Genomic DNA, 111,024 nt, shown 5'->3' on the forward strand with positions numbered 1-111,024 from the left:
GGAACAAGGAATACGATGGAAACGCGGAGCAAAAAGCCGAAGGAAAATGACGAAATGGATGGTAAAATTTCTAAAGCTGTCTGTGATATGTCTGATGTTAATGATGATAAATGTGATGATGTTAGTATTAATAGTATGTCCTCTGGTCAGCTTAGTACTTCTAGATTAGGGTTAGATAAGGCATTACTAAGAAAAAAGAATTTAGAAAAGAGACTTGAATTAGAATGGCAACTTAATATGTTAGATCTCCAAGAAGAGGTTGGTATGGCTGAATTAGAATGTAAGGTCATGGAGGACGATAGCCAACTGCCCGTAGACAAATGTGGGATAAATGCTAAGGTGTAAAGGTATTTGGATTGTGATATTGGGTGTAATAATCATTCAAGGGAGGTATTTAACATGTCAAAGAGCGATTGGTTTGATGAGTTGAAGGATACATTACATACTGTGGTTAATAATATGGTTTTACCCTAGATTGATATGATGTATTTTGATGGGCAACCGAGTCAGTACCACCGTTTTATTAGTCAGTTTACCAGCATTATCGAGAGTAAACTGTCCGATAAGGGCCAATTGTTGTCGTATTTGTTATACTATTGTAAGGGAAAGGCCAGGATGGCTACTGAAGCTTGCATTTCATTACCCATTCATTTAGGTTATGATAGAGCTAAACAGGTTTTGTATGACATGTTTGGTAAGGAACACCTTGTTGCTCGCAATCTGATTACTGTGTAGCGGTAAATAAATCCCCAAAATAAATAGCTCTGTAACTTTTCGACATTGGATACCTGTGCCATCTTCAACTGAGTTACTTAACCACAAATCTGTTGAAGAATCAGCCGATGTCTTAACTGACTTTGCAATTAAGCTACGTAATGCATGTATAACATTGAAGAGAATGGGGTATATATGTGATATGAATTCTCCGGCTATTTTGGAAAGAACTGTGTCATGTTTACCCCTAGAATTACAGAATAAGTGGGTGGAAGTTGTCGATAAGATCATGATGACTGGAAGGGAGCCGATCTTTGAAGAACTTGTGATCTTTGTACAAGAAAGAGCCAGGATTGCTTGAACACGTTTTGGTAGATTGGTACATTGTAACTCAAAGTTCAGTAAAAGTAATTGTGAAAGCAAAGTTGATAAGAGATCACGTGTTAATGTAGTTAAGCTGGAACCAAGCAACTCACTCACGGCTCTCAGTTGCGAAATTTGCTTCGGTGATCACAAAAGGATAGATTGTACGAAGTTATTGAAAATGAATTTTATAGAAAGGAGACAAGAATTGGGAAGATGTGATCTATGTTACCTGTGTTTAAGGAAGGGTCACATAGCCAAGTCATACAACTGGGATATCAAGTGTGACGTTGGTAATTGTAAGGTTCTTCATAATTTATTGCTACATATTGATGGTGCTAATAACCGTGTAGTGAACTTAGTTAAGGATTGGAACTCGTCGAAGGTTTGTTTGGGTATCGTTCCGGTCAGGCTGTATGGTACACTATACAGAAGAACGTAGTCTGGCCTAATCGAGTAGATTTTGGTTTGACAGTCTGGCGTTCAAACCGAATACTGGAAGTTCGGTCGTTACAGTGCCTATATTGTAGTCCATGGCTTACATGACCTGTCATCTATTTGCACCAGCACGTCGTTACATGTAGAAAGCAGACATGAAGGTGATGGACGTTGCATCCGAGACTGAAAAAGGAGCAATCGGCCTATGTGTATCATTAGGAGGGGCATCACTAATTTCCTGAAGTTATGCAACCAAGTGACCCAGTAGTATATATCCTGGACCGTTGAAAAACAAGATATAGTACGACCGTCCCTCCATATACCTGGATGTTGTACGTTTGTCACAAGAAAAGAAGAAGTGTTGGAACATCGCCACCACACAAAACTATCTAATGAGCTATGGAACTTAAACATTATCCAGACGTAAACCCGAAACCTCGTCAAACATACTTAATATAAGGAACGTGAATCTTTAGGGTGATAGTATAGTTCTCCATTAGTACACTCAACATGGCTACCAGAATGATGGACCTGATCATAAAATTGTGGATTTGCCATCGTGTGACTACCTAATCTACAAGATCTTGCGTCTAAGTCACATCATTTTTCATACTGACTCGTCCTATAGTGGTGATTGGCAACACGATATTTCTCACTTCCAAAGAACACGTTTGGGATGGGAACAGAATAATATATCAGATATGAAAATGAATAGGCTACAAAGTGGTCGCACTTGCATGGCTGAGTCGTTTCATTTCCATCCTACGTTCCCGCGTTCACCACTTTTATGACATTGTAGATCACCAACGTAGATGATCTATGTCAAAGTGATTGGACGCCTACTCGAGTTAGACGTGAATGGTGTGTCAAACTAGCTAACGTCGAAGTCACACCTCGTGGTCAGCGCTTTACGTGGACTACCCCATTGACGTATCAAGGTACCATAGATGCTTTGAAGACTCTACAGCACGGAGGACGTTTATACAGCAATATATTAGTTAAAGTAGATACAAGCGAAAGTAAGACCACTGCCACATGGGTCAGTTCATGGCATACGATTAACTGATGCGCGTTGGCTGTCCCTGACCTTGACGAGGATCGATTATGCGCTCGATATTCAATGACCCAACTGCCGGATGATCTGGCTAGGGTTTAGTGACATTTCGCTGGCCCTACAGTACTCCCCCACCAGATTCAACGGTCGTTCGAACCAGTACCAAACACGTTGGGAGTAGTTGCGCACCATGGATTACCAAACGATTAATATGAGTCCTCCGGGTGTTGCCGAGCTGTAAAACAAAATGGAAAGTAGGCGTCAGAAACTGATCGGGAAAACAGCGAGTAATAATATGTTAGTATGAAGTTGGTTAAACGTAAAGCAATTAACCATAGAAATAATGAAAAGAATAGAAAGTTTTATTGTTCCATCAAGTCGCGCTGAAATATATAGCTTTGACAAGTAATTGAGTTCCCCCGATATGAAACGCTAAGTTTGCCGCAAGAGTAATGATGCTATGGCGATAGTAGGATAAATGTATTATCAATCGATGCCGATGTCTATACTGCCATTGATTTAAAGCTGAATGTCAGACAGTGTCGTTGACAGCTTCTAGTTATATCTAGATTCGACAGATCAACCGTAAGTACAGAAGTATAATCGTGAAGAGTAGTCGTGATTTCGTTGTGCTAAGCTATTAATCTATTTGTAGTCACAGTTTGAAAGGTCGATGACTGCTGTTACAGTCAGTAAGGGTCGAATGCTACAAATCGACAGCAAAGGTGGCACGATGAAGTCTCCAAAAGATGATAAACGGTGAGTGCTGAGTGTTTGTTCGGTTAGTGAACAGAAAAATATCCAAAAGAACACAAGAAACCAAGAGTGTCACTTTGGACTCATGTCAATGATATCAGTGAAAGACGCTGTCAGTGTTAGGATAGAGGCGAAATTGTTGTTTCCAGTTTGCAGGAGATTCGCTCGACTGCATAAACTGATGATTCGCGCGAATGATGTTGTCGTCAGACCACCAATTGAACTGGACAGGTTGTAAATCGTCGAGTAGTTGAACAGCCGATTGACGTACCGAAATCATCTGTTAAATAACAGCCATGAGGAAACAATACTTCATAAAATAAAGTACGACATCAAAGTAGAATAACTACAATAGTTCGGATGTGTTACAATGTCAAGCCTAAATAACATCGTTCTTACGTATACTGACAGTTGCACTGAACGTTCGTTTAGGTATTATTAGCGTAACAGTTGGACGTGTGAATAAAAACATTTACGAAAACTATGGTTGAGTTCGTAGAGAATTTTGAGGACGTTGAGATATTTTCCAAACCCGTATGGCATGTAAATAAACCAAAAATAGAATTAGAATGACTGTCGTGTAATAAGGAAATCGAGCCATGATTTACCGTGTGAAATAACAGCAAATACAAAGAGTATAGTAAACACTAATTAAAATAGTAACCACTAATGTAAATAAAGTTTAGAGGGTTCAGGTAACGTGCCTATTTCGTAAAAGGCTGATACAAAGAGCTTATTACCTAGCGTTAAGTGAGATATTAAACATGACAAAGTGTGTACTTAGGACATGGGCTGAGTGCTCGTGTACATGCAATATATTTTACTACAACATGTCGACTAACGAGCCATAAATGTACATGATGTCCACTAAAACTTGACGGCAGTGACAGAATATATGCCTGCTTTACGTGAAAGCAACTACGAAATGTTATCACGCGTCATAAATATAGTACGAAATAATCTAATGAAATTATGAAACTCGCCTGGGTTACTCTTGCTTCTAAGTAATGAAGATATGGCAGTAGTTTGAATTTGGATTATGTACGAGGTACTGTTGATTAAATTTTTCGATTAACACAGCGATGTAGATTGAATTTATATAAGTCCAGAATTAATTTAAGCCAAATACATAGAATTGCCTGACGAACAGTCTAAACGAAATCTAAGATTGCAGAAAATTTATAGTTCAAACTCATCGTAAATTTCTGGCATTCGTATCCTCTGTTTGGCCATGGGACTCAGCAATTGGAAATTAGGCAGGCGGTTGTCAAAAAAGAGCGAAACATTCTAGTGTATAGTGGTTAAGCAGAAAGATGAATTTATAGTCGACAGTTAATCTTGTCTCGCTTATACCAGTGGATACGTTACAAACAGATATGCGTTCGTGTTGCTTGTGGCTATATTCACGCGTGGTTGATATTTCAACAGACATACTACACAGGAGTATTTACAAGATGCTAATGCTTGTTAAAAAACCACGATAGCCGATTATAATCGTAGTTGATTAGTTACTTCTATCGATTGAACTAATTATTTAAGTTTGAATGCTAGTCAACATTGACATGAAGCAACGAAAGTTCACAGTGATAGATTAACATAGGCGATGATAAAATTGAAAAAGAATAAGTATAGAATGCAATAATAAAGATCATAGTGATAGATTGCGTTATTCGAAGTCTTGCTCACCAGTGTAGATCAAGTGTAATATGTTGAGTGTAAATGTTCCCAGTAATTATAATTTAGTCATCAAGTATTGTGTGGCTATGTATATGTACTAGATCAAATCTTTTCATTAATACATAGAATATATATCAAGAATTTTATTGGCTTACGGAAGAATTTGCTCTGTAGTATTATTCTATTCTCTGTATACCTTAAATAACGTGCAGCCGTTGCTCGATGCCAAGTCAAATATAAAGTGGACAATTGGGGCTTTTGTTCAAACAGAGAAAACCAGTTATCCTAATACTGCAAATTCCTTACCTGTAATGATGTAGCTTTTTGACATGTGTTTTATTACGTCGAAGTCACGGTATCTAACGGTTTCGTAGCCCGACCTGTTAAAATGTGGTGATCAGACTACCCTCTATTACAGTTAATAAAAAAATTGGACGGAACTACGAAGGTACACTACACTGTCATCCTCTAGCTGCGACAATATGTATACCAACGAACGAGGCGACCATAGTACCAACTATTAAGTTCCTTATTTCTTTCAGCTCACACAGTGTTCTGTTTCCACTTAAATATCACCCGTAGTCAAAGTCTTTCAAAAAAATATTCAAATGTTCTAGAAATATTCCCCGATATTTTCGAACAAACAGCTTTCTAATGACTTAACAAAGGCCTGAAAAATTAAACATGGCACCGTGTATTCTACTCTACACTTACTTAACACTGATTATCTATGTGAAATCCATAAGCTAGGTGTTTATAGTGGGTTTGAGTAATCAAATGCTCAGGTTACTTTCCATTTGAAGTATTGTGAAAGCCATCGTAATGTAAAATTTTAAAGGAATCATAATGGAATCTCACAATAGATCGTCACACAATCTCTCTGTTTTGAGGAAACTTTTACCCGTTTTGGGGAAGCTGCTACAGGAACGTTTTGGGAAATTTTGAAGAAATGGCACATAAACCCCAATATTTCCTAAAATAGGGAGATTGTTCAGTACATACTTTTGTTTCTGATTATTTCCGTTTACTCAGGTTACAGAATGAAAGAATAAACAATCTGTTTTTATTGAACACAAATGTCTACGAAATCTTGTTGCCCTATTTTTATTGATTTGAAACGTAATATTGTATCATAGCAATTTTGATGTTTTATTAAGTCAAAATTATATAGTTTTGCTTCAACCGCGTTCTTTTAATTCAGGTTTCCGATTTCGCGTCCGCTGGACGTACGTTGATGTGTCAACCATTTTCGTGTATTATTTCGAAATTATTCGTGCTTAAGATAGGGTAAGAACTCTTATTATGATTTTGACGATTTACATGCCGACCGTTTTACCACTTTTCTTCTATTTGGTCAACTGTAACGTCGCGTTATATATATACATATATATATATATATATATACGTAGGTCGCCTCATATTTTCACGTCGTTTGACAAAACCTCATGTTATAACTTTTTGGAATATTTCTGTTACAGGGCATTTTATTTTCAGTGTAGTCTTTGTATCCTGTGTTACTCATATTAGATATTGTATATCATTAGTTTATTCCAATCCACAATTTTCCATTGTAAGTTGTGTGCATTCGAAATTTTATATAACTTTCACACCACTTAACCTCGTCACCTGTCTCGTTTTCTCCCATGTTTATCAGGATAATTTTATATAACCACATTTATTTACAACAAGATACCCTATTCACTTGATATTGTTTTATTTGAATCTTCCCATTGATGTTTTTGGACTGAAATTGATCAGTTTCTTACTGGCATATGTGCATACTGTGCGTATGCCTCGATATTGCCTTAATTTACAAGCATTATAAGCAAAGATGGATAGTGGCTAGCAGTGCTTGTAAATTAAGGCAATATCGAGGCATACGCACAGTATGCACATATGCCAATAAGAGACTGATCAATTTCAGTCCAAAAACATCAATGGGAAGATTCAAATAAAACAATATCAAGTGAATTAAACTTCAACCCATTGCACAAGCAAGTGGCTATCAGGACTCAGTAGCTAAGTGGATAACGCGATGGCGTTTGAAGCGAACGGTACTGAGTTCGAGTCCTCGAGTGAACATCAACTCTGAGATGCAGGTACATCCAGCTGACGAGTCCTAAACAGGACGAAACGCGCGTCCTGGATTCCACTGCTAGCCACTATCCATCTTTGCTTATAAGATACCCTATTGTTCATGTGAACACTTGTGCGTTCATTCACAATAATTGCCCTATATATACATGATCATAACTGATGTTCATTTTTTGACTTATTGTTTAATCCCAGTGGTAGTTTAAGCACATGTTACTTAATAGTGGTGAAAACTACTTAAAACTAGTAAATTACGAATTTATTTGGAAGTTGGTACACCAAGACCCTATTGTTTGAAGCCTTGCTGGTTATCAAGTCCTTGACTTATTTCTGTGTAACCCAATTGTATGATAATTAGAAGTATTCCAATCATTATGCTAAGAATTTCTGAATTAGTGCTATCTAAGGCAGATAGAACTAGATGAACACACGTGAACGAATTGTATTTGAAATCCGTAATTAACGGGAGTCAAGTGCGGAGGAGTCATTGGTTCGTACAAATACCGCAGATTGTCATCCGCCGTATTAATTTTCTTGTTTTTTTTTAATACGAACTAATATGATCACCCCATTATCTGGTGAACTTTGAAATCTATTTTCTACATTTTTTCCATCGCTAAAATACGAGATAATTGCTAAAAGTTTTGTTCGATAATGTATCTGAGTTATTTTTCGGAACTGGCATACGGAATATTTTTTATTATTCGCAGAGGTACTGGCAACTCATAGTAAGGTTATACTTGCGGTCACCACCTATCTGGTATTAATTTAAAGGTTGTAGACAAAGTGCTTCAATAGAATACAAATAATCTGGTCATATTCAGTTTGAAAGTATTAAAAGTTGGCATTTTCTGCCATAATTGGTATTTGTAATATACGTGACATGGAGTATTCATAAGGGCGTTTAAATACCTCCAATGATTCCTTCGCTTACGTGGACGATTTTCGAAATTTAAGTATCAATATAGATGCATAAAATACATGGACTGCTTGCACTTAAAACTATGCAGTTGGGACTACCAAGTTCTAGACAATAACCAGCTTGATGTATTGAGACCTCCCATCGTTTTACTTGTATAGTATGTTTGGTTCTAAAACCCAGTTTGTGCTTGTGGTGATGAAGCTTGTAATATACTTCAAGAAAAAACACTAAATTTGTCACACCCCATCATACGAAAGATCCAGATTAACTATGTGTTCAAAGTAGCAAATGAGATAAGAGCGACATTCGTGTATAGAAATAGTGACAATTTAAAAATTTTAATCATACAGTTAGGTACGAAAAGTATACTGAATTACATAGTGCTAATATAGAGCATAGGTATTGCTTTCGTACATTTTTAAATGAACTTAAAGAAACGACTAAAGTGTCACAATTTGACTTTTGCTTTCCATTTTGGTTTCTGTGTGAACTTTTATGTTCAAAGACTTAATGAATAGAGGCTTTTAGCGTTTGCACGATCTTAATGGTTGCAAACATTCGTCTGCAATATTTGTAAACAATCCCTACCTGCTGTTTTCTATAATGGCTTTATCTGACACATATCTGGACGGTACCACACGTAGTGAACTGATTTTTGACTTTATGCATCGGTGTTGCGAACTCCTGGTTCTTAGACTTTATTGACACTGACTTTTAACGTCTTCCTCACAAATTTGGTCAGGACCCGTTATAGCTTCAGGTCTCTTTCCGTGCATAATGCATATTTGGTTTATGAAAATTTCTGAAGAAGTCATTAAGATTCTTTGAATGTATATATTCTGTGACATCAATCAGACGAGTCAGTCCATGGACATACACATTTTCCTTTCTGTATATTACTGAAATATTGTCGGTAAAATGAAGTCGATGTTCAGTAAAATCTTAAAACTAATAATAGTATTTTGAATTACGTAAGATGTAAACAGTTAGTTCTAAGAGATCGTTGGAGAAAAATATAGACAGGTTACTTAATTCACAAGGAGTACGGTAAAATGTGTATACTTTCATTATATTTCCACTATTTGATATTGGTCTACATTTCTGTGTAAAAAACATGAAGGTTAAAGGGTTTGGTTTCCGGGAGGGTTTAGTCTGCAGTGTTTAATGTTATCGGTTTCATCCTGTGTTTCCATTAATCTGTCAAAACATTCTACAGATGATACAACTTAAGTAAATCAAATCCCTGTAATTCTACGAATAACACTTTATTATATCAACGGATAACCTTTGAAATGGAAGGCGACTAACATAGTGATGGACACCGTATAATTTAAGCACATTATACAAGGATGGTTTTCTCCCCAAAACTAGACCTTTCATTTGATCCAGTCTTTTGAATACTCTTACAGTACATTTTTATTATGCATAATCAGATGAAAACTGCCTGTCGTTACTGACTGCTTAAGTCAATGGTCATTTGGAAAACGTCTAATTCTTTACTTGTAGACGCTTTTTGTTTACATAAATCTTCCGTTGTTGAAAATAAGGATAGATTTTCAGGTTGCTGTGCGGTTGTACAGTGAATAACTTGGTACCGTCAATTATGTACTTATTATTATTTTGGCGGCATACTCAGTGGCATCACCGGGCATTTTCGAATATCATTATGTGATTTTGTTAGATTTTTCCCACGTCAACTTTATTTGATAATTGTAGAAAATCACCTTTACGAAAGACCACCGACCATAATTTGCAAATTCACGCAGATGGTTTGTATGTTGAGTGAAGGAGGCTTTTGATAGCAGCTAGTGATCATTTGAGACTTTCTCCATCCATCACAAAAATACTACACCCTTTCTTTTTCCTCTGATCTATATTTGATATAATCCACCTTTATGATTATATGAAGCTACAGTGAAGTCGTTTGACACTCCCTCCTGAACCTTCTTGAGCTAAGGCACATATGTTTCTAGTTTTCTCACTATTCGGTTACCCAAACCAACTCCACTGTCTTATCTTTATCTGTTATACAACCTACTACACAGTTCGCATTTGCATTGTGGTCCTGTAATCTATTAGGTCAGCTAATATGGAGACTGGGAAATTATGTTTATCAACTTCATAAATGTTCATAAAAAATCCTCAAGGACAGACATTTCCCTAACCAACGTATAAAATGCATTACTACTAAGTCCATATGAAGGTTTTTATACTTCTCGGGAATCCGTTAGCGCTAAAATACTTTTTGATTGCTAACTTCTGGTCAACATTATTCGACAAATAATACACCTTTTCCATTTTTTTCACAAACCACTTCTTGGCTTTTCGTTTATTATTTATCTATTTATTTATAAACTCTGAAGAAATGGCTTACATTAAGTCACGAAACGTCGGAAATACTACCTTTTTACTCATTGGGAGGTAACAAAAATATGTTTATTATCTACTTCTTGGCTTTATTTTGTATCCCGTAAAGTGCCAAAACCAGCTGACTAACAGTTAGCGGGATTCCCCATATAACATGTTAATTTGTGTAGTCGAGAAAAATCAGTTGGTCTCAATAGCTTTGTTTTTAGGACTAAAAAGCACCTTGGGGTATATTGAATTTTTTTCTAGTGGATAATATGGAGTCACTGGATGAGAAACACCAAGGTCAGGTCTAGTGTACTAGACAAAGATCGTTTTATGACGTTGTAGATCTTCGGCTCAAATGACTGGAACATGTGTTATATGTCGTCAGCCACTTCTTACCGTGACACACAGTCATATAGCTTAGGAGTGGGCTAAAAACAAGCTAGGTGCAGCCAAACCGAGATATAGCATCAGTTAATGAAGTCATTGGATGCTAATTTGAGCTTTATTGTTAAGTGTAGACTACCTGGTCATGGTCCGCGCGACTATTGTGACCAGTGGTGGGAGATATCAAGTTACATGGCTTCGAATCAGCTCAAGTGATGCATCCACTTTGCTTATTAGATCCTGAGTCCAAAAAATTTATACTCTTTGTTTCCCAATTTCATCCTTCTCGAGTCAAATCTTTATTACCGTTACTCATATTTCTCGTACTTTAGTATTTATCTTGTTACTTTCTCACTGCTGATTTAGCATGGCATGTTGGGCCAATACACATTTGTGCCAGGTTCTGACTTTGCTTATGACTTACTAGCTAACTTAGATAATCTATTCAGAAAATCCTCTTGTATGTGGGTAAATACGTTAGTGATATTTGTCAGCAGATAATCATAAAGAAGTAACCAAACTGCATTCATCTTAATTCCTACTAGTCTCATATGCCACAGACTAAAAGATCGCGGCCAAATTGTTTTGGCTAAAAAATAGTTTACGTAGTTCAAACGAAGGTAAATATACTTAGTTTTGTGAAGAAGTTTGAAATATTAACGTGAAATAGACAAATAAACTGTACACCACTAAGAGTTACGACGTCGGTAATTCGTCAAATCTACCGTCAAATTATGGGTTTAAAATTGTTGTCAGTAGCTTTAATGATGAATAATTTGTACTTGGTGGTTGACTTTATATTTAGGTTCTCTAACATTATCTGTAATGATGAAATAAGCGTTCAAAACTAGTGTTATGCGTTTATCCAATTAAATTAGCTGTAATATATCCTTTTGGTGATATATGTGAGATGTAAACGAATTCTCAGAAAGAATACAGAGACACGGGAAGCTATTACAAACCCACCTAAAACTATGTTCACTACTTATACTCTAGAGACTTCACATATATATTTTCTAACAGAATATTTAGTATGATATGTGACAATGATGTGTAACAATAAGCAGCATGCAATCCGCCTGTTAGAACTCTTCAATAATGCTCATCCTAACATACAATTTACTGTGAAACACGGACAGAATGACATGTTACACTTTCTTGATATTGCCATAAAACGTAGGGGAGACAGAACAGTTCAACGTTCGGTTTACCAGAAAGTACTTGGAATGGCCTTTACCTGAATTCCAATAGATTTTGTCCAATCAGTTACAAGAAAGCATTGGTTAAAACACTTATAGGGTAGAAAGGATATGTACCACCGACAGACTGGAAGGAGAATTGATAAACGTTGAAAAATGCCTAAGAGACAACTGCTGACCACGGAAATTTATTGACAAATATAAAAAACCTAATGAAGACAAGACGGAAGTGATTACGGTCAATAAAAAACCAATACCTATAAATCTCAACTTCAAAAGTGATGACGTCGCAAAAACAATCAGCAAGAGGCTGATCACTGCATTAGCCAGAACTTACCCGGTAGTCAAACTATTAATTCTGTATAAAACATGTTCAATAACTCAATCAAAGGTTTACAAGCACCCCTTCTATGTTACCGTCAACTGTATTTATACATTTACGTGTACCTGCAAAAGCAACTACATTGGCCGAACAGAAAGGAGGGTTTATCTTAGATTTTTTGAGCATGTTCCAAAAGGCCTTAGAACAAAGAGAAAGATTTTAAACAGTGCAATCACCAAACATCTGGATACGGGACATCAAGTCGACACCTTGCCATCTTTCAGGGTGATCAGTGAGCAGCCAAACTCCAGTCTTCTTATGTTTGCTCAAACCGTTGCTATCAGGCGTCAAAAATCTGACTTATGTGTTCGAAAGGAGACGGTTATTAATCTTTCCTTGCCTTTGCGACAAATATCCCTTCGTTGCATCTTAAACTTTTTCCTTTAACTCTTTCTTGCATTTATTACATCACTGCGTTTTTATTTCAACTATCTTTCGAATTAGTTATCTTATTTTATTAACTGAGCCTATTTTATTTCTATCAGCGTTTACTCATTATGTAACCACTTGTTCCTGGCCGTTTGAACTGTTGTCACAATCAATGTTGTAGAATTTTCTTTTACATAAGGTATATATTTGCAATATTCAGTCTAGTAAATTTATTTACACCCTTGCTATACTAATATGTCTTCAACATAACTTCTAACTAAACACTTTCATGTAAGTAATTTGAACCCATTTTGTAATTATGATTTTAAATATCACAGATTGTAAGCAGCTGATGAGAACCGACGAAATACAATGGATTCATGCTTTTCTTCTAGAATCTTTGTTCTTGTTCTTTTCAACATGTGAATACATTATAAATAAATAATGCACCTCCAAAAATCCCAAATTTTACTAAAATTTGTTATTCACGTAATAATAATGCAATTCTGGTGCCAAGCCTACCTTTGATACACGAGCACAGACTAGAAATCCATTGAAAAATCAAGTGATTTTTTCGTCAATATGTTTTCTGTAATGTGGACGTAAACAGTTCACTTTTATTAGAGTACAGGGAGTTCTCTTATGAACAAGTTAACGACAGGTTTGTGATTTTTTCAAGATTTAATGTTATGTAACCTGTGCCTAAGTTGTGCGTAAACTTTAGAAAAATATATCAATCATATATTCCACGACTACTAAAATTGTTATTTTGATCTATTTAATGTATAGCATTTTGTAACTGTTTTATGTATATTACCTAATTTGCCTTTTTACGTTTTATTAGGTTCATTTGCATGAGATTTCATGTTTACTCAGAGAAGTAATGATGTTGAGGCCAGTCTGCGAAATCGAATACATATTTCCTCATAATTTAATGTTCTAACGCTTTCCAAACAAGGAGGATGGTGTAATGCTACAATTATTTTAAAATCATCATCTGATCATATGCTGTATGGTATTTCAAGGAAATTGGTCTTAGTGTTTTTTGTTTTTACGGAATTTGTTGTACATGTCTTAAATCTAACGGTTAGTCATAATGCATCGATCCCGGCTACAACTGAATCAAAGAATTTGCGTGTGCTCTACCGTTTTTACAAGCCTGATAATCTTGATTTTGTGTATGTCGCAAGTGTGAATTCAATTAGACAATTTAGTGTCGATAAACTACAGCTTGTTGCAGAACGTATTACTGGTCCACATAACTTCTCCATCTATTGTCTATCGAATGGTGATAGCTGTGAAAAGTGTATGCATATAGATCGGTCATCGTTTCCCTTCGGTTATGGTGCTGATTTCTGTCTCCCCCATCCAACTAACAATTATGTCAAAGCATGGGGTACTTCAGGTTTTCCAGGCCCTGAAATACATAGTTTCAACTACTCTGAGTGGGATCATGAATCTCATTTCGTAAATGATGACAGAATAACCTTCGAAGATGGCTTATATGTATGCAATACTGTCTTTCATGGATACTGTGAAAGGCTAGGTTTGATAAATGTCAGTCAAGAATCCCCATGGTCAATCGGTACAAGAAATCCACTGGTAGACAAGAAAAGTAAAAATCCACAAGAAATACCAGTTGTTGGATCTCTTCCCTATACACATTCTGTCCTAGTTGTTGGTTCAGAATATATTTATGTGGGCACAGAGCCTGATGGACTCCAAGAACACACGCTCATTACATTTGATCCACTAACTGTGCGACTAAAAAACTTTCACTTATGTAGTACTCAACCTAGCTTTGAAAGCAGAGCGCAGTTGTCAACAAATCCGAGCTTACGGATACAATACAAATCTGCTTTCCGATACAGATCAATGTCAACTAATTTGGAGTCCCAAGATCAACTGTTTAGACCTGCTTATGTATATTTCGTTCTTCAGCAGCCTGAAAGTTCACCTTTTTTCCGGTGGCAATCACGAATAGCTCGAGTGTGTGACGGAGATAAGTTTATTTCCTCTTACGTTGAACTGAATATAGCATGTTTTGAGTGTATATTTGAAGATGATGAAAAAGTGAGTATTCATCAGTTTTTTATATAAACGAAGTCATTTTTTGAAATGTATAACTCATCAGATCTTTATCAAAGTAATGTAAAATTTGGATAATGTCATACGAAGACGAAGATTATCAGAATTATGTGATATGTTAGCGCAATACACGACGAACGGTCTGATCATACATATAATCTAAAATTATTGTGCATTGACCTTAATAACTCGCAAAAATGATCGCTTAGAACGTACAATTGATCCTATATCCGGCAAGATATAAATAAAATCTTTGATGATCTAGGTTGTGACGTAGCATTTTCTGGAAAATAGAGTTAAGTACAGAAAAATTATTAACAAACAGAAATGCTTAAGGTAGAGGTCAATACTGTTGATGGTTACAAGCCTTGCAAAGTTCTCGATGTATAGAAGTAATCTAATCAGACTATCCGAATGGGCTCTTTTTACACTACTATAAACTAATGTTAAAATTTGGTTACTAAACTCATATAGGTCCCCACAATGAATAGTTTTGAACAGTAGGTTGCATGATTCTATCATCTGTTTTACTTTTTCATTCTGTATCTCCCAACAAAGTCTGTTAATTAGCTAGATCATAAGTGGATATATTTCATTCTTTGAATTTCAAATCTATCTGCTTTGTATGATTTAACGATTGATAACTGATAGAAGTTGACCGCTTTCAAATTTTTGACTAAACTGTCAATTTTAGGAATATAGGTATACTTAAAAAATTGGTAACCTACTGATAGTCTCATTTTAAATGGTCAATGCACTCTTAATGACCTACTGCAGTATTGATTTTCCCCAAATAAATATGTTGGTTGCTTCAGTTGATTGAGCGGTATCGTTTTTGGTCATATTTCGTAAGCAAACAGGGAAAGATTTGTCATCCCTACGATTCAGAACAGAATGTAATGACTATGTCGTTTGTATTTGCTTTATTTGATTGTCTTAGCAGTTCCCAGTCGTCTCCTACTTCTACCAGAATAGTATACCTAAACTCTCTGTAACTAAGTGGATAACGCGTTAACATTCGAAACGAAAGTTACTGGATCTGAATTTCAGAGTGGTAATCAACTTTGAGATGCAGGTATACCCAGCTGACGACTCTCAAATAGGACGAAATACGAATCCTGGATACCTGATAATATTTTAAACCAATGATTTGGATGATATTAGTTATTCAGTTCAGTGAGTTATGATGAATCACTTGATCTAAGCCTGGTAAAATATCCTAAATTCCACGGCATCGCACCATAATCAGTCTACCTTTCCAAGTTTTCCATCTAGTCTCTGTGGTGATAAGCAACACTTGGTATATAAGCCCCTGTAATATCCATAAAATGTCTTAATTACCACAGCAAAGGTTGGAATATGACACTAATTGAGTGATGGTCTCCATTATTCCAAACTCACGTAAGAGCGCAACATTAAATTAATGGTATTACCACACGAAAATGCTGTGCACACGATGATAATTTCGCATATTACTTTCAATTACTGTCATTTTGAATAAGCTAGGTTTCATAAACATGGTACGAAACTATGTGAAAGAAAGCAATGTACATGAGGTCTCTCATGGTCGTCAGGCTAGCGTTGTAACGTCACAGTGACTCAGACCGACATATACCTTACTGGCTTTCAATATTAAAAGATTTTGTCTACCATACAGCTATTGAAAGAAAGTACAACGTCACTAAGTATACTAAGTGAATAATTTCTTGTATCACATAGTTGTTTACAATTAAAATAGCTTTACAACTTCCAGTTCTTTAACAATTAGTCAGTAATCAGTTCATCTCTTACTTAGAGGGGAAGTCATTACTACTTATAGTTTAACATTTTCAAATATTTTCATCTTTATTCTTTTGAAATTATTATAACTTTTTGTATAAAATCACACTTTCATTTGATTCGCTTATTTTGAACCTACGTGAACTAGTCACGTGAAACCATTTAGAGTTGTTGTTTGCTTTGAACGAATTGATTTGCTTATAAATTATACCTGTGCCAAATCGATTTTGTCAAAATTGATTGCTTATTCTAAGATAGACCTATCTTCATCTAGCGTTTATAGTCGTCAATTAATCAAAACGTACCCATGTCAACACATAATCTCATGGTTTTGTAATAATATTTAATAAGTGAGCTTAGTTAAAACGATCATTTTTTGTTCACTGACCCAGACTTTGACTTGACGTTGAAGTGGTTTTATTTTGACTCACTATAATGTCTGCATAAATTATGGGTTGAGCATTCTTTAAATAAAACTGATCGTTTGCTCTCCTATTCTAACAATTTTCACTCTAATAGAAGATTCATGAAGTAATTCTTGGTCACAGTCATCTGTTATTTCTTTGTTTTGGTACTGAACACCGTCTGTTGAAAAATTTCGTATCGAAAATCTCTGTATCTGAAGTTGATAGTTCGTCCATTTTCTATATTAGTCATTGATTATTTCAAGATTTGACAAGTTGTTTGTAAACAACTTCAGTTTAAAATGCAAAGATGATGTATTATTACAGAACACTAGTTCTCACTGATCCAATCGAAACTATCAAGATTTGTCGTATCTGTATTTCTCCTACAGAGTCCGTCAGGAAACCGTGTTGTATTCTCACAGTTGTTTAATTACTATTTCAAAGGTATCACTGCATTGGAAATGTATTTTGATAATAAAAGAGAAGTTTTATTTATTAAAACTTGTACCATTTGCCAGTAAATGCATCTTAATTCAACTTACATTTTCTGATGAATTTTATCAGTTATTTTGGAAAATTGTAATGTAAGTCTTTATTCCAAATATTGAGACATCCAACTGGCTATAATAAACTTGCTGTACGCAGAAATTAAACTTGACCCTAAATATATGGTCAAACAACGGTTTTTCATTGTTATAAACTTTGAAACCCGAAATTAATTGCATAGTTGAGAAATTTCAAGAAAATTATAAAGTTGTTACTTACTTGGGTAACAAAAATCTACTTTATAGGAAAAACTGGTTTAATGTATAATTTCATATAACAAGCTTGACCAAGTTAGAAAATCAGGATTTTGTCTTTTTTTCACGAAAACTGACAATTTTTTAATTGTAGTCATATTACTCAACATCATCTCTTCGGACAGTACTTCAAAACTTGTTCAATAAATTCTATAGTTAAAACATTTCGTGTGTTAAGTGACATTAGGTGACTAATTATATCTTAATATAACTTTAAGGTTAATTGGTAGGCTAACAACCTGTTAGCATAGGCCTCTCTAAGTAGATTTATTTATTTTAAAAATTAAGCATTTAGTCAAGGATAATGTTTACAACAGTTCTCCATAACAAATACGGTGAAGTACTGAAATGTTAGAGATTCTTTCACCTATGTGGATGCTTTTAATTGTGTTATGTTCTCTAGGTTGATGACTTTTTCAAGGACAAAAATACAAGAAAGGTTTTTAGAACAGCTCTTGCTTTTTTGATTAAAGACAAGTCTGTGGATAACACTGTTGGTTATATAATGTTTTCCAAATTTTGAGACACAAATTATAATACTGTAGTTTTATTAAAAAATGAGTTTAATCAACCAATAAGAGACAAGAATAAAAACAAACAGCCCTGATAGTTGCTGAATGAAACGAGTAATTTCTAAACGTATAATAATTAATTTTTATAACTCAATGTAATCTATTTTTTTATGTTATAGATGTTTAACGCATTACATTTCTCTTCACGTGGTACTGTTGGAAAGCAGTTAGCTAGAGAATTATTAGAAAACTTTCAGTCCCAGTATGATGATAATTTGTATTCTAGAATTGATATAACTACTAATGACCATTCAGAAGTTCTTATTGTAGCGTTTGCTTCACAACCTATTGACCCCTTATATTACTGGTCTACACGCAATGTTAGTCCAGATATTGATTTGCCGAATGTTCAATACAATCCTGATTCATCATATCGATATGGATCAATTTTGTTGCCTGGTTCTGCTATCTCCTTATTTTCTATGACACAGGTACAATTTAAACCATTTTGATCTTTATGTACATCGTTTTCATAAAAACAAAATAACTGATGCTTCGTTTTTAATTAATTATTCGTAATCTTTCGAATTAATGTTCTGATATAGAAATATCTCTTGCTTTTTTTTTCGAATTTTTATGAAAACGTATACCTAGAATAACATTTTTTTCTGATAATTCGTAGGCGCCCATACTAATAAACGACAGATAATTATTTGTAATGGGAGTCCGGTATTGTGTGTCTTTCAACATCCCAATAACCAAGTTCAAATTATCGTACTAGTGCTTTTAACGCACCATCGTTCTATGAGGATAAGCAAACTGGAGAAGCATGATTCAAGTCCATGGCCTGACATTTGAAAGGTGGATACTGAAATACATAATCTACAGTTCCATTCTCTTTATGTCTATTTCTTGTATCTACTTAATATTGCATACAATTATTAGACCTTGTTCTAAAAACGGAATAAAACATTCAGAATGATTGATTTAATATTAAAATTTTCCGGACAACAATTTATGTAAAAATATTCATATGTATTTCGTTTTACTGAAATTCATTACACTGATCAAACACGGAAACGGAGACTAGTAATCAATATTGTCATTATTAGTAATTGTCCACCATTTCAAGTCGAAAGAAATCTTATAAGAGATTATTGGGTGTAGAGACTTTTGGAAGAAATTGCGAACCTATTTTAAACCATATAGTTTAGGGTTTTAAACCTATCAAATATTTAAACTTTGATCAACGGAGTTGTTTTCAATATGATCATATTCCGTAAAAGTTCTAGCTTCTGAAAAAATACAACTCCGATTGGTGTTGAAAAACATCCTTCAATATTTGTTATGACAAAATACCACAAGTAGTTACTTAGGTCATTTTATCATAGTTTGTTCTTCATTTTCTCTTCAAATAACCTCTTCTACTCATCAGTATGTTGCTATATATAGTCCGGTTGAAATTTTGTCCAAATGCATATAAATCATTGTTTATTTAGGAGGAAATTAAAGATGCTTTTTTCCTTTATAATGTAGATTAATGCCAAATTTGATCGTGTCGTTATGAATTGTTTGGACGGCATTGGAATGCATGGACCGTCACATTTTCTACATTCTGGAAGTAGCGGAAATTCTAGATGTGTTAAAGATGATTATTCTGTAAGTAATAATATTTATTTTCCCCTTAGTTTCTGTTTGTGATATAAATTTGCTTTTTCATATATATAAATGGGTAATTTGGAAGGATAATAACTATTTTATTTTGGTATCGTTCATTGTTTTAAATTTTTTATGCAGAGGAATTTGATCCATGATTGTCCTAGTAGTCGTCAACTCAATCAGTTTATTACAGGGAATGATCCAGACGATGATATCTATTCTCCAGCATTGTTGTACTTCAAATCTAATGTTACCGGTATGGCGATAACCGCTGTATCACAGGAATTCACAGTTGCAATATTTACAACAGATGATGGCTATCTATACAAGGTATTTACTTGTTCGTGTATATTATTCAATATTGGCTGCATTTTGATTAGGTGATCTGTATTTGTTTAGTAGTGGTTAATCGTTAATCTCGACACTGCTTTCATCATTAATTTATCATTTTCAAAAATCTAATTTCCTTGTGTACAGATTGTTATGATGATGATAATAATAATAATAATAATAATAATAATAAACGCTTAGATCAATACAATATGTATATTGTTGTAGCGAAAAAACTACTGGGAACCTAAATATCCAGTATATCAAGGTGTGAATTTTCAAGAAAGTATTTTTTCAGCAATTCTTGTTTACCATTTATCTTCTTCCAAAAAACGTTTCGACTAGCTCTCCGAGTTGGACATTTTCTGTCACAGTATATTAAATACATGGATTCCTATGTAGGCGCCTCTTAGTTCATAAGATATCCGTTTGCCAACCAAATGACAAGTTTGCTGCGCAGCAGTTCTCCCCGTTCTACTTTGTGGTTGTGAAACATGGCTGTCAAGAATAGAAGATATTCCTAGTTTACTGGGATTAGGCTTGAAAATTTGGTCTCGGTGTGCTAATGGAATATGTCGACTTGAACCTATATACATACATACTAGGTTCTACGTTGTGGCTGACTGAACCAAAAAGTCTTCAGGACTCAGGTCCTTCTCTGTCTCATTTCACACTTTGCTAAAATTGTATCTGCAGATGGAATTCTGGAATTCAGAATAGTCCGGACAGTAAAACTGTGAATTCACCAACGCTAAAGATCGACGGTCGTCCTGGCTTTTCGTGATCCATGCATTCTTTACGAACATCACTAAGTTCCGTGATGCTCCTTAAAGAAAGTGTCATTTCCATAGGTAGTCCTTCGCACTTCGTGAATGTTCTATATGTTTTACCGAAGTTTCACGAAAATTATATATATATATATATATATATATATATATATATATATATATAAATTCATAAACTATTTCAGTATGTTCAACTAATTTGTGTGAATATTAGCTCACAACATAAATATTTCACTTTTTATCAAGCAATTCACTTGAAGGCTTATTTTACATTTGATAGTCATGCAATAGTTTCAAAATGTAAAACAGATATTGCTGTGACCACATTTCCAATGTTATTGTTTGTTCAGTAGTTCAAATTAATGCAAAATCGTCACATTGAGTCAGTCGACGATTATTTTCTCCTACTGTCATGCTTTTCACTCTGGATGACTTATTGTTTCCATCGGTGGTATTTGTCATGAACCGACCTCAACTAAAGTACCATTCAAGACCAGATACTGAACAGTCGCCTTTTCCTTCTATAGGAGTCCTCGAAAGTGTCATTTACGACCCGAGGGGATTAAACCCAGAACCATCAGTGCTCTCAGTGACTGTTTATCTACTAAGTCATTAAGTTAGCATACGATGATACATATTCCCAACTCCCATTAATTTGTGATATCTCGTAATAATTATTCAACTCAGTTGGTGTTAACTTTTCTATTCCCTGCACATATTTTTGGTTGCAAGTTCATTGCATAGGAACATCAATGACTTATTTTATTGCTATTATTTAAATAATACTAGCCTAACTTATTTAAGTCTTAGTATCTCCCTTATGGCGAAATTTCTTTTCTGATTTCCTTTTGATCCATAGTATGAGCTTCTTGGTCTTCGCAAAGTACATCTTTTAGGATCTTTACAACTGGTTACAAATGGCCAACCAATAACAAGCCTATCATTGGACCACACTGGGACAATAGCTTTTGCGACATCATTTCAAAAGGTTATTTCATCCGATCAAATTTCCTTAACTCATTTTACTTAGTATTTCATGTTAAACGTATGATGTTATCAGTTTTACAGTTTATTATTTTGATTACTAGCTTACTTGCTTGATAAATAACGCATTATTAAAATATGGTATATTGCTATATTTGTTTACTTATTCCTTAGGTAACTTCATTTTGACTATTGTTAATACTACTGTGATTTACTAACTATATATACACAGAAACATTAATTAATATTTGTGCCTTGTTAAAGTAAATAAATTATTTGATGCCATATTATTAGATGAAATATTTTAAATATTTCGATTTTGGTCTTTAAAAACCTAAAGGGAACTTCTTTACTATAGGGATTTATGAACATTATCGATTTTCATAATTTATATCGTAGACTGATCTTACTTAGGACACTATTAAGAACCACCTAGGTCGTCTCAGTATGAGGCTCCTCAGTAGAGCGCACCTACGACCTCGCCGGGGGTTAAACCCAAGACTATCATGTCGCGCTACGGGTTTTGAACCCTTAAATCACTAAGTCATCATCCATTAGTGTACTTTTATGACTTCAATGATTTCGCAACATTATGCAACCATCTTTCGATGACGTTGATGTGTAGCTCTTTCACACTATCGTTTTTCTTCAATTTAATGAACAAGGTGGTTAGTATTTCTTGGATTATTCAAGATCTCTGTCTGATAAGATAAATAAGGTCTCATTTCTGTTCAACATGGTCCATCCTGAATATGGTTTACAAGCAGACAAAAATCACAATTAACATCTAAGGGTGTTATGGTAATAACTGGAATTAAAAATTAAAAAAAAATATATTAGACTAATGTTTTAAATAACAATGAAATACCTAACATATTCGCCTTTTCAAAGAGAACACTTTGTGATATTTTTTCAGCACTAGCTTTTTATTTGTTAGTCGAGGCGTTTAATTGAAGATTTTTCATAAATTATATGCTTCTTGTGATATGATCCATCTTTTTTTTCAAGTTGACAAAAATTTCACTTTTATTTAGTGTACAATTAAAGTGTAACTTATTCGGAAATCTGGTTTCGTAATTTCGATTTTTGAGGAAAATAGGGGTTAAATTCATTTCGACATTAAACAGACTACAATTTCATGTACACCTTATTTAAATGTGATACCTATAATTATTATGCTGTTTATTTATTACTAAACAGTGTGTTAAAGTTGTTTCCTTATCCAGGTTTATTTAAGTTGATTATTTTCAATATTATATTTTTAGGTTTTTCGCATTGAGTTATTCAACTGTTCAGCGTACTTAACATGTCAGTCATGTTTAAAGGCTCGTGATCCTTATTGTGGTTGGTGTATAGCAGAAGGTCGTTGTTTACTGTTTCACCAATGTCCTTTAGCAATGTCTCATGTAAAAACACTTAATGATCTCAAAAAGAAACGATCTCCAAACAGGTATGCTGGTAGCGAATATTCCGCATTGGATCGAGTTTATTGGTTACACTATAATACCTCTACCAATAAGTAAGTTATTTCTTCATGTAACAATCATTACAACTCTCTTGCTTTCCTTTTCCCTTTCTCTCTCTCTCTCTCTCTCTCTCTCTCTATATATATATATATATATATATATATATATATATATATATATATATATAATTAGTTATTACTCATATTTAGCTTCAAATTATGCCGTATGATAAAAACTGATCATTTCTTTGAAATTCAACTGGTTAGTTTCCGTTTCAGAAATTTTAGGAAATCTACCTCGGTTTTATCATTTAAATCTTGTAATTCTTATTCATACAACTGAGTACTGCTACGAGTATGAAACCAGTTATTACTTCACGGTTTCCCACATCCTGGAAGAATACTTCATGAGTTATCTAAAAAAAAAATCTAGGTTAATGATGATCTTGACTACCTAAGAGCGTGACCTCAGAGCCCAAAGGACATCTACGTGAAGTCGGTTATATACAGCGTTTTTGATTAGTTTTAGACAATCTAGCTCCCTACTCTATGATCTTATCTCCGGAGACAAAAATCCGTAGAGCAAGGAGACGTGAACTACCCTTAAGGTTGGTCTTTTCTAGCCTCTTTTTTCCATTATAAGTAGGCAGCATCGTTGCGGATATTGGTTGTCTGAGGAAAACACCTTAATACTGTCACAGCCCTATGCAGTCCGCAGTACAATTTCAACCTCAGACCACGAGTTTGCTGCTTTTAGTCATATCGCTTTCCAACTGACCTAGTTGACGCGATAAGATCTAAATGAACAACTGCTCCAGTTAATATACTTCAACTGTGTCATCATGATATGGAATCCTGACCACCTTGTCAAGGTAGGAGCTACAGTTGGGATTCATATAAAAGTTATAAACTACCTTTATTATTTTTGTGTATTGCTATCACTAGTTTGAATCACGTCACGTTTAATCCTTATTTCTTTTGTATTGTCTTGTTGAAATATTCGATTATAGAATATCGGTTCATATGTTAATTGCATATCATTGTATATAATGAAACAAATCATCAATAAGTCCACATTATTAACTGATTATCTGAAACTATTGGATTCCTCCATAAAACAATATAAGCACTAACTAATTTCACCAAAAATGCACAATAAGTATGGAGCAGTTTGCTTTGAAGAACCAGTAGACTCCTAAGATTATGAAACGCTAATTAATATAAACGTTTTCTCGTACTGGTTAAAGCGCTAGACATTCTGAGTTGGTGGATATGGAGGATCCACCTAGGGGATATATATATATAAGGACGAATCGCCAATTCATGCTTCTTGATGATGTGTAAATTTGTAATTCAAACGTTTTTCACGTGCAAAATTGCAACAATTCTTTGTCAATAACTGAGAAAGTTTAGGTCTGCAAAATGTTACCATTGTAAAGGAGGTCATTAGTAGGAAGAATCTATATTGTGAGAAGTTACAATGTACTTTCATGATACATATACATAACATTTAGTCATCCATTTGCATCTTTTAGTGTGTTTCGCAATCTGAACTGTCTTCTCGTCTGGTTTTCAAGTGTCCTTCCTACACCGTGCTTTTGCTGTACTGAAAATCTCACTGTTACAGCTTTGACCTCATGTTCTGCTACATAATACTTTCAAACAATCTTGTAGGTAGTGTCCACCACACTAGTCTAATGACAGATTTAGACTAACTTTCCATACTTCCACATACACACAGATACTGTTGCTGAATTAACTTATCTTGATTATAATTTCAGAAAATTTCTAAGTAACATAAAAACAAATTGACTCAAACTGAAGACATATTGTCTAAACATTTCGTAGATGTGCTTAAAACAGTTTATGTCTTAGATAATCCAATGACAAAGTGATGTTTACTAGAACTATGTGATATATACTGGCCTTAATATGTTTCGTAAAGTGATCGCACATTAACTTAGATATTCAACTATGAGAAATGAGAGTCAAACTAAAATATAAGGAAAAGTGGAGATAACAAGGAGAAAAATTATAAATCACACCATTTTGAATATTAACATCAAATCAGTATTACCAGGGTCGGTTTGATAGTGCAAGTATACATTATTCTGAATAGCCAAAGGGGTTGAGTTGTTGTATTACTAAAGCTTCAACGAACCTAAGCATTCGCTCTAGTCAAATTTGATACTAAATAAGGAAGCGTGCGAATGAAGGAAGATAGGCTTTTGTCGTCTGTTCCTGTTGGAGCATTGAACTTTGTTTTTGTAGCCATTTAAGTACATATTTAACCAGCTTTATTTGCAAGTCATGATTACCTCGTAATATGTATGTATGTCTACATACATGTAAATTGGTAAACACAACGGGATATAACGCTATCACTTAAATACTACGTGATTATTGTTTTTCCAATAATAATGGCCTTGACCGAATAGTACATGCTACTGATGACTAGTATGAGCCGTCGTTAGGGCACAATGCTCTTCGACTTACATTTGAATGACAGAGTAATGCAAATATTCTTTTTAGATGTCAGAAGCAAAGTGGGTCTTTAAATATTACTTCGGCTTTTTCATCTGTTTACAAATTTCAAAAAAATTCCATTTAACAACTTCGCTTCAGACTTAACTTTAAGGCTAAATCCAGTAGATTTACTAAGTACTATTTCTAACATTTCTATTTTGCTTTCATTCAGAATAATAATTTTTTTAATTGTCCATGATTATTGCATGATGCAAGGATGCATATAGATTCTGATTTATGTGGCTGTTGCCCGTTTTATATTTATAACAAATGGTCAATCATTAACATCTTCAGTCATCAAATGATGACCACTTTTCCCTATATGCTGGCGTGGAAAAAATACGTTTAAGGCAGTTATGCTCTATTATTTCTTGTGAGTGTCTTCCGAATTCCTTGAATGGAGTTATTTTTTATTTATTTATTTCACCACAGATGCCCAGTAATTAGACAAGTTAGTCCGCCTGGTATTCAAATAAGTATAACCCCAACGGTTACTTATGCAAAGGAGAACAGTCAATATTATCAGCAAAACATAATTCTGAGCTTGGATTCATTTCTTTCACAGAACCTCCCTAATTCTGACTTTCCAGAAGAATCTCTTTCCAGAAATCAACCTCATCAAATAAATTCCTTTGACGATTTCGAGAATTCCCATCATCCATCATTAGATAAAAGTAGTATTGCTACGAGCTCTCAGTTGTTTTGCAGTTTTCGAGAAGCACCAACATCAGTTCTTCAAATGGAATCCTTGATCTCTGGAACTATTTCTAATTTTGATTTAAATAAAATTTTGTTGAATGTTACACGTACACCACTTCTCACTAGAACTGTTGCCATGTTGTTTTACTCGTCTGGAAAACCTATAGAAGCTCACTGCTTGTCTCCAGCCACAACACGATTACCTCAACTTAAGGATGATAAAGGTAAGTGAAAAACGTTTTAAAGCTACGATTGCTGTAATTTTGGTATCATGATCGGACAATTCCCTAAAAGTCCTGAAATTTCTCTGTTTTATGCAGTTTCGGATAACTGAATGGTGAAATAAAGTTAATTTGCTAAATATCATTTTGGTTTGGGATAAGTACGCTAGTATATTTAAATGTTCTGACTCATAATGATTTAACATATTTGAGGCCAGATTCGAATAAGGCAAGAAAAATTGAGCGGACTCGGACATCGCTTAGGGTAAACTCATCATCATCAAGCTCAGCAAGAAAACAACGGTGATCACCATCTCAAACTAGTCATATTATCTAACCTAAAAGTGAAATTTTGCCCCGTCTAACCAAACAAGTGCACCATTAAAGTCTGTTTACTTGAACTCAGGGAATCGTGTAGTGAACTACGTAAAATTCTTATCTTGTAAAACATTGGATAGTGTTCATCTGAGATGTCCACTACCATGGATCTAATCGAAAGTTTCTGTAACATCAGAGATAAAAGTAACTCTATTCACTGATGAATTCTGAAATTCATCTTCTCTTTAGATATATTTTTTTGTTAATGTATATTATTCTTTTCAAACTATAGTTTATAATGTATAATGCATAAAAACGGTTCTATTCTTTGTCTTCTTTTAAACTTTGAATACCTTTCATATTTCTGTTGCCTATTCATTCACGTTCCTGTTTGTTTATTTTTACGTTTCATTGTTATTAATCATTTCGGTGTGTTATTCCAAGTGTAATAGCTTAATGCATTTAAGAATTGTTTAATATTTCACATTATTAATCTTCTTACAAGAATATATTCATAAGTGTACTTTCTTACCAGAAAAATAACCATGTTTAGGATTTAATCTTCCTTTGTCTGTTTATCACTATAGTAGAGCTTCAAAGTGTTTGTATGAGTGTTTCAACTATTTCTACCTAATCTGTATACATTGAAGTTTTCAAACATATACATAAGGAATTAGATGGCACTTAATAGATTTTTTATCCAAAAGCTCTCATCCCTACTAAAGCAATATTAAGAAAGTTCTCGTTGATATCCTTTGTTGTTAGGGTGAAGTGTATGAGTATTATTTCTACATTGTCTGTATTTTCAAAAGAAAATATCCCTGTACTACTGATGTTATTAATGACAATATGAGTGAACCTGACCACAAATATTTTATTTGAGTAGTTGCCTAATTTGTATCATTTTTTAGATCAGTCGTAATAGTTCATATTAATTTAAAGTTAACCTGATTGACCATTTTGTTTGAAATATTTTCCACTTACAGCTTCTGTACCTTTGTTATTATGGTTAGAAAAAGTAAGAACAACTGATGTAGATCCTGATAATGTTGGTGCACTTGCACCTGCTTTATTTGCTATTTATAATTGTTCTCAACTTAACGATTGTCAGTCTTGTACACGAAGTCGTTTTGTATGCGCTTGGTGTTTATTTGAAGATCAATGTGTCCCCGTTTTTCCAACATTATCACCAGATGGACAGATAACAAATAGTGTGTGTAAAGATTCTTCTCATCTTTACTCTAAATCTTATGAACAAATTAATCCTCCATTTGGTATTATTCCTCCTGGTCATGTAAGTAAATGGCCAAAATTTATTCATAGTTCCTAATGTTTGTTTGCAACGATATTCACATATATGTATCATGTTTAAAATGCCTAATTATCCACTCAAATCACGTATTCGTAAATTCAAAACCAACTTCATAGCACACTTTTTGAGCTACGTAACAAGTTACAGATTCTCTAATAAACAAACGCAAATAGTTAGAACTGTGCTAAGCGAATATATATAATAAAATAGCACTATTTACCTTGATAACATTTGTTTAAATCTTATTATTTTCTTTGCTTCTCACACCATTTGTAGAAGTTGGTTTGGATTTTCTTAAAGTAAATATAACTATATTATTGAATGAATAAGTCAAGAATTATTCGGGAAATTCACATTTATGTTCATTGGTTAACAAAGGCTTAATGGGAATCAAAATGCTTTTAAATTCTATGAGTTCTAAGCCATCTATACGCCTAATATCATTAATTAATGGGTTATTTAGGTTGATTTCATCACCTTTCCAGCTCAGACTACTATGTATTGTTATTTCCTACGTGATCCGAAAATCCCAATGTGATAACATAGAAGATTCACAACGGAAGTTCATACTGTCATCAACAGTCGTTTTAACCCAGCCCACAACAATTGAGGAAACAAAAAAAACGAAGATATTTTCCTAACAATAACCAGTGATAAAGGTGTCAGTATTTCTAAAAAAAAATACCGATATATTTTTAAGACTCAACCAATAATAGTGTCTGTCTCAGGACTACAAATTCAACCTTATGCACGCTATTTAAAAGTTCCAGAATCTTTATAGAATAACTTTTCTCTAATTCTGATCGAATTTCAGGGAAATACTGTACTTCTCAACATTATTTTGCTAGTTAAAATTTAATTGGCACTTGTTTATTCCCTGTTATTCTCGTAACTTTATCACTTCTTGGATTTGCAATAGGCTGACGACTGTCCAAGTTTCAAGGGATCTCCCCAAAGAATCACATTGACTAGTGGTTCATCGCTTACTGTTAACTTCTATGTTTCGAATGTTCAGGTATGTAAATTGTTTCTCACTTGTATGTGGTTAGTCTTAATGATCTGTGTTACTTTATCAAGATTGTAATCGTTTTCTGCATCACATCATAGAACACTTCATACATGCTTTAAATGATAAGAATTCATTGGACTGTTATCAACTGTTTTTATTTTTAATTACAATTGCCCAGCTCCACTGCTGTTATTTTATTTTGAGCTATGAATTATTGTTTCCTTGTTATTAACCTTAAAATAATAAGAACTAAAAAAATTATTCATTCTATTGCATTAAGAACCTGTGATCTTAACTTTCAGCGTATTTGGTTACTTTTATCGGTTGCGTTCAATTGCTTAGGTGATATTTACTTTTATTAACTATTTTGGTTATTACATCTCCGATCTTGTTGGTAATTGTTTTACTTTCTAAGATAATATAAATCCATTTGGGAATATAAATTAAAGATTTTATTCTGTCAACTGGATAAAAAGTATAGGTCAAACAATGAAAATAGTCAACAAGTTTACAAAGAGAACATTTTTTTTTATACTAATGATCAATGGCTGTTAAGCTAGACCAATGTTTATGAAATATTATGCCTCAGATAATTTTATTGTAATGACCGCAAACATTTGTGTCTATATGAGCCATTCTATTCACAGTTGTTAGCTACTTAGTACCATCTTGCTAAGCTTCAAAACCTGTTCAATTAATAAAAGTCGATAAATATTTTGTACCATATTTGTAATATTAGTTTTAATTTCGATTGGTTTTTGTGAAGGTAAATAGTCGTTTCACCAAAATCTGATTCAGTTTTGATCAGAAATAAACAGTAATATAATACACACTCGTTCTGATGAAATATTAACTGTGTCACTGATATACCTTTTAACAGTATAAATTAATAAATCTTCCCTGCTTCCTGGTTTATTGAATTCGCCTGTAATAATGTTTTCTAGGATTTATAATATTTTTATTCCAATCTCTAAGATACTCTGATCTTGTTAATTATAAATGTTAGTTCTCTACTTTAATGTTCAATCTATTAAAAGAAGCACATCATTTTTAAAAACAAATATTAACTAATTACTGGTAATTAACTTATACGTATTTAGCAATGTCTTTTATGTTAATAGCTAATTTTCGTTTATGTCATCAAATGATAATTCTTTTATAGAAACAACAAATTGTTGGATTTAGTTGCTCAGAAAACTGTACAAATCAACACGTTCGTGCTTCATTTAACCCATCTAATTCAACCGTGTTCTGTCATATAGAAGTGGTATGATTAATTTATTTTTTGTCTTTTATAGCAAATTTTTTTATCAAATTACAAATACAGTGTATACTGTAAACATTTTAAAGACTTTTTTTTCGTACAGCAAAAAGATTTTTATTTAGATAGCTCCATAGTACTACTAAATTTTTTTATCGATGGGCATTTAAATGGACGAATTAATTATCATCCTTAATCGAACTGCATAAAATTTTAGATCCTTACTTTGTTCAATTCCACTGTATAGATAATATTCTGTTGATCATTAATCTAATTGAACTCGTTGACAGCTTAATGTTTATTAAACATTTTAATTTAATTTATCGATGTATGTTTTGACGGTTTTTGTTTTGGTGGTATTATCAAGCATCATTTATTTTTATCTTTCATTCTCAGTGAAGTCAGTTTGATATTAACAAAGTGGATTATCAAGTTATTTTCCATAGTGTAGATGTTTGATCAATGGAATTGAGATAAATCAAAGAGTGAGTGAGAAAAGGCATTTAAAAATCCTCGTTTATTTGACATCAATTTATTTGGCATTTAATTACAAATACGGCTGTGAAGCTTCAGTAATTAGTATCGTCAGAAAGAATATCTCTTTGAATTACTTTAGTATTTTTTAATATCACAATGAGTTCTCGTTATGATTGAGTTAATAGCTAAATAATTTTCCGTTATGCACATTATTGCTAGTAAAATATCCAGTTGTAAATAATCTTGGTTGATTAAGTGATGTCCTGTTCTCATGAGTTTGTACTTACTGTGTTATACTAGCCTGTTAAAAGTATATTATTTAACAAAACTTAATACAATACAACAAATGGACCTATTTTCATGTCCTACAATAGATATATTTAACCAATTTGTTTTTTTACCTACTTCAGTGTAGTTCCGTTGCTTGTTTTTGCGATAATGCAAACTTATTACTCTACTATTTGAATATGAGATACAATCCTCATTTCACCATATTCTCTGTACTACTGACCCTTTTATTATCAACACTTAACTGTATTTTATACTTTGTCCAAATTTTGTAATCTACCAATCATTAGATGAATCTGACCGAACACTCAAGTACTCGTCTGCTAAGTAACAATGATATCCAACGATCACATGATACAGCTGTAATTTGTGGCTTAGATCTTTATTGGCACGGATTGAACAGTCGTGATGCAAAAGGCCATCGTATGGTTAACGAAGATCAAGTTCAAGGTCAGTTACTTTGTTTTATTGGTTTTAAAACATTGTTGATTAAAACAGCGCACAGGGTAAAATCCATACCGAAATTCTGTGTGGTTTGTTTTGGGTAATTAATTTTTTAATTATTTCATGCCCATAGATTTGTTCGTATCCATTTTCTGGGTCATATTTCTGGCAAAATGAGTTGCATGTAGCAGTAGTATGTACTCACTATATTATTTTCTGATATAAGCGTTATACAATCAAACCACGTATTTTCTATGTTCAGATGAGTGTGATTTCAAATGTTTGTGAACAGCCTACCACCTAATACGTAAACTAACACTGACTGGTTACTTCTGTTTTTTAAAAGAAAATAATATCCTATAACTATTGTGTCACTCATACGTTTGTTCTTTTCCTATGTTTTGGTTTCAGTGGAGGTTTATGCATGCGAATGGTTGGCCGAATACTGTGATGAATGTTTAGATCTTCCTCCCCGATTTGGTTGTGGCTGGTGTGTTTATACTCAGGAAAATATCCATATTAATGACTATGAGAATAAAAGCATACTAAATGAAGGCAAATGTCGTACTCAGAATTCATGCGTTACACGTAAATATTTCAATGGTTCTGCAGCTGTACGTCAGCATTCTTTTCGTCCGGGCGATGTCTGCCCAGATCCTGAAATCCTAACTGTAAGTCATAGAGAACAGATATTTAACTTCAAATGTGTTCTTTCAGCTTTGGTATGTCTTAAATATGTTGGCTATATAAAAAACCCTACTAAGTAGCAGATATTTACCTATTAGAGTTAAATGTATTTATATTTCTGTAGTAGTTATACAGAAAGAAATTATCCCAGTGTTGCCCTTTCTAGCCGAACTTAGTTGATGAAGCAAGTAGACCCGTCTGGAGAAGAAGCGTACATAGAAGCCCATCACAATCACCGGGGCGTAACAGTCTTTTCGTAGTAGGTGTTTTGTTCGTTGACCTAGTTTCGTGTCCGGTGATCGCTGACCATCAATATATCACGCAGCAATCATTTATTAAGCCTTTGTGTGTAGGAAGTGTCTTGTCACATCCCTTGAATGGACAGTGGTGCAGATTGTTTGCTGTTTCTAGTATGTGTTTTGGTAACTGGTGTTCGTTTGAGTTGTTGCTTGGATAGATTATGTGTTTTGTGCATGTGTTGGATGAAATAGCGATATAGCCATTCTGCAGTCTTATATCTTTTGTTGTGATCTGTTAATAGCCATATGTGTCGATCTGTTCGTGTAGTGATTGTAGTGTTCTGTTCGTGGTCGTTTCTCAAGTGCCTGTTAATCTCTTTAGTGTTGGCGAATAGTCGATTGCAAGGTTCGTTTTGACATTTGTATTGTGAATTCTCATTTTCGGATTAGTCTCAGATTATGTTTTTTTTTGTTTATTTTAACTTTACCCGGATTGTTTAACTAGTTCAGTGGTAGTCTCCCTTGAATCTCATCGCGGTCAAGGCTTAGTTGTCGTATCCGGTTTTGTTTTGAGGCCTTTTGTTGTTGTTTGGGTCACTTATTTGACTTTTTAAAGACCGTACTTGGTGTTCTTTTTTGTAATACCTTAGCTACTCATGATTTCATTTAAAATTTTGTTTTCTTTTAATAACTTCCGTTTGGATTATTCACATTGAAATCAATTATTTTGAACTGAATGTTTAAGAACTTAAAGGGAGAATTATTTTTAAGCAAGTTTTTAATATGATTGGAATCAGGATTTCCTCACGATATCTGAATATTGGAATCTAACTAATCTCTTATTTTAAATATGTCAGTATTCAAAACGTGATCGAGAGGTTCTCTATTTTCTTGAGATTTTGGAAACAGAATTACTCTAAAATTGGAGATATGAAATTTCTTCTGTTAGTTAAAGATTGTGAAGATTGTTGAGTTTTGAACTCAAGACCTTCAGTCTCGTGCGCAAACATTTAACCTCTAGACTTCTGAGGTTAAGCATTCATGTACGAGATCGAAAGTCCTGGGTTTCAGCCCAGCATTCGAGGTTGTGGATGCGCACTGGTGAGGAGTCATATACCAGGACGAAACGGCTGCCCAGTGCTCCCGGGTTTCCAATATTGGTCTGACGTAGATTTGTTCATCCCGACCGAAGCTGCTACCTTGACGCGGTGATCGGGCTTGCCTATCGTGATGACCCAACCGAGCTATATTGGCTGAAACATATGTTCCTGTAGGTCCTACCATGCCAGGCAGGTCGATTGGAGAACGGTAAGACTAGAAGCAGCAACTCAAGGTCTGAGGGCGAAGTCGTACTGCTGACTGTAGAGGGGTGTGACAGCAGTAAGGTGTTTCCCTCGGACAACCAGCATCTGCAGCGATGCTGCCTTCCCACAAGGAGGGGTAGGGTTAGAAAAGGTCGACCCTAAAAATGTCGCACCTCACCTTACCTCACGGACTTCCGTCCCCTGCGGTAAGGCCCTTTGAAGAACGGAGCTAACACGTCAAAAACCTTCCACAAAAAGGCCGTGTGCGACCGGCCTCAAGCAGTTGTCCCTTGGGCTCTGCGGTCACGCTCCCAGGTCGTCAAGACCAACACTAATCCAATTTCCTTTTCAGGTTCCTCAAGAAATACCCTTCCACGGTGTGGGCAGCCGGGAAGTGACATCAGCCCTCATACCCGTAACAGCACACGAGACCAAGTTGGTCACATTCAAATCCTTCCTACACCTCCTAATACCTCTCTTATCTCCATGACTAACCCTCCTCACGTCTCTTTATCACCTCGCACCGCTAGGGCAAACGATTCGAGTACGTGGAACGCTATTCCTGGTCTCCTGAAACCACGCTCTAAACTATACGTAGGAGCTTTTAACGTTCGAACACTGTGCTAAATAGGACAGCAGGCTTCTTTAACTAGGACTTTAGAATCCCGCACCATCGATGTGTGCTGCGTCTCCGAAACGCGCATACGGGATCCGAGTAGCATCATTCATTTGACCTCACCATGCCAAAATAAAGAACCGACTCGATTCACACTTCGTGTATCTGGAAGCCCTGATTTTGCTTCCCGTGGCCTCACCAGCGTAGGAATAGCATTGAATCCTAGGGCAGAACTAGCTCTCTTAGAGTGGATCCTGTTAGGATATACCAATAATTATCATGTTAAGTCTAATGGTGTCCTTGGACTTTAAATGGACACTCCCTATTGGTCAGTATTTATTTCACTTGTTAAATATTGTACAAATGTTGTTTTCTATTTTATGGTACGATGTGGTTTGTTTGGTTGGTATATAGACAGAGTATGTCTGAAATATAATGATTCATAACTCAGAGGCTGAGACTTGCGTTCTAGACTCAACTGGCTGGGATAGACAGGAAAGCAGGGCCTAATCGGGACTCTAGGTCGTTCGTGCGTGTTTTACGTGTCATTGATCCGATCGACAATTACGCTGCGCTCTTATCTGCAGTCACAAGACACAACAGATCCCAGTAGACAGTCGTTTGTGCTCTGTCCGACTGAACGGAACAGGAAGGATCAGAAAAGATAGGGACACTCGTCGTCTCTGCCTATTCTCCCACTGACGGCAGCTCAGATGCTGTAAAAGATGAGTTTTATAGAAAGCTTCCCGGCCTTCAAAAAGCTAGGCGCTCTGATGTAATAATAGTTGCTGGCGACTTTAATGCTCAAGTAGGTAAACTAAGCGAAAGGGAAAGACGCCTAGGTGGATCTTATAGCATCGTGGCTCAAAGAACAGATAATGGTGACCGTCTGTTGCAGCTATGCTCAGATAACCGCCTCTTCCTTGCAAATACTAACTTTAAACATAAGGAAAAACATCTTTTAACATGGCGACCCCCTAATTCGTCCCAACGTTGGACCCAAATAGATCACATCGCTATCAGCCACCGATGAAGGGGCTCGATAGAAGACTGTCGCTCATTCTGGAGCACATGCTTAGATTCAGCTCATGCTCTAGTACGAGCGCGTATCTGTCTGCATCTTACTGGACGTAGGAAAGACGCTGTAAGGAAACCTCTTAGGGTCATACTTAATGACAATCAAGCTAAAAGTATATTTCAGGAACAACTAGGAAAACAGTTAGGCAGCCATGTATATGATGCCCACCCCGAGGCAACATGGAATGATATCCGAAAAGCTGTCGAAACAGCAGTGATATCTGCTAGTAAGGTAAACCATAAGGTTAGGGAGAAACACTGGATCTCAGCAGCATCTATCGCACTGATAGATGCTCGGAAACTCATTCCACTTGGCTCTGAACATAATGAAGAGCGGAGTCAGCTTAAGCGCAAGCGGACAAGAAGTCTACGCAATGATCGTGAACAGTGGTGGGTAGCGAAAGCAAGAGAGATGGAAAAGGCAGCGGCAATAGGTAATAGCAGACAGTTGTTCAGACTTGTTAAGGAAACCGACTGTTAGCGAAACAATCTCAGAGAAAGACGGACATATACATTCTCAATCCAGGAGATTGGATCGATGGGCAGAACACTTTAGGGATCAGTTCAACCGGCCTTCAGCCACACTTCGGTTTCCCACGATCTCCAGTCAACCTGAATGGCAAGTTAATGTAGGTCCTCCGTCTCTTTACGAAGTTGAAAAAGCCATAGGAAATCTGAAGCGAGGGAGAGCAGCAGGCCCTGACAGATTTACTCCTGAGATTTTTAAGGATGGTGGTTCAGTATTAGCAGTGAGATTAACTGAGGTCTTAGGTAGAATTTGGGAACTGGACGTAATCCCATCTGACTGGTCTCAATCACTGATTGTGCCAGTCTATAAGAAAGGACAAAAGTCCTCTTGTGACAATCACAGAGGAATCAGTTTGACAAATATAGTGTCTAAAATATTAGCTTCAATAATACTTCGACGCCTAGCCAAAGCTCGTGAAGAGCAGATTAGAGAAAATCAGGCTGGTTTTCGACCTGGATGTGGTTGTAAAGACAAGATATTCACACTACGTCAGGTTCTAGGACATAGACATACGTTCAGACGCCACACAATCGTAGTATTTCTCGACCTTCAGGCAGCATTCGACTCTGTTGACCGTGATGTTTTGTGGCAGTGTTTGTCACTGAAAGGAGTACCAAAGAAGTACATCAACCTTATAAAGGCTCTCTACTCGAACACAACTGGTCGAGTGAGAGCTTATGGCGAACTGTCATCAGAATTGATTACCTCAAGTGGTGTTCGTCAAGACTGTCCCCTGATAGCAACCGATGGTTAGAGACCCTGAATGACATGGCTCAAAATCGTTTGCAATGGCGCAGATGCATCCACTCTTTGTGTTCTCCCAGATTCTAATCTTCTAAATTCTTCATGTCCCTTTCTGTTTTTTCTCTTTCCAAATTGATTTCACTGGATTATAATCTTTGAATAACATCTTCAAACCCTAATTTTTCTGATTACAGCTTATAATTTTACTACATCTAGCACTACGGAATTTGAGTTGACCACTGCATCTCTGTGCTAAGATGGTGTGGCAACTCGAACTGATGTACGTACGTACGAAGTTCTACGTTGTTACTGACTGACTGAGATTTGTTCATAGTTTCAATAAAATTCCTTTTACCATTCATAGTCTTTTATTTATATATTTGTAGTTTATATTTAGGTTTGTTTTCTTATCAATCATGGGACAGTTTTTCGCTGATCGCTCTTTAAATCCTCATCCGCTTTCTTTGCTTTTCCTTCAACAATTAGCTTTCCCCGACTAATGCCACTTTGACAGGACAACCGATACTTACTATTACTGGTAGAAATCTGGGTCGTAGTGTATCTGATATAGTAGATGTCTTTTTGGATCTTCAATCGAAAATTCAATGTATTGTTTTATCGGAAACATATCAACGTTCACATAAATTTATGTGTAAGCTTGTTACAGCACCTCATTTATCACTTCCTGTTTCTGGCAAATTAAAGGTTGTGATAAGCAATAAACGATATGAAGTGAGTAGTGTTAATATATAGAAAAATGAATCAATCTGTACGATTAATCTTTTCTAATTCTATCAAATTATGCATAGCCTAGCTACCGCGTAAAAACGATGAAATCGACTCATAAATATGTGGTGTATGCTACTTTTGTCGACAGACATAAGTAGTATGTAACCAGTCGGAAGTGAAAAACTTAGCATCAGAAGACTAAGAAGATCGAGTTGAAGAGAATAGAAGGGAAAATAGAAAGAAATTATGGACTGGAAAAAATCATACAGAATGTGAAGGAAAAATAGTAGAAATTTACAAATGAAGTATTCAATGTATGGTTCTCATATCTTACCAAGAGTTTCTTTAATTTAGTAGTTAAATGTAATTGCTTGTCCCCACCTGTGTTCTCGTCCACTACATATATATTTATGAAGTCCCTACCTACCCTACATAATAGTGCAGTCGGTTTCCTCTTAAAAATAGAATGGATCATTATATATTACTTTGAATATTATTGGAATTATAGCTATTAACAAAGTTTACTTAAATGTGTTAATTTTACTCATATATATAGTCTGTTCATGTTCTTTGCCAAAATGTTATGTCAGGTAAATCATATTTTCTCACTTATCTTTAGGCATTTTCACCTGTTTTTCACTTCGCTGTTCCTCATTTAATACATGCCACACCTCACCGTGGACCTAAAGCAGGTGGAACACGATTATATTTATCAGGTACTAACCTAAACATTGGGAGGCAACGCGCTGTTTATTTATATCTCCCAACAATCAGTGGGACAAGTGATGAATCTTATCAAGATAGGTTTTCAGAATCTGATGTTCATGTGAAATGTGAAATTGAACAGTAAGTTTCATACACAGTTGTTGCTCATAAATGTGTATATTCATGTTACTTTAATGTCCGAAATGTCAGCTTGTATCAAAGTAGACATAACGACTGTTTTAATTGCTGCATTATAATACGAATGACAAAGGAAAATAATAATCTGTTACTATTTTCTTTATGGTTTTTTAACTTGAAGTATACTGGGATCCCTCTATCACATTCACTGACAGATTTACAAAACATTTATTGTTTTATCTGTCTTTTTATTCTTTGGCATCATATCAAAATTTTATATCATTGTATTGGAGATATAAAATAACTCTTTACAAAATAAACAAAAGTCTATAAATGACCAATGAACTACTGTCAAGTTTTCTGATACAAATAAAATTTCAATCCAGATGCTAGCAAATATCATAAACACTAATTTACAGTATTTGTTTTTGTATTAGAAACTCGATTGACCTAGCTGCATACGAATAATATTAAATTGTTTAAGGCATATCAGTTCTAAAGTATATCCAAGTGTTCTTGTTAAACATTTCAGATCGATTTCAGCAATATATTTTTATTTTAGCGTTCATTCATAAAATTTTCGTATAAATTGTTCATTCTTCTAAATTTTATCCTTAGAATTTAAAATTTGTTTCACCTTCATCCGGATCCAGTTATGTTGGTAATACTTAATGTTTATATGATGTTCTCTCTTATAGTTTTTTTCTTACATTTTATGCTACTGTATCCATCTAAAGATTTTATTATACATTAGGTATCCTGTGTTATGTACTAAATTACAAATACTAACATTTAATGCAATGAGAAGACGAAGGATATCAGGATTATGTGATATATTTGCACAATACATGTCGAACAACGTACTTACTTACTTACTTACTTACACCTGTTACTCCTCGTGAAGGAACATAGGTCGCTCACCAGCATTCTCCATCCAACCCTGTCCTGGGCAATCCTTTCCAGCTCCTTCCAGTTGTAATTCATCCTTTTCATATCTGCTTCTATTATCCGACGTAATGTGTTCTTTGGCCTTCCTCTTTTCCGCTTCCCTTCAGGATTCCAAGTTAGAGCTTGCCTCGTGATGCAGTTTGACGATTTGCGTAATGTATGTCCTATCCATTTCCATCGTCTTTTCCTAATTTCCTCTTCAGCTGGAAGTTGGTTTGTTCTCTCCCACAGAAGGCTATTGCTGATGGTATCCGGCCAATGGATGTTGAGTATCTTGCGTAGACAGCTATTTATAAATACTTGTACTTTCTTGATTGTGGTTGTTGTAGTTCTCCAAGTTTCAGCTCCATACAGTAGAATTGCCTTGACGTTCGTATTGAAGATTCTCACTTTGATATTGGTTGAAAGTTGTTTTGAGTTCCATATGTTCTTCAATTGTAGGAATGCGGCCCTTGTTTTGCCAATCCTCGCCTTTACGTCTGCATCTGAACCTCCATGTCTATCGACGATGCTTCCCAGATATGTGAAGGATTCTACATCTTCCAGAGTTTCGCCATCAAGGGTGGTTGGATTGCTGTTCTCCGCTTTGAATTTGAGGACCTTGGTTTTCCCTTTGTGTATGCTGAGGCCTACTGATGCAGAGACTGCTGCTACATTGGCTGTCTTTATCTGAATCTGTTCACGTGTACGTGATAGGAGGGCTAGGTCATCTGCGAAGTCCAGATCGTCTAATTGGTTCTGAGCTGTCCATTGTATTCCGTGTTTTCCTTCAGATGTCGAGGTCTTCATAATCCAGTCGACCACCAGAAGAAAGAGGAAGGGAGAGAGTAAACAGCCTTGTCTGACTCCGGTCCTTACTTGGAGTGCATCTGTCAGCTGTCCTCCATGCACTACTTTGCACTGTAGTCCGTCGTATGAGTTCCGGATAATATTGACAATCTTCTCAGGAACTCCGTAGTGTCGAAGAAGTTTCCATAATGTCCTCCTATCTACACTGTCGAATGCCTTTTCATAATCAATGAAGTTGATGTATAGTGACGAGTTCCACTCAACTGATTGTTCGACGATGATCCGTAGTGTTGCAATTTGGTCTGTGCACGACCGATCCTTTCGGAATCCAGCTTGTTGATCTCGAAGTTGGGCATCTACTGCATCCTTCATCCGGTTCAGCAACACCCTGTTGAAGACTTTTCCTGGTATTGACAGTAGTGTAATGCCTCTGTAGTTTTCACATTTGCTCAGATCTCCTTTCTTTGGAATCTTGATGAGGTGTCCTTCTTTCCAGTCCATTGGCACTTGTTCCTCCTCCCAAATCTTTTTGAATAGAGGGTAAAGCATGCTTGTGGTTACTTCGACGTCTGATTTCAGTGCTTCAGCTGGTATGTTGTCGGGTCCTGCTGCTTTCCCGTTCTTGATTTGTCTGACGGCCATTCTAATTTCTTCCGTAGTTGGTGGATTGACATCTATAGTAAGATCTGTGTGTGCTGCTTTGATGTCCGGTGGATTCATTGGAGCCGGCCTATTCAGGAGTTCCTCGAAGTATTCTACCCATCTGTTACGCTGTTGTTGAATTTCAGTGATTGGCTTGCCTTCTTTGTCTTTGACCGGCCTCTCTGGTTTACTGTAATTCCCTGCTAGTTTCTTCGTTGTATCGTGAAGTTGTTTCATATTTCCTTCTCTAGCAGCTTTTTCTGCCGTCGTTGCTAGTTCTTCCACGTATTTCTTCCTGTCGGCTCTAATGCTCCTCTTCACTTGCTTGTTTGCTTCTATGTATTCAGCTTGTGCTTGGACTTTCTCTGCTCGTGTTCGGCTGTTGTTAATTGCTGCCTTCTTGTTCTTCCTTTCTTTGATCTTGTCCAGTGTTTCTGTAGAGATCCATTCCTTATGATGGTATTTCTTTAGACCGAGAACCTCTTGACACGTTGAAGTTAATGTTTCTTTGATGCCTTTCCAGTTGTCCTCCATGGTAGTTTCTTCTTCCTTCAGTAGATCTTGAAAGGCTTGGAATCTGTTGTTGAGAGCTATCTTGAATTCACTGAGTTTGTCAGTATCTCGAAGGAAGGCTGTATTGAACCTTTGTATTGCTGTTTGTCCACTTGTCCAGTTCTTTTTTAGCTTCAGTTTCAAATTGGCTACAACTAGGTGGTGATCTGAAGCTACGTCAGCTCCTCTCCTGGTTCTCACATCTTCCATTGTCCTTCGGAATTTTTTGTTGATGCACATATGGTCTATCTGGTTCTCTGTAGTGTGGTCCGGTGAGATCCATGTAGCCTTGTGTATACGTTTGTGTGGAAATATTGTGCCTCCTATGACTAATTTGTTGAATGCACACAAATTTGCAAATCTTTCTCCATTTTCGTTCCTCTCTCCCAGTCCATGTCGTCCCATAATATCTTCATATCCAGTGTTGTCTATTCCGACTTTGGCATTTAGATCTCCCATCAGAATGGTGAGGTCCTTTCTTGAGCATTTCTCTATGATTGACTGCAGCCGCTCGTAGAATTGATCTTTAATTTCGTCGTTGCTATCATTGGTGGGTGCATAACATTGGATAATATTCATTGTGATCCCCTCCTTCTTTGTTTTGAATGATGCTTTGATGATTCTGGATCCGTGAGATTCTCATCCTACAAGTGCATTTCGTGCTACTTTGGACAGCATTAGAGCAACTCCCTGTGTGTGTGGAGCATTGTCCTCTTCGTGACCGGAGTATAGCAGCATCTCTCCCGTAGCTAGCCTTTTCTGTCCAGCTTGGGTCCAGTGGGTTTCGCTGATTCCCAGTACTGCCAAGTTGTATCTCCTCATTTCCGTTGCTATTTGGCTGGTCTTCCCGGTTTCCCACATTGTTCTAACGTTCCATGTACCTATAAAAACTTTTGCTCTGGTTGTTAGAAGGGGCATCGGCCTCGTGGCTTCCGAAGGAATTCGGCTTTCACCATGAAGCGTCATAATTCTTCTAAATGAAGACCTTCTAACTCCCAGGGCAGAGTTAAAATGGTTTGAATTATTTTTTCTGGTAAGCGTTTTTTTAGCGAGTTAGTTTTCTACGAGATGGGGACGCTAACCCCATGCCCAACCCTCCTCCTTTACCCGGGCTTGGGACCGGCAGTAACTCTAGAAGAGCTACAGGCGGAGTTTCGAACAACGTTATTCTTTAATTTTTCTAATAATGTTCCGTTCAAACTTTTAGCACCCCATAATGATATCAGCCTTTATTAATTAATTCCTAGTCGAGTTACCTAATTACAACATCTTAATTTCCAATTCATCTTTTTCTAGGATACCAGTTTAGATGAATAACTAGCCATTAGGTAATGTATAAAATAGTTTAAGCTACTCTTCATTCTTAATTATTAAATGTTTATTCATCAAAATTTTTTTTAAATTATTGAATGAATGTTTCCTTACTACATGTGCTTGTTTTCTAATCAGTTACGCGTTAGATGGCGTCAACGTCTTTTGGATATGCATTTTACCATATTCATTCTCTAATCTTTCTCTCTGTCCTAATCGTAAATAGGCGTAATCGTATTAAACAGTGAGCATATTCCATGATGAAGATAAGAAAGACTAATTAGTTTGACTTGGTCCACTAGTCAGAAAAAAAACACTAAGTCAAACCATTATTCATTTAATTAATAATTGATAAACTCTATTATCGTCATACAATATCACCACAATTGTACGGTGTTGATTGTTTTTGTAATTTTTCATTACATTTTTGACAATCCTTTGTTAAGTAAAACTGCTCAATGTACTGTTGTTTTGTTATAATACCTTAACACAGATATTTCTCGTTTTGTATTTCTTTTGTGAAATACTACTTGGATACTTCATTCATAATTCAATGTTTTAAATTTTTTTACTAGAGAATCTGAAACATTAATTGTTTGTTTAACTACTCCATTACTTAAAGAAACAATGAATACAATGAGAAATAAAAAACAATTTAAACGGCATTCATCATTTGTAAACTCTTACTATGATGACAATAATAAAACATCAATAACACCAGAAACAACAACGATAATAGAAGATGAACATCATATATCATTATCATTAGTTATAATGCATGATATGACTTTAACTTATCTATCACATTCATTTTCATTTATCTATACACCGAATCCATCTATACTGGAAGTTCAACGACAAAGCGTTTTGGTTGGGTCAGTTAGTTAATTAGTTCAATAATCTGCTCTTTTATTATTATATTGTTATGCTTATTATTATTGATTATATTGTTTTACATATTTCGTTTCAACAAAATTTATAGTCATCGTTATCATCATTTATATTATCATTGGTTCATAATAAATTACAGAAAGCATGCCGGTTAACGGTCATGATTAAGTTGATACAAAAAGGAGCGTAATATGTAGTGGATAGAGATATAAGAGTAGATTGTTTTGAAAAGACATTTATCACAGAACTTATAACACTGTGAAACATCAGATGAGAATCATTATTTTCTTTTCAGTGTTACTGGGATGAATAGTGTATCATCGAGAGAGCAGTAATAAATGAATCCATAGCCCAGTAACATGATTTAAAAAAGAACGGAATATCTCGAACACCACAAATACAAATATATAACTTAATTTCAGTAAAAATGAATAGTGGAATATACGTAAATGCTGTGTAGAAACAACAAAATTAATTAATCTGAACTGGAAAATTAAAATGAGCTATTATATATAAGCAAAATTATCTGCACTTAATTATTCTATCCCTTTCAAAATCAACAATTTTTTCCCAATAGTAAATGATGATAGTCATAAAACCAGCCTTTATATATAAGGAAATATATATTTCTAAATGAAAAGCACAGATACGACAATTACGATTTAAATTTATGACTATAATATTTAAATTACGAAGTGTATATTGGCCGTGTTTGTGTAATTAAAAAATAACACACAGTAAAACGTTATGATTCTTCATCTAAAATCTATTTGTCGCAATGATAACTGTCTTCAAATTGTGATTAATTAGCATTTACCAAATTACATAAAATAGTTTGTTTTAAATGTTACTATCATAGTTTAGTATCTTACTGTTTATGACAATTTATGCAGATATCAGTTATTAGGTGAAGGGATAAAAGATTTGTTTATTCCAAGTATAATACTATGATCAGTGTAGAAAAAGTCGTTTTCAAATAAGCTCTATTAGACTGACTTCAGACGTTGGAGCTACAGACTGAAATTACACATATGCTATTGTAGTTATTTTCGAAATATTGATATTAAAACTTTGGGATTTTCCTTTGCATTTATAATTCTACAACTAACTGGTAGGGAAGACAATTGTTATTGCTGTTTTAGGTATTATCACTATGGGTTGGAACGGTGACGCAAATGTTGGAGATTTCATTGCTCTCATCCTTATTGTCTCTTCTTTCTTACACTTTTGCTCATCAAAAAGTAGATTTAACAGTTTATGTATTGTGATTTAGCCAACGTTTTCTTCACAGTAGCTATTCGTTTTAATCACTATTAATCACCTGACATTATATCCATGGAATTTACTAGATGTGTTTTTTTATCAGCACGAGTCGTTTGAAATATCCTGGCTTCTCGCATGAGGTTAATTTATGGCTGAATTATTAGATGAAAGATACTTATTCAAATCAACTAAGATATTTGTGATTTTTTATAATAAGCTTGATTTAAATTAGTGCTTGGGGAAACACATCAAGAGGGTTTTCCGACTTCGATATACATGATTGTTTCAATGTTTCTCGAATTTTAGTGCCTAAATGTACTCAACTATTTCTTCATGTTGTTTTTAATGTCTTTTTGACTAAGTATCTCTGTCGTATGGGTTTTTATACATTGATTGTTGATATTCAAAACTGAACTGATCAGTACCTGCTAGTATACAGGTTCTTTAAATAAAAGCCTTGACACTGTATTTACATAGTGATTATATATTTTCGCAGTGATTAGTATTGGAGACTGATCGATATACTTCAGAATATGGAAAATGGGAATCTTCATACCGTTGCTACATAACTGATGTTTCACTATCGTTGAACAAGAGCTGGGTACTATAACTCTGTAGGCTTTATACATAACGGGGCTAATATTTAGATAGTTAAGCCACTGAGTAACATCAACATCAGGATCAAAGTAGATTGATTCGAAGAATCGCCCATAGAGATCATATTCATTTCCACTACCAAATTACTTTTCCCCCAATTCCGTATTTATTTTAAAAAATACCTTCAAGTAGTTGGTAGACCATTTGTAGTGTTTACTCATTAGTCATTCTTCATAAGTGGAACGATTTCCTGGCTAATAGTTCTACCTCCTCTTTAATATATCATAATACACCATGAATTCAACCCTATTATATTTTTTTTCAGAGGTGGAACTACCGTACGAGTTCTTGGATCTTTTTTATTTGTAGTTCAAGACCCTAGATTAGTCTTTTATTTCAATGGTTCCGAGTATAGTATGGTAGGTTAGTTTTTGACTTTTGTTGTTACATTCGTGTACTTTATTTTTCCTTAAATAGAAATGTTTTATGTAAACTTTTATGTTAAGTCATTTTACCACCCTATTTGATGTATAATACATGGGGATGTACTTACTGGATTTTAAAAACTAGCGCAACAATTAAGTTTAACTCATTTTTATTTACAATGGACTCTGTAGTATTCTTTGTTTCAGTATTTCTCATCAAATAATTGATATTACTCTAGAATCCTGTTTTCAGTCTTGTAGTAGTCTTAACAAAATACCATTGCCTGTTAATACCTTTATAATTTAATTGAACTGGTTTACTCATTCTGAATCGATGAATTTTTTCACTCTCAGAGTTCCAACACTTTAACTGGTTATTATCTTCGTTCAAACGCAACTTAGAGCTATGCTGTAGAATTATTGATTTTGATTTATCGGCTAATACTACTTATATCATCATTAAGATTTTGAAATATATATCAATATCTGTGGATGGTACACTACGGTGCTCTCTCTCCCTTGTACAGTGTCATTTATGAGGTAATTATCGGTGTTTAAAGTCGTATAAAGAGTTTTATGAGCTAACATTATTGACGTTATTTCTCAACTTTACGTAGAATAGATAAAGCTCGTAATGCGCTAACTGGACTATCATTGGTTAAGGGAACTAGGACGTGTATTGATCAAGTGTAGTTGCTATTTACCCTAACATCCAATATCAGTTGTAAAATAGGTCAAGAAAAAAATCTAGGGAAGATCAAGTTGATTCTTAAGATCGAATTGATAGATTACCGGTTTAAGCTACTTGATAAAGTATATACTTCTTCATAGGCTCACGATATCTAAGCTAACAGTGATTGAAGGCTTAAAGTGTTAGTTCATAACTGGCTGTACGGGTGTTTATACATTCATTGTATATTTTTTTTTTACAAATCTTAAACATCAGTTTATTCCTCATTTTATTTGTTGCTTATCCGCTTATATACAGTTTTACTGATTCATTATGATATTTTATTTCTCTTATTACTTTTCCTGTCGTCATGTTAAAAGTGAACCAGAAAGTTTATATATATAAATATAGTTCCAAGTAGAATAGATGTTGTTGAATAAGTGGCGTGACTATAATTTATAGACGAACCAATGAAACTAAAGATACCGAATCTTGAGTTTTGACATTATAACTTATGTCATTTTATGATGAAAACTCTTACTTTAATTCATGACGTTAAATCTCAGTCTTAATTACTCATATTAATTGATAACCCTCTTTTGTTCCTAGTACGTAGGTGAGTTGTCTCAAGGTCACTTTAGCATCACTCAAAGATCATCTATTAATTATAGCCCCACCGAATCAGTTGTATTGTCTTTATTTTTAGATTTAATGTTTTAATTATTTATCATCTTAATAATAAAATTTACTTTCGAGAGTGTTTATGATTGCTTGAAGTGTATTACCGGAGTATAATAAGAAGCCTAAGTCACTAAATTCAAATTTGTTTTCTATCAACAAAATTGTATAATTTTTTTCTTATGTCCATCACTAGAGTTGCCTTGTTTCTTCAAATGGACAATTAGATTGTTTCAGTCCTTCTCTTGGGATGTTTCAAGATACTCATTTGGTCAAGGATATGAATGATAAACACATATATACAAGTGAAAAACTTGATAATCTCTCTAGTACTAGTGTTTGGACAAATAGAAAACAATATATTACATCTCGTTTGCCGATTTCTCAACCACTGGTGTTGTCTCAATTGAAATCAAACCGCGAGTTTTATAATTCTGCCTTTACATCTAATCCACCTAATTGGCCAATTGATGTACCATATGGTTTTATTATGGATGGTGTACATCAACTTCGCATATTTGGTCTCATTAAAGTAAGCTCTTAGTAAGAATTCGCCTAACCTGATTATTTGTTTTCATAAGCTTAAGAGCAATTAATTTAGACATGTAATTTGTAATCTATAAATTATATGCTTTAAATCAGTTTTAAGTGCCGATGTTGTACTTTGCATCTTTTAACCATGTGCTCTATCTGTCTCTCTAAACACCTTTGAGTACATCCATGCATAGAAGCCTAATCAGCTGTTAAAATTAATCGAATAGGTAAATTTTTAAAAGCTGTCTCAAATATGCCAATAAACGTTGGCTATTACAATAATCACGATATCCAAATTCCATCTTAAATCTAACATGATGCAAACTGTAAACATATGTAGTAATATATCTAGTATATTACACTGAAACTTACAGAAATGCATCGTTTTCTTAAATAGAAAAAATGACACATTGAACCCACTCCTGTATCCATTATTTGTAGGTTTTTTAATTGGCATCTTAAACACTGAACATTTTAGAATGTAAGTGCATACACAATGTGTTTCTTGTCTTAACGTGCAATAGTTAATCATGTATGTATTTACATTGAAGTAACTTTTGCATTGATTTTTCATATCTATTAGACTAAGTTTTATTCGTGACTGAGTCATGTGATACATCAGATTGGTCTGTATTTGCTTTTTTTTCTTACATACTCCTAATTAATGTAAGCACTACTCTCTTCAATATACTACAAAAAAAAGTATTAGACAGTGTGTTGTGAATTGTTTTCAATGTTTTGTTAATGAAACATGACTCATATTATGACTTACATAGGGAAACAATCGAAATGTTAGTCATTGGATCGTTTTTTTCAACCTTGACTAAAAGATTTCAGCTTTGAATATCTCATTTTACCACTTCTGAGTAGTAATCTATACTGTTTAACTTCAAAGTTAATTTCTTTTGTGATATCTCTGGTCTACCCAGGTCACGTTTAAATAAAGTTGTAATTTATCAGAACTACAAAATTTGAATTCTTTAGAATGATAAAATTTTGTTTTGTTGCCATGGTTACCGAGGGATTCTAGATCCCTTTTAAACATACACATACTTGATAGATCTATTTATAATTTTGTTAATAGACCATCGAGGTAACTGATATTCTGGAAATACTCTTATAAAGTATTCACTCAGTTGGAAAGTATTTGTTAGGTTTCGGGGGATGGGCAGAAATTTATTCGGTTCGAATATGGGCAATTGAGTCTGTGTATAAATCAGCATTCAGTTTACTGACCTTATCCGTTGAAGTAATTTGTTTTGTATCAATCGTTTTGTTAATCAAATGGTAACGAGCATTACTTTCAGTACTGAACTCAGTTAAATGATTTATGTGTGTTTTCATTGACTCAATAAAATACCTGTCATTCTTACGACTTGATTTTTTCTTAACAGTAACATACTGCTTTCTCATGATTACTAAGCACCATAAACTGAGAAGAAAGTTTTTCTTTTGAAATTGACGATGCTTGTATTGGTGTCTTCTACTGTTTTGTTGCTGATTGATTGTATTTTGAATTATGGTGAGACTTAAGATGCTAGTCAGAGTATGAGAATCATTGGTATCGGCAGTGCATAGAAATGTTTTTCACGTAAGCACTATAGGAAACAGTATGATTAATTGTGATCTATAAAATTGTGGAGTCAACAGTAATTTCCTGTTTAAATGGTGTTCAGTAGCAGAATACCTGCAAAGGTCATGCATATTTTAAGGTTGGATTGGTGTCGTTAGATCCTGTAATACAGATATTCAGAAGCTATATGTTGTTCATTCCGATAAACTGAACGAGTTATTTAATTTCGTTACTAGAACTCTGAAGAGTGTTAATTGAATATAAAACTTTACTAATAATTATCTCCTCGAACTCACAGATTCAAGTTAGGGCTTATAGAGTATTGTCATATTGTATCACGATAACAAGTGGCATTCACGGAAATTGCAATAATTCAGTAGGTTGTTTAGCTTTCTTATATCTAAACTGATGAAAGCAAATATTTAACTATAATTTTCCTGAGATTTAGGCTGTCTGGAGATCTTGTAACCAAGTCACAGCACATCAGTTACATAATTCTTTGGCAAAGCCGCTAATAAGAAATAGTATCTTCTGACAACTTCGAGTAAAAATTTGGGAATTTATGGCACAATTTTATACTTTAGATAATAATTAGGACTTTTCTGACTTATACAATCGGTTTAAGAACGAAGATTCAAGTGATTTTACGTATAAAATAGTTTTCACATCTAACAAAATTTTATCAATCGTCTCGTCTGCTAATCTACATTAAATAAGTCACTGTTTTTACCACCTTTAAGCTTATACTTGGTCACTGAATTAAATTTGATAGTAGTTACTTTCACAACACTACTAAGTTATCGTAGAACTAACATTAATTAAAGTTCTTCAATACGAAGATCACGAGATAATACGAATTGAGATGGGGGGGGTAATGTTTCATATCTGGTAAATTAACATCTGTCCTAAATTACTGTGTTCGCTGATATAAAATTTGGCTTATAAGACTAGGCGTTGTGAAATCATCATGGACTAAATAACTGTTTATTCAGGTCGTATGATAAGGTTTAGATTTCCTGAATAAAGTTCCTCAGAATAATATGGATCAATGATTATAGACCTTAGATAACGAAACTCGAAACGTTACACAGTTTATGCTTTAAAAAATAATTTGATTATCATTTATTTCCCCTCCTTGATCCATATCTCCCTTTAAATTCACTTGGTATTGTTTATTTGAGTCTTCCCATTGATGTTTAGGACTGCAATTGGTCAGTCTCTTATTGGCATTTGTGAATACTGTGTGTATTGCCTCGATATTGCCTTAATTCACAAGCATTATATGCAAAGATGGATGGTGGCTAGCAGTGGAATTAAGGACGCGTGTTTCGTCCTATTTGGGACTCGTCAGCTGGATGTACCTGCGTCGCAGAGTTGATGTTCACTTTAGGACTCGAACCCAGTACCGTTTGCCTCGAAAGCCATCGGGTTATCCACTTAGCTACCAAGTCCCTTCGTTTACGTTAAAACTTCACTTTTTTAAATCTATGGAAATGTTTATTCGAGTTTCTACGTAGATACATCTGTATACTCTTGATTTCAGGTGAAGTAATCTTTCATTTTCAATTACCATTCTATCTATACAGAACTCTTCAAGTGGAATTTTTCTATGGATAATAATTTTATTCAGTTGATTTTATGTTTATATTAATTAACTTTTTCAGGTATTCAATTTATGTAGCGTGTTTTATTATTGATACATTTCTAGTATATTTTACTATCAGATCATACTACTGTTATATTACAAACAAGTCTCATAAAACATGTTCACTTTTTGTCATAGCATTTCTGATTATTTTAGGTGTATCAAGATCCTATTGTAATTCCATTTCCTGATGGTATTCGTGTGGAAAATCTTGATGATTATCTAACAGATGATTTAATAAACGATCAGCATATTGAACTTAATACTTATCAACGTCAAATATCTAACCAATCATTGGAACTTTCATCTCAATCAATTTCATTGACAAATACCCATACATTATTCAATCACATAGATTATTCAAATGTTAGACAATTGATTCGAATTCATGGCCATTTTGATGCTCTTATCAATGCTCCAGAACTAGCTAAATCTGATGAATTAGTTGTAAGAATAGGCGATTCATTAATTTGTGAAGTTAATTCCATTATATTGACAGAAATACGTTGTGATTTAGATAGAAAAATGATTCATAAACATCAAGATTATCCTGTTGAAGTTCAAGTAAGCAGCTCACATTCAGTTTTTATATTGGTTTGTTAACATGATCAAATGTACGTTTCTTTTGTTAAAATAATTCATATTTCATCAATTTTCTCGAAACTGGCTTAAAAGTCATACTTAACATATTTACTTAAAATATTGATTATGAGGGTGAAACCTTAAAGAATTTGGGGTCAGAAATGTTACTTTGCGAGTACAAAATTACACACGTTTTTCACGGTGGCTCTGTGGTTAAAAGATTTATCTTACCGACCAATCGGTTGGAGAGTTGAATCTCATTCTACTTTCTTCTGTCTGTTAAGTCGAGTGGTATCATTAGTCTTAATGTATAACTTTTGATCAACGATAACATTTGCTTAGATTAATTTTCGGAGTGCTAAATGAATCATGTATAATCAAAATAATGTTTCTAACTGCTTGAATTACAATGAAATGAGTTTATGAAGTTCTTGTTTTTTTTTTTGAAATTATAGTATTTTTCACATACTTGGGTAAGTAGTTCTCAGTGAAGAAGGCATACTGCCAGTAGTCGACTGTTTGAATGAATTTCTTGTAGAACTCCAACTTTGAGATTCAGTCATAGGAATAATTATTGAAGTCTAGTCAGCAAGTCATAATGTACTGCACTTGGCATAATTTTTGGAGACGTTAAATAACATTCCGTAAAAGGGAAAGCTGTTGCGCTCATTCGCTATCTCGTAAATCTTAAGTATAGTATCACTATGTACTTCTCTCTCGATCTCATTTATTCCTCTTCACCCATGTTTCTCAGCTCCAGCTTTCCACTGCATTGCCTATTTAATCCTTTCTGATGTTTTGCATTTAGTCAATTTCCTTCCCTCCTGTACTAATATGGATGGCAGAAACTTAAACAGAAATGAGTATGACTGACATTAATCATCAAAGGGATATCTTCCAATGTATTGCTATTTTTTAGCATCATCTAATCCATTATCCCTCAAAATAAAGTACGTTCGTTGTTGTTTGTTTTGGAACAAGTATTAAAAATTTTACAAATGTACTGCGATCTGCCAAGAACACATTAATTTTAGCACAATAACGAATGACTGTAATAGTTATCATAGTTTCTTAATATTCTTTAAAGGTATGGTATGAAAACCGTTTATACAGTAATAATTTTGTCAAGCATAAATACTTCATACAATCAAAAAACTGTTTGGACATCGTGTAACTTCATTACAGTTTATTATTATGTAGAAACTACTAAAATTTTACCCTTCGTTTACATGGAATTCGCTAATTTCCTGCTTACGTTTCTGAATTAATGATAAGTTTTCTGGATTTAACTATAAAACGCTTAGAAATGGAATGTTAATACAAAAAATATTCTACTTAAATAACAGATACACTAAATAATCGATCAATAATAGAAAACGTTCTAAATATTGAAATATGTCAATTTTTCTGGAGAGATGATATAAATTTCAAACTTCCACATGATAAAAATGTATGCAAATTAACAAATAGGCGCTAATTCATCCATAGGCTTTAGTTGAGCCACACATATTATGTCGAAGCTAATCACATGTAGTTAAAATTCACTTAACTTTTCTGAGTGTTAAATTCATTGGGTTTTTTTTTTAATTTTAACCAGTTATATGAAACTTGACGATTCTAATTACTTGAAAACCTGTGAAAATATTTTAACTTTATTTTCATTTTGTACTTACATACTAAGCATTTAACACCATCTTTCTTATTCCAATTGGTTTCTTTTCTGTGTTATATAAAACTCTCAATAAATCTCTGTATAATTTTTCCCCTTTTTCAAATTTGACGATTCTTGTTTTTGAAGTTGATGAGTAAAGTTGAAATAAAACCTGAGTGGCAACGGGAGTTAAATTAACAAACTTCAAATTACTGATATATTATACTGGTTCTTTGTGGTGACTGGGACTCAGGCTGTATTTAGACTATCCAATAAATCATTCTTTTAACTCATTCTTTTCCTATGATTCAATTGTTGAATTTTTTTCGTAGTTTGTTAATTTATATAACAGTACAATGACTTTTTCTTTTTAGGCAACAAAGTACAACGATTTCATCGTATTTTATTGAGCTTTATAACCGTCATCAATTAATATGCATGAAAATTGAGAAAGCTGTACTTTTAATCCTTGGCTAAAGTTAAAAACAACAATAATAGTTGGTGTGAGGCGAAAATGTTAGATCGATGAAATTAGCATATTTATGTATATACACCAGGAAATGTGTCATTTCTTTGTGTGAAATATGATAACGATTATTATAGTTTTCTACTATGTGAGACAAACCATAGCTGTAAAACAATAAAACGATTATATCGGTTTTTCTATTTTTATTCTTTCTAATGTCATGTAAAAAAAGAAATTTTCTTAAATTAATTTACTCAAACTGGAATGTCTGCTAAATGAACAACTCATCATCTCCAACTAATCATTTGTTTTAAAGTATTCGTGAAGGTTGCTGAAAATCGTTGTTCCCAACCCATTTATTAAGAAAACAAATATTGAAGTAAAAGATTTAAATAAAAATTCTCAAAGTGTAGTGTTAGAACTTAAATCTTTCTTCTTTAGAAAATATTAATAATTAATATTACCAGTTTTGTGCATATCTGAATTATCTTACTTGTTCCGGATGATTAAAACATTCATCGTCTTTCTGTGTTAGATAATTATGTGGGGGGAATCTGATATTTCGAAGTGATGTCAGCTGAAGTACCACTAAAAATTAGGTTACATTGGAAAGTTGTTTCCATTCTTATTCGGAACACCTTATCAACATGCATTGATGCAAGCTCAAGACTTTCACGTCTCTCAGTGTGTATGTTAACACTAGACATTTGAATTGAAATCTGCTGTCTGATATTTTCAATTTATGATTTGGTGTTATCATCATCAATAAGTTGTATTCTCACTTTGAACTGATCGCAACATTTCATGAAAACTTCATGAAACTCATCTTGTGATCATTATTGAGCACACGATTATCATTATGTGTTATTGAGAAATTTTCGTTTAAACTTAAGTTTTCTTTGCATTTCGTATACTCATCTTTTGTCACGAATTTGCACCGAACTACATATTTACATATATACTGTGGTTCATTGTTACGTCATTTTTGTCTTATCTCAATGTTTATTTTACTGTCTGACCTACTTTTTTTAATCGTCATCACTACATATTTTATGCGCAAATTCAGACTCTAAGGATAACCAATAATTTTGCTTAGGTTACAGATCTAGTACCAAGTAGTAAACCTCTTTCACCATATCACTCGTTTTGTTTTTGTTTTGAACTTTACTCACATACCTACACAGACGTTTTTTTACGTATCTGTACTAATTCGTGTTAAATGTTATGTGCATATTTGAACCAGTGTTCTTGTTTTGTTTATGGTCAAAATTCTGCGTTTCGACAACATAGTTCAAATTTCAGCATAGATAAAATACTTATTACTTGATGTCATTTGTTTTCAACTGGATTTCGTTTGTTTTTGACGAACTGACTTATAGAATATTTTCGAAACTAGATTCAAACAACAGTCAATATTAACGTGTACATTATAACAGAGCTCAGACCAATAATCATAGATTTCATCGACTGATGCAATCTCTTAGGCTTTTTCTTATTTTACTCGTACTCTATCCGGCGCAATCAATCAAGGTTGGTGGTTGTAAAGATAGGATCCACCTACTTCCCATATATATTTGGTACTCATCAACACTTAGCTAAGGCCGTGTAAGATGAGGTTTTGTTGATTATCAATTCACTAGAGATGACAGAACTCGACATTCTCAAACACTTTACTTTAAATGACAATTCTTTGTCTTATGCGAGGAAATGGGAAAATCAACGATATCAGACCATTGGTGGATTCGAAGTGAGTAATACTGAAGTTATTTCCACAAGTATAGATAAAGTAGTTGACCCAGTCTCTAAGATTCTATACTTTTACCACAGCGACTGACTCATACATCGTTTATGAGATTAGTATCGCTTTATCCGTCTATTTCTAAAAATATTGAGAATCCCTTACTGCGTCTATAATACAGTTCTCTTTAGTTTCTCTTATGTACAGCATACTAACTGTCAGAGAAAGTTCATGAATAACTGATTGACATTATTTGCTACCTTAACGTCTAATTAAACTTATTTTAAAAGAATAATTTATAGTGTCACAATAGAGAATCGGATGTAGGTTAAAATTAATTTATCAAGACGAACTTTTGTAAAAACGAGTAATGAATCATGTTTTACTAGACATGTATGCAACAAAGTCACTCTTGGAAATTTATATACGCGATTACAAAGAAACATAATTCATAAGCTTTTCATCACTTCCTTTTTTGTTAACTCATACTTCTGTTTTCATATGATTTAAAGGTAGTAGGATATTCCTTTTGAGTTATCAAGGTTACTCTAGCCCCTAAATGCCCTGGTACGGTTGAGGGTGGGGTGAGTCAGCTCTACCTCTCGAAGTGCTCTCAAATGGCCACACGTACAGAACCACTGTCAGGGAAGTCCTGCTCACTGCCTTCTCGAGACACCACTGTTGTTTACGAAATTGAGAGGACGAAAAGCGGGTGTCCGGCGCTTTATCCGGTCTTGTGGGCGGAGAGCGTTCACCTAGGGGAGTTGGAAAACCCTGATTCCGAACCAATGGTGCACATGAGCGCCATTACCTTGAGGTAACAAAAGGTGTATGAACAAGTTGTTGGTCACTGGATAACATGGGACTGCATCTCCTGATGTTGCTCCACTGCCTTGTGGATCAGACCATTAGATCGAAGACTTCGGGTGCGGCCTCCTAAGAAAACCACCTGCTTTGGTCTGGGCACTCGGGCAGTATCACAGCCAACACACAAGTCAAGTGACTTGTGTGGCGCATATGTATTCAGTGCCCTTTATACCGATATTCATGTATTCAAATAAATAAATAAACTATTCCTAAACGTTCACTTATAGGCAAACTGATATAAAACTGTATATTTATACATTGTTTCGAATAAATCTGTATTTGATCAACCATAAAGATATTTTGGTAATTGTATTATCAAAATGGTGTAATTAAATTTTTTATAACACTGAGTAACATGTTCACTTTTTTTCAAAATCTCAATTCGCATTGTTCAAAGTTTGCTAAAATAAAACGGTTCTTTGTTACTGAGTTATAAAACGAAATGAACAATATAAGAATAAGTTTTATTAGTTATCGATAATATTTTCGTTAAAAAAAACACTAAACATATGTGTCGTAATGCAAAACAGTAATATATATATATTGAGATCATGAACCGATTGATGTTGGACCACCACTGAAAACCTGGAAGCACTGGACGGCCTTTTCGTCCTATTGTGGGACTCCTCACAGCAGTGCTAGTCCACGATCCCACTCTCGGGCTTCGAACCCAGGGCTTAACCTACTTGGTCACTCAATGGTGTTAGTGTCTAACCTCAACCAATCCACGAAGTTGCGCGACCATCTTCCATTGTACTGAGATAGACACCTGTTTCTGTCCGACACGGATTAGCTCCACTGGTCACTGCTTCTCACCAGAACTCCGAGAATTTTCTCACGAAGCTAGTCACTAGTGAGCATATGGTAATTATCAGTTTAGTCTAACGTCAATTGGTTCATAATCTCAATAAAAAAAACTTAACAATCTCCACAACCCCTAAACTGAGTATTATATATACACTGATATTTATATTTACTTACCAGTTACTATTTTTATTTCATAAATGAAGTTGACTTTATCAGTTTCAAAGTTTTGCACATAATCCCCACTCCCATCGAAAAATTAATTCCACACTCTATTTTATTTTGTTTGACTTTTTCTTGCAGTTTGGACGTTTTCTTATTTATCGTCCTGGTTCTGTTCGTTTTGTTGCTTTACGTCAAGCAGCGTTACGCAGTCAAATTATCATGATATTTATTGGTCTTCTTCTAATTTTAATTTTTGTTTGTCTGATTGGATTTATAATTTGGCGACGTTTTATGCAACATCAAAGAAATTATCAAGCTAAACTTGATGAAAAATACGCTGAACATGAAAATCGTGTTGTTCGTATATTTAAAGAAGGTTTGTGCTATTTAAGCATATTCATGTTCAATATTTGTTTTTCTAGATTATAATGTTGATTCGTTCTTTTTTTAATTGTTCCTTTGAATATTTTTCAGTTTGGTAGCAATTACATGTAATTCATTTCAAATTGTAGTATACTTTGAAGTGTTATTTTTATGATTGAAATGTTCTCATTCCATGAGAAATAAATAATGATCAACCAATTAAAATTTCTTATCATTCTTTGATAAATAAAATTACAAAACATGAATAAGCCTTTTAAATCTAATGTACACGCACAAACGTCCAACTTGATTTACTGGATCGAAAGTACGTAAATTAAGTAGTAGTGTAGTGAACGAGAACACAAGTGGGGACAGTCGAATGTATTTGAACAGGAAATTACAGAACATCTTAGTAAAATATGAGATCCATACAGTAAATACTGCATTTGCAAAGTGTCAATCAATCATCTCAGTCTTCATTGTTCTTTCGTATCCACACCAATCATTTTCTGTTCTCGTTCCCCCTTCGATCTTCTTAACCCTCTTCTGCCAGGTATTTCACTTTCTGATGATGATACATACTACTTGTATTTATCGGCATCAGTAGCACGCACCATAGTAGTATTTTCTTCAGCACAATAATCGTAAATACTTTCTACTATAAATAAAAATTTTCATCAACCAATAAACATTTTTTTGCTTCTCCTGAGAATATCTGTTTCTTTATTAGATTTAACATCTAGTATTTTTTTGTCTACAACTAGCATTCGTGAATCTTTTATTTCTATTATGCTAACTCATATGTGATAACACATGTACTAAAAAATTGACTGAAGTTCGATATATGAATCAGATGGAATTCTGACTGTGTGGCCTATAAGGTATTATGTTTGCTATGAGTTCTGTAAGTTTGAAGTTCATAAATATGTGCGTCATGTTAATAAATCTGTCTAATAACCCTTGCCTTTGCCCATCAGTTGACCAGCTTGGTGTTTTTTTCGCGACGGAAAATCTTCATGTTAAAAAACCTATCTCAAGTTTTTACAAACTACCGTAATAAAAGGGTAGGACATTGGGTGCTGATCAAATACATTGTTTTTACCTTGCATTTATATGTGCTACTGTAATAACTTACTATTAAGATTATTTTTCGGAGTTAATAATCAAATAGTTTAATTGAGTTTCTTTTTCTCCTTATAAATGATAATAGATTTCATGGAATTACAAACAAGTATGCAAGAATTTTCTCAAGAAGTGAAAAAGCATAATCTCCCTTATCGAGATTATAAAACATTCTGCCTGTTTTCGTTATTTCCTGAATATCATTGTGAATTAATGAATCCAATCGATCCACATTTATCGGCTCCATTATTAATTAAAACTGATATAACAATTGAACCACTGAATAGTGCAATTGTACCACGACATCCATTGTTGTCACCTTTCACAGTAAGTGGGTTAAAATAAAAATTATGATATTGATCTATTATTATTGATTTGTCCAACGGTCTCTTTTCAATTATTCTTACGACCTCTTCGGGGGTTGAATCCAAGACTGGAACTCAGTCAAATCTCGTTATTTCGTTACTTTTATTTGTCGCTATCGGTGATACCGTAATGTAAACGATAATCATTCAGTTAGAACAATCATCAGTTCATGTGTATATAGTTGTGTGTTGTTCGAATAAAACAACATGGAATAAATATCTTAACTTACGGTCTTATGGATTTTTAATATTTAATTATGTTCATTGTTACAAAATGTCTGAGTTATCCCGTTTTTGACAGCCTTGGTTGAATTTTAGTTTGTTTTTTTTGGAATACATTCATCCTGCTCGGATGGCCTCGACATAGCCGCTTCGTCATAAGTTCTTATAAAATAGATGAATTGTGACTATCAGTGGAATCGAGGAAGTGTGGCTATCTGAATTCACTAGCGTAATGGATAGCGCATTAGGCGTTTGGAACGGAAAGTACTGGGTTCGAGTACTTTTGTAAAATTTAACATGGATGAAGTTATGTCCTGCTGAAGAGTAGTCCCGTATAGTATGGAAGTAGCGCCATGGATACTACTACTACTACTACCCACTATTCATTTATTTTATAAAACCTCTGACGAAGCGGCTTTACCGAGATAATCTGCTCATGATGCAAATATGATAAGTAAGACTGATCAAAATTCAGTCGACGATTTGTTTATATTTATTTCCAGAGTTATAAAGTCCATTCCGGCAAAGTTGACATTTGCTACATACAATTTTAACACTAGTAATTAAACTCTCAATACATTTTGGAAGAATTCAGTTAAAGTAAAGAAAATATTATATTGATGCGTAAATAATCGTAAGGAGATTAAAAAAATCTAAACTTGTCATACTGTTTTACAATTTTTCTGTTTACATAGACTTTCATTTCTATTCATAAATTGCTTAGTGCTTTATTTTTTACTATACAATGCGTTTTTTAAGGTGCATGTTCGAGCGCATGATGATGCAACCAAAGGAATCTCGTTATTTCACACACTCTTGTGCAACCGTCACTTTTTATACCTTTTAATTCATTTGATTGAAGAAGATAAATATATAATGGCTAAAGATAAATCTCGTATTGCTTCTCTACTCTGTGCAGCTTTGCAACCGAAAATGGATTATTTGACAAGGTCAGTTGAATTTTTCTTACAATGTTCGTGTTATTCTATCAAAACCTCCTTAGTATTAGGATGTTCGTAGTTTGATCAGTTTTAAGGTAGTTTCTATTACGAATTGAAATTAGTTAAGTAATTACTGAAATCCGAGAATTACAGGAGATCTGTTTCATTCTCGTATGGTTTCTCAGTAGTGCTTAGCCACGACCTCTTTAGGGATGGAACCCATGATTAGGGGTGAAAGACAGAGGGTTACTTTTAGAATATAGAGTTATGATCCATCAGCTCACATTTACAACTTCAGTTAATTCGCCAATATCGCTTTACGATTGTTCATTACTACTGATAATATCGGGATGTAAGTGATAATCATTCAGTTAGAACATTAGTCAGTTTATTTGTACCATTGTATCTTATTTCACACTTGTTGCTGGTTATTTTGTCGCATTATTTACACATTCATGTTATGTTAATAAATAAAATAACCTTTGGATCAATTATTTTCAATTTTTCTAAATATTTACATTTGTAGTTATTATTAAGGAAAACAACTGAACTATTATTATTATGTAAACGAGTGTGTTTTGTGTTGAAAACGTAGTCTATATCAATAGATGATTGAACATGTAATCCACCTTGATTAGCGTGATATTGTGGTTTAATGTTTCCCAGTTCAGTTTATCAATTAAATACTTTCTCAATATGGGGGATTTATGGAGATTGTAGTACTTTCATAGTTGAAATCACGAGTCCATCTAAACTAGACCACTATTGAAAATCTGAAAGGACTGGACGGTTTTTCATTGGTGGTCTTTGTTATGACTTTTGCCCCTGCCAATTATCACGTGACAATATCGCCAACCAGAATACCGACTCATATGTCCTTGTACTTGTGCTAAACCAATGACACGTCAACCAGCACTGTCAGCCTTCCATCAACCTTAAACCCTTACTGTTCCTTCTCACCTAGCCCCCTGCCTGTTGAATTCAAAACTCAGTCTTAGCCTGCATTGTATGAATCGTATATTTCAGACATACGTGGTTTATATGCAAGCAAACCAGACCGCTTCAGACCATAAAACAGACAGTAACAATTATACTAGTTCAGTTCAAAAGTGGCTGTGAGTGTGAGACTGTAACTTATAAACTGGGATTAACTTGAGAATAGTAAACCATATGATAGTAACCAATAGGTCAAATGAGAGCCCATGATAAAAAGAATGTGAATATACATATAATCTATTTACTACACAATTATCCAATATGAGTATATGCAATAATAGTCCATAAATAATTCCTAGTAGTTACCATTAATTTATTCTTCGTCCGGATATAACATACTAGCTTAAATCGACTCGTTATATCAATTATGAAAATACTGCAATCTCCATAATTCCCCCATCCTGATAACAATCATGTACTGAATAGTTTCTGTTAGATTACACATGTTATGAACTAATTGTTACTAATTGTTATGTTATCATTCATATCAGTCAGTCATACGCAACTTAGAGCCTGGCATATATGTAAATCGTTTCAAATTATCTATAAAATGATAAGACTAGTTTATATATATATATATATATATATATATATATATATATAATATTTTTCATGTTTAATTATGTTATTTACTTTTGATAAAAATAATAATTTTATTTTTATTTATGTTACATTATCAGAAAGATTACAATCTAACAGTATTTTCAATGAAATACTTTAGAAAATTATTTTCTAGTTCATATATGACCTATTTTCATTATCATTATTTGATCATGTATAGTATTTTTTCTTTCATTATATTAACCGTGAAAAGTTGGGTGTAGATGGGTGCGTTCGACATTGAAATAATGGAAAAAATCGTTTTTATAATGAATTAACAAAATTCGTATTTTGTTTTATTTTCAAGTTCATGACAAATAGTGTGAAACAGATCATTTTCAGCGGGTTTCTATGCGAAAAATCAAATTCTTGGTAACAACATCAGCAATATGCCAACTTTTTTCTGAAAAGAGTTTTTTGTTTTGTATTTTCCATTTCAGTGTTATGTTTGATTTAATGACCGATCTTTTGTACCAACTTCGTCTTCAAGGAGATGCTCGTTTAGCTACTGCTTTTCGACGAGCTGAAACAATTGTCGATAAAATCCTATCTAACTGGTTAACATTCCTATTGTATAAGTTTATTAAAGTAAGCAAGTACTATACAAATTCATTTTTAAAAATTTTCTATATGATAGATTGTATCTAACCTTAGATGTGGTATTAATTCTTCATATTATGTTTTGCTGCTAAAGAAAGAATAATGGGAATATCACGTTATTTGAGACGTATTTAAAAACATTTAATTTTCGGACCCATAGTTTCATCATGTAATGTTGTGCTTGTATTCAGTGAAAGGAACGGAATGTCTCATACAGATACAGGTTCTCTACTGTGTGTGCTTTGCGAACTAATGGATGGAATATTATAGAAAGGCAAATTAAATATCATTTGCAAAATAAGCTACATGAACTTTGGGAAAACTCTAATATGGACATAATCTTAACCTTTTATTCTTCAGTTGCAAATACTTTCATTAGTCACAATTGATTGATCACTGGGTGGTGATCAATGTCATGCTTGTCTAGTCCTTATTAGGGCAGATCGAATGCTATCGATCATGTTGCAATGTGGCCACCAGTCTAGGTGACTTTCATTAGTGCCTAAATTTCAGCACAACTTCTTTCTTATACTTTCATAGTCGTAATGTTAATTTAATAGATTTCTCACGCCAGACCACTATAGTATGCAGTTAATTACCATTATTATTACTTAGTTAATGATTGAAATGGTCTTCTTCTATACAGTGTATTGCAACGTATGACTTCTTTTTCTTACTTCATTTAGAATAGCGTCGGTGAAAATTTATTTTATTTTTACCGAGCTCTTCTACAACAAGTAAATATGGGTCCACGTGATGCTATAACTGGGAAAGCTAGATATACATTAGACAGTTCTTCATTACTTCAAACAGAAATGACTGGAAAGCAGATTGTAAGTATTTTAAATTTTGCACATTCACTTTGTATATCTATGTGTGTGTTCTATCATTGTTTGCTGTTATACATTTTTACATTTATTACTTATATGACACTTTTCACGCATTTTCTTTCATTCATATAGATTTGTTTTGCACTATTATACTGTTATTTTGTGCACAAATTAACTGTATCTCGTCCAATGAATAATAATGATACTTTTTTTAGACACTCTGTGTTGAAGATCCTCAGCAATTATTTGGTTTATCTACTTCATATATTTCTGTAAAAGTGCTTGATTGTGATACAATAACTCAGGCCAAGGAGAAAATTTTAGATGGAATCTATAAAAATAAGCCATATTCAAAACAAATTAAATCTACACAATTAGATTTAAGTAAGTGATTATCACCAATTTCGATTGATCTCATTGTTATTTCATCATAATATTCTCCTCTTTTTTATTTAATTCTATAGTTTGAAATAGCATTTCTTTCAAATATTTTTTTCTGAATTACTTATGATTAATTATTATAATGAAAGCCTAAGAAATTGTTGTATTTTAGTATTGTTTCGTTTTAGTGATTAGTTAGAAGTAGGATAGTGTAAAATCCTACTTCATTTTGACTTTTTTTAATAATCCAGTAAGTTTCCCAAGGTTAAGGCGAGTGAATTAACCCACAAAACATTCTACTTTTAACTAAATAATGATTAATAGTTTGGAACTTCATTCCTCTTCTATTTGTGTAGCTGGGTAGTATTATTTACTCTCATCAAAGTGATTACATAAATCTGTTCTTAGTAAATACGTTTCATCAGGTTATGTATGAAAAATGTAATATTATTGTGAATAAAAGTTTACATATGAGAACACCGCGATAAAATTAGTTTTAAATAACTTAGTTCTAAACGCAGTAGATAAACGTACGATTATGCAATAGCTTCCAGTCCATGTTATGTAATTACGGACTTGGATTATTTTCAGGAGGACGGGATACTAAAATTAGAGTGTATCATTTAAAAGTACTTTTTTAGGAAAATTAATTTATTAAATGAATTACCAATTGTTATTAGACATGCCGTTATATTCAGATTATACAGTAGTAATGGTAGAAATAACAGTACCATATCATGATTTATTTATTTATTTTTACAATCATTTTTCTAGAGAGATTGGATGAACAACGAGTTATCGCACAAAACCCTGGTACGTGTTTCTTCTTTTATTGTTCTAAATTCGTTGGAAGATTGTGTAGTTTGTGAACTAGAATCATAAACTAATTATATATGTATATTATAATACTATGATAACATTTCAATCACTTTTGTAAAACAAACGAAATCTCCGGAGATTGATCACTTATATAATTGTTCTATTGTGACTTTACTAACATTTATCATTCACCAGATAGTGTTATTATGTTACTGATGCTATAAGTGGATATACTGAAGCAGTTTAAGCTAATTTTATTTCATCAGCTTATTGTTCATTGTTGTCACTTCAAAAAACAAGTAAATTAAATTTTATGCATGTTAGTGAGTATAGTTTTTAGTTTGTTTAAGTGTTTATACTGGATGAACATTCTTCCTCACATATATATATTCCTTGAATCTGTAAAAATGGTTTATTTTGTCGTGTTAGAGAAAGTATTTCGTTATTTTTCAAATTACCATAATTAATTATGCTCTTCATATCCCATTAATTAATACCATTGATAAAATTCCATTTTGTGATATCGACGTTTCTTCAGCAAGTCGTCTACGTTATTAATTGGATTTATAAAATAAGACAGATTGATTCACTGAAGAGGCCTTGTTTTTGCAAATGTATAGTGTTTTTCACAATAACAATCTAATCTATGTCTATTGAGAATAACAATGATTTACTAAACATTATAACAACGGATCAAAATGAATGACAACACAGAAAGTTTTTTGCTCTTATTAAGAAGGTGAAAATGTGGTTGTTCATTACTTGAATGTTTGTAGAAGTTCTATAAAGATTTATAAGTGTGTATTGGCTTGTATTCCCAGCGTTGTAGTTAAGCTGTTAAGGCCTTCAACTTTTAACCATTTAGATGCAGTTTTAAACCACGCTTCCATATACTTCGGTTTGCTCAATCAGCTAGTATTACATGCCTCTTGCTTAAAGTAAATCTGAAAGTCAAGTACGCAAATCTATTCTAGGTAAATGAGTTGAATTAAATGATTTGTGTAACATAATTAGATAAAATTTTGAAATTAAAATGACATGATCAATTAGAGATATGCAAATGCTTAGGATTAAAGAGTCAATACTAGGACAATAAGAGAAATTAAGGGTGGTAACTTTGGAATATTATAGTTTAATTCCATGTTAGAATAAGAGGTTGAATAAATTTATTTTATAAACATAACTAGTTCTGATTTCTCTAAGTATATAACGAAATCTTCAACAATGCAAAGCAGATAGAAACTCATTGTTTTTTGCAGGAACTAGATTTCTTCAATGAACCACTCTTTTTTCTTTAATGTTTCAGTGTTTTTCGTTTGTCTACCTAGTTCTCTTGTCATTCTTTCTTAGCCTTAAACATTGTTGTTGTTGTAATCATTGTTTTTTCTGTATTGTATATTTCTATTATAATTTCAAATTACTTAATATCTCTGAAATTCATAAAACAATTAGATTAGATAATAACATGAATTGATTTAATTAACTGAGACTTTATTTCAATATTATTTATTCTTTCACCAGTCTAGTTAGTAAGAGTATTAATAGTGGTAGTGCTGGTAGTAAATAATATTTTTATATATCATTATTCAGTTAATTGATGCATTACAAGATAAATTGTATGATTTATTTATTTTTATAGAAAATGAATTATTTACTGGTCAAACTTTAACGGATTGGGACGTAAAGATTCGTTCGAATTCATCAAATTCCACTGATCATGACAAGTTACCATTCCGATTGAACTGTATTGCAGATTATCATGTATGCAGTAAATTTTACGTTATTCACGTATACAGTAAATGTAAAAGATGTATTTCACTTTGCATTTTTGTAATTTAAAATATGTTAGCACAGTTTTGTCTCAAACCACTGATGGAAAGTAAAGCAGTTGATCTCTCTGATCAGTTCAAATATTTTGGAAGTCTCATCGGCGTTGATGGATTAGTGCATGACAAAATTTCGGCCTAGTTTCAAGACGTTTGGTCGGCTTTTGCCAACTTATAACGTAGGCACGATGTCTGTCTACCAACCGAAGGGCGAGTATGCTGCTCAAAAGTTCGTTTTGTATTACTCTTTAGATCCTAAATATCCTTCATGAAAATAGAAGATATGCACAGACCGAAAGTTTTGGCTGCATATTTCTTCAAACCATTCCTCGTGTCATGGAATGACTGAATGAGCTATGTCGAGGTTATATATAGGTCAATTAGTAAGATGGCAAATAGGGGTTGCAAATCTCCATCAACTGAGGCGGTTATGACATATACGACACAGGCCCAACAATTATCTGTCTGACCGGATGTTGTTAATCGATTTAGGAGCACTTTGGAAAGAAGTTAGACGTGCTCAAACTAAGACGCGGCATTAGCTCATAAAGTCACTGACTATTGGTCTGAGCCATCTTATTACCTGGGGGTTCGCGCGACAGCCACGTTCAGTGGTTAGAAATTTAGGGTAAAGCAGCTCAGGCAAAATCGTATCCAAACTTTATCTTCCTCTCGATCTTGAATTTCAGGGTTCCATCATACATAATTCTCCATTTAAAACCCTATTCTCGCTGTTCGGTTTTCCTCAACATCACTGCTGCTACGTTATTTCAGTTTTTGCTACTCACCATATGCTGATGTGTAATTTCAGCTCAGGCTAACGTACATCTGTACTCAGCTCTACGTTTATCATACCAAACTAAATGATTTTTAATGTGAAAGCTAAAAGTTTTGTACATCTATAAGTTTACTTGGTCATGCGGGGCCTGTTATGTTGGCCATGCACAACGAATACTTCCCAAACGCATCTAAGCACATTACGCAGTATGACTTTGAAGAGGATAATTCCAAATGATCAGTAGCTCAATACAGAAATACTTTACCAACTCTGGGCAAGTTGCCTCAAAGGAATCGTTTTTCAAAATAATCTACACAATCAGAAGAATGGGCGATGGAATAGAAAACTTATGGACTAGTGAGGCGTTGGCTATTCACCAATTCATATCTGAACTCTGTGTGCGGAAGCAAGACGGATAACCTCTCATCCTTCCATAGCCCTACGGGTTCTATTCCAGTATATTTTAATCTTTTTTGAGATTTTTACTTTGCGCTTTTTTAAACCGTAGTCAGTTATTATTATCATCCTCGAATATTTTTCATGATTGTTATTCAATCGTTATTATGACCTTTATGTTTTTCATTTCTTCATATCTGTTAAATGAACAGTTATGTCTCACATTTCTGACCCTTAAATTATTTTCACCATTCCACTATTGTTGTCTAACCTCTTGTTCATTACGATACCCTTTTTTGATATTTCGAATTTCTGATCAATGTATGATGTAATCCGTTCTTCTATAGACTTATAAATTTATCAAACCACTATAAATATGACTGTACAGCTTAACCAAATGTTTTTGTCAAAACAAAAAATTTTCCTCCCTTTTAGCAAAATTTCACACAGAATATACAACCTGTTGTTTATGAGTTTCTATCTACAACAACGTCATTCATACACAAACGAGTGCATATTTTTAAGAATTATTATTTATTAACTCTGGTATGCTGTCTTTTTTCAGTGTGCACATTTTTATAAGTAAATAGAAAATTACATTATTTTTTTCTAAAACTCACAGAATTCTAATTGTTGTGGTAATTGTACTTGTAACTACATATATTTTTCAACATACTTCTAATAAAAAAATATGTATGTTGTAAGGTTTAAGTTTCTTTTGTGAAAGAGGAGTACGAAAGTTACGTTATTTTAATTCATCCATCACTGTTACAAAGTTGAATTATTAGTCATTTATGCTTGAATGATATTTCATCACATATTGCTAAATAAACAAATAACAATAAAATAATTTCTTTTTTCCGGCTCGTCTTTTTATACATGACAAAAATCAGTGATGATATTTGCACAGTTAATGTTTCTTGATATTTTTTATTTGTATATATACATCTATATATATGAACCAACACTTCTGTTTCGTAGAAAGTTTTGATCAATTTCAGTTTGAATGGTTTTTTATATAATGGAAATTAATTAATTATTCAGGCTGTAATACAGACATTGAATGTCAGTCTGGACTAAACCTAACGATACATATCATTTTGCCTGAATCGTATTTGGTAATCCATGATTCCTGTCGATCAGCAATAAGTTTGAGAATTGATTCCAGTATCAGAGAGATGCATCCATTTCACATATTCTTTTTTTTGTTACACTTCCGACTATTTTCTGTGTTGTTAAGTTCCATTTACCTGTTTTTTTATATGAATTTTGAACAACTAGAGTCAATACATATTTGCACCATATGCTGCGTTGTTAACGATTGACTAGGTTATAAGATAAGATGTATATCTTCAATTGTCTTATCATAACGCTTCTTCTAATCTATTTTCTATTATTAGCTCAAAGACAATGCACATGTTGCACTGGTTACTTGCGAATTTACTAAATCCAATCATAGTCAATCCATATCGAATGCATTACAATGTAAGTTTATCCTTTGATTTTTGATATACTGAATATTTTGTATTTAACTTACTATTCATGTTTATTTTTGTTTTAATAAATCTGTTTGTGACTAGGACATTTACAGCCAAGTAAGCTATGTTGTAAGAAACTTCCTCGTTTGAATTTACTTAGAAAACTGGTTTTTATATCTACGATGTCACAAATATTCACTGTACAAACTGTCAAAACGAAGATAGTTTCATCCTAAATAGTGCTTGCACATGGTGGGTGTATTTTATAAGCATTTAATAGCTTTAAAAATAACCTAAAAATCCGCATGGAAACATAAATTATCGATCTGCTAAGTTTAGTACCCAAAATTCAATAGCTTGGATTCTGCCTAACACTTATATATTGATGTATGTGAAAATAATCTAACTTCCATGTCCAAACATGAATTATTTATCCTTGACGGGGTTCCGAGCAGATACTCGATGAGTTCTATACTAGGAGGAAACAACTATCCAGCACTCTGCTTCTCGACAATCCTCCGAAATTGATGTTAATTTGTGGAGAGAATCAACTACAAAATAGACTATTCTACACACATATCTCTAAATTATTTACTCAGATGTTCGATTACTGTATGACAGAGACTTTTCTGCTAGTTCATACTTCTTCAAACAATTACTTCAAACGATGAGTCGTTGTTGTGTCTTTTCCCAGTGACATTGTCGTAGCTAGAATAATATTTAGCTACAGTAAGAACTTTATTCTAAGTAGTGCAATAAAAAGATCTCATTACTTAACATTCGTCACCATCTATCTACAGTGTGAATAAACTAATATTTATAAGTAGAGATGGACGGTGGCTAGTAGTAAAATCCAGGACGCGCGTTTCGTCCTATTTGAGACTCGTCAGCTGCATGCACCTGCATCCAGAGTTGATGCTCACTCCAGCACTTGAGCCCAGTGCCGTTCACTTTATGGGACAAAACACGCATCCCGGATCCCACTGCTAACCACTGTTCATTTCTGCTTATAGTGCTTGTAACTTAAGACAATATTGAGGCAATCCGCACAGAATGCACGTATGTCAAAAACAGAGTGATCAATTTCAGTCCTAAATATCAATGAGAAGATTCAAACAACAAATACAAATGAATTAAACTAACCTTTATTTCGAAACCTTTACAAAGTATTTTAATGGAAATATGTATAGTATATAAAGTAAAAATAATGTTATTAACCGAAACCAATGGAAACGAATAATTCAACTTTACATACTTTCAACATACCATGAAGTATTCATAAGATGATTGAAACATTTAGATAAGAGTTCTATAACATGAACAGGAGAAAAAAAGAACCACACTGTCTTCATGGATTACGTTAGTATTACAAAATACTAAGTTACATTAATCTAGACAATAAGATGAAGTATAGTGAGACAATAGAGAGAAGAGTTTAAAGTACATCAATCATAATTTCATAAAATGAAATAATTGAAATCAAAGGAGCTCATGAAATGATAAAATTCTATCATTGAATTATAATAAGTTTATCATGATACTAATAGATTGACAATTGTCTTATTAGATATTTAGGTTATTTACTGTAAAGATTATTAAATTTTGCAGTTGGATCATAGACCAGTTTTAGTTAAGCAGCTATTCAAAATCAGAAAGAACTGGACAACTATTTCGTTATAGTTTGGGACATCTCAGTCTTGTTAGCCATACATTAGCTCTATTTGGAGAGTAAATGACTTATTACTTTCCATACCCTTCTATTATTTATTTGTTAACTGACTTTCAGTCGTGTTTATTCTTGTGTTCAATACTTTGTACATAAGCATATTGTTTTATAGGAAGCAAAGACCTCTTCTTCTGTAATATGGGCTTTATCTTCTGATATCAGGTAGTGAACGTTCATCGAGTTAGGTGATTGAAATATGTATTACATATGTCTAACCATGCCTACCTCAACACATGATGTCTATTGGTGTGAGAGGTTGTTGAAAGAAAGTTACGGGTGACAAAACCGAGACATGGGATCAGTTCATGAAGTCATTTTCAGATAAACAGAGCCGTGTTAGTATATTTATACCACTCGATGGGAGTCTACGTGATTATTAGAATCAATCGTTGGGAAATAAACTTTTTGAAATGCCTCGTGTTGAGAATTCTATATTATACCAAAACATAATATTGAATAAAACCATAATAATAATAATAATAATAATAATAATAATAACAGTAATAACAATAATAATAGTGTGAAACGGCTCAGAATTAGTTTTAATGATACGCATTCATTCATTCTTTATCTTCCTTTAAATCCTCACATTTTTTGTTTCACGAGTTTATTTTCTCTTCTCGAACCATATCATCTATACCTGATCATTTCTACTGCCACTAATACTGTTACTGGTCCTAATACTCTGGGGGTTTTCCTGATAATCTCAGTTCTCTGTGTCATTGTGGTGTGGCAACCTGGAAGAATATATCTATGTGCTAGGTTCAACGTTACATCTGAGTAACTGATATCATTTCATTCGAGGAAATATGATAATTATTCTGTCTGATAGGCAGTCATCACCACTCAGTCATACTGTATCACCTTATCAATCGATAGGCGCATTTAATTCATTCATTTAACAATCTCCAAACGTATTTTCAGTCTAAATCATAAAAGAATAATTCATAAGTGTCAACAGTAGTAGTACCAGTAACAATGATAGTAATGAACCATCATTTCCAGTGGATCACTTTAACTATCTAAAGAAGAGACGTGAGTTTCCTACTGATCGATTGTTAAGTCGATATACTGAATTAATAAATTTATTAAATGAAGAATTGGCAAGTGGAATTATTTTCCCGATAATTATTTCTTTATATTACTGAGGTTAAATTTTGTTAAATAATTGAATATTTACATGTGTATTCAATGCACGAATGTTGATTTCTAAATATTTACTAGTTCAAATGTAAGTTTTTCCTTGGGATTTTCGCCCTAAGTACAAAATTTGTTTTCCAAACGTGTTTAATTTTAAGTCAGTCTGTACAGTTGGCATATAATTTTCGTTTTCTCACACGGTATTTGATTATTCGATTTAACTTCTCCACCATGAAGTGGCATCACTCACTTGTACATTGAAAATCTGAAGTGAAAATAGAACCTGTGACAGAAAATCTCAATGAATGAAATAATGAATCTAGATGATAGGCTACTAATATTCCTCGATCATCTAAAGGAAAGTGGCAGTGATCAATATTATAAAGCAGAACTTACATATGGTTATGTGGATTCTCAATTGATCAACAGTTTGAGTAAAGTTTCTAGAGGAGAAGTTCGAACTCAAAGTCAGTAGCAGTGAAGTAGAAGGATTCCCTCACTGTCTCTTGAGTTTTGAAATTATTGATAACCTCTAATCTCCTGCGCCATCAATACTTCCACTGTTATTAATTGTAATACTTAAGCATTCATCTTACTAGTTTCACTTAGTCGCGTTGGTGTTGCATGACAAGTTGAGTTCATTCTCATGTTTTCAACTGTATGTTCTCAATCTCTTACTGGAGCAGTTCGGCTTTCCTTCGAGAAGCTTCACTTAGCGTTCAGCATGTCTTCGAATAGCATTAATTGACGCGCTAACCACCTCCAGGATTACCTTATTAACATTAGGATCATTTGGTACAGTTTTGGGCTATTGTCAACCCTTTTAACAATGTGGGAGGTTGATTATGAATACAGTGGTTTTGAGTGCTGTTAGAGGTATGAGGGTGGTTATCACTTCCCGGTTGCCCACACCGTGGGAGGGTTCTTATGGAGGTACCTGAAAGGAAATTGGATTAGAAGTGGTCTTAGTGACCTGAGAGCGTGACCGCAGTGCCCAAGGGACACCTCCTTGGGGTCGGTCACACACGACCTTTTTAGGGGTGACTTTTGTGTTAGCTCCGTACTTGTTGAGACCTTACAGCCGGAGACGGATATCCGTGGGATAAGGCGAGGTATGCATTTTTAGGGCCGACCTTTTCCAACCCTACCTCTCCTTGAGGGAAGGCATCACCGTTGTTATACTGATTGTCTGAAGGAAACACCTTACTGCTGTCACACCTCTGTACAGTCAGCAGTACGACTTCGCCTTCGGACCTTGGGTTTGTTGCTTTTAGTCTTACCACTCTTCAACCGACCTGTCTGACATGGTAGGACCTTGAGGAACGGTTGTTGCAGCCAGTATAGCTCGGTTGCTTCATCACGATAGGCAAGCCCGACCACCACGTCAAGGTAGCAACAACGGTCGGGATGGTTGGAAGAAGGCTAGGGGCGGCCAAACCAAAACGTGGCATCAGTGCTTGAAGTCACTAACTTCTAGTCTGAGCCATGTTGGTAGATGCAGACTACTTGGTTGGGGTCCGCGTGACTTTCGTAACCAATGGTTGGAGACTCTTGGTGACATGGCTCTGAATCGGTCACAATGGCGTCGGTGTATACACTCTTTGTCTTCCCTTAAACTAAGAGATTAAAATCGCTTCATATCTTTCTTTCTACGAACCAATTTTTTCTTCTTGTACTATATCTCTATATGCACTCTTTCTCTTATATATTACCACCTTTGACCTAATCACTGCTATGAATCCGGTGTTCACCTTGTTGTGCTGATGCGGTATGGCAACCTGGACCAATGCACATATGTGCCTGGTCCTACGTTGTAGCTGACTGACTGACTGACATTGATAACTTCCATCTTATTGCTTCCAAACTAAATTAATCAACTAATCACTGTTCAAACTTCATGAGGAAAATACTATTTATTGTTTAAATTGCTGGCTGATCTTATTTTGGCTACTGTTGAAAGCCCGAAAGCACTGGATGGCCGTTTCGTCTTAGCATAGGATTACTCAACGTCGCTGACCTGCAATCACGCATCCGGGACTCAAAACCAGGACTTTCGGTTCAGCGTGAAAACCGTTAACCTCTAGACCGCTGACCAGGCTTCCAGATTTTCACTGGTGGTCTAGGTAATATTAATTCCTGATATAAAATATGGAGTTTCTTGTCTGCTCCATTACCCGTGCACTAAAAATACTATTGTTTGCAAAACACTACTCATTTGGAAATAAGTAGGTTTACCGAAAAAAATCAATGTCTTGTCTGCACCAGACATTAGTTTGCATGTAACTTGGTTCGGATATCGGAAAAATTCTGTTATTGGTATTGTCTTTTGATGAATTGAAATTATTTATTTGAACTATTATTATATGAAATATTTTCTACGTTTCATAACACACAGCTGCATCTCGATATATCTGAAATTTACTAGTAAATTTCTTAGAAGAATTATTCATTATGCTTTACTATGAATCTACCTCTTATCATAGGATGATTTGAACAAGTTCTACAGTCAGATTTACTACATATAATTTTTTAGTTTACAACATGGGAATTTATAGGACATATCATTCTTATAGATGAAATGTTTTGGGATCATTTTTCTGTATACTAATTCGATTTATACACTAAATAGTCTCCTTATTTTCCAGAGAAAAATGGTTTTTCTTCTAGTATAAATATTTGACTGTTATCCTACCCTTACATGAAAAATCCTTTTGTAATGATCAAAGTAGCTTTTAATTAGGCAATTTGAAGCTAGACCACAATGGAAAACCTGGAGGCACAGGACATCCGTTTCGACTTAGTATGGGACTTCTCAGCAGTGCGTATCCGCGATCCCGCTCCCGCGAGATCCGAACCCACGACCTATCAGTCTCACGCGCGAGCGCTTAACCATTAGACCACTGAGCCGTCATCCAATAGTGCTAATGTCTAACTCCAACTAATCCACGAAATTGCGCCACCATACACCACTGTTTTCAGTGAGCTGATATTGAAATTACTAAAATCTCCACAAAACCCCTTCTGATTTAAATTAGACCTTTATATTTTAGATTTCGAGTTCTCTTATAATCAATGAAGTAGTTGTGTTAATCACGTCGCGCTTCATTAGTTTATCTTCAAAATACATTTTACTAACTTCAGATATACATCCATTTACCTGTATTTGATCATGTTATGTTTCCATTATTTAATTCATTTTCACCTTCTAGTTTGTTTAGAATGATGTTACTAAATACGAGTTTCTCTTCTTTAATTTACTAGCTAATGCTTTTCAACCTCAATCAACAGTAGCTCAAAATTCATGCTTTTCCGTGGATGAATTTGTTCATATACCTCCTATGTCTCGTCCACTTCCACCAATCTCTCCTACTGGTACTACAAAGTCAGTCAAAAATAATACTGACCAGCTAATAAGTATCACAAACCCTTTACTTAATGCTCATATCAGCAGTGATCAATTATATTTGTCGAAATTTTCTACTCCATCTGATGAACCTTTTTGTTTTTGTCCAGTCGGAACTCCTGATCCTAAACTTTGGTATCATATAGAGTGGACAGGCAACCATAATGACAATATCATGAATCCTAGTGGAACCATCAAGAAATCCATTAAACGTCTAGATAAAAGATCTGATAAATTAGAGCGTTTCTTATGCACATGCATTCATAAAGTTGACGATTCCTGTGCAAATAATTCTTTGGGTAATAAAGGCGATATTTCTACACGTGATTTAAATCAAAATGAAGTGACCAAAATGTGTTCAGAATGTTTAACACGTCACCCTCTTTTATCGCCTTCTGAGGTAAATTCTTTAAAGAACCATGCTGCCTTACTATCGGTCAATAAATCAAAACGCTTTAAAAAGGGGAAGAAACATCATCACAATCGCCTGGATTATAGGAGGGATACATCAGAGCTTTCAGTTTTCAAAGGTGAAAAAAATGCATTAATGCCATCTGAAACTTCGAGAAGTTTGGATCATCTTATGGAAACGTTACCAAAAGAAGTGTTCTTTAATCGCCTTTTGTTAACACGCGTAAGTTTTATTAGGTTAATGCTATTTATGTGGAAAGGACTTTCCGCTTGGAAATCTGAATGGTGCAGTTTGCCATATTGATTGGTATTCTTTATAGTTTCTGTTGAAATTCCAACCTGCTAATTACCAGAATAACTTGGTGCCATAGCTTACTCAATTTTAATCCCACTGTTCACACGTTCTAGCTTCGTACAGTCTCTCTTTTTTATAGTATACTTATTTTTTGGTCATCAACTTGAAATATCTTCATGTCTAGATAGAATGTGTTTGTTCAGTTAATAGACAATACCTTCAGTAACATTTTCAAATCATTAAAATTAATCCCTGTTGAAATTTCAGATTGTAAGATGGACATAGCAAAAATGATTATTGTTTTTCTTCGCTTTAGCTCAGTCCCAAGCAGAGGACACAAGCAACTATTTCTTGGGATTTACTATAATTTTTTATTATATTGAACAATGTTTACTTCAGTTATCATATACAAGTTCATAATTTAAGTTTTACACCGAATTTCTCGTATAGGAATAAACTTATCCTCATTAAATTAAACATATTTGTATCAAACATAGAATTGAAATAGAATTCGTTTTATAAATTTATCTCTTGATTAACATCTTTGTGGTATGTCTGACTATGGTAATTACAACCTGAATTTAAATCCTTATTTTTATTACGCATATTCTTTAACCGATAAGTTGTTTAGTTATGCTGGTCAGCGTTTTCTTAGTTTGGTTTTTTCCGAGATGAGGTTGCTGACCCGCAAAACCAACCTTCCTTTCTTACTCGTGCTTGGGACCGGCAGTATCCTTAGAAGGGCTCTGTGAGAATTCCCTTCAGGTAAACTATATTAGTTGAATACGTCTTATACATACATTCACATATTTATTCAGTGAACCATTGTTTCTACCTTCTAAAATCGATTGTGTTAGGATTTTGGAGAAGATTTAATTTGAGGGTTAATACTGTTATCATATTATGATTCCGATCATTTCAGTCATGCTAATATTTGTTTCAAATCGATTGGATAGTCATAACACATGTCTTTTCCAGTTAAGGAAACCACGTACTTCGGTTTGGGCACGCAGGAAGTATCCGACCTCACACACAAATCAAATGATGATTACTACGGGAAAAATTATTCTTGCTTCAACTGGCTTTCAGACAAATCACATTCACAATTATTTGAAAACACTCGTTTTTACTTTTTTATACCATGTCACTTATCTACTTCCTTTTATTCTCATTATGTGTATCATTTTCTTTTCCAACTGGTATGACAGCTCGCCTATGGTGAAAACCCTATCCTATCAAGACGAGCTCAAGTCACTGATTGGTCAAAATTTTAATGCTACCACCAAATACGAATTGTGGACCAACCTTCCTGAAACCACGTATGCCATTCAGACGGGTATCTTTTAACGTCCCCATACTAATACAGATCGGACAACAGATAAGGTTGACTATGTCTTTAGACAACCTTAACCTCGATGTCTGTTGTCTATCTACGACCCGTATTCAAGACTGACAAGTACTGCAAATTCGCTTCATCTACCGCTTCCAAAAGCTCGTTTTTCATGTGTTTATTCAGGGACTCTGTGGCATCTTCTAGTTTTTTTGGCGTTGGTGTCACACTAAGCGCTAGGTCAGAGGCACCGTTCATCGATTGGACCCCCGATAACAGTTGATTATGTTCTGTTATATTAGAAAGCTCCACTGAAGTGAGAAGAAATCGGTGTGATAAACGATGCCCTCTCGTCATCTCCGCCTACACTCCGACAGATTGCAGCCCGGATGCGATCAAGGGTTTTTACCACCAGCTAATATTCCTTCTACAGAAAGTGCGTTCGACAGGTATTGTAGTACTAGCTGGAGACTTGAATACTCAGATCGGCCATCTAGGCACAGAAAAGAGTCGTTTAGGTGGCCGATGGGGACTTGTTGGTCTCAGGTCTGATGACGGTAACTGTCTGCTCCGAATTTGTTCGGAACACAATCTGTTTCTGGCTAGTACTAACTATCGGCACAGTCATCGCCGATGTGCTATTTGACGTCCTCCCTCTGCATCTCGAACCTGGACTCAGATCAATCACGTCACAATCAGCTACCGTTGGCGTGGTTGTGTGCAAAACTGATGTCCCTTCTGGAGTCCTTATCTAGACTGGATTTCTACAGGATCAATACGGCTCGTTGAAGCAAATCGGTCTACTTCGGGTAATCGTGAATTTGACTATGAACCAGGACTACTACGTAATGAAATTGGGCAAAGCTTGCGTAAGGACCGAAAAGCTTGGGGTCGGTGCGTGCTAATGAGTTGGAAGCAGCAGCTGCATTTGGTAACTGCCGGAGGCTCTTTCAACTCACCTGAGTCACTGGCAGCAAGAAGTTTGATGTGAGCGAAAAAACCTGTGAAGATGATAAGATGCCTATCACTAACACCTATCGACGTTTTGGACTACGGGCAGAGTTTTTCGAGGAGCAGTTCAACTGATCTGCTGCCCTGAAAACATTGGTCAGAATGTCCTGCCCTCCGAGGCCTGTGTCGACTGGTTCACTGAATGAGGCGGAAGTCCACAAAGAACTCCAACTCTTGAAGCTCTGCAAGTCAAAGGCCCAGATGACCTACCTCCTACCCTTTTTGAAGGGTCTATGTAATAACTATCGAGGGATAAGTCTACTTCCGATCGCGTCCAAATTGTTGGCTTCCGTCATACTTCATAGATTGTTCAAAACCTGAGAAAGATTGACTAGCGAGGAGCAGTCTGGCTTTCGTTCTGGTCGAGGATGTATTGATCACATCTTCACCCTCCACCAAACATTAGAGCACTGTCATACTTATCAAAGGTCAACAATCATAGTGTTTCTTGACATCAGGGCTGCCTTCAATTCGTTGGACAGGACTGTTCTCTGGGATTGTCTATTGAAGAAGGGTGTGCCTGAGAAGTTTATTAACATCCTAAAAGCCCTATATACAAACACCTCCGACAGAGTGAGGACATACAACCGCCTCTCTCCATTGTTCCGTTCACACAGTGAGGTTAGGTAGAGTTGCCCAATCTCACCATTCCTCTTCAACTTTGCTATCGATGACCTTTTGGAGAAAGCTCTAGTGGATGTAGTTAATGGCAGTATGGATCTGTTGCCTGGAGAAAAACATTTCGACCTTGAGTATGCGGATGATATTGTCTTACTGTGCAATACCCAAGCCATGCAATACCCATTCAAACAGTTGACAATTACTGTCCGTAGGTATGACATGTGCTTTGCACCTCCTAAGTAAAAACTAATTTTATAAGACTGGAAAGATCTTGTGCTTTCACTCACTCGTAGTAGCCAGAAGATGGGAGTAGTTGAAGAGTCCGTGTATCTGAGTAGCTGTTTAAGTGTTGATGGTGGCGTGTGTGATGAGATCAATTCATGCATAATGAAAGCCAGAATGGCTTATGTCAATCTGGGCTATCTTTGGCTCCTTCGTGATGTTAGTCCGGTTGAAAACGGTCAGATCTACAACGCATCGATGAGAGTAGTTTCGCTCCATGCTTTCCTAGTTGAGAATATCAGACAACTCTCTGTGTTTGATCATCGTTGTCTCGAAAGGATTGCTGACATTAAATTACAATACTATGTTACTAATCCAGTGGTTCGACAAGATGTGTTCGGCCAAAGCGATAATAATTCATTCGGTGACACCGTTTCAAAACCACGACTTCGGTGTGTTGTACATATAATACGAATGTCGTTCCAGAGAATTCCACATCGTGCTTTATTTACAGACGCTAGAACTGGTTGGAAAAGCGGAGAGTTGGTCAGTGTATGATATGATGTGTTTGTATGACGGTAAGCTGTACAGAACTGACCTCTGTTGGTCGTTCACAATTCTGTGGTTGAAGTCTTAGAGGTGGTGTCACACAGTGTCTTGAGACGTTACCAGACATAACTCAAAGTATAAACCTGTGGTGATCTCTCTGTAACCTTCTTTTACTTTCTTTATAAAAGTGAGAGTAACTTCTTTAACTGAAAAAATCCTTTCTGGTTGTATTTTTCCTAAATGAACTGCTCCTTCTATTATTTTTATTATCATCACTTCATTATTATTCACTCACATAGAGTTCTATCCGTCTTTTTCTTTATTGTGTTCACCTTCCTTTCCCTATCTCTTCACAAATTCATTTTTATCGTGTGGCGCATACATATTTTGGTGCCCTTTTTTGAACCAGTGCCTATGTGTTCAAATCAATACATTAATATATTTCCAATTGTATTTTCGTCCGATGTTTTGATACTCTTGAATTGACCCGCGACTGTTGTTACTGACCATGAATTCGATCATGTCGGTATACCTATTTGATCTATTCTTTCATATTTTATTGAATCGTTTCATTTTAATGCAAATAATTTTTATGCCTCCAGTATATTTATGAACTTAGTCGAACAATCTCAATTTTCTCTTCTTTGGCAAATAGAAAGTAGTAAGGCAATGGGTATGAGAAATCAATTCAATTTGAAATGGTTTGGATTAAATCAACTTGTATCATAATAGATACATCAAGACAATCTGTACAGAATATCTATATGTCAACCAATACTGATCAAATTTCAGTCAAAAATATCAATATTGTGATAATCCAAACCATTTCACATTGAATTAACTATTAGTAATAATATATTAAAATAATTTCTCACTAGCATAGTTGTAAACTGTTGTTAATTCAGATCGAAATGAAATTCTCTCGGCTTTTTTAAGTAAATCTTCTTTAAAAAAGTAATGTATGGAAATATATCTGTACACAACTCCGTTTCTAATCATTTATAATTTAAAGCTTTAATTTTTAGTCGTGTTATAAATATATTTAATCATATCTGCACTGTTCATCTCATCTACCTTTCACTCTTTTTTGGATTTTGTCTAATATCAAGTTATCTGTCACAAAATATATGGATAAATTATTCGAAGTCATGTTCAGCAGCGTTGTACAGTCGCATAGTTTACCAGCTCCAATTAAATATCTTTTTGATTTTTTGGATGATAAAGCAATTAAACTAGGCGTACACGATTCGAAAATAATTCATGCTTGGAAATCTAACTGGTTAGTGATTATTATTATTATTATTATTATCATTATTATTGGCATTGTTTTAACCGTATAACTTACAGTGATAGTATTTCTATAAAGAGCTCATTTAACATGTTTATGAACTATACAAATTAAAATATCGTAAATACTGTTCCTAATACTACTTTTAATAATTAATAGTCATCTGTTTGTATGCATTATGTAAACAACTGAATGTAACATTGAAATTTTTAACTTCATATAAACATTCAATAAAATGAACAGTTTGGCAGGAATTGAGCGTCAATTATTTAGAAAACACTATATGTAAAAATTGTATTTAATGTAATCTCAGTGACTGAGTTTGATCACTTATGTGAAGCAGTTCAAATCAGTTGGTTGAGTTGAAATGTTGGAAGTATGTAACTTTCAATCACTGAGATTATTTCAAATATAATTTTTACACTTACTTACTCTCAATTGCCAAATTTTATAAAAATGTTATTTCATTTTAAATGTTTTCTTAATGAACGTTTTTATTATCATTTACAAGTTGAATACTCAGCTCCAATTCATGGAATACCATGTATTCATGAGTTAAAATCTTGCATAACTAATGCTGTGTATAGATGGGTACTGTATGTTGTGTCATTCTAAAGTATATGCCAATAAATTGTTTTTACAACTCTGGTTTGTCGTTTTATACTACAATCTTAAACTTTTTGATTCAATGATCAGATTTATTCGCAAGTAATTTTTCACATTCCTTGGTATAATCATCTCTTCTTTAAGTGTTTATATAATTCATTAGGGTTTCAGTTTGGCTGCATTCCTCTCTTCGGATAATAAATCATTATTTAATGAACCTATTTATTGTTATTTAATATATTATATCCAGCTTAGTGTAAATTCTTAAGAGTCATATATCCTTATTATATCCATTCAGCGAATGTGGTAGTTTTACTTATTATCATATATGTATGAATGGGACCTCAACACATCCTAGTTGGTATCCTGAATCATCTTTAAAATAGTTGATTTTCCCCCAAAAAAATATCTGATAATAATCACCTTGTTACCCTAAAATATTGGATATATTCCTTTTCACGTTTTTCTCTTTCATTTGATGAAGTTTAGGTTGTTAAGTAATTTTTGTGTTAATTACTTTTTCATTTACTGGTATTGGCCTGTAATTTATGTTTGTTTTCAAATCGAACTAAGCTTCTGTTGTCTTGTTGAGATGAAGTATCGTAACCGTTTCTGAATCAGTCTAGTAATTTTATTCGTTGAAACCTGGAGTATAGTAATATTGTGTAAGTAATTCTTGGTTGGTTCAAATTATACAAATCCCAACTGGATTTCGGGAACTTACGAACACATAAAGTTACTTTTTGTTTTCTAGTGATATCATTGAACACTCAATCCATTTTTTGGATTTATTATACTAATTAATTTATTCTTTTCCTCGTCTAGTATACAAATGCGTTTCTGGAATCAATTCATTACCAATTTGGATTATATATTTGATGTTCCCTTATTACGTAATACTGCATTAGAACGTTCGTTTCATGCATTCAGTCATGCTATGACCTATGCATGTGCACCAAATAAAGAAAAAATAACTAAGGATTCATCTTGTGTAAAACTGCTTTTTGCTCCAGATATTTCTGTAAGTCTAAAATAAATTTTATGATAAGTATTGATTTGTACGCGGAAAAATGAGACAAGCTTTTTAAGTATAAATATTGCACGTCTTATATAAGTATGACCTTCTTTTTGCTATGACATTAATGTTCATTGATAACTCTAGCTTTTTCATTTATAAGTCATTCTTTTGATCAGCAACATGATAATTAATTTCTGGATGTGATGTGTTACAAAACTGAACCCTATATAAGTAGGAAAAGCATGAGATTGAATTAGCAGATTTTTGTGGCTGGACACTACCCCAAGGCGTTGCACACTGTCGCCAAAATTCTACCTGGTCCTCCATGGTTCTTTGGTGCAAATCATTGCTTGATGAAACAACCCGTTTCTAAAAGGCTTAATGTTTCGAGTTTTGTATTTGATATTTTTCACTGCTTCTGGGAATAGTTATGGTTTTGTGAACGTGCTTTTATTCATGAGTTTGTTATTAGTCCCACACAACATACAAGTAAATATTTAATTCACTGAAAAAGAAATCCGTTTGTAATAATGTTTAATTAATGTGTTAAAATTAAATTATAGGGGTAAATATTGAAGAAAATGTGGAAAGGTGAGATAATGAAGTGTAAATTATGGCGATAAAACTTCGTTCTCAATTTGCTTACAATCTTCCTTAAATCTTTATATGAATCAATCAGAAGAAATATAAACAGACTGTATAAAACGTAGATGAAAATCTCTTGATAGTCTGCGATTATAGGCTCTTCTGTTTTATACGTTCAATATATGTAACACAATTTTAGTATTTTTATACTAAAACACAAACTTTACTCATTACAAAACTTGAAGAACTCTCACTGTAATTAACAAAATTGTACAAGTTCATAATTCAGTACATAATGTTTTATTTGCCTGTTAATACATCAGATTACAATGAATTAGTTGATTAATATTAAATTGGGAAGCTTGTTTTGTGTACCTGTTGACTGACTAACCTTAATTTATTATGGATATATCTGTAAGGAGTCTCTTAAAGGTAATTGGTTTTTACGATCAACATTTAGAGTTACTTCTCTTTTTCACTCTTGAGAAATGCTATTATTTTTTTCGATTAATCTGTCTATATTCTTAAATAGAATTTATCTCAGTATTAAATTATGAAACTCAATTGTAAACTATCATTTATTTTTTTCTCTCTTTTCCATTTAGCAACAATGGGATAGAGTGCATAATTACTATCGTGAAATTAAAGCTTTACCTACAGTTGAACAAGAAACAATGAATAATCTGCTACGACAACATTCTCAGAATCATTCTACAGATTTCAATGTTTCTTGGGCAGTTTTTGAATTGTACACAAAATATGTTAGAAATTATCAAGATGTGGTGAGTAGAATTTATTAAATTCTTAATAGTAAAAATAGTAATTTCTAATTAAAAAATTACTACATTTTAGTGCTACATACATCATTTGTGTTGAAGAAATGAATGAATAATTTGTAATTAGTATGAATAGAACTTCAGAAGTAACTTTGACCATAGGTTTATATTGTTTTATAAAAAAATTGTGTTTTACTTGCACCATAATTGTTATAAAAGTTAAAAGAATGATTTATTATCAATTTATTACTGGGAATTATTGTTTTATCAATATGGAGATTTGTGATTTTAGTATTTTCACAGCTGAATTCACTAGTCGATCTAAGCTAGGCCAGCGTTAAAAACCTAAAAGCATTGGATGGTCGTTTTGTTCTAGTATGGGACTTCTTAGCAGTGAGCATCCACCATCATGCACAAAGAACTCGAACCCACGATCTTCGGGCTCGTACGAGAACGCTTAACATCTAAACCACTGAGCTAGCATCCAACGGTGTTAATGTCTAACTTCAATCGATCCATAGTCTTGACTCATGAAATCAACTGTGAAAACACTGCAATCTCCCAAAATCCCAATACTCATAATAATCATGCGCTCACTAGTGACTAGCTTCAAGATGGAATTCCTGGAGCTCTAGTGAGAAACCGTAGCGGGTGTAGTTCAATATGTGTCGAGTGTGAGACATTTATTCACCTCAGATAATGGATGAAGGGTTGCGCACGATCATGGATCGGTTGAAGTGAAACATTTACACGATTGGATGCCAGCTCAGTGGTATAGAGGTTAAGTGTTCTCCTACGAGACCGTAGGTTCTGGGTTCGAGTTCTGTGTGAGGACCGTGACGCTCACTACTGAGGAGTTGAATATTAGGACGAGACGGCCGTCCGGTGATTTTAGGTTTTCAACAGCGGTCTAGTTAAGATTGACTCATGAATTCAACTGTGAAAATTATTGTTTTTGCATGCTTTAATTGTCTGTATTCCATAATGGCTAAAATTAAATGGATAGTGGATTCTTAACTGATTGACTAACGCCATGTAACATTTAGTAACAGTATGTATTTAATTATTTGAAATCTGAATATATATTATATGAAAAGAACTAGTGTATACATAACCGAACACCTTTACACATAGACACAAAATAATTATTTATGTAGACTTAAGAGTCATCAAATTTTGCTATCTCATTGACTTCGTTTTGGGTAGGTTAAACGATCATTTAGAGATTTCAGTTAGTTGACCGGTCATCTTAAATCTTCCATCATTTAAAATTATTTCAATGTAATCGAACAATGATAAAACAACTCTTGTCCAACAGGGTTTTTGTTACCTGTATAGTTGCTCCACACAAATGAACTTTGATAATTTTATTGTAAGGAGCATGTATGATATCTGACTCTTGAAAATCAATATAAAATTACTTTCTTGCAGAATATATTTATAATTGTGAGTTTAAGCATTTCACTGATTTTGGGACTAGGTTATTGCATCAAATCATATAACTATGGTAATGATTGTAGCTACTTACATTGTTTTTTTTGGTCATCAAGGATTAGGAATATGAAAATCAGATGTTACCAACTTATCATTGAAGTAAACATCAAAGATAGTATTGATCGCAGATTGACGTTGGTTAAAGTATCATTGATAATTAGGAGCGACGTAGTGACTGTTTTGTCTTAATTTCTAAACAAATTTATCTAATTTTTACAAAACACTTCTCTATCAAAATAATGATCATTATTTTAGGCTATTAATTATCTGAAATAGTCACTTAATACATCGAGATCTTTTAATCAACGCATTCTTGCTGAACGGAGTAGAAAATTCAGTGTACATTTAACTTCGAGATCAACAGGCTGGATTTGGTAGGGATCAATCATGTACCGGTCAAATCGCCAAACTATGAATCATTGTTGGACAATTGATTGCATGGAACTCATCACTATACATCAACTTCCTTGACTATCAGAGAGCGTTTAGGAGCGTGGATAAGAGAACCCTATGAAACCTTCTTCGACACCATAATGTATGTGAGAAGATCGTCAATATCATATGGAATTCGTACAAAGAACTACACTGTAAAGTCGTTCATGGTAGAAAGCTGACAGGTGCATTTCAATGTTGCTTACTCCTACTTCTTCTCTTTCTTCTGGTGGTTGACTGGATTATAAAGACCTTTAATTCTCAGGGAAAACATGGACTATAGTAGACAGTTTGAGTGCGGCTAAACTATTTGGACATTACAGATGACCTAGCTTTTATAGCCCATACACACCAATAAATGAAGTTGAAGACAACCAGTGTATCAACAGCCTCTGCATCAGTAGGTCTCAAAATACACAAGCGAAAAAGCAAGATCTTGAAATACAACACAGCGTGCTCAAACCAAATCACGGTTGTTGGAGAAGCTCTGAGGTGGAAGTTTCGTGCAACCGGCCAGTATCATATATAAATGAGGACGATCTGACTCAGATGTGAAGGCACAGATTGGCAAAGCAGGGGCAACATATCTACAATTTAAGAATAGTCGTCAGTCAACACCAAATTCAGAATTTTCAATGCAAACTTTAAGACAGTTCTATTGTACGGAGCTGAGACTCGGAGAACTACTACAATCATCATCAAAAAAGTTTATTTACTTATAAGCAGTTGTCCATGCAAGATACTTGAGATATGTTGACCGGACAATTCCAGCTATAACCTATTATAACAGAGAACAAACGAACTACCAGCTGAGAAGTAAATTAGGAACGTCTCTGGAAGTAGATAAGGTCACACTTTATGGAAATCATCAAACTGCGTCACTAAGCGATTCCTAACTTCAAATCTTGAATAAAAAGAAGGGAAAGACTAAAGAACGCATTGCCCCATGAATTGTAGACAGACATCAAAAGGATGAATAGCATTTGGAAAGAACTGGGAAGAAGAGTTCAGGAAAGAGTAATTTGGAGAGTGCTGGTCGGCGGCCTATACTCAATGAGAGGTAACAGGCGTAAGTATTAGTTAGTAGATAATGATTAATTTCTTGTCATGAATATACTTCTTAACGTTTCTGTTAACTTTCTCTTCATTGTTTATTTTATGAAAAGCTCATAGCTCATTTACAACAAGATGCCATCACTCGATCATACAGTAATTATAAAATTTCAGAGCAAAACCCTTTTGAAAAATCTTTTATGTCTACAAATACAGAATGGAATCCTGTGCAAATTATTCAAATCCTTATTGAAATTAAACGATGTTTAGATAATGTACAAACTATTCAAACATCAAGCAATGATAAATATCATCATTATTATCATCAAAATACAATGCATCCAAATTTTAATTCATTTTTACCATGTTCTACAATAGTTGGTGATATTTCTGTTCCATATGGTTCAACAACTGCAATTTTCCGCCCTTCTGGTGCTACTACCACTACTACTACTAATGTTGATGTTGGTAATTTTTCTCAACTTTCTTCTGCTCCAAGTCAAACTGCAACTGATTGTTTAGATACACTTCGTTCATATAACACATTAACTACAGAATTTGCTGGTGATGAAACTAGTCGATCTGCGCATCATTACCATTATCATCATCATTATTATCATTATCATCCGAATGATGCACAAATTAATGATAATAATGATAATAATAATAATAACACATCACCGAATAAACCGGCTGATTTATCTGCTCATTCAACAGCTATCAGTACAAATGATATATATGCAGACAGTATTTCTAAATATAAAGATCCATTAACCTAAAGAAAAATATCTTTCTACACATATACACTAGGTAAAATTAGTTTTAAACTCCACTACTTTATTAATTTGTTTATAATAATTTGTAGGTAATGTTTTATAGTCTTTTTTTCTAATGGAACATAAATCCATTATTATCATTCAATGAAATAGAATTCAGTTTGTTCATAAACTCGTTGGTTAGTTGGTTTGGATTAAATCAGAATGTTTTGTTATGAATTTATTTTCCTCCTTCTACACAATCCGATTATTATTATTATTATTATTATTATCATTATTATTATTATTATTATTATTATTACTATTCATTTTTATTTTACTTTAGGCCATTCTGACTTGTACTGTTCCATTGTTTAACACTATCCATAAATTGTGCAAGAGTTAATTATTTCAGGCAAATCACTTAACAATTACATTCATTTGTACACTTTAACCAGTTATAGTTATTTTCTGTGTATAGATTTCATTACTGCCTTGTTTTGTTCTGCTTTATGTTAAGAGTTATTTTCATTTAGAATCAATAAATAAGAGATGGATAAATTTTGTACTATGATGCATTTATTCTTGTTTAGAACTTATAGTCTCTTAATTCCTTGGATTGTAGTATATTAGACAGGCTGTTTTTCTTCATAGGCTATATATATATATATATATATATATATATATATATATATATATATATATATATATATATATATATATATATATAATTTACTCTTGTATTCCTTTTCCCTACTTGTTTTCTGATGTATGTATGCGTACTTACTATCAGCGTGTTATTGTTGCCGGTGATGATTTGTATTTATTTATTTTCGTTTTCTTAGTTCTCATGTTTTCCTCCATTTGTGTCGTTTTATTATCTAAGATATACCCTTTTTTATTTGAATTCGTTTATTTATTTTCTGTTTCTTGTGAATAAATAGCTGCCGTTAATGTATTCTCGCACCGTCCCCGCGCTACAAAGTTTACATTTCGCAAAAATCTGGGTTGGTTTGCTTCAAAAAATGTAGTCTCGATTTTTTTCTACACTGTTTTTCCTTTTTTGGTGATAAACTGTTTTAATGATGAAAATTCCCCCAGGTTCTTCTTTCTTATTTTCTTATCCGTTACTCTTACTGTTACCAAGATAAAAATGTTCCAACTGAATTTGAAATCGTGTTATGGTTTTAATATTATTATTACCCACTGAATTGCCCTTTTATTTAATCCCGAATTAAAATATGGCTTACAATTATGAACTTACATATGGTACTAAATAGAAATGTGATTAATTGTGTTGTCTAACTTTTTTCGTTTGTTAAAACGTGCCTTTGGGAATGTTTATTAAACTTTTGTGTCTATTCTCCTTGGCTAGTATTAATTACAATTAGTTTGCATGAATCCTACAATGACTAGTTATTTACAAACATTACTACAAAATTTCTAAAAGTGTTGATCATAGTTGACCATATATAAACTTATCTAACTGATTACCTGCTCATTGTACCATTGACTTAGAGCTATCACACGTATATAGTACGGCGACTGAAAATATTACGGGAATATTCAAACTCAAATATATACAGATCCCACTGCATAATTGTTAAGTTTCAATTCTACTATTTAAATCTAAATCTAACTAGAATATTACCCATTTTGTTGGAATATATTATGATGAATTTAGCTCAGACGCTTAAAACTTTGGCGTGGAAAGTAAAGGTAATAATAGCATAGTGATGTAATCTGCTGATGATTGACGTGAAATAGTCATCATTCTATGTGAAGTACAGAACCATTTTAGCTGCCCAAGAAATCGACTTTAATGGTTGAGTGTAAAACGGTAAGCGATTAATAGTAACACGAAAGGGATGGATACATAATAATGAGCCAGGGGTAGAAAAGATTGAGCGATTAGGACATAGAATACGTTTTAGTAGGTATCCAAGATGTATAGTCAAAATTTTGCTGACAGATTTCTTATCTAGGCTGTCGTATTCATTTCTACTACATTTACTAACAAGTACTTATATATTACAATTTCCTTGCAAATATTTTACAAACATTACTGGTCAATCCAGAAGCTTTTGATTGAACGTTCTTTTTGTGACGTGAAACATCATTGTGATGAAGTTCATTTGGTAGATGCTATTCCATATATCCTACAAACAAGTTGACTTCTGCTCGCTGATATCCGAAAAATTTCATCTAGTATAATCATTCATGTTCGGTTGTGAACAATATTCATATGTGACGTCACATCCATCAGTGATGATTAAGTATTTAATATAGCTTTTTGCTGGGATATGTTCCTGTATCAGTAGAGGCCCAATTTTAAGGATAGTAATGATAATTCTCACCAAATTCCAAAGGGTTAGTTAAATATTCTAGGTATCTTTCCAAAGTTGATGAGTTTCTGTTTTGTATAAAATCTGTATGCTTCCCATCCTTTTAAAATATGTGCAGAGCTGAAGACAAACCATCATTGCCCTATAATAAAGACTGTTGTACTCACCATCAGAAATACTGTAATTTACGTAATAATCATAGATCTAACAATATGCTATCAGCTGCCCTTAAAACGCTTACTTCTATCATAACTCTTAGGATAGATATATGCACCAAGATAATACATTAGTGATTTATATCAATAGTATAGAATACATTTTAGTAGCATAATAGCCTATGTATTAATCATAATGGAAATTTTAATAAAGGCACCATTGCAAAATAAATCAATGGTACAACACTTGGAATAGGTCAAAATAATCACTAAAGGTTGTGTAATGCAAAAGAAGGGAATATATGAATAAGGAGTGTTTAAATAGGACGAATTGCGTGTAATGTACCCTCTGGTTCCTGATTGCGGCCAAATCTGTGACAAATATTACCTACGAATTAAAATGTTCTTGGCATTTGCCTTACATCAAAACTATAATCTTAAAATTTACGGTGAATTAATTGAAGATGATTGTCTGAAATTCTAATGGCAAGTCGTTATCAATAGAGTTTAACCATCTCGGGAGTGAAACAGTCGTCACCAATGACATCGTATTAGACAGCAGAACGGTTAACATAGGAAATGCTTATCATTATATTTCAAACCTATAAGCCCTAGGTTCGATTCCTTGTTATGCGATTAGTCTTCAATTCTGAAGAGTCTCATCCTAGAATGAAACAGTATTAATATTATCATTGTGACTAAACGAACTTTATTGTACATACAGCTACCCATATATATATATATATATATATATATATATATATATATATATATATATATATATATATATATATATATATATATATATATATATCTGTATTCAGTTTTTTTCCTTTCATACAAATTTAATTAATTTATTTGTTCTCATGAAGAAAATCAATTAAAACATTTACAATCCTCTAGAGAACTACTTTAATTAGTGAATTATTCTTTTATTTTTATTTCGGTATAACTATTATTTCTTTTACAATAAATATGCAAAATGATCACATTAAAGTTCTCGTTAATATACAAACACATAATAATAAGAAAAAGACATTTTGATTAGTTTATTAATAATTAAACTTGAATTAAAAATGATCTACACTTCTCATCTTAGTTTATTGGTTTATTTACTTTTTATTTTTCCTCATAATCAAATTACTTACAATGGATGTAAATAATTATCAATGAAATGTTTATAAATACAAAAATCTCTTCTTATTATTATGACTGATTAACGGTTGTTTTTTGATTTGTATCTTTTCAATGATAAAATACACGTGAATTAATTTTGACAAATTGTATGTGATTAGTTTATTGAATATAAACAAAAGATGAGTCGATTGAAGTTAGAACACCTTGGAAAATCTGAAAGCATTGGAAGCGTTCGTGTGTGTGACTGAAGATTTTGGATTTGAATCTTGTGAACGGGATTGTGGATGCTCACTTTTGATGAGTCCTATACTAGGACGAAACAGCCATCTAGTGCTTCCAGGTTTTACATAATGGTCTAGTTTTAATCGACTTATGATTTTAACTATTAAATACTTCGACGCCTAACTAAAGCTCGTGAAGAGCAGACTAGAGAAAATCAGGCTGGTTTCGACCTGGACGTGGTTGTAAAGACCAGATATTCACACTACGTCAGGTTCTAGGATATAGACATACGTTCAGACGCCACACAATCGTAGTATTTCTCGACCTTAATGCAGCATTCGACTCTGTTGATCGTGATGTTTTGTGGCAGTGTTTGTCACTGAAAGGAGTACCAAAGAAGTACATCAACCTTATAAAGGCTCTCTACTCGAACACAACTGGTCGAGTGAGAGCTTATGGCGAACTGTCATCAGAATTGATTACCTCAAGTGGTGTTCGTCAGGGCTGCCCACTCTCTCCATTCTTGTTCAACTTTGTCGTTGATGTGCTTTTAGAGATAACACTTTCCTCATCTAAATTTCCAAGGGTTGGACTTCTACCGGGAGATTCACATTTTGACCTAGAATATACCGATGACATAGTTCTGTTTGGTGAGGACAATGAAAAAATACAGTCTTCTGACCAGCACATAAGCAACAATGCAAGCATGTTCGGGATGCGATTTCCCCTCCCCTCGAAAAGCAAAATGTTGCTTCAGGATTGGTTTGCATTGACACCCGAACTAATGATAGGGAGTGAAGTAATTGAGCGTGTCGATCGCTTCACTTATCTTGGAAGTCTGATCAGCCCTTGTGGTCTGGTGTGTGACGAAATCTCAGCACGGATGCAGAAGGCTCGACTAGCTTTTACCAACTTGCGTCATTTATGGCGTAGGCGAGATATCCGTCTATCAACCAAAGGACGGGTTTACTGCGCAGCAGTTCGTTCCGTCCTACTTTATGTCAGTGAAACATGGCCGGTAAGAGTAGAGGATATTCATAGGTTACTAGTATTTGATCATAGGTGTCTTCGAAACATTGCTCGTATATCATGGGACTACCGAGTAAGTAACGCAGTTGTTAGGAAATGGGTACTATTTAAGAATGGCAAATCAATCGATGTAGTGGAACTTCATCAGTTGAGATGGCTGGGACATGTGTTACGTATGCCCAACCACCGACTGCCTCGACGTGCTATGTTTGACGGTGTAGGAGTAGGTTGGAAGAAAGTTAGGGGCGGCCAGAGCAAACATGGCACAAGTCCATGAAGTCACTGACAAGTAGACTGAGCCATGTTGGTAGGTGTAGACTACCTGGTTGGGGACCGCGAGATGATAGCAACCGATAGTTAGAGACCCTGAATGACATGGCTCAAAATCGTTTGCAATGGCGCAGGTGCATCCACTCTTTGTGTTCTCCCAAATTTTGATCTCCTTATTCCTCCTTGTCTCTTTTTTTTCTCTTTCCAAATTTATTTCACTGGATTATACTCCTTGAGTAACATCTTCAAACCGCGATCTTAACGATTACTGCTCATACTCTTACTACCTCTCCCACTGTGGAATTTGAATCGACCACTGCATCTCTGTGCTAATATGGTGTGGCAACTCGAACTGATGTACGTACGTACGAAGTTCTACGTTGTTACTGACTGACTGAAATTACTACAATGTTAACAAAATCCCCTTCTGATAATAAACAATATGTATACTAATATTAAAGTCAGTAGTTGATAGATACGAATAATCCTACAGAAGATATGTACTCAGTTTTCATGTGTTTTTATACTTTCATTTTCTTATTCGTCATAATATTTCTAGTAAATATTAAAATTTATGTCATTACTAATTGAATTTGAAAACATTTCTATTTCAAACAAATTACACGATACAAATTATATTGAAGTAATTTTTCATATACATTTTTTGTATAGTGTATTATTCTTCGTTTTACATATACTAAAACCATAGCTTTTTTAATTCATTTTCTAGGTATAGAGTTTTACGGCACTAGATGATGATAAACATTTCACTGGTGAGCATTGATGTTTTCAAGATCTCACAGTATAGAAAACAATGACCTGCAGAACTAATTTATCAGTAGTTAACTGTCTCGTCAGAATTTTCCAATTTCGATCCCTACTGGCACTGTAGGTAAACATTGACGAGGAGCCCTATACTAGAAAAAAAAATAACTGTCTAATGCCTTCTGATATTTTGTGTTACCTTGACTGACTTCAGTTGATGCAAATGATCGACTTCAATCTAAAATGATTTTCACAAACTTCACTGTAAAACTTTGGTTGTTTGGAGATACTATTCAAGCAAATACCTATTGTCTGTAATTACACAACAAGTTTTGGCATTAAAATAAGAATTATTTATTTAGAATATTATGAGTGCATGTACTTTGAATTGGAGAAGAATAATGATGATACTTATTATCATAAAAGACTCATGTATATGTTTATGAAGTCATTATTAGTAATGTGAGAAAAATCAGCAACGATATGACCTACAGATTAACCCATTGCTATAATTTTGCTATAATATTTGTCATTAAAGACAAAATGAACGTTGGTTGTGCATTTCAAGAGTAATTATTTGAGACTAATCTCTGAAATTCCAATATTAATAACAACTGCAATAACATAATATAGATAGATTGATGGAATAGCGATGAGTTCACATCCAGGTCCAATCCTTACTGCTTTATCTCCGCAAAACTAGCAAATGAATTTCTCACGGATATTATTGATAATCTTGAGTTTTACTGAAAATTTTATTATCGTTGATCAAAACATTGGAAAACAAGAACTCTTAACACAATTTAGCAATATGTACTTAGCAATCACATATATGAGGAGTAACTGGATAACGCATTACTAGTTAGCTAGTAGTTGTAAGTATGTTTATAACGTAGTTTTATCATAAATAACAATGGATGAATCACTCAGTTGATTGATTGAAAGCGCAGAAATTTATTTGATTGAGATCACAAACTGGTTAATATTAGGCCACCATTGAAAACCTGGAAGCACTGTACGGCCGTTTCGCCCTAGTATGGGACTCTTCAGCAGTGGGCAGCTATGATCGCGCACATGGGTTTTCATTGGTGGTTTATGATCTCAATTAAAACTCAACAATCTGCACAACCTTATACCGAAAATAATTAAGATTTACTATCGTTTAAAGATTAACTTAATCAAAGACATCAAAATTATTATCAACGTTGGTGACAGTTGATAGGAGTTTGTTAGACATATAACCGATCGTAATATTTGAGAAATAGACGTCAACTGGATTGAATTAATTCATGTCTACCCTCAAGATAAATACTTATTATAATTAAACAAAAGAATAATAAGAAATTAAGATTAACAGAAATTGAAATATTCACTGGAAGATAAGAAAAACACTTTATATATTGGTATATATTAGTATTTTAATATGGTGGGGATCTTTAGACGACTATTTATATACCATATTGTAGACCAATTATAAAGATTTTATACCCATATCATAGTCCAAATTTGTACTTTTTATTCAACATTAAGAAGAGCCAAATAGTCAGTGTCACAAGGAGGAACTATAGAATTATGTTTAAAAGTTAGATATACTAATAATAATACTGATGAAAATGAGGATAAAGGAAAACAGACACAATATTTAAAGTATATTCTTTAATATTCAGATAACCCTTGGCATGTTTAAGTATAGATCAATATTAGTACCATATTTAGTAAGAACAGAAAGTTATGTTAAGTTAAAGGTGATTAAATGCTTGGAAAATATTTTCTATCATGTACAGAAAGACTGATAGCCTAAACCTTCACGCATATAGGTAGAATGGAGTGAAACTACTTAGACCATTGATAGTTAATAACTAATATATAATCAAAAAATATCGTCATCAACTCTTGTATCTATTCGGCTTTAAATATCTTCCCATTGCCGATGTATTGCCAATGAATTATTCTAGTAATATAAATTAACATAAAAACGTGTACATAGATAGTTACTTATGTTTTAGTTAATCCATTTTTTTGACTATCTAGGTTTACTCTTATCTACTATCAGGTTTATGATAACTAAAGTGATGAATATGACCTTGACCATAACATGACCCTAGGTCCATAGTATTGTTAATATATGATAACCATGACAAAAAGTATAGCATATCATAATTTGAATACAATTCACATTCAATCATTTTATTCATACTATAAACAGAATCGACTTTTGAACATGATTAGACAAGTGTTTAGTAGAGAATAAGGTTCTTAAACTTACAATTATCCTTGATTATTTTGACTTTGTTCACCTTGGAGAAGCTTAGCCTTTAACAAAGAACGATTAGTTGACACTATGTTGCACTTAGTCATCCAACATATTGAATTAAACTAAATACCAGTAATAATAGTTACAATAAAACCTCAAAACTAAATTACACATAAAGATCATACCTAGGCTCATGAATCATGTTCTAGAAAAAAATCATTATTGTTCTGGTCTGTTTTATCCTGACTTATCATGGTCCAATATCAGATGAAAATCACTGGAAAGAAATGACCTAAACTAATGAGTTTCTGAGATATGTACAAGCTTGGTTGAAATGTCTTTATTGCTTCCGCTACTTCTTGTAGACAGTGTGTGAGCATTAATACTAAGGTCCAAACAAATTCAATTAGTGAGTTTGAAGGCGTTACTAACACTGTATTAATAAATAACGTAACATATTTACCAAGTGCGCTTTTTGGATATTCGGCTTTGAACCATACTTTTTATATTTAATTTAATGGTGCTAACTAACATACTAAACTAATATAGCTGGCGCAGACTTTAAACCTTCAACCTGTTGGTTGAAAACTGTAACCAATAAATCATCACTATATTTACACTCTGTTTATGATAAAGAATAATGAGCTTTAGTGGATTTTGTACTTTTTATCCAGCAAATAATTGATTATTTCTAATTGAAATCATAAAACTTTGATAGTAAGAAGTTACCGAGAACACACATTTGTTTAAATAACGTTTTCAAATTATAAAATGAGGCAACTTAAATTTCATTAATAATCCTTATAATTGCCTGAATTTGTCTCTAGCAAACAAAAATAAAGAAAGATGGTTTCAACACTTAATACATAAGACAAATATCTAACTTGATCACACATCTATTCAACACTTTATACATGCTCTATTTTTATTTACTTGTCCGCATTTTATTTTCCATTAATATAAAGTGAGTAATTTAGAAAACATACTGGGTAGTAGGTTCATTTATAAGATAATTAGTTTATTTATTGATGTGTTATTTTCAAGATAATTGTTTTTAATATCTCATTACAATATACATCCGCCTTATTCATAAATGTTATTAATTAATGACTACAACTGATACACATGAGAACAACAGTTCTCTTTGTAAATCCCCCCCCGTCAATCCAGTTACTATAAGTAACAGTAGTAAACTGCTTTTCACCAAATTTATTTTAATGGTAAATTGTATTACTCTCCATAACTTCATAAATCATAAGTAACTTGGTAAAGACATGTAAAAAGTAAGTGGTTTATCATTTTTGTTAGATTGAATTGTTCAGAATCGATTTCAAAATTTTTCTCGACATCAGAATGATTGAAAATCCATTACGTCTTCATTATTATTGATAATATAATAAAAGACACGGTTGATCTCCATTGGTTACGACTTCTCACTAGAACTCCAGGAAATACCTTTTGAAACCAGTCACTGTAAACAGTGGTGGACGGTGGTGCAACTTCGTGGATTTATGGTAGTTAGACATTAACCCCGTTAGTTTCCGGCTCAGTGGTCTGGAGGTTAGGCCTTTTCGCGCGAGACCGATTGTCCTGGGTTCGGATCTCGCGGGCGGGATCATGAGTGTGCACTGCTGAGGAGTCCTTTACTACGACTACACGGTCATCTAATGCTTCCAGGTTTTCCATGGTGTTCTAGCTTAAGTTGACTTATGAATTCAATCATTAAATTGCTACAGTCTCCACAAAACCCCGTTTCTGATAATATAATAACACAAAATAACTATCCATTGTTATGTAAAAACCAAAAGTATAACAACAGTAAACATGCTAGATTATTCAAAATATGACCTTTACACGCTTTTGCATGCAACTTCATTGTTCTTCGAGTTTGAGTATTTATGAAAGGAAGAGTTTTTATTGACGCTAATTTAGTTTTTTTTATATAATCTAAAAAGCTGAAGTAATGTTCCAATGTTTTTCATAACTATTCATAAGAAAATTTTCTATTCAGCTGTTAAACGTTCAGACTATTTATGTTTTATCATTTGGACCTATCCTCAAATTTTTACCTCATTTAATTTACTTAGAATATTTGTGTTTATATGGCCGTTTTCATTTATATTAATTTTCGTCCAACTACACTTACTTTATAGTATTAAAATGGGACGATCTATATTACAGTTTTTATTCGATGGGTTTTCTCATATGGATTTTTAAACCCCATACTTAATTTAGTTCCTAACTGTAGATTAGTGGCAAAAGTCAGCATTTATTCATTTTCTTTTATTGTTTCCGAAACAGTAAGAACCTTTTTACATGTTTCATGTCAAATAATACCATTCAGATCTCTGAGCAAAATATATGCAACTTTCCACCGTTGGATAATACAACGTGATCCAAATATTCGTTTTCTGTCTTCAGTTATTTCGCTTATTTGGATCTATTACTTTGCTTAATGAATTGGTTTTCGATAAATTTATGTATAGTTCTTGAATCTACAAGTATCCTGATTACTTGCTTATCCAAATGATGTATTTGGGAGAGCATTTCTACTCTTCCTTAAATAATATGCTACTAGGTTTAGCAGTTTGATTACTATTATTATTGTTTCTTGTTCATAGATGAACTGTGACATGATGCGACCTGACTGATATAACTCGCACTCTCGTAAGAGACATGGACGACATTTTTTCTTGTGTAGTGAGTGTTATCACCTATACCGATCAGCACATCTAACACAACCTCTTTGTTCATGATTGTCTTTATTGAAATGAGGTCAAAGAGACGTAACTGAAGGTCGTGATTTGTTAACAGTTCTTTGACTATGAAGTCATTCACTAGACGTAATAAAATTGAATAGATATTCAATAGGATATTTTTATGATGGAATTTCTTTCTTTTATGGTCAGTGGAGTTTGTATTTTAAAATAATAATTTAAATTATTTGATTCAGTAAATTAAAGCACTTCAGCAATGTCATCAGCATGATTACGTTTAAAGTGATCATATATGAAGAGCGAATCGAATATCTCAAAATATAACATTTGACAATCTCTTCTTTAATAAAGTGAGCGATAATAAGATCGAGTATTGTAAATCAGTTATTTGAAATACGGTAAAAAGTAGGCTGGATTTAATATGTTAGATTTACACTTGACGTACTGATAAATTTATAAGTAGCATAAATTAAAATGTATAATATTGGTGAAAAGGGAATATAATGTTTTTAAATATCCAGAATAAACAACTTCTACAGATTTAGATATCAGAGGTCTTGTAAATGTCAATGTGAGTTTGTAGGACTATGTACCTAGTGCTTTATGAAATAACTAAGCACTCTTCTTTCTATCCATCTATTTCGATAACATACATATAGTACCGTACTGAAAAATAATTTTTAAGATTTAACAAAAAATGCATATTATTTCATGACTTCCAGTTAATCACTGACAATTATCCGCTCACAGTGCCGGAAATATCTGAGTTTATAAAGGGGTATGGAACTAGACGTTTTGAAATATACTTATAAATGGTTTGCAAACCAACTAATGATAATGTTCTCAGATAAAATCGATGAGTAAACAAATGTACTTCTCTACTGGCAAATATATAATTAAAGCAATTTAGAGTTGACCTTACTTATATTGTAAACATCTCTTTAGGTAAACTCAAGGGTACACTCTTCGGCTTCTAAAACCTTTGTCGACGGAAAATTTATTCCTCCTGCACTTATGTAAAACTGTTTGTTTACAGCCCGATACTGCCTTGGTTATTTAAAATCAAATCATTATAGATTGAGCTTACATGTACGTGTTTATTAGTTAGCTCCCATCATACTTACAATGCTTTTAACTTTAGTTAATCTCATAAAAGACTACTTTTTCAGTTATATAAGGTATCATTTATAAATCTGATACCTCTTATTCTATAAATCATAAAACTAAAAGATAGATTTCCTCACGGGTGACAGAAGTTGGGGAACAATTAAAAACCAGAGAATACTGGATTAGAACTCGGAAAGTGTATTATTTGTTTCTGACTTGATAATCTGTGGTTATTGTTTTCGTGGCAAGTTCTGGACTAGATTCTCTATATGTGTGGTTTTCATTGAATACTTATGGTAAGTCTCAAACTAAGAAGATGTAATCTATCTAGCACCCTCTTACCTTAAAATAATTTTCCAACTAACGTCAATATATGATGAAGTCTCTTTATTATCGGTTCGATCTCTAAAAACCACCTTACTAAATAAAATCACCGTAGAATCAGTTGTTTAGTATGCTTAAACGCTGTAGGAGTACAGTAACTGTCAAAAAGTCGTTTGTTTACTTGCTTCTATATGCTTCCTTTGCTGTGTTATTTTGGTCGAAATATCAACTACTTAGGAAAAATACAGAAACAAAAGCTAAAAATTAAGGACAATATTAGAATACAGATGATATCTATAAGCAGGCTTCAGAACGACACTTGAATACAAAACGTTTCATGCTAATAATAAATGGCAAAAGATATATTCAGAGTGAAATAGTTTTCACTAAGAGAACTGAATGACCGTTGCGTTATATTGTAAAGTGAAATCGTACCATTTATGAACGTCTCAACGGTACTAATGGTTAAAAATTCATAACAAATCGTAAAGGTCTTCAGTTCTAACCCTGAATCATTGGTTTTTTAATGGTGGCTCAATTGAGATCAGTCTATAACAGATATAACTTAGAAATTAAAATCAATCTCTACAAAACCTCTTCAACTAAGTGATACACTATTTAGCTTATTCTTACAGATGGAAAAAACTACTTTTAAAGTCACATTTAATGTCAAATTACTCTCAATGTTCAATCATGTTCCTAAAATTGTTTTATGTTTACATTCACGAAATTTGTTTTCAAATTACTGAATTAAAAATTCTTGGCACTGTAGTGTTATGTTAAGCCCACATAGCTTATTCTAGCTTCCAGATAGGCCAATCACGTTTTGACCTTTTTAATTATTCGCTTGATTGTTTTTATGTAAGCATATGTATGTGTACTTCTTATCCTATTAATCACATGTCTGTAACTTATTTTTGTTCGGCTATAAATATCGATTAACGCTTGATTAAATCGAGTTACCTCACTTGCCTTCTCTAGTCTGTTCCGCTCTTCGCTCTTTGTTTTGTCTCCCTGATTGTCTGTTCAAATCACTGAAGTGCATGAAATATACATATTCAGAATCCATTCTCGTATTTGACTAACGCGAGTTAAGCCAATAATTTTATACGATATGTATCTTTCAATAACAATCAGAAACGATCCAGCTGGAGTCAGATATAGGACCACTAAAGCCTTCATAAAGATAGCTTTCAATACTGTTTGATTTCAGAATAAATAAACAGTGTGAAGGAATAGTAACTTATCTCAATTCACATAAATCAAATGTTATCTCTGTAAACAAATTTTCTACCTTAACAAAAATATCACTTAATTTAATAATGATATGATGATGAATAACTAATCATAACAAAGTCTGACATTCAAGAAGTTGTTTTTAGATTATTATTACAACTCTAGTCAGAGTGTATTAATTAGACTGAAGATGCCACAGGTATTTGGAGTTTGACTTCGCTTTACCCAGTAACACCCACTATGAATCGTACTCACCAAGTGAAATCAAAAGAGAGAAGCGAGGAGGTTCTAAGATATATATGATAGGCTATCAGTATAACGAGGATCGATTGATCTAGACTGGCTAGCGATTGCAGGGAACGTTGAGCACGGCGTCCCCACTCGTGATCTGGTGTGGATGCATGACCAAGCGCCTTCAGCTAGGTGAGTCCATTAAAACTAATGTGGTGAGCATCCAATGTCGAGAACTTACAGAGCTCTTTATTTTGGGGACCAGACACATATATGCATCGATCCAAGTTGTCATGCCGAATTAGCACAACAAGGTGAACACCAGATTCATAGAAGTAGTCAATTCAGAGGTGGTAATATATAAATGAAAGATTCCAATAAGGATATAGTACACGAAGAAAGAATTTGTACGCAGAAACAAAGATATAAAATGATTTTAATCTCATAGTTTAAGGGAAGACAGAGAGTGTATACACCGACGCCATTGTGATCGATTCAGAGCCATGTCACCAAAAGTCTCCAACCATTGGTTACGATAGTCACACGGACCCCAACCAAGTAGTCTGCATCTACCAACATGGCTCAGACTAGAGGTTAGTGTCTTCAAGCACTGATGCCACGTTTTGGTTTGACCGCCCCTAACTTTCTTTCAACCACCTCCAACACCGGTTAGCATTGCACGTCGTGGTAATCGGTGTTCAGGCATACGTAACACGTGACCCGACCATCTCAGTTGATGAAGATTAACAAACTCGTCAACTGATTTACCATCATTCCCTAATACCCTGCGTCCAACCTCACCATTACTTACCCGGTGATCCCACCAGACGCCAGCAATATTTCTAAGGCATCTGTGGTCAAATACTAGTAGCTTATGGATGTCTTCTACTCTTAATGGCCATGTTTCGCTGCCGTAAATTAAAACAGAACGAACTGCCGCGCAGTATACTCGTCCTTTTATTGATAGACGGATATCTCGCCTTCGCCACAGGTGACGTAAGTTGGCAAAAGCCAAACGAGCTTTTCGAATCCGTGCTGAGATTTCGTCCGATACCATCCCATTAGGGCTGATCAGACATCCAAGATAAGTGAAGTTGTCGACGCGTTCGACTACTTCACTCCCTATCCTTAGTTCAGGTGTTGACGCAGACCAGTCCTGAAGCAACAACTTGCATTTAGAGGGAGAGAAGCTCATTCCAAACATTCTGGCATTGTTGCTCAGTGCTACCAGAAGACTCAGAATTTTATCAGCATCTTCACCAAACAGGACCATGTCATCTGAGTATTCTAAATCGATAAGTGGACCTCCTGGAAGGAGATCAATACCCGAGAATTCAGTCGACGAGAATGTTATACCCATCAGTAAGTCTATGATGAAGTTAAACAAAAATGGAGAAAGTGGACAGCCTTGACGGACACCACTTGAGGTTGCAAAAGCAGATAACAGTTCGCCATAAGCTCTGACTCGACTAGTAGTGTTCGAGTAAAGAGCCTTCACAAGGTTTATGTACTTCTGAGGTACTCCTTTCAATAACAGACACTGCCACAGAATCTCGCGGTCTACGGAGTCAAATGCTGCTTTTAAGTCAAGAAAGATCACCATTGTCGGAAGCCGATAATTATGCCTGTGTTCTAGAACCTGACGAATGGTGAATATGTGGTTGATGCAGCCAAAATTAAGTCTGAAGCCAGCCTGATTTTCTCGTGTTTGCAGTTCACGAGTCTTAGTTAGGCGTCTGATAATTATCGAGGCTAGTATTTTAGATATTGTATTAGTTAAACTAATCCCTCTATGGTTTTCACAGGATGATTTTGGCCCTCTCTTATATATTGGGACGATAAGTGATTGCGACCAGTCAAATGTGATTACGTCCGACTCCCATATCTTAGCTAAAATATTAGTCAACCTAATCGCTAAAATTGGACCACCATCCTTAAAGACTTCTGGAGCCAATCCATCTGGATCAGCTGCCCTTCCTCGTTTCAGATTAACTATAGCATTTTGAAGTTCAGCAAGAGTTGGGGGACCTACTTCAATGTTCCATTCACACTGTCTGGGAATGAAGGGTAGTTGTAGAGTCGCTGAAGGCCAGCTGAACTGTCCTCTAAAATGTTCCACTTATCGTTCTAAACGTCTGGACTAGGAGCAGATGAGAGTGTCGTCTTTTTCCGAAATAGTTTCACTTACACTTGACTTATTAGTTCCAGTTTCTTTTATTAGTCTGTAAAGCTGTCTTGTGTTCCCTATAGTCGCCGCCTTTTCCATCTCTTTTGCTTTCGTTGCTCGCCACTGCTTACAGTCGTTTCTTAGACTTTTGCTTAATTTAGATCTGATTTGTTTACGTTCTTCATCGTGTTCATAACTTGATGGGATGAGTTTGCGAGAATCCATCAGTGCAGTAGACCTTGAGGAAATCCATTCGTTCTTTTTCTTCCTGTGGTTTAAATCACGGGTAGATGTCACTGCTGTTTCCACAGCTGCTTGTATGTCTTTCCACGCAACATGTGGGTCAGCCTCGTTTTCAGAACTACCTAAGTGTGAACTCAGTAAGTCCTAGAACTTACTTTTGGTTTTCTCGTTACTCAATTCAGTTCTAATGGGTCTTTTTAGTGTGGCTCTTTTGCGTCCAATGGGGCGCAAGCAGATGCGTGCCCGTATTAGGGCATGGTCGGAGTCCAAGCAGGTACTCCAGAATGAACGACAATCTTCTATCGAACCTCTCTAACGATGACTGGTGGCAATATGGTCTATTTGAGTCCATCGTTGATTTGGTGCAGTATATCGCCATGTTAGACGATGTCTCTTCTTATGCTTAAAATTAGTGTTTGCTAAAAATAAATGATTGTCTGAGCACAGTTGCAGCAGACGATCACCATTATTTGTTCGCTGTGCCGGTATACTAAAATACCCACCTAAATGCCTTTCTGTTTGGTTTAAACTACCTATCTGGGCATTAAAGTCACCTGCTATGAGTACTATGTCTGAACGCTTAGCTTTCTGAAGAAGTTCAGATAGCTTTCTGTAAAATTCATCTTTCATTTCATCTGAGCTGCAGTCGGTGGGAGCGTAGGCAGAAACGACAAAAAGGCAACGACGTGTGTCCCTATCCTTCCGAGTTCTTACGGAGCCGTTTAACAGAACAGCATATAGGAGACTGTTAACGGGGACCCATTCTAATAGTGCTTGTTCTGCCCTCATGCTTAGTGCTATGCCCACACCTGCCAGTCCACGAGAACTGGCCATCGGGTTACCAGATACACGGAGGGTGTATCTCGTTGGCTCTCCGTTTCGCCGAGGTTAGGTCAAGTGAATGATCACACTAGGATCCTGCATGCGTGTTTCGGAGACACAGCATACATCGATGGTATGAGATTTTAAGGTTTTAGTCAAGGAAGCCTGCTGACCGATTTGACATAGGGTGTGTACATTGAAGGCTCCAATGTGTAGTTTGGAGCGAGGTTTCAGTGTCCCTGGGACAGTGTTTTACGCACTAGAATCGTTGGCTTTGGTGACACTTGGGGGCAAGCCAAAAGAGGGAGTTTAGAGGTGAAAGTCGATGTGGGAGGAATAATAGGAATTGAAGAGGAAGGTTGATTATGAATACAGTGGTCTTGAGTGCTATTAGAGGTATGAGGTCGGTTATCACTTCCCGGTTGCCCACACCGTGGGAGGGTTCTTATGGAGGTACCTGAAAGGGAAATTGGATTAGAGGTGGTCTTAGTGATCTGAGCGCGTGACCGCAATGCCCAAGGGACAACTGCTTGGTGTCGGTCACACACGACCTGTTGTGAGTAATTTTTGTGTTAGCTCCACACTTATCCGTGGGATAAGGCGAGGTGTGCATTTTCAGGGTCAATTGTTTTCCAACCCTACCTCTCCTTGAGGAAGACATCATCGCTGTTATACTGATTGTCTGAAGGAAACACCTTACTGCCGTCACACCTCTCTACAGCCAGCAGTACGACTTCGCCTTCGGACTTTGGGTTTGTTGCTTTTAGTCTTACCGCTCCTCAACCGACCTGTCTGACATGGTAGGACCTTGATGAACGATTGTTGCAGCCAGTATGGCTCGTTTGCTTCATCACGATAGGCGAGTTCGACCACGACGTCAGGGTAGCAACAACGGTCGGGATTGATGCTTAGTACTAATGACTATGATAGTATTGATAAGACAAAGAAAAAAATTTAAGATTAAGGTGTACATGTTACAACTAGTTTACTAGAATACTAATTTCTACCCTTCAAAATGGAAGTGTTTCTTTTCGAAAAAGAACAAAGCATTATTGGAATGATTAAAATAAAAAGAATTCTTTATGACAGTTTAAGAGCGAATAGAGAATTACAACAACTTTTTATGTCGTTTAAATGATAACTTCAAATTGTTTACATGACAGACATCAAATTAGTTAAAAAAGTGTTCAACTTCAAAGTAGAACATGAGAATAAGTTATGATACATACTAACAATATCAACACTCTCTCCTCCTCTTTTGTGAAAGTTGGACATTTTATACAGATTTTTCTAAATATTAGGAACTCATTGAAAACTAAAGCATCATTTAAATAAATATATTCGTAAAAAAATTTCATGTGATTAATTCAATAAGTACAGATTTGTGTATATTTCCACGAGATTACTTCAGGTTAGTAATACTATCCAATGACTAGAGTCAACATAATTAAAACGGAGTTCGAACCTGTAATCACAGCAAAGTAATAGAGTAGAGTGTTAGTTTAATCTGAGAAATTTAGCTGGGAATAAAATGGGTTTTTTTTCTGAAAAGAAGGTTATTTTGTTTTTGAATTTAAACATTATGCTCAGTAAAAATTATTGGATGTTTAAATAACCCATAGACGATGACATCAGCAATATATACAACAGTGACGATCCTTCACTCTTGTGTATTTACTCAGTTAAATGATGTAAAGCAAGGACAATTATAGGATATAACTGAATTTTGGCCAATTCTTATACTATTTTGAATGTATAGATAAGTGATTTTAAAGAACGATTGGCAAGATATTTGCTCATGACTTTTCCAGTAGATAAGCTGAAACTCTACGTTGGAATACTCTTCCAAATTATGTCAACTCGATCTACACTACAGAATAAGAATTAATTATACCTGGTGATTGTAAGCTAATGATCCCGACTTCTTGGTGTACTATATAGACTCTAGCCTGAGCCTTTAACGATTATAAAAGGGCGATAATACTTCTGCTTTGCTTCATTGTTACATTACTCACACAAAACAAAGTATATTTATACAACAAAAGTCGAATTTTTAGCTCCGAAGGATTATAGAATATTCACTGGATGATGTGAAAACCCGACGGCTCCGATTGGATGAGCCGTAAGGAGATGGAAGATAATTATTAGCACCAAACATTAGTAGAGAACTCCAAATTTTTGTTCTTGCTAACTGAATAAATCAATGTGATCTGAACAATTTGTAAATTACCAAAAGTTATGTCTGATTTATATGAAAACGAAATCTTGCATGTTCCCGAAGTTTACAGATTTGAAAAACTTATGTTGATAACGCACTGGATAATAGAACTGAAATTCCTGCCTGATATATTAAAAGTAAGTTGAGGCGCACTCATTCTTACTATATCAACATACACTAGCCATAATCTAAGTCAAATAGATATAAATTTAGAGCACTATTTAGCTTAACTTGTCAAAAGAAGTAGAAAAGGAACTGGAACTAAGTCTAGATCCTAAAAGGACAAATTCAGAAGCTGTTCTTCAAAACCTATGAAAGTCACTCCAATGACTCTCATTTCATAGCTTATGAGTCGACAGGATAAGAATGGTAGAAAATAATTTTAACTTGACCAACCCATTCATATCGATTTTCTAAAAAATGCATCAGGAATTATTATATGACTAATTTGTAATAAGTAGTTATTAAATTTTTGATGAATTTATTTCTTGGTATCTTAAGAAGTTTAGCCATTCAGCACTTTGTAACGTAAGTTCAGATTTTTTTCATAGAATATATAAATAAACGCTTCACTTATCATTAATTTCAAGAAGTTACAATAAACCTGGATCTGTTTCCCCCTTTTTTTTACTGAATTAAACTGAAAATAATCCATCTATATTTGTTTTTTTACTGTAGTATGTTGATATTACTTGTTACACTCTACTTAGGTACAACAAGAGTTTAAAGTGTATTGGCTCTGCTTTTGTATCCTCAATGCTTACACATTTTTAATGTCAAAAAATGTCTAATTACCTCACTGTAATATTGTTATTAAGATATCTCTATGTCACTATCATTGTAATCCATTAGTAAACTGAAATCTACACTAAATTTAATATAAATAAATACACGAAATAAACTATTATTTAAGTTTATGTAGAAAAATCAGAAGTTAGTATATATATAAACAAAGTAAAAGTGACAATATTATGTAAATTATCACTATGAGCAATTATAAAAGCCCCTTTTGTCACTGTAACATCTTTCCCATTACTTACCTATGGATCTATTCGTTATTGATTAATGGTTCATTTTCTTTTTTATGATTATGTTAATAATTGAACATATTGTCCAGTATTTAGATGAAGATGAAGTAATAAAGGAATCATAAATTCATTATAAATATTGCCATTCTTACTTTGGTTTAAATTTTGTGAAAAGTACCAATTTCATAAAATTGATATTTATTTCTTAATTTATGAAATAGATTAGTTATTATCTAAATCGTTAAAAGTAAATGGTTACTCTTTATTTTCTCTCTAGTAAAAAAAAGCGAATTAACATTTATATAGACGTGTATACAGAACACTTTGAACACTGTAATCTAGTCGAAATAACCAGGATACATTAATGAATGTCAGACAATATTGTATAGAACTAATAAAATTAAGAAAAAAAAATGAAAGAAAAAAAAGAGAAGCATTTGAAATGGGTAATGATATCTATTTATTCATCTAAGCAATCATTTCGTTTTGCCTTCCTGACCCATTTTTCATCTCTTTCATAATTGTATTACTTTGATAAGATATTATTCTATATTACAGATATCAGAGAACTAAATTTATTCTTTCTTTGGTGGGTGTTAGTTTGTGTATAAATAAATTATGTATGGTTAGTAACTTTTTGATTTTCTTAATTTCTAAGTGATATTAATCACATCAAATTCATGCTACTAAGTATGTCTGGGTGGGAAAATATCCTAATGTTTTCTGGCAAGATAATTCATTTTCGTAGCCAACACTTTCATTATAATAGGTGAAATCATTTCTTCTCTGTTTGTGAAACTTAGTCTCTCGGAATATAAGAGGTTTGACGATCTATTTATTGTAACCATTTTTATGCATCCTAAATTGTTTATATTCAATAGCAACAAAGTATAAGTTGTTCTGAAGTCTGAAAATGTGTATTATGGATTGTGTATGAAATGATTTAATGGACTGATTTCTGAAAACATTGGCTTATAATGTGTGGTTACGTTCTATACATGTCGTTAAAATCGATTTCATATTAAATTATTGCTCACCAGAGTTAACAAAAAAGTGAAGAGTTGGTCATCATCTTATTGAATAACAGAATGTGATATATGATTCTACAGATCATGAAAAGTGTCGGCTTCAGAAAATTTCAGGTGTGGCTCAGAATAGAATCTTGTGACAATACTGTAGTTGTATTCTACTTTTCTTTATAAATATTCATCCATAATTATTTATCACTTCCTAGACGCTTACAAGATAGTGGTCATTTAGAAAGCTACCAACTATAACAAATCCACCTGCTGAGTAACATGCATAAATTTATCTAAATAATGTCGGATAACAGTTGTAATAATGACATAATCAATAGTCACATCAAATGTTTGAGAGTAATTTACGTGACGTGTGAAATGATGTGAAGTAAGTAAAAGACTATAAAAATATGTTTATATAAATTAAATAAATTTGAATAGGGGAAATACAGAGAAATGAGATTCAATTTGTGTACGTGTGTGTTATGTGATTTTATGATAATAAAGACGATTACTGACTTCTAAGAAATGAAACCAACCATATAATAGATGAATTTGAACTACTTTATCTGGGTGACTATTTTTATCGCCCTTTGAATAACTCAGTAAATGACTACTTTTAGCAGGTTGTACGTGTTTTATTTTTTAATATAAATGTTACTGTCAAGTGTTGAGAAAGTATACATGCTCTTTTTTTCAGTTTTTCATTGTTCCAACAGGTAATTTTGTTTGATCCGTGAACTAATATTTCATTGGTAGCATCACCTCTACACTGTAGGGAGCTTTACAGAAAATTCTTATTTATACTTTCCACGCTTACGTTTTGATGATATATTTATTTATGAACTTACCATAGTATGTATTTCCTCTGAAGGCATTACTTAAAGTTCTTTGTTCCTCCTTCGTAGTTTCTACTGAACATCTCAGTCAGTCGAACTAGAAAGACCATTATTTAAAGACAGTATTTTTAAAGCATTTGCATTTGAGATATACATATGTTTATTCTCTAGAGACTCGGCTTACATGAAGTTACAGAACGTCAGAAAATTTCAATTTTCCTACTCATTGGAATGTTACAGATACGATATTTTCATTATTGAGATATAAAAAATATAGGAAAATATGAACATTCCTGTTTCACGAGTATTTAGGGATCATCTATGCAAATGATTTGATACCACATACAACTAATATATATGAAGAAGCTGGCTATAATAAAGACATTTTAAATAATGTCTTCCATCCTTATAGTGAATGATAAACAGCATTTATTTAATGTTAAGTAAAGCATTTCTAAAAATTTAGAATACGACGAATCTTCATATATTACTCAATATACTACTTGGATAATTTGAAATAAACCTTAATCTAGATACAATTAGTACTGGTTTCGAGTCTCAGTGTGAAAATTAATAATGGAATGAAATTACATCTGTCTGAAGAATGTCAAATAAAACAAAAAAATCATCTTAGATTCCACTGCTAATCAAAATTTTACTTTCATTTACATGGATAGAAAATGAGAAATACATAGAAATCATTTTGCAAATTATCCCAATTCAAAATCAATAGAAAAGTGATAGGTACATCAATATAAGAAAGAAATATTAATGAGTAAATCAATAATAATTCACAATTAACTGCCAAACAATTAGATAATTTATTTAAATTAA

General features: G+C 33.9%; 1 protein-coding gene across 1 annotated transcript; it reads left to right on the forward strand.

The window, feature by feature from the left end:
* Positions 1–6,185: 6,185 nt before the first annotated feature.
* Positions 6,186–88,716, forward strand: PLXNB3 (plexin b1). Its single transcript, XM_051208202.1, has 33 exons — positions 6,186–6,289; positions 13,552–14,780; positions 18,473–18,784; positions 19,830–19,952; positions 20,091–20,282; positions 21,927–22,055; positions 23,317–23,570; positions 26,475–26,965; positions 28,267–28,574; positions 29,512–29,607; positions 30,764–30,868; positions 31,918–32,077; positions 32,483–32,742; positions 37,754–37,999; positions 38,616–38,842; positions 43,657–43,956; positions 46,158–46,251; positions 47,802–48,137; positions 51,514–51,921; positions 57,769–58,006; positions 59,204–59,442; positions 60,462–60,652; positions 62,680–62,827; positions 63,526–63,672; positions 63,885–64,053; positions 64,825–64,863; positions 66,509–66,630; positions 69,270–69,354; positions 75,475–76,250; positions 81,165–81,334; positions 82,775–82,970; positions 84,158–84,334; positions 87,421–88,716. Exons 2-33 carry the CDS (start codon positions 13,713–13,715, stop codon positions 88,084–88,086), a joined length of 8,472 nt encoding a protein of 2,823 aa, XP_051066508.1. The 5' UTR covers positions 6,186–6,289; positions 13,552–13,712; the 3' UTR covers positions 88,087–88,716.
* The last annotated feature ends 22,308 nt before the right edge of the window (positions 88,717–111,024 follow it).

The sequence above is a fragment of the Schistosoma haematobium genome, chromosome 4 (genome assembly GCF_000699445.3).
Source record: "Schistosoma haematobium chromosome 4, whole genome shotgun sequence".
NCBI lineage: Eukaryota > Metazoa > Platyhelminthes > Trematoda > Strigeidida > Schistosomatidae > Schistosoma > Schistosoma haematobium.

Excerpts from the sequence above, each read along its gene's own strand:
- PLXNB3 (XM_051208202.1), top strand. The coding sequence starts at position 13,713 with ATGCTGTATGGTATTTCAAGGAAATTGGTCTTAGTGTTTTTTGTTTTT. Across the intron at positions 32,743-37,753 it reads CAGATCCTGAAATCCTAACT|CTTTCCCCGACTAATGCCAC; the intron begins GTAAGTCATAGA and ends TTCAACAATTAG. Across the intron at positions 51,922-57,768 it reads ATTATCCTGTTGAAGTTCAA|TTTGGACGTTTTCTTATTTA; the intron begins GTAAGCAGCTCA and ends TTTTTCTTGCAG.